Source organism: Alosa pseudoharengus, unplaced genomic scaffold (genome assembly GCF_046254945.1).
Source record: "Alosa pseudoharengus isolate Yale_2024_CS ecotype anadromous, Long Island Sound unplaced genomic scaffold, YU_APseudo_1.1 YU_APseudo_1.1_scf_23, whole genome shotgun sequence".
NCBI lineage: Eukaryota > Metazoa > Chordata > Actinopteri > Clupeiformes > Clupeidae > Alosa > Alosa pseudoharengus.
The window spans coordinates 18,964,108-19,108,286 of NW_027468685.1; the positions used below are offsets into that span (position 1 = coordinate 18,964,108).

Consider the following 144,179-nt stretch of genomic DNA (forward strand, 5'->3'; position numbering starts at 1 on the left):
CATGCTCCCACACGAATCATGCTAGCAGTGTAACAATGTGTGCGCCTGTGTGTGTGTGTGTGTGTGTGTGTGGTAGTTTGGAGTGTGTGAATAGGTTTAGGCGTTTAGGAGGTGGCAGCAGTAGCGGCAGCAAGCAGATTGTTGGATTCTATTGAGTAGCCTTGTTACATAAGTCAGACGATTACATAAATTGTTGGGGCTGGGGTGGGAAGCGTGTACAGGTTAAGTGTTCGAGGGCGAGAGACGCCAGCTTCGGGATTAGGGTTAGGATTAGGGCGAGGGCCGCACAATCGGCTGGGCCGTGCGCGTGGGCGTGACCGCCCCGTGGGCTCACATTGTTGCCTGCGTTCCCCGAGATCTGCCACTGTCGTTGTCGCTGTCGCTTGTCGTTGTGGTCTGGAATTAAAAACTGAAAGTATGGATGCACGCAAAGGGCTAACTAGGTCTTTGAAAATACACACACACACACACACACACACACACAATAGAAGATATTCCCTCCCAAAAATACCTTCCTGCCTAGCGACGGCAGAAAAGGCCCATAGCAACAGCACATCAGTCTAGCGCTCGGAAACACATGGAAGTGGAGGGTGAGTGTGGAGATGGTGGGGAGAGTGGGTGGGTGTTGAGACTGGTGCTCAATCATACGTCTGCCACAAATGGAGAAAAAAAAATCCTATACATACAGTACACACACACTTTGAGTCACGAATGGCGCTAGTAGCTTAATAATGACACCCTGACACCCATTTGTTGGTTCTTTTGTTGGCTGACTGTAGGAATGGGTTGTGTGTCAGTGTGAGTTCCTTTTTTTCTCCTATGGGTCAGGTTGGAGGATGGGAGGGGGGGTTGCTCCTCTTGCTCCATTCAAAACATGCCTTTTTGTTTTGCATTTGGTTGAAGTTGTTAGATCATTAATCAACGTCAAAAGTAGGCTATAACACGCCCTGCAGGTCTTCTCCTCTGAGGGGAGCGTATTGTACGCTGCCCTACAGCCCATAATGAAACGTATGGGCTCGGATTGAGGTTTTGGCTCACAGAGGGATTGTTTGATGACCTAGTGTGTCAGAGATAAGAGAGGGAAAGAGAGAGAGAAAGAGTGAGAGAGAGGGAGCGGGAGCAAGAGGGAGAGCGAGAGAGGGAAATGTGCAAGATTCCTCTCTGCAGGCCAAGCCTTCTGCTTTCTGCTTTCCACTTTCCGCTGTTTTTTTTACCCTCTCCATCTCTCCTCCCTTTCTCTCTCCCTCGTTCTTTCTTTCTTAATTGAAAGCAATCTGTTTATTTCCCCCCCGAAATAAGATCAAAGGGGCCTCTAAGTATGCGTCTGAGCGGTGAGCGATGAGCCACAGCCCTAACAGCATGACCCCCCCCCCCCCCCCCAACACACACACACACACACACCACTCTCTCTCTCCCACCACCACCCCTCCCACCACACACACACACACACCCCCACCCAACCCTGCGGGTGAGGCCTCTCCATCAAGACACCTGTGGCTCTCAGCAAAGAACCTTTAAACACTGTCAGGGAAGAGTGAGGAGCGAAGGGGGCCAGGCATACAGAGAGAATGGAGAGAGAAAGAGAGGAGAGAGAGAGGGAGAGAGAAAGAGGGAGAAACCGGGGAGAGGGACAACAAGGTTCACTGAAAGGGAGGTTGAAAAACCGAGGGAGGCCCGAGTGAGTGAGCAAGCACAGAGAGCGAGTGGAAAAAATGAGTCTATAGAAGGACATGAGCAAAAAGAAAGAGAAGAGTATAGAGAGGAGAAAGAGAGAATGAGAGAGGGGGGGTGAGTGAGCGCGAGAGAGTTTCCAGGAGTTCCAGTCGTCCCTCACGTTGGCGACCGACCGAGCTGCTCTTGAAGAGCGAGCGCGGAGTGCGAGCGAGCGCAAGCTGCATTACTCATGCGGCACCGAGGGCCAGGCCGCTATCTTCCATTTTCAGCTCGTCTCCCCGAGCCGCTCTGGCTGATCTCCAGAGAGATAGAGGCAGCAAAAATGCTGACACAAGGCAGAAGCTGTCCCAGGGATGGAGGTAGTCGGACGTCTCGGCTCCTCCGCGTTATGGCCTCCGATATCAGAACTGTCATGCCCGATAATGAACAAAAAGCTTGTCCCGGGACAGAGAAGACTTCAGTCACTTGAAACTTTTGGCACTATTTTTTCTCACCCCTCGTAACGCCCCTCTGTACCTCCCACCCCCACCCCCACCTATTCACACGTTTCTTCCTCCACCATCTTCCCACATCTCTTTGCTTGATTTATATACAGGCATCTCAAGGATTAGTGGTAAATAAATATGCTTGGGGTATGAGACAGGGGCGGTTGCACTGACTGTTTTCCTGCAGATAACAGATGATTGTTCGCGCTTTGTTAAAAGTAGTTCCCCGCGCACTTTATTTAGTACACGAATACTAATGATTGCCCAATCAAAACCCACTCAGACGTCCAGGCGTCTGATGGGGGGGAATCGCACTCTCTCTCCTTCGCTCTCATTATTCTCTTTTTCCCTCTCTCTCTCTTTCTCTCTCTCTCTCTCTCTCTCTCTCTCTTTCTTTCTTTCTTTCTCTCTCTCTCTCTCTCTCTCACTCTCTCTCCTTGCCGACAAAGCACCTTCAAGCGCACTTAAGTAGCATTGGCTGTACCGCCAGCAGTTATGTGGAGTGGGTCCCTCTATTCTGAGCTGTTGTTTGAAGTGGAGATGTCTCTGTGCTCCAAAGGGTTGTGCCACCTCCAGTTGTGTTTATCATTAGACATCAAACGTGCCCTCCCGCCGTCTCCCCGCATCTGAACAAATAATAGCAGAAGCTTTGCAGCGTTGAGAGGGAGAGCGAATGAGCAAGAGTAAACTTCCATGGGATCCTTCCCCCCCCCGATACTCCCCTCAAAGCCCCAAGGGGGTACAAGCAGATCACCTCGAACTTTTTTTTATTGCTCTTGTGGTGATTTTTGTTTTTAATCTGAAAAATTTCTCTCCATAGTTCGCTCTAACTTATCTCTTTTTTTCTGTTTTCTCTCTTTAGTTCGTCAAGCCTGAAGACCCTGGGATTTTGAGAAGGCATGGCCAGCAGTCTAGATTTTCGTCCTTATCCACGCTGTCTCCTTGCCTGATCTTGATCTGGGGGGGGGGGGGGGGGATCCCTTGAGGTTCTTCCTTGGCAACTCCTGGACACCCTTTTGGGACACAAAGACCTAATCCCATCCCTTTACAGCGCGGTCTAATTCTCAGGACATGGCTGAGCGTATGTGGATGGGAGGATAGCGCCCCCCAACCCCCTCCCATTAACCATAGCCACTGTTTCACCCTATCCCTTAACAACCGCCCTGCTTCACAGAGCTCAGCATAGGCCCCAAAAACTGTAGTGTCTTGGCTCAAACCCAAATATCTGATACTAAACCCTAACACTGTCACTCAGCCTGGCACCGGTGACCTCTACCTGGAGTCGTGAGCGAGTCTGGGTTTTGAAGCCCTCGATGCGTAGAGGATCTGGGATGGCAAAGAGAGTGGCGTCACGCCCCAGCAGACACCCCCCACCCACTCGGACTGGTTAACGCTGCGATCGGAGGCATTACTGCGAGGGCAGTATGCAGGCAGCTGACCATCCGGCCACAAATACTTTAACAGGTGAGTGGACCCAAGAACTACATGGTTAAACACAACCTCCAAATATTATACTACGTTATTCTGGTGTCAATGTTGATGGGAGATTCTCCCTAGTTGACAGTGTGATGAGGTTAGGATGACACATACTTTTTCAAGGCACACAACTTTCAGTTTGGGTCACAAAGGTCTTGAGCTCAAAACTGGTGAAGCTAGTCATTCGTCTGCCATGACATGTTAGGGGGAAAAAGGAAGGGCTATTTTAAGCTATTATTTTTTTATTATACAGGAAGTTTGGGCGGGGCTAGAGATGTGAGTCTCTTTTCAAACAGTTCAGTGACGGGTTAGTTGTACCAAAGATACAAAGATGTGTCATTATTTGACATATGGAACCATCTTTTTTTTTAGACTGCTTTGAAACAACAACCAATACATAAGTTGATGCAAGTTTAGTGTCAGACTGAGCTTCCAAATGTCCACAATAACCAGTTGATGTGAGTTTAGTGTTTTTTTTTGCCGTATGTCTGCAGTGCAGTCTGTAGAGTGCAGCTGTGTTTATTAATAAAGACCATTCCCTATCATGGGTCCTCCAGGTGCTCTACATGCAGCTGGTACCGTTTAAGTGTCCGCTGACCACAAGGTGTTCAAAAAAAAAAAGTGCAGCCCACACCTAAGTTGTCGGAATTTAGATACCTTTATCTCTCTCTTTTTTCCGCCATAAAAAGAACGTTTTTACGAAATGGGATGTCTGCCCTTGGCCCCCGCAGCCATCTAAATGCTGACTCCGAAAAATACCTCCGCTTGCAATTTTTTAATATCAGATGTGGAATTTGAACTTGGAGCGGAATTTGGATCCAGACGTCTACCTAAAAAAAAAGGAAAAAAAGAAGAAGTGGGAGAAGAAGAGGAAAAAAAAAGAAAATTCCTGGGAGACCTGAGGTGGAGGATATTGTTTTAACAACTGGAGGGCCCCCAAGCCGAGGCGGGGTCAGAATGTTCTGGTATTTTATTCATCATGGAGGAAAATGAAATACCAGAACATTCCGTTCCAAAAGCATGTGATTGGCTCCCCAGCTGGCCAGGATGACCCACAGTGGCCTGTCAGAGCTGTCAATCTCTCCAGACAAAGATGGAACGCAGAGAAGTGGTCCTTGAGGACTGAGGCATTTCTGTAGACATAACAACCCAGAGCATAATAAGCAAGACGGACTGAAAGATGGGTTGTGTTAGTGGACTGGGCTCAGAGAATAAAAGCTCTATTTTTAAACTGAACAAAGAAATGAAGGAAAATTGTCGCATGATTATTTCATTTTTGAAAAAAAAAGATGTGTGTGTTAATTTTGTTAGTGTAATTATAACCTTACTAATTTCATGTTGTTGATTTGGCCATAGTTACCCATAGCAACAAGGTCCTTTGCTGCCGTATCATACGTATATTCTAGACTCTCTCACTCTCTGTGTACTCTTTTTTCCCTTTCTTTCAGACTCCAGTATACACACACACACACACACACACACACACACACACACACACACACACACACACACACACACACACACACACACACACACACACACACGCACACTTTGTCTACCTTGTCTAATCTTTCTTTCTCTCCTCTTTCTTTCTATCTCTCCCTCCCTCTCTCTTCCATTTTAAACTCGTACACATACAGTACACTCTGATCTGTTCACACACACACTTTCTCTCTCTCTCTCTCTCTCTCTCTCTCTCTCCCTCCCTCCATCTATCTCCCTTGCTCTCTTTTTGTGGGTGGTAGTGGAGAGTGTTGGGAGTTTTATGGCAGAGGCGGTCAGAGCGTGGACAGCTTCCAAATCGATTCCTGTCATTTTGGGAGTTCTCAGCAGGTTTCGGCTTCGGAGAGGCGAGCCGGGGAAGGGGGGGCTCCTGGCTTCCTCCAGACGCCGGCCAATGAGCACCGAGTAATGACTGATGGCCCGCGAAGCCTCGCAGACAGTACTAAACAAACTGGATGGGCTTAGAGGCCAGGGGGAGCAATCAATATCAGCAAGGTTAAACTGCGGTTAGGACGGCTTGTTTTTTCGGAGGGGGTTGTTACCAAACAGGAAACCGTCTGACTGGACAGGCCGACGACATTCCGGACGACAACTGTCCTGTCGGCAGTTTGGTTTGCTTTGCTTGACGTGCAACATGAAGAGCAGACCGAGAGGTGCCTGGTTTCAGAGCGGCAAAAGCCACTGCACCATCCCCGTTCGCTTTCGCTTTTTTCATGCAGCACACTCGCTCCCACCCACAGAATGTGTTGGTCTCGGTCATGCTTTGGCTACCATCATGCCTACCATTTTTTTTTTATTCCATGCTTTTATGAGGACACTCTTCTTTGGCTTGGCCCTGTAACTGGCTATGACTTCATTTTGGTGGGGCTGCTCCACGCTCCTCCACCACCACCACCACCACCTCCTCCATCCCGTACTCAAACGCCATTCCTCAACTGCTGCAGCAGACAGGTCCAATGATCCTAGGGTTAGCGCAGGGTTCCTGTAGAGGTCAGCTGGCTGTATTAGTTCAGGAGATGGACTCGTCACTTTCCACTCCTCTTCCTGTCGTCTCCTCTCCTACCCCCTATGGTGTGTCTGTGTCCTATCAACACACACAGCCACTTTGCCCTTAAAGTGTTAGAGGAAATTTGGCACATCTTTCAGCGTTGTGTTCTTTCTTTTTTTTATTTTAAAGTAAAGGTGCCAAAACCTGGAGGCGTCAACAGCCAGACAGTAAGGAAAGGGCAAGGACAGAGCAAGAGACAAAGAGAGAGACATGGAGAAAGGGGAAGGGAGGAGAAGAAGGAAGAAGGAGAGCGAGAGAACGAGAGATTGTGGTGAAACGGGGTGATGGAGACAAACATTCAAGACGCGATGATGCGAAAGAAGCCTCGGCACCAACACCTGTGCTCGTTTTTGATGGAGACTAATCAACTTAAAGGAAAGCCTCGCTCAGAATAAAGAAACAAAACACTGGTACTCCACCGCAGCAGCCCCCCCCCCTTCAAACACACACACACACACACACACACACACACACACACACACACACACACACACACCCACCCCCCCTTCAAACACACACACACACATACATACACACACACACACACACACACACACACACACACACACACATATGTAGGCTTTTCAAGTCTACATGCTATATTAAATATGTATCTAGCCCACTTAGTCAGATTATTGTGGAGTCATTCACAGGGGAGTAAAAGCTAGACGTGGGGGAGGACAGGTTGAAGGGAAGATAAAGACGGAGAGGAAGACGACTGAAAGGAACAGACGGAGAGAAAGTAAAATATGGCACATGGCACATGAAGGTTTAAAGTTCATCATAACACTGTTTTGAGATCATTTATAGCCATTATGTTTCGTTTTATCTTTTTCTTCATCAATGATGAACTCTGCAAATGAGAAGTTGTGCAGGTATGGCAGCCTGTACATGGTAAATCATGGGCGAGTCAGATTTGAAAGACAGAGTGATGTCAACTCGAGCACAACAGCCCCCTCCCTCCCTCTCTCTCTCTCTCTCTCTCTCCCTCTCTCTCTCCCTCTCTCTCTCTCTCTCTCTCTCCCTCTCTCTCTCTCTCTCTCTCTCTCTCCCTCTCTCTCTCTCTCGCTCTCTGTCTCCACCCTCCCCAGCCGGCCCTCGGCACAGATGGTGTCTGCTAGCCGGCTGGGAGCGCCCCGGCAACGAGCCGATGACATCACGCATCAGGGCGCGCCATGGCCGAGCAGGGAGCAGCAGAGGTGGACTGAGGTCTTATCTGCCGCCCGGCCGGCCGGCCGCCGCTCTGACTCATGGGAAAGGGGCGGGCGGACGGGCGGGCAGGCACGGGCACGAACACACACGGGGCCAGCCGACGCTGACACAGAGGAGCACGGTCAGCGAGCATCAAGGCAGACAGACGGCCCAGACTGTCTGAGGCTGACACGCACTTGCTCTCTCTCTCTCTCTCTCTCTCTCTCTCTCTCTGTCCTTTTTCTCTGTCACTCCCTGTTTTCTTGCTTGCCTCCCTCCCTCTCTCTCTCTCTCTCTCTCTCTCTCTCTCTTGCATTCTGTCCTTTTCTGTTTCTCTTTTTCTGTCTTCAGTCCCTCCCTTGCCTCTATGACTCTGTCTATTTGCTGTCTTTGTCTCTGTTGTCCCTCTATTTTGTCTCGCTCTTTTGCTCTCCTCTTTCTTCAGGCTCCATCTTTATCTGTCACTGTTTGTCTGTATGTTTCCGTTTCTCTCTTCCTCCCCCCCTCTCTTTCTTTCTCTCTCTCTCTCTCTCTCTCTCTCTCTCTCTCTCTCTCTCTCTGTCTGTGATTGCTAACCCAAACATGTGAAGTATGTTACGCCCTCACCACAAATTAAAACCTGCTCCGCTGGAAACACATATGTAAACGTGCGTCTCGGGCATGGTCTGGAGATGGAAGCGTCTGGAGGCTTGGGGAGAGAGAGTGAGAGGATTTTTTTTCACACATTGTTTTATGATTCTGTTATTTTGTCTTCTGATGTTTTCTAGGCTTATATATTGTATGCTTTGGCAACACTTTCTTTGTGAATGGTCATGCCAATAAAGCTTTCTGAATTTGAAAAGCAAGAGAGAGAGCATCCACCATTTGGTGTGTGAGGGTGGAGTGGAGTGTGATCTTTTCTGAGAATGCACAGTTAAATCCTGTGCATTCTCAGAAAAGATCACACTCCAACAAGTTGACAAGTTAACCTGACATACAGTTTCCGAATGACTCAAAGGAAGTATAATGCACACACAACAGACAACGACATGGTCATACACACACACACACACCCTCTCTCTTGCATGCAAACAATACACAAATAACAATACACACATGATCACACATAGCTTGTGTATCATTTGTTGTCAATGCTGCATTGTCCAACACACTCAAATATTCTCATGAACATAGTACACACACACACACTCACACACACACATAAATACACATACACGCAAACTAACACAAGCACAGTCTCATGAGCCCTCACGCCTCAGGCTGAGCCTACTAAGTCATTTATGGCAGACCAAATGTATGTCTGACACCGTGATAAATCTCAGCCATGGCTCGGGACATGCGAGTGAGTCATTTAGCTTCATCTTGCCGCTGTGGAAAGGCCAAGCCTCTCTGAATAAAACAGCCCAGGGGCTTGAAATTGTAATTGTTACTTTCCTGGGCACTATGCATCGCAGCAACCTGTTTGTGCAGTATTATTTAACCTGTCTGGTATGTGTTTATCCCCCCCCCCCTCTCTCTTTATCTCTCTCTCCCCCTCTCCCTCCCTCCCTCTCAGAGTGCAAATTTGAGGAGCACTGTCCTGCCGTGACCCCGCCTCCCGCCACCCTTGAATGTGAGTCACCCTTGACCTCTTTTCCTCTCTCTCTCTCTCTCTCTCTCTCTCTCTCTCTCTCTCTCTCTCTCTCTCTCTATATATATATATATATATATATATATATATATATATATATATATATATATATATATATATATATACCTCAGACACACACAGACACAGCACATTAGCGGCCCCACATCTATCTCGCACTGTTACTCTGTTGTGATAATGCTAGTGTTCCATTCAGATGATGTCATTCCAGTTGTGCAATTAAAGCTGTGGTTGTTGTGTCGGCTGGCGTGTTGTTTTGATATCCGTGGCCAGACTTTGTGATGTCTTGTAACTCGCAACTAATTCTGTATGTCTACTGCCCAAAAGAAGGCTGTGCAAAAAATACATCCACACATACCTCATATAATATATTCCCTACTCAACCAAAAATACCAACACTCATCCACATACATCTGCAGAAGGATTCTCCTCATGAGCCAGCTCAGAATCAGAATTTATATATATCTTTCTGTTGAAGTGTATTGCTCAGTGTGATTCGTTTGAATAGGAAGTTTTCTGTTGGGCTTTCAACTGTGAAAAAGGAGGAAAGGAGAGAGAAGTGAAAGCCGTGGGCTCAGTTGTGAACGCAAACAGCACACTGTTTTTTGTTGTTTCTTAGGAAAAGTAAAATGAAAGAGGCTACGATTTTTTTGTGGTGTTTTTTTTTTTTTGGCTGGCTGGGGCGTTCTTACAAGCATTTAATAATTAATAAGCGAATGGTTCGAAACAGGATCAAAGAAGCGGTACAATTAAAATGCCGGACACACACACAGCTGGAGTCTATCTCCAGTGATTTCTAGTAGGGTTGCTCCATGGCCACGAAGCCCGATTCCCAGACATTATCATTCTGCTCAGTTAGCTCCCCGGAGATGACTCGAGAAACTTCACTTTGAGTGTTCAGACAGGTTTTAGACAAATCCAGTCTGTAATAGTTCTGAATCAAGAGCGCTTTCATAAATAATGCTGCTCTGGTCATGTAGGTCTTTCCACCTCTTTCATTAAAAGTATTTGACCTATTTTCAGTTAATGTATTCATTCATTCATTTCCTCATTCATTCATTTATCCGTTCATCCATTAATTCATTGAAAAGCGGATTGTCTCTGCGACTGCAGGGCTGAAGAAGATATAGCTACGTTTCCCCCCAGCCGCACGTCTGAAATGCAAATGGACCAGAAGGTGGAATGTTCCGGTGCGCTGTTCTCCTGTTAATGGGCTCATTTGGGAAGGTGAAGGGCTCGGTCTGAGTCGAACAGGCAGCCTTTGATGTAGACTAGGCTTTTGTTTCAAGAAGTTTTTTTTTTTAGTACCCCCACAAGTAAACTTTACAGGGCTTCTTTTACTGCCTCTCTCTCTCACTCACTCTCTCTCTCTCTCTCTCTCACATACACATACACACACACACACACACACACACACACACACACACACACACACTCTCTCTCTCTTTCTTTCTTTCTTTCTTTCTTTGTTCTCTCTCTCTGTCTTTCTCACCTCCGTAAACTTTACCCTCTCTCTGTTCACTTCTCACAAACACACGCACACACACGCACACACACTCTCTCCTGTCTCTTTCCCTTTGACCTTCATTCTACTAGTCCTCTTTGCTTGGATCCGTTTGGTTTTGAGTGATACCCGTGCTTTTTTTAGCCTTCCCCTTTTTGTGTGTGTTTGTGTGTGTGCGCAGCGGCGTCTCCTCGACAAGGGCCGCTCTTTTCCAGTGGAACCGGTCCAATGCCGCCACTTCAAATATTTAGCAGTCTAGCCCGCATGTTAATGACTGACTGCGGCTGGCTGCCATCTCCCAGACACCTGTGTGTCTCTGTGTGTGTGTGTGTGTGTGTGTGTGTGTGTGTGTGTGTGTGTGTGTGTGTGTGTGTGTCTGTGTGTGTGTGTGTCTCTGCATGCTCTGATTGAATTTTCAGTAGCTGAATGCTGATTCGGGGTGTGTTTGGGTTAGTGTGTGTATTTGTGTGTCTGTGTATCTGGGTGAAAATGTGTTTGGGAAGAGAGAGAGAGAGAGAGAGAGAGTGAGGCAGAGAGAGGGAGGGCAATAAAGGAGTTGGACAGAACAAATGGGATAGAGAAAGAGAGAGAGGGGGGTGAAAGAGAAACAGGAGAGTGCAGGACTGAGAGAAAAGAGAGAGGGATTGGTGGTAGAGGTGGAGAGGGACAAGGAAAGAGAGAGAGAGAGAGAGAAGTGGTGGTGGTGGTGGTGAGGTAGGGTGGGGGGGTTGGTAGGCAGTAGGAAGGGGAAAAAAGAAAAAAAAATATTTCAATTCTAATCGAGTTTGCCATCTCGGCGGCCCTGCCAGACAGATGGATCATGAATACCGTCTAGACGCCGCTCGTCTGGGTGAGCCGGGGGTCTCCCTGAGCAGGGGGAGTCACAAGGCACTGGCTGCTGCAGCATGAAGGGGTCCCCCCCCATAAACCTCCCCAGACCTCCCCTCCCCCCCACACTACCTTGCTCAGCGCTCCGCAACCCCCCACCCCCCAACACATACACACACACACCACCACTTCCCCTTCCAATCACATGAGAGAGAGAGAGAGAGATTCTGTGCCTGTGCAGACAGGACAGAGAATGATGGGCTTGTGTAAAACCAACTTCAGATAGGGAGTGGGAAGCTATAGTAAAGAGGGGGGTTTGTAGAAGGAAAGAGTGAGGGAAGGAAAAAAAGAGAATGATAAACAGCGAATGTAGTGATCTGGATAGAAGCCGGACGACACCCCACCCCATCACATCATAAGAGTTTCCCATTAGCCCCCCTGACCTCGTCATCTGATTGATCTCCACAGACTCAGACAAAACAACAACAACAGAAAAAGACTACAGTACCCACACTCCCTCTCTGTCTACACCCCCCCCCCCCCCCCTGTGTGTTTGTCTGCGTTCTTCTCTGCTTGCGTGTTTTGTTTGGTCTACACCGAACATTAAGACTCTCTCTAAACCCCTACAGCCCTTTAAGTGCGTAGTGTGCGCCACTGTCTGCTCGCGCTCTGAGTCTGTGCTGCTGATTACAGGGCTGGCTAGCTTGGCTGCAATGCGCTGTGCTGTACTGTGCTATCGTCTGCTGGGAGTGGCGGCTCTCTCCCTGTCAAGTGGTGTCTGTCTGTCCTGATGTGTCGTCTAGCACCATTATTGGTTGGGGTAAACTGGGCCCTGGTAAGTGGTCGGGTCTGGTAAAGAGGGAGGGGGAAGGAGGGAGGGAGGGAGGGATGTTGTGGGAGTGAGAGAAGAGAAGGGAAGAGAAGAGAAGAGAGGCTGTTTTTGGGTTCTGGGAATGTGTCCAAGCAGCGTGACTTACAGGTGACTTGAGGGAGAGAGACATAATGAGAGTGTGTGTATGTGTGTGTATGTGTGTGTGTGTGTGTGTGTGTGTGTGTTCTATTCATGCTTTACCTTTGTGTGTCAGTCTGTCTGAGGAGTTGTTTGTTGTGTGTATGTGTGTGTTTGTGTGTGTATTCTATTCATGCTTTACCCTTGTGTGTCAGTCTGTCTGAGGAGGTGTTTGTGTGTGTGTGTGTGTGTAAGGCTACTGTCCTTCTTTTTTTGGGGCCAGTGACCCACTCCTTGACCTTTGCAAACAGAGCAGCCATGACCTTCCTATGCTTGACATTCAAATACGTACCTACAAACAGATTACACACTCACACTCTCACTCTCACTCACTCACACACACACACACACACACAAATACCCCCCCCCATGCTCTCATATGTTTGACACAGGAATGTGTCTTTGGTGACTAGCAGGATATCATCCGACACACACACATACACACACATACATGGTGCAAAGCACTTACAAGCATCCACACTAACCAGCATGTAAACACATAAACACATTATAAATGTCACACCACCAGAAGACGCATGACATGGTGCACAAGGGACCTCAGAGAGGCCAAGGGAGGAAGCGCTTTAAAATGCATGACCAGTGGGAGACAGACGGAGAGAGAGAGAGAGAGAGAGAGGGAGGGAGGGAGAGGTAGGGAGGGAGGGAGAGGTAGCGAGGGAGGGAGAGGTAGCGAGGGAGAGACGGAAGGACTCGAGTAGGTTTCGCTGTCAGGCTCTCCTCTTGTCAAACCGATCTGCAGCACTCCCTCCCTGTGAACCGTCTGCATACCTCCATACTAGAGAGAGAGAGAGAGAGAGAGAGAGAGAGAGAGAGAGAAGGGGAGGAGGAAAGAGAAAGAGAGGACAGGGCTTGAGACTTAAAGGAAGGATGCAGAAGAGAGAAGTAAGGGAGAGGAAGGAGAGGGAGAGAAAGTGCATGACACTGCTCTTAGCACAGCCAGCAATTGGAGTTGACAACCGCTGAGTCCGAGTTTCAACAGCATCTCAATTTGTGAGAGGCCACTCTCTGCTGGACAACAACCTTCTCTTTCTCATCCTGCAGGCGGGCTGTGTTCAAGTTCGCCATTCCTCCTTAGACACAGAAATATACACACAAACACACAAGGCTCTTACCTCTACACCGCCACACACACATGCACAAACACTCGCATTTCCACTCATTGGCATTCAGCAGGTTAAGTGTATTTTCATTGGTTCGAAGGGGTCTAGTCTTCCAGGGGTCAGGGGTCGCCTCCCTGTAGTGCTCTTCCTCCTTTTGATTTAGTCTCTCGGAGTGACTGACTTTCAGGCCCACTTGCAGCGCGAGACCCAATCGATACCCATGAATGCACTCGCTTTCTTTTCCTCCCTCCACCTCTGCACACTCTCCTCTCGGTTTGTTTACCTGCCCTGGCCACAGGCGACCTTGGCATTTGAACACCTTATAAAGCAGCAGCAGTCCACACCACATTTGCTGGAATGCGAAGGATTGTGGGAATGCGTTGGGGCTTTGGCGAAGACGTCTTTTGTTTATTGATCTAATTTATCTATCGGAGGGGGTGCTCATTTTTCCCCCCACCTGCACCGTTTGGTGTGTTCTAGCAGACACTTTGTTTATAGTCTTTTTGGCCGTTTCCGTCTCCTACATTTTTTATTTCCAAAAATGTATTTGCCTCCCAGCTATATATTATGTTGTATTGTACTGAAAGGCTAAGAGATGCACCGTATGGACATGCGTTTACTTACATACGCTTTGTCTGTGGTACTTGGCCTCATCATCACATGCAGCAGCAGTCAGCAGCATCTGGCTCTGTACATGAAGCTACATGAGAACAGGTCGTTCTTTGGCCACACATTAGACATTTCTGTAAGCAAGTGCGCACCATTCTGCTTCAGCTGAGTTGTACGCTAGCAAGAGATATACACACACACACACACACACACACACACACACACACACACACACACACACACACACACACACACACACACACACACGCACGCACGCACAAATAGCACAAGTGTCTGGACTGTATGTTCTTTTTCTTTTGTGTCTTTTTTATCCCCCTCTGAGCCCGTCATCACTCGCTCACTTTCTCCAAAGTGCCAGACAGAACACACCTTCACAAACTGGAGAGACAGTGTGTACGTGTGTGTGTGTGTGTGTATATAATAGAGGGAGTGAGATCGAGTGAGTGAAGGAGAGGTGAAGAGAACATATTGTCTGCTGTGGGGGGTAAAAAATGAAAAGGACGTCCATTGTGCTCGCCTCCTTCGGACGATCTCCCACACACTCCTCTTTGACCTTATAGTCTGATGCAGCAGACAGACTGAGGAGAGTATGGTGTGTGTGTGTGTGTGGCTGTGGCTGTGTGTGTGTGTGTGCACATCTATTTTCAAAGATATTCAAATAGTGGAATGAAAACTGTGTCTGTGTGTAGCGTGTTTGTGATTGTCTGTGTCATAAATGATGCTCAGAAAGAAAAATGAGTGCAAGAACTCTCTGTGTGTGTGTGTGTGTGTGTGTGTGTGACAAGCAGGCAGACAGGGTGTCAAAGTCGCAGGTGGAACAGTATGTCTGCAAGTAGCGACACACTGAGTGACACAAACAGTCAGCAAGCAGAGAAGGGGAGAAAAAAAAAGTTTGGAGGAGAAAGGAGCAGATTCACAAAGACGGAACTCAAAAGGGAAAGACAAACCAGCGGGGATCCACTGTCAGACAGCCACAACAACAACAGACTGACTGACAGACAGACAGACGAGACAGACATACCGATCTTATCGGACAGACTGAGGAGTGTACTCTTTGGACGCTCTCTTAAAATGCGAGAACTGAATGTTCTGTTCAGTGTATGTGTACTATACATACAGACTCCTATCCACCTGGCCGCACCTTTTGGACATCTCAAATAAATCTAAACATACATATGCTGGTCCATAGGGGTTGATGGTATATACATTTGTGTGTGTATACGTGGTTTTATGTACCGTCCATTTACCATTTGGATGGTAGCATTTTTTTGTTGCCAACATACACTCTCCAACATGAGCCGCAGTCAGCCTCCCAAAAATCTCAGCTCCTATTCGCCTCGCTCCACTCCTCTTCTCTTGTCGTCCTCCACTCTGTCTCCCTTTGTTCCCTCGTTCCGCCTCTCCTCTCCTCCTCTCCTCTCCATCAGTGTGTGTGTGTGAGCGGAGCGCAGTCCGAGAGGAAGGTAATGAGGGTGTGTGGGTGTAGGAAAGTACGCTGCAGCCAGAATCTCAGACCGCAGTCTTTCAGAGACAGTCAAGTTTGGTGAAATGGGCGGTGTGTGTGTGTGTGTGTGTGTGTGTGTGTGTGTGTGTGTGTGTGTATGTATGGGAGGGTGATACCAAAAAGGAATGGATAGAGAGGGAGGGGGAGAGAAAAACGAGGGAAGACCTGAAAGTTAGTGAGAGACGGGTGGGGGGTGTGTGTGTGGGTTTGGGGGGGTTTACACGACTGGTGTTTCAGTCCCAGATGTTCTATCCAAAACAGATAACCTAGACATCAGGCCTCCCCTTTGGTTTCAAACTGCACGCTTAGCATTCGATTCTTCTGGGCGAAAGAGGAGCGGGGCTCTGAAAGGGTTAAATGGACTGTTGGAAAATGTGATGTTACACGAGCAGGGGATGCGGACAGATCTGTCCAAAGAGAAAGAGAGAAGAGAGGGAAAGAGAGAAGAGAGGGGAAGAGAGAAGGAGAGATAGATGGAGATGGTGCAGCAGGAGCAGCAGCTACAGCAGCAGCATATTTTAGTCAGATACTCGTCAGATTCTCGTCTTCCTGTCTGTGCCAAAAAATGGGTCGCCATAGATACCGTGATGTCATTTCCTCTCAGAAGGCAGGAAATGAATGCACTGAGGAATGGGGGATGGTGAAGTCTGCTGTGCTGTGCCGATAGTGTAGTGTAGTGTAGTGCAGTCGCAGACACAATGTCTCGTCTACTCACAGCGTTGCAGGATTTTGTTCCCTGCTTGAAAGTCTGTCCCATTTCTCTCTCTCTCTCTTTCTCCATTCTTTCGGAGTGCTCAGACTTTCAGAGGTGAAATCAATGATGTGTTTGAAATTCTTGTCCTGAGTTTTGAGCTTTTATGAGTTCAGAGAGGCACACACGCATGCATCCCCTACTCCTCAGAGACTGTGATGTGAAATCTTGCAGTCATCTTAACATAAACATTTGGGAGATGGGTAGAACAGATCGTTGTCAGGGCTACTTTTGTTCTCTCTCTCTCTCTTTTTCTCTCTTTCTTTTTCTCTCTTCCTTCCTCTGTCATTCCTCTGTCCAGAGAGCCAGAGCAGTGGAGCGAATGTCCTGGCCAGCAGGCACGACGTGGGGGGGTGGACGGGTGCTAGAGGTCATAAAAAAGCAGGACGAGACAGTAAGGACGGACCTGGCTGTCTGTCCCACACCACCACCACCACCGCCGTCCACCCCCTTGTGAATTCACCCAGAATTTTATGAGCCACAGCAGAAGCAGTGCTCACTGCCGGCTGGCCTCTGGACAGTTGGTTCGCTAGGCAGAGGGGGCAGGAAGCCGCCCAGACAACAGGCTGTGTACTCCAGCCAACCTGCATGACCGATTTCAAACTCAAACCCAGGTCTGCATTAAAAAAAAAGGACGAGACGCAACATGGAGGGTGAATATTCCTGTGTGTGTGTATAGGGAGAGTGAGAAGCAGAACAAGAGATGAAGAAACCCTTAGATAGCCTGTGGGAATGCCCAAGGGGACATTTCCTATTCTCCTGGGTAGTCCGGCGTGGCTATTGATGTTGCCGTGTGTGTATGTGGCCTCTGCCACAATTGCCTGCATGAATACAAATGTACCGGTAATACTACACACAGCCATTGGGTTGATATTGTGACTGAATGTAACACCCTCTCATGGTAGAGTTGATGTGGAGAACAGCTATAGCGGTTACACAGTTAAATTATGATCTCATATTAGTTTGAGACTATGCAGTCCTGTAAAGAAGATTTCTTTTTTCCTTTATCATTTTTATTTGATTTTTAATATCCCTACATGGTTCACGATCGCCATTAATTAAAATGTGAAAATGCACAATACATCAGTCAAGTTCATTGGTTACATTAATACAGAATTAAATTAATGAATACATCTTGTTAAAATGGGAACCATTTTGCATCTGGAACTGGAATGAGATTATTTCTTTTTTCTAGTTTTATTTTTGTGAGGTGTGTGTGTCTCTCTCTCTCTCTCTCTCTCTCTCACACACACACATCTTCATCTTTATCCTGCTGTTTCTTTCCATCTCTTAAACATATGAACGTATGTGCACTCACACACACACAAACACACCCACACTACACAAACACACCTCTCTCCCCTCACTTCATTTTTCTTTTTCTCTCGTCTGTCTTTCTTCATGGCACTCCCACTTTGTATCTATTCCTCAATACCTCTCTGTGCTCACTCCAGCACCGCCGCCTTTATTTCTCATTCTTTACCCTTGCTACCTTTCTCTCTCATATTCTCTCTCTCTCTCTCTCTCTCTCACTCTTTCTCTGGTAAATATACGCTCCAGTGTGTGTTGGTCTAGATGGAGTGATATGGGAACTATGCCTTATGCCTTTTACATCTCTAACCAAGTCAGGTCAAGTTTATTTCATCCATAAAAATGGAAATTACAGTGCTTACACCCACCGTCATGCCCACCTAAAAAAAGCCCTCAGTTGAGGGTAGATAGTATATTTATGCGTCTACATCTGAGCCTATAGTTACAGGCACTGATATAATAAATTAACATTAAATGTACACTACAAGACAATACATTAACATTAACTCATTGAGTGCTAAAAACGTAATATTACGTTTTTTCTTCCCATGCGTTGAGTGCCAAAAACGTAATATTACGTTTTTAGCTTTTTTTTTTTTAAATTACGAAACTAGACACTCTAACACACCTTATATGTGATTTTGGGAACTCTGTGATGAATGGAAATGAAATATATGACGATCGAAAACTCATAAAAACGCACAATCTGGACATTTTATCATAACTCGGTTGCCGCTTTGGGTCGAATCAGTGACGCATGCACGTCATCTCAAAACCAGGCCATTTTCGTGGGTCTATCACTAGGTGGCAGTCTCGCCAGGTCTCGCTGATCACTTCCCGGAAAGTTTACAGGCAACACTTCATATTTCATGAAAGACGTTATATCTCCATTTCTAGAAAAAAACAGCGATTTTTATGAAAACTAGCCACTGTTTAGCTTGGGATTTCTCAGGAACAGAGGCATGTAGAAATACACGGTTTGCACCCACTGAGAGCTTAAAGTCTCACCTTTTAAACGAGCCATTGTATGTGTTCATAGCTATAACACAGAATATGCTGTGGCTGTACAAAAATCATCAACAATGGTCTAGATTGCTGGCACTCTAGGACAAAGCTTCCGAAAACAGCTTGGCATTCAATGAGTTAAATACACACACATACAGCTAAAAAAGTTCTACAAATGTACGTTTAAAGTGCTCATTGTGCTGCCTAACCACTTGTGGTATAAAAGAGAGAGCATTCCGCTTAGTGCGTGTAACCGGTGGTCTTAACCGACCACTGCATTCCATAACCTTGTTGCCCAACAAGTATGGAGAGGGTGACAACAGTCCTGCATAATCTTAGCGGTCATTTTCTCCAGGCGGTCATAATATACTCTATCCATTGTAATTGTCAGCCCAGCCATTTTTTCTTGCCCTTTTGTTCAGTTTATCAATCCTATTCTTCTCAGTAGCATTCCCTCCCCATCCCACAACACAGTAGCTCCGCACACTACATACCACAGACATAGCAAACATTTTCATTACATCAGAATTAACATTAAAAGACTGAATCTTCCTCATACAGTACAGACGTGGACTCAATTTGTCCAGCAGTGATGAAATATGATCAGTACATGTCAGCTTATCAATAAAAACAACCATGTATATTTGTATGTGTTCACTCTTGCTACAGTTGCCCCCTTAATTTCTCATTTTTTGTTTTCTTGAAATTGAGCTCCAGAAAATTACTGTCACAATACTCAACAAGGGTTTTTATCTTTTCTGTAGTGGCTATCATTATCCTGTTCAATTAGACCTAGTAGAGCAGTGTGGTCTGCAAATTTTACCTCTTGGCAACTTGAGTTCTGTGGGTGGTAATCAGCTATAGTAAATAAGAAAGGTGATAGAACTGTGCCTTGGGAAGAACCTGTATTTGTGGGGAACTGGGGATTTTTCCTGACTTTATGTTTGAGTTCAACTTGACAAATTGGGTTCTGTTCTCTAAAATAATTAAAATAAATGAACTGAACACCCCTGGTACCTTCATGTTTATGAGCTTTTCAACCATGATATGTGGTTGGGAGAGAACACACAGGTATATCGCACGCACGCACACACACACGCACACAAACACACGCACATAGGCCCACAAGAGTCAGATATCCATAGGATGCCATTCTTATACCCATATACACCACATATTTAAATGTCATCATATGTGGCATTCAGTGTAAACAAGCCATCTTGGAGGCCATTAACCTCTCTGCACACGAGGTCTCATTGGAGGCTAGACAGTGGTGCCATGTGAGTTATTCCCTGTGAGACTGCTGGCTTAACACTGGGCTAAGAAGCTTGGCCTCCCAGGGCATCTAGCTAGTAGGCTCCACACCCCAGGGACTTCTCACCATAGCCACCATTTTCAAACAAGCTCAGAACCCACTTGCTTACTTGAAGAGTGCAGCGTTTGAACATACTTGCCGGACTTGATGGTGGCTGCAATTGTTTTGCTTTTGTTGTTTTGTAATCTTTCCCTTCCCCCCGTCGTTCCAGTAAGGCAAGAGAGCAGAGACAAAAAAAGTTTTTTTCTCTGTACTGACTGGAATGTGTTGCTCCAGTCCAGACACACTTAACTCCCCACCCCACTTTCCTCAACCACCACCACCATATCCACCGCCCCCCCCCGCCCCCCCATCATCAGGCCGGTGGTCTGAGGCTGGCTTCGGCATTTCACTCCTTAATGGCTGAGGTCGGGAGAAGAGGTGGGGAATGTTGATCCTGCATCAGCTGTTGGAGATGAGGGGGTTTGAGCTGGAGAGAAACCGGAGCTCTCTGAAGCTTTTTCCCTTTGCGCCCGCGGTAATTACTGGGTCTAGGATGGTCTCTCTCTCTCTTCCTCCCTTTCTCTCTCTCTCTCTCTCTCACTTTCTGCACAAGCATAGCCTACTCAGTCTGGCTAAGACAGAAATCCGCTGGCCTCATAGTTGTTGTTTTAAGTGCTGCTGTGGGGAGCCTTGTTGCGACTGGTTGGTGAACCTGCAGCGGCAACAGCAGACACGTTAAGGACGGTGCTGAAAGAAAAAAAAAACATACAAATAGGACGTGAAAGGGTGAGGAGTCTGTCCCTGACATTTCTCTGTGCAGGGAGAAATGGAGTGCCTGAGAAACAGAGGTCCACTAGGGGGCGCGGGCGTACAGGAAGTATTACCCATATGACTTTTAATCGGACAGCCTCCAAAACAAGGAATGACCATAGGGAATGACCCTAGCTGTTCCTTCGCAATGTTAGATGACACATACAAAAATAAAATTCAAGCGCTTATGCAGTGCCTATTTAAATAAATTGTGAATGCTACTTCTGTTCCACTTGCATTATAATTAAGCTTAAGCCGTTGAAAACATTCATGCCACATGCCTATGTTGGGAATTTTGTTTTCTTACTTGTGTTACTGTGCTATTTTACTTACTTGATCTGTAAGACTGTCTGACATGCACACTGGCTGCCACACTGCCGTGCTTTTTAAACGTATGTAGCTGCTATGTGTTTATGAGTGGGGGTCGCCAGAGCTATGGGGGTCGTCCAGGCGCATTAGGTATTCGGTGGGTGATGTGTTCCTGCGCTGTCTGGTGTCTGCATGGTTGGAGTGAGGGGGGTAATAGCCCAGTCCTGCTCCCATGTGTTTTAAATCATCAGGGTCTGTCTGGCGCTGAGTGGGTCAGTCTAGCGCTGTCTGTGCTGTACGGTTAATTTGTGTTTCTTTCACGCCTGTTTTGTTTGTTGTAGCCTAGTTTTGACTGAATTTATCAGGCTGTTATTTAGGTTGTGAATTTTTATTATTATCATTATTATCATTATTATTTATTTATAGTCCATGACACATTGATCAGTCGTTGTCAGTGTCCCGCTTCAGTAGGCTACTGTAGGCCTAGTCGAACAGAAATTATATTTTACATAAAATACTAGCCTGTAATTAAAATTCAGTCTCTATAGTAGCATGCATGTACCAACTGTATCTCGTTGTGTATAGACCCCTTTTATCTTACCTTCTCAGCTGGACTTAAAAAAACTGAACTGGTTATTTATAGACAGTAGACAGTTTGGGTAGGAGGGGGTCCGCCACATCTGCTGAATATCCGCTAGACTGTGGGGTCAGCCCAAGGTTAGCCTCTTCAATACCGGCCTTGATTGGTCGTGGCTGGCACTAAATAAGTGTATGTAATTCTAACCGCCCACACTCCCACTGGCTAGACCAGCCCCTCTTTCACCGCCATTGTCACCACCCGTCTCCACTACGCTGCCTCCACCCCCTCCCTTTCCGCTGCTTTTGCCCCACTCTTGCGAACCCCCCTGTCTGGCTGGAACTGCTCCCCCTCTAGAGGCGAAGGAGGAGGGGTTGGGAGTAAGCCTGCCCACACCATGAGAACGTAACAGTGAGCCATTCTTTTGAATGAAAGCGAGAGGGACGTTGGAGGTAAAGAATCGGCAAAACGTCAAGATGCGGGGACCCTATTCACCATAGGTAACATTAGCTACATCGGAAGGCAGCGAGCATGGCGTGAGAAATGTGGAACCGGAGAGGCCGACTCTGACAGCGGGCTGCTGTATAAGTTGTCCTCCCTTTATGTAGGGCCGCTGCCGGCGGCTCTTCCCCGGCGTCCCATTACTCCCGAGCCCCATGCAAAACATAACGGTACCGGGCAGCTCCATCAACTCAAACTCCAATGTCATTTGCTCCTGCAACTGCACCGGATCCCAGCCACAGGGGATGGATATATGTAAGTAACTACGCAGTTTATTTCGCCGACAGCGAGCTATGTTTTTGGTGTACATTAGTTCTTCGTAAGCAATCGTGAGATAAAAGATAATTGGTTTAACCTGAAACCGCTCTACGTGTTAACGGGGTTCGATTGACGCTCGGTCTCATTACGGCAAAACGAAAGCGCAGTTTTTTGCACAGATCTTGTGCCGCGCATAGCCACATTTTCACTGTGCTGGTCATACATTTATTTCGTTTGAATATCTGTCAGTTAGAATTTGCATCATAGCGTCATGGCGCATTAATATTCCGGGATGCATAACGGTCTATGAAGAGGAATATTGTTATGATTAGCCTTATAAATGGTATACTTTACAGAGTCTGTGATTGTCAGATGATCAGTCATGATATCAAGCATAAACTTATTTGTATGTTGCGTGGTGAAACCTAACACAGTGGTATGCATCAATTGAAAATTGCTGGTGTGGCTGTGGGGCTGCGCAGAGACGGTCGCTTAACTCCTGCAGCAGGCTATACTGTCGTAGCTCTCTAGTACCAGCTTACAAAAATGTCCCGGTAGTTTGGTAGACGCAAGCTGCGATTGTGCGGGGACTTTTCATGGGCCTATCTAAACCAGGCTTTGCTTCGTTCGCCATTGAATTCGTCTGCGGGAGGGGGAAAAAACACACGACAGCAGCACAGTCTGAAAATTCACTCAGACGGCTCGCCAGTCACCCTTCCCCCACTTCGCTAAGACCGTCTTGCTCAAGCACTGAGACAGGGCTCTGAGTTGTCTGAATCACGGCGAGGACAAAGGCCCATCATAATGAGCCTCTGGGAAGTAAGGGTACTCACAAAGGCGCAGAGGATGTCTACAGCCTACAGCTGTGACAAATGGCTAGAGATATTCTCGTAATTTAAATGAGGTCCATAAAAAAGCAGACAGACTTTGGACTAAAACGCTGTTTTGAGTTAAAACAGGAGAGTTCGTTTACTTATTTATGGCAAATGCACAAATGGTCACTTAGTTAGTAGGCCCAGATGATGAGGATGCCTTACTTTTATTTAGAGAAGTGAGTTAAAGGTGATGACATTACTAATGACAGTTTTAAAAGTGCAATGCTTTGCACTGTAGACACAGCACTGGGCTGCAGACCATGCTCTCAAGTGCTAATCCCAATTTTTATTGACTGTCTGAAAATGTTGGCACTCTGTGGGTGCAGTCAGACTCCTCTGTCCCATCCAGCTGAGCATTTGAAAAGTATTTATGTCTGCAGTGTTTTTCTAATATCTGTACAAGTGATGGAGGGAGTGAAATGCATTAAATTACAGTAATCACATAGGCTGGTGGTACTCTGCAAATGATTGTATATTTATGCAGTATATAGACAGTTTATAGACTAGCACGTAATAGACACTGCAGTCTATAGGCTAATATTCCAGGATGAATTTAGAATTTGTGCATACACTGAAAGGTGTCTGCCTGTGGGAGTATTTAACTGAGATAATGTCACCTTGTTGTGCGTCTTGTGCTGTATTGAAGCGCACAGGGTTCGCTGGTGGCTTGGCTCGGGATGGCTGCTGCAGTGCTGGCTGCTTACTGGGCCAAGGGCCTGGCAATGGGGGGGAAACGTGGGAGTGAATGACACAGCAAAATATTTTTTTTGCCTCACACACACAGCCTACACACCAACAACCAGACACACACACACACCACCCACTTGAATATACTGACTTTACACATGCTCACTGTACCACCTAGTTTCACACAGAGGGGGCCCAGTCTGTCTGAGTCCTCACATCTTTAAAAAAAAAAAAAAAAAAGGATGGCACACAAGTTTGGATTGCAGACTGTCTGGGGTCAGGTCTGGAAATATTCAGACAGCCACACCACACACAACCATGTTGGTTTATCCCTTGTGGTGATGCCGTGCCACAGTCTAGCTCCTGACATGTTTTGGTCACGGGATTTTCAGGCTGTTTTGTTGCTCACAGTGACTACGAGCCCCTGCCACAATATATGCATGTGAGGTGCAGCAAGCCAAGGGTTTTATCTAATCTGACAAAGGCCGTCTGACACACGCACACACACACACACCGACACACACACACACTCTCACACACACACGGCTATTTAAAGTGAAAACTGGAACATGCTATTTATAGAGTGCTTCGTGTTGTTTGTGTGCGTGTTTGTGCCGAATGGACCGTCGCGACACAGGAGATGCTGCTTGTTATTCTATGGCAGCAAAAATATGCTATCATGGTGTCTTTCTTGAGACTGGCTTTTTATTTTTCTATCTCCTCTCCCTGTGTGTCTCTGTCTCTTCCTCCTCCTCTCCCTCCTTACAGACAAAGACACACACACACACACACACACACACACAGTGGTTAGTGTAATCCATTTCCAGTAGGGCTGCTGCCAAATTCAGACAGCAGAATAAGGAAACAGGATATTGGGCTGCATTTTGGCCGGGCCATGGACTGCAGCTTGTTTGTAACGAATACGCACGGGGACAAAAACACCAGCCTCGTCAATATCTGATCTCAGCATCAATTTGGCACCTTTTTGATTTTCCACTGGCTGCCTTGGCTGGGGTGAGGCTTATGAAAGGACGCGAGAAGTCTCACGTCTGGCTCACTTGTGAAGTAAAGGCCTCCTAATATATTTTTCAAAGTACAGTGCATAGAAAACCCTGAAAAGTTCAAGAGTTAAGAGTCATCCCATAATAACCCCAGAAATCGATAGGCCTCTGCAGAAGATATTTGTGCTCAGCCTCACGTAATGTGTCATGTGAATTGGCACTCTGGGTAACAGGCCAGACCTGGCTGCAGACATGCATTTTAGCATTAGCTGTTGGTTTAGCCCGAAAAGCTAGCACATGAAAGGCAGCCGATTTTGTCACAAAATGTTAGCGAACCCAAGTAGTTCCCTGGCATGCTACAATAAACGGGTGTCTGTGTTTAGCCATTGACCGGTCCATGCTTGGAATGTTGTCACATTATGCATAGCTGGGAAATGTAAAGCAATAATGTACGAGTTCGGTCATGGACACATATTGGGAAATGCATGCATTGACATCCACATAAATCTGCAATCCCAGCCTGTATCGCCCAGGCAACAATAATGAACTGGACTTTGTCTTTGTAGAGAGCCTAATTGATGTTTACGCTAAGTCATCAAGCCCCCAGTCTCCAGCCACTGGAACTTCTCCCTTTTTTATATTTTTTTAAGGGGAAATTTGCCAAATTTTAATGCAACTCTCTGACCCCTTTCAAGTAAGTCGATAGCAGTGGCGGCTAATTGGTCTCCCTCTCTCTCTTTCACTTGCTCGCTCACAGTGCCAGAGGAACATTGAGTGAGCTTTGTTTGTTTAGATGTTCAGACTGGCGATTGCCTTATTAGGAACATGTCAGTCAAACAGGACCTCCAGGCAGTGGGGTAGTGTTTTAGCCAATGTGGTGTACTGTGCACATCACTGTTGTTTACGATCGGATTCGATCATGTATATCTTGTGTTTGTGTGGCTGGTAGCGGTGCTTGTGTGTCTTTAGTTGTTTTTTTCTTTTCTTGCCTTCTGTTCATCCTTGAGCCTTCCCTTAAGGTCATCCCCCATCCCCCTGGTGTTCCTGCAGCCTGGTGTAAGGGTGTAATCAAAGCGCAGGTTTATAGGCCCAGGTTCAGTCGTAATGCGGCCTCCGTCCAATAACCTAATGCACCTAACGCAGGGGACCCTGAGACCCCAAGTGCGATGAGGTCACACCAAAGGTCAGCTGTCAACCCTCCTCCTAATCTCTCTGTTTGACCAGCTCTGATGTGTGTGTGGGAGGGGTGGTGTAAGATTGGATGAATGTCATGAAGCCCCCCCTGCTTTATGTCAGTCAGAGTAGGGGACCGGAACCGAGGAGATTAGAGAAGGGGTGGAGATGGAGATGAGGGAGAGTGCTAGCTGTCTAGATTCAGTCCTTTTTTTATGATTCATGCTAAAAGGCCTCATGAGCGAAGGGGGTTGGGGGTCAGGGCTGAATGGTGGGGGGTGTGGGTTAGTGTTGTTTTGGGGCTCCATTGAGTCCCCATAAAAAACCCACATCCGAGACTATTCCTTCAGCTGGTTTGGTTAGAGAATGAGAATAGGATAGCCGCAGTTGACATTGCCACTCCACACAATCCTTGGTTCTGTCTCCAACCAAGTAGACGGACTGACCATGGACGGATCTATGATGATTTATTTTGTTTGATATGTTAAAAGACGAGACAAAAATAAGATGTTTCATTCACTGACTGCATTTCTGAATGTTATCCGTAGCAATAAGCGTCATCGGATACCCCGGCCAAACAAGAAGCCATAAACACCGCTATATTGTGCTTCTTTCTATGGATTGGATTCTATTTCTATTGCTAGAACTCTAACCAACCATTCCAACCCCCCTCCCTTGTTTCAGATGTGGCTCCAGCACTGAATGCTAATGCTTCTCTGCAGTCAGTTGCGGACCTAGTGCGTACTGCAGACTGCCGGGTTGCTGGGGTGGTTGTTGGGGCTCACTTCTCGAGAGTGTGTGTGTGTGTGTGGTGTGTGGTGTGTGTGTGTGTGTGTGTGTGTGTGTGAAAGAGAGGGGGTGTGTATGTTGTTATCCCCTTTATGGTGGTGCAGCAGTGCTCTGGGGGTCACCCCGGGTGATTGTGTTGCACTCTGCACCCCTGTTTTGCAGTGCCAACTGAGGCCCAGGGTGCTGCAAGTCACCCAGCCTTGACATTGGCCATGGTCTCCTCCCCTGCCCCCCACACCATCATCCGCCACCACACCACAATTTATTTCGCTCTCCTTTGTGTCTGTTCCCATCATCCCCAGTATCTCCACCCCCACCTTCCCCTTCCCAGGGGAGCGCAATGGGGCCCTTGGGAGCCTGCCATGGTGCAGATTTGTGGCCTTCCTGGCTTTTACGGGGTGGGGGTGTTTGTGGCCTGAGGTGCCCCGGTGGAGGAGGTGTCAGTGCATTTGTGACTGTGTCTGTGTTTGGGATAGGGGGGTGGGGTTAGGGTGGGTGGTTAAGAGCAAGTGTGTTTGCATATTCAGAGTGTCTAGTCTGGTGTCTCTTTTTCATGATAAATACAAGTTTGGATCCCGGGTTCTTTGGTCTATTGTGTGTCTGGAGTGGCAGGCTTGGGCCTGATGTCAGTGTGGCTTAAGGAAGCTATCAGTGTTCTACAAAACACCCAGAATGCATGCACATGCAGTGCATTGGTACATCACTGTGCTAATGCATAACCATCCCTAGTACTTTTACTTATTTGTTCAAATAGTCATGTTTAGGCACCACTAATGCCACTCAAAATCCTGTTATTTTCATGCGCAGTGTCTTAAATAACATTTTCTTGCCTGAAACTGGAATGAAAACCATCGGTCACAACAATCCGTGGCCTTTGCTGGTTTTTAGTGGGAGGAATTGTTACTCCGTGCTTGATAGCACTTGCTTATGGATTCTTATGGATTTTATCTCCCCTTTGCATTCCTATGTTCCAGCCACTTGTCCTCTTCAATGAGTGCCGCAATGTGAAAAGTCCAAAGGCTCTGCTTTCAGACATAACAAGCTGAATGTTTTTCGATATTGTGATACCACAGTCTCTGCGGCGACTACGCCTTTGACAACAAGATAGAGATTGAGTCTATCTTTTTCATCTGGCTTCGCTTCAGTAGTTAGAAATGAAGGTGGGTTACCAGGGAGCGAGGAAAGTTAGGGTGCTGATTTATTTTATTTTTCCTGGGAAACCCGCATACTACGGGCTTAGTCTCGGCACTGCAAGACAGTGTGACGGTCCTGTGGGAGAGGGAGCCTGGTGTCCCGGCTGTAGACACAACAGAGCTGTGATGTTATCAATGCGTCTCGCTCTACACGTACGCAGACATGCACATACTTACATTGTCTGTGTGTGTGTATCTCTGTGTCACTTGCTAACCCATACACCCAGCACATACACACACAAACACACACAGACACACTGATCATGCATGTATAGACCATCATGGCCATTGGCCTATACATCAGCTGCACACTCACCCCACCCCCATGGCTCCTATCTTGGGGAGGTCAGGGGTCATGGAATTGTTCTAGCACCCCTCTTTGTCATTGTCCTTGTTTTGTGCAGACGGGTTTGTTTATGTGAAAACCTATATACTCTGCATTACCAGATTAAATAAAGGAAGCCGCGAGAAGCATAGCATGATTTCATTCTTCAGGTAGTTTGTAAAATAGATATAGCTAGTTTCATGGTGGTATAATTTTGTGCTGTATACTGATATTATACTGATGAAAATTTCAGTCTAGCCATCATTCATAATTATTTGACCTGGGAATAATATTAAACTAGCAGTTACCCAAATGGACTCATATTTTCTAGCTTCTATTGCTTTTAAATAAGATTTTCTGCAGTGCATGTGTTGGTTATTGAAGTGTATGTGGCCATCAGGACTATACATTTTGATTTGGCTTACCATTGTATAAAGCAATTGGGAGTAATGGGATCCATGGTGTAATGGTGGACGTGGTATGGCTTATATATTCTGGGTATTGATTTCTCCACTGTTCCCATGGGGTAAACGTAGTGGTGGGAGGTTGCGGCTGGCCGTGACCCTCATTTGGAAAGCCGTCAGGGATCTGATTGTGTCCCGTCATCCACACACCGTCTGGCCAGCTCCCCTTTCACCAGCTGCCCCCAGTCGGTCGCAGAGGATGGCTGCTCTATTGTGTGGGGGATCAGGCCAGCCATGTCTGGCCCTCAAAAAACCAGACCACATCACCCACCCAGCCACCCCCTGCCCCCTGTCCCCTGTCCCCCCCCCTCTTCCATTCCTCCCTCTCTATTCCCCGGCCCGCAGTGTCTGTGAACCGACCGGCACAGACTACAGGGCCTGCCTGGCGAGGAGCTGAGACAAAGTGAAAAATGACCCTCTCTGTGTCCCTGCTATTGTACCGCCTTCCTGTATTTGTTATTCTTGTTTTGGCTGCCCCCAAGCTTTAACCTCTAATGGTATTGGAAAAACAAAGCACAATGATGAAGTAAGGTAGGCTAGTGCACGCCGCTCCACTCCTCCAAGACCACAAGATTTGTCGGTTTCCCAGACGAGGAAAAGAGCCGACCATTGCTCCGAGACAGGAGACGTGACAGGGTCGTTTTTGAGGAAAAACTGCTGTGTGCAGGCAGATTCGTAACTTCTGCCAGTTGAAAGTATTACTTTAGCCGAACAGAGGAAGCTGAGCATCATTCACTTGACAGTAAACCTGTCTTAGTGGCTGTAGTCCTGGCTTCTGCCAGATCAAATCAGGAATAATGAACATTGCTCAACAGTAAACTCTAAAAAGTCTGTATCAGAAGTTTGTATCTAATTTGTCTGCAGTATTACCATTGGCCCTAGAAACCCTATACAGCCCAAAAGTTAGAGGGCCAGGCAATGGCACAATTAAGCTCCACATTCAACTCCTTCAGTAGACTGCACACCTGCCAAAGGCAAACAAAGCATTAGGACATTTGTCAAGCCTAACCAAGCATACTGTAAATCTCACTGCTGACAACATAGGAGTTGGATAAGAGGCCTAAGACTGTCTGAAACTGTAGATCGGCTATTGAGTCAATGTCCATCCAAAGTGACTTTCATGTCTTCATGTTTAAGGAGCTTTCTTGTTTAAGGAGCTTTCCTTGTCATTTTACAAAAGGTTTAACCTTTTCTAAACTTGGAATGTGAACAATCTGCTTGTGAAGTAAAAGGACCCTTACTCACTTCCAGGAGCCATGTTTGTCTGGGACCGGCCCTGACTCAACAGTCAGTCAGACAACCACTATTGTGTCTTGTGCTTTGCTACATGTTGAGAAATACTCTGTGGAGGCCTTTGAGTGTTTGCGGTTACTAGGCCCCGTGGATGCCTTTGGGTTTGGCGAGTGAACTTGTCTGGCTGGAAACGAAGCACGTGTTGTTTTTAGATGTGGCCCCCAATCTTTGTCTATTTAAGACCTGAAAATTGCTGGTTTGTGGTGCAACGTCTGGTCGGCGCTCTCGTTGTTTGGACTAGTCTGTTTTTCACATCCCGTTTGATAGTTCTGCATGTTTGGGCGGCGATTATTTGAAGTGCTATTGTACAGTAGAATCTACAGTGGCCCGGTGACACACATATGGTTTGAGAGCTGTGTACACACTCTGTAGCTCATATCTCTTATCGTTCACTGAGTCATTGGTGACTTAATCATTCAGTCAACACACACTAGATAGGCTAAAGGTGAGCCCGTGCTGAAATGTACAAAGAGGAGCATTGAAGGAGAGGGGAGTGGAAACAGTAGAAAAGTTATTTTGTTGAAATGTTTTATCTCTCTTTGCAAACTATGATTGACTCATATTGCTCATGGTGGTGATTTGCGCTGAGAGTTGACCAGTCGGTGAACTCCAACGGAGCCCGACCACCCTGAATTTACGAGTTGTTCGGAGAGTCTCCATGGGACGGTTTGGTTACACGTGCATTTAGGGCATCCTCTGGAGCTCTCCGGTGGCACGCTTAAATTGGACCGTTCGTATCGTATTGTATTGCATCGCAACTTCTACATCGAGTAATGCTTGCCACAAATAGTCCGATCACTTTCTCTGGCGATCCATCCTCCCTTTAGGGATAGCTGTGTGTATGTGTATGTATATGTGTGTGTATGTGTATATGCGGCGTTCCTCGTTTTTCACAACAGGGGGTCCCATGCGACGGTTGTCAGGGCTTCCCTGCGGATAGAGACCACCAGGGAAGGATGCTACAGTGGCAGAATAACATTAACTTTAAGATGAAAGCTCTCACTTCCACTCTGGCTGCACGAAGAAGTGTTTGAACTTGTGCGTGTGTGTGTGAAGGAGCGAGAGAGGAGAGATAGAAAGCAGACACACAGGTCACTCTTTCCCCGATTGCAGTACATAGCCGGCAGAGGATATTAGGCGCAGCATGGGGCAGTGGTTTTGACTGGCGGCACCGCAGCAACAGCAGCAGTAGCAGTCTAGAGCAGCCGCAGTAAGCGCGCACGAGAGAGAGAGAGCGAGAGAGAGAGAGATGCTTTCCCAGTCTGCCTCTCAGACTTACAGAGAGAACATGATGTACCAAAACCACTCTAGCTTTTTTTCTCCCCTTAGTTTTGTAGTAAAAAAAAAAAATACAGCGTTGGATTCTGTTTCATTGGCCTATGAGTCAATCAGCCAGGGGGAGAGCGTGTGGAGGCTGGGGTGGGTGGGTGGTTGGGTGAGTTTGATGCTGAGGAGGAAGAATGGGGGATGGGGTTAGTAGTCATGGCAAGGTGGTTGGGGTAAGGTGAGCTGGCAGCAGAGAGAGAGAGAGAGAGAGATGGGGGTTCTGCAGCAGGTGGTGTCTGGGCTCCTGCAGGCTTATCCTGCTCAGTCTTACCGGGAGGTTAAATAATTAAAGAAAAGTGGGTGTTATGGCATGGTGGAAGTCTAGACGTGTCTGGTGCCCGTATGGGGCAGTTCTTTTAATGCGAGCGCTTTATCTGCGATTAGAGACCAGTTGGGGAGATGGGGGTTGGGGTGGTGGTGTGTTAGTGGGGACCTGCTTAGGTGACATCGGTGCGATGCTGATGAATCGCTCAGTGGCAGACATAATTAAATGCTCCCCGAGCCACCTCTGGGCTTGCGTTCCAGAGCTTCTCTGGTTGCATGGACAGCCAAAATACCCGGCACACTGACGCATGCAAAGCGGCACTGGTATCCGAGGCCTCTTAGCTAGTAGCCAGAGCTGCGGGGTTATGTTTGGGCAAAGAGTGAGTGGAAGCGTTTATTTTAAGTGGGTGTCTGGTCATTCTTTCATCATGTCGGTTCCCTGTAGCAATCTCCTGATGGCAGTTCAGACTGTTGGAAACTCCAGCTACTCTCTTTCTCTCTCTCTCTCTTTCACCTCCCCTGCATCACTCCATTCCTCCGTTTCTCTTTCTCACACCCCCATTCTTTCTCGCACATTTGTTCTCACTCACACCCATAGCATGCAAATGGAAAACTGTCTGACACATGGGAGGACGTCACAAGCAGGCGCCCTTCACAAAAAAAGTAGAATGAGAAACTGAAGGGGAGGAAGGGAAAGCACAGTCCCACACCATCCCTCCCTCAGTCCCTCCCTCCATCCATCCATCCATCTATCCATCCCTCCTTCCTCTCCCAAACTCCTCCGGTCCCCCCTCCACTCGTAAGTGACTCATACCACGTTGCAGGGGAGCAGAATGTTCCAGAACGGGAAGCGTTTTGTCGGCGAGGAGAGGTGGGTCTCCCCCTCGTCTGGCATGGCTTCTTTGGGCGCAAAACCTAGCTGATGTCTCGTTCGTTTGTTCGTTTGCTACGTTGCGCGTATGTGGGCGTCTCGATTGTGCCTGTGCCCACCACAGGCGACTCTGATAATGCCAGGGGAGACGGAAGAGGGGGGAGGTATCCCACAAAGCCTCTCTCAAAGGTATCCCACAATGCCTCTCTTCTTTTTTTGCCGTCCGGTGTCAGTCTCCGTGCCAGTGGCTAATGGGATTATGTCTTGTCTATGCGTCTGTCGTCTCTTCGTGCTGAATTGTGCCACCACTGTCGCTGTAGACAGAAAGAATTACTGTCTTCCCTGTGTATTCCTTTTCAAATCCATCAGCCAAAATGCACAGCCCACAGAGATGCATTCGTATTGGGCGGTATAGCATTTTTTTCTTTTTTTCTCCTTGTGTGTAGGTGGTATTGTTTTGCGTTTTCTGAACGTACGGGGGTGGTAGCTACTGCAATTTTAGGTCAGAATCTACAATATATTCCTTCCAATGTATCCCACTGAAATTCTGTGACCTGTTTTTACACTACGCGTCCCCCGTTGTATCCCACTCCATAATCAGCGCATCTTTTTGTGAGTTATGTAAACTTGGCACACAAAAGTGTAAACGCACTCTTCTTAAATTCCTGCAGTTCATCCTAAATTCAGGGCATCCCGTTCAGGCAAACATGCAGATAGTTATCAATGATGATCAACCGTAGCAATTTTGAATGCAATGTAGACAATCTTTTCTATCAATCCTAGGACTAATGCAAGGAAAGTTATCTCTTGCTCCAGTATATTTCTTCTGGAAATGCCCTCCTAGAGTTTTTTAAATGTGTACCAGCTGACCAGTGAAAGCAGTAGGTACATTAATGCAGCACATCTGCAGACACAGTTCAACAACTGCTAAATATTTCAGGTTATTGATGAAATATTCATTGCTACAATGATGCCAGATGGTTGGCCAATTAGATCCAGGTAAATATTTCACCAGACAGATTACGGGAGATGAAGCTCACCTAGCTTTGGCTAAAGCCTGTCTGGTTGTGTCTTGTAGCCAAGTTGTGTCATTCTCATGTTAGCAGGGAGTGTTTTTTTGTGCAAAGTCTATACCCTCACAAAGTCCCTGCCAATGCAGTGTTTCTTCTTTTGCACTGGTGTGTAAAGCAAGCATGTCAAAACATGGGTGTGAATCACGAAGATAGAAGATCAAATCAATATTTGGCTTTATGGCCTTGGAGTACATTTTAGTCTCTCCTCTGTGGAGCTGTCAGCGCTGCATACAGCAGTTTGCTTTAGGCATTCATCCCACAGACCTGTCTATGGAGTCCTTCCTGTCTGTTTCTGAGCCGTGTGTGTGTGTGTGTGTGTGTGTGAGAGGGAGAGAGAGAGAGAGAGTGTGTACTGATGTATGGTGGTTGATGTGTCCGCACCACGCTCGTGCCAGCCCACCCACCCGTCTCTGCCAAGCCGTGCCGATGCAGTTGTCATGGAGACCAAGTCAGCCCCGCAGCAGGGTCACTGGACTTGGGTTGAGGGTCGGATTGGTTCCGGAAAACCCCACAGCCATGGAAAAGAGAAAAATACAAAATCTAATAACATCTGTGTAGCATTATAAATTCCATGAGCTTATGAATGACCGCAAGTACGCTGATACCAACTAATAACACCCTATATCAGTACATCAAGTTTGTTGCTATAGGAGTTAGCATATTGAAATGGCTGAAATGCAGCACACATATGTGCAAGTCTTAAATTCTAATTGTAATAGTGTTAGAGAATAAACTGTGTTGCGTGTCTGTGTGTTTGTCTTGTTATGTTGTATTTCGGGGGGAAGTGTTGGAAAGAAGAAAGGGAACGTGGTCCTTGTACGTATCTGCCATGTGACAGACTGTTCAGAGGAAGTGTTTTCAGGCAAGCCGCACGCAGATGGCATGGAAGACTCAGCCATCTCCATTCTGCTGCCTGTTTTCTGCTATTCTTTTCTGTCTCACTCACTCTTTCTCCTTCTGTCTCCCTCCCTTTCTCACTCTCTCTCTCTCCCTCTCTCTCTCCCTCTCTCTGCCTTTCATCCCCCTTGGATCGTGAGAGCACAGCTGTTTTCCTTCTGTTATGAAACTGCAGAGAGAGAGGGAGGAAGAGTGCGAGAAGGAGAGAGAGAGAGAGAGGAAACAGGAAATGGCTTCATGAAATATAGATCTGGAGCCCAGGCTCGGTCGTCTCCTCGCCTCATGCATGCACTGAAACAAAAGAGAGTGGGGAAACGCGAAAGGAAGGCGGAGAGGAGGGGGGGGGGACAAGTTTAAAAAAAAAAAAAGGTTCCATATCGTCTGCTCTGCATTTCCCAAAGCCACAAGCTCCAACTGTCACCACACTCTCCAACTGTCTCATTCCAACTCTCACCCGGCAAAGCTGGGCCTTCTTTACCCAGTGCACAGCCCTGAATAGAGGGTGAAAGTTGTCCATGAACTCGTGGGCCCTGTTCCCTGTTTGGGTCCAAACAGGGGTGGGGTGAGGGGTGGCGGGGGTGCCAGTTAGGGCTTTATTGTGACAGGTGTCACTGTGTCTGTTGATGGTTAACAATGCAATGGCCGCCGTACACAACTGTAAGAGGATTGACCTGTCTGATCGCTCACTCAGGCAGCATGAGCCAGAATTAGCCTTGCCCGCACACACACACACACACACACACACACACACACACACACACACACACACACACACACTAACTCACACACAACCACACCACCCCTGAGAATCCAGCCCAGCCTAGACCCGTTTTCATTTGTGTAAGAGTTGGGAGAGGCATTAAGGTTACCTCAGCGGTCTGTTTGTCACGCTTTAATTATTTTTTTTGTCTCTGTGTGTGTGAACAGACATGTGTTTGTGCGTGTGTTGTTTGTTTTGTCTAGTTGGTTCACACAAAAGAGGGCTTTTCTTTGGTGTGTCTGCCTTTAGCCTGTATTATTATTATTTTTGCCATTACTGTTTGAGAGGCTAGTCAAAACACATTAAGCTGGAGGTGGGGTGGGATGGGAGGAGATGGGTTAACTAGCTCCCGTCACAGACGCCGATATTATCAGGTAGCAACAAGGGCGGCTAGCAGAATAAGCTCAGGATAGTTTAGGGAAAGTAATGTGTTTTCTGTTGGGTAATGGTGATAATACCACATTATCTGTCTGAGACGAGAGATTTCTTTTTTTCCATCTCTTTCTTTCTTTTTCTCCATCTCTCCTGAATACAAGCCATTCAGAAGGAGTGGAGTGTGAGCCTTAGATTAAAGTGCAAATTGCTCCTAGTGCTCAGTCTCTCAGTCTGCCTCTCTTCTCTCTCTCTCTCTCTCTCTCTCTCTCTCTCTCTCTCTCTCTCTCTCTCTCTCTCAGTATGTGTGTGTGTGTGTGTCTGTCTCTCTGTCTTTTCCTCTCTTTCTTCCACTGTGTGTGTCTCTGTCTGCTGGTTGGCCTACTCTGGGTCAGGACATGCTGTAACAGTTTAGTGGTGGAGAGAGGGAGAGAGAGCAGGGGAGGGAGGGAGCAGTCTAGTGTTCCCCCTCTCGTTGGACTATGGGATTAGTCCATTGTGGTCTCTATGGTTGAGGTGTGTCAGCCACCACATGTTCTCCATCTCTCCCTCCCTCTCTCTCTCTCTCTCTCTCTCTCCTTTTTTTCTCGCGCTTTTCGTCTGCTCGTTTCTGCCCTCCATTTTTTTTTCATTCTCCCTCCCTCCCTCCGTCTCTCTGCAGCAGCCGCATGGCTCTTGGATTGGCTCCAAGGCCTAATCTGGTTAAGGGCTGCAGATTGGGCCGGCATTATCTCTCAGCGCTGGGTTAACTCCTGGGATGGGTCTGCTCTCTGGTCCTCCCCTCCAACCTCGCAACAGATGGGGCCTTGTCTCGCAAGCCCTCGCGCCAAGGGAGCCCGTGGCAGCACGCCAGTGCCCACCCCGGACTCTCCCGGCTCCGACGCTAGTGCCCGCTTACCTAACTCTGCCACACACAAGCCGGCCCCCTCGCAGCCTGGCTATGGGCACACAGCTAAAGAGGGAGGGAGGGAGGGAGGAAGGGAGAGAGAGGAAGAGAGGGCAGCCATTACGGAAAGATCCAGTCCAGGGAGCAGAAGCATGCTTGGTTGTCCACTATGCACTTCACTTTGACTAAAAGCTACCATTCCCTGCAACGATTTGTAAAAAATCTAATATTGTGAATAGTATGTAATATTCCGTATGCAATGAAATTGGTTTGGAAATGGATTTGTGAATGATTAGGAATGGTCATATCACTCTATGTAAAAGCTACTAGCCTAGAATGCATAATTTGGCTCATGACAAGATTTTGGTTTAAGCTCCCATAATTCACAAAATGGTCTGTAAAGATGTTGAAAAAGTTCCTCTAACTCCTGGCCTACTCTTTCCTGTCTGAAATACAGAGGGAATTCAGATCTGTAGCTGGTCTGGTTTTGATCCTGCAGCAGCGTTGTGGGAGGGGGAAGCCTTGGAGAGGCCACACTGCTGCTGCACTACACCATTAAATGAGGGAATATGGGGCGGCTCTGACGTGCTCAGTATTTCTGGCTGCCACAGTCAAAGCCAGTCAAATGTATGTTGTGTGTCTGGCTGGTAGACATTTCAGTTTTTTTCCCCCTCCTATGAATTCCTGTGAAATTGCACGAATTCTGCAAAATGGGGTGAGAAAATGACAGAAAATTATTTTTTTTTGTTTTCCCTCAGAAAACAAAAAGCATTATTACACCAGAAATAGCCTATTGTTTCACTTCTTGACGTCGAAAGCTGTGGTAAAGCTGCCTGTACGGAAGGCGGGGGGGGACCATTTCAACATGCAACGCGGCATTTACTACCAAACAAAAGCAGGCCTTTGAGAAGGCTTCGAGTTTTACTACCTTTTTTTGTCCGTGTTGAGTGGAGCCTGAGCTGGGGCCCACTCTCCGAGCTGTGCTTCCCCCCAACCCCCCTCTCAGTTTGGGCAGACTTCCAGCCATCTCCTCCCTCCATCTGGGGTTTAGGGGCCGTTGGAGAGCCGCAAAGGTGTGGTGGTGAGCGTGTGTGTGGATGTGTGTGAAAGGTGAGAGGGAAATGGTGTCATGTCTGCCCTCTCAGCACACACAGAGAACCGTGTGTGTGTGTGTTTGTGCGTGTGTGAGTGTGTGTGTGTGTGCGGGAGGGAGAGAGAGAGAGAACGAACTTTCGAGCTCCATGTCTCAGACGCTCTGTCCTCTCCATGCCCTCACCAGCACAAAGGCCCCTCTCACAACCAGCAAACTGCAGGCCTAGCATAACCCCTGTGAGTGTGTGAGTGTGTGAGTGTGTGTGTGTGTGTGTGAGTGTGTGCATACGTGTATGTGCGCTCACAGCTGTGATTCTTCATGTGTGTGTTCGCGTGCGCGTGCATGTGTGTGTATATGAGTAGGCATTTAATGATTGTACGTGTGTGTGTTTGCGTTTCTCTATGTGTTTGTGAGAGCATGTGTGAGCATAAGTAAGTCAGCCCATATGTGTCTGTGTGCATGTGTGTGCGTATTGGTGTGTACCACAATGCATACCTCTCTTGCGTGTTTGGTGTGCCAAGTGAGCGAGTCGGTGATGGTGGTGGTGGGGAGGGTGGGGGCACACTGGTGAACAAGCCCTCTTTGAGTGTGCCCAGCCCATCTGGTTTGTGGAGTGGGGGGGGGGGGGGGGGGTCGGGTCTGGGATGGGATGGCGTGGTGTCGTGTGGTGCGTGGGTTCCTGAGTTCAGTCAGAGGGCCGAGGCCAACCGTGTCTGCCCTGCTGGCATGGGCCACCGGCTGGCGGTGCAGACGAACAAAAAGCTTTTTATTGCCATCCGAGAACATTGCAAAACACACACACACACACACACACACACACATACATACACACACACACACAAAGTGAAAGACAGTGGGAGCGATGGATGGACAGATAACATCACACTCTCTTCATGTCATTGGACAGATAACATCACACTCTCTTCATGTCATTGGACAGATAACATCGCACTCTCTTCATGTCATGGCAAAAGCCCTGAGCTTCGGCTTGGGGTGTCGACACGGATGAGAAATGCTTAGAGGAAAAGGAGGAAGGACTACAGAGGGGGCCGAGGAATGGTCTCTGAAGATTTGTGGCACTCTTGTTGTTTATCAGTGTATCTGTTTCGGTGTTGTTTTTGTCGTTGTGTTGTTTGGTGCGGGGCGAGACGGGACTGCGTGTACCTTTTTCTTTCGGAGAGCGACCGAGTCGGCAGACGAGAGAGGAGGGAGGGTTACTGATGTGTTACGAAAATGCGAGCCAAAGTTTTCTGGCTTTCTCTCCCCCGAGTGCGAGTTCACCTTAGGTTTTCCCTTCGCTTTACTCACTCGCTGCACTGCGCTGTGTGCTGCATCCACAGCCAACTCTATGCTGTTGCTAAACCCCCCTCCCGGAAAATGTTTGGGACAACAGATATTTGGAACAACATGTTATCAAATTCTTGTGGATTAGCCAATTACGTCATTTTGCAACTGAGACAGGACTAGGCCACGACTTCTCTCTCTCTCTCCCTCTCTCTCTCTCTCTCTCTCTCTCTCTCTTTCTCTCTCTCTCTCTTTCTTTCTCTGATGCCCTCTGGTGGTCAGTGGTGTATTACTGCACATCCACTCACTGTCTGCCACTGATGTATATTTCATCCATGATTTAACACTGACTTGTGTTTACATGTGAGTCTTGGATACATATTTATGATCTCTCTCTCTCTTCTCTCTTTGTGTTGCAGCTGAACTGGAGTTTCAGATAATAATCATAATTGTGGTGATGACCGTGATGGTAGTTGTGATCATCTGCTTGCTGAACCACTACAGGCTCTCAGCCTGGGCCTTCTTCACACGACAGAGTCAGGCCCGACGCCGGGAAGAGGCAATGCAGCCGGTAAGACAAAGTCATAGACATTTTCATCTGGTAACAGTCCTCCTATTTGTATGCATGTGTGCATCTCTGGGTTTAGCCCTTAGCTTTACATAATAAGATTTAACTGAGGCAGTTAGATGATGACCAAGAGGAAATCCGTTCTTGGTGCCTACTGCACATTTCTCCCATGGTCCAGTTAACTGCAAATGTGCACATCCATCCATATATGCATGTGCAGAAACATTTGCCAGTGTTAGTGCCAATGTGGGCGAGTTTTTTATTTATTTCTTTTAACCTATGCTTAATGTGTAAGCATCTGTGCTTGTGTATTTTTGTGTTAGAGTGAGGAAGGGGAGCATGTGTTATGTCTGTGTTTATATGTGCTGTGTGTATAATATGTTCTCGTGTGTGTGTGTGTGTGTGTGTGTGTGTGTGTGTGTGTACATGTCCATATGGTTTCTTTCTATGTGTATGTGTGTTGTACATGTGTGCATACGCAATGTGTAATATGTATACATATGTGTGTATTTGTGTTTTCAACTGTGTGTGTGTTGTCTAATGTGTGCATCTGTGTGATGTTATGCTCCTGCACCAGCTGCTCTCTGTAACTATCGCCAGCACTCTTCGTCTCTCTCTCCCTCCCTCCCTTTCTCCATCTCTCTCTCTCTCTCTCTCTCTCCTTCCTCTGCCTCATCTCTGTCTAGACGCTCAGACCATTACCTCCCCCCACAGAGATGCATCATGGGAAAGAGACACCGCGCCAGGCGCAATCTCCGCTCTCATGTTTATTGATGAGCTCTGTGTCTCTGTGTGTGGGTGGGTGTGTGTGTGTGTGTGTGTATGTGTGTTTGTGTGGGGGTGTCTTAGATGTATGGGGGGAGCTGCAAGACCTTTCACCTTCATTATATACACAAACATACACATTTGAGAGACAGTGACTCTTGACACACACACACACACACACACACACCCCTCCTCCCCCACCTCTCCATGCCTGAGGTCTCATTGTGCAAGTCAGACACATTAACACTTTCAGAAAATAGCCTTTTTAATGAGACAGTCTGTCTTTTATTGTCAGTAAGCTAATATCCTTTTAAAATAAAAAGCCACTCTGTAACTCTGCTACATCCTGGTTGTCTGGTGATGGAAATATTTAATGTTGTCTGGTTTCCTGCACATACACCCCCAACCCCCCACCACCATCTCCACACTGCAGGATGTCTGATGTCTGCTATTGTCAAGCCCAGGGCAGTGTGGCTGTTGAATATTATAATTTTCATCAAGGTCTTGGTTTTCATACTCGTTTTTTAACATACTTTGAACAAAGAAGCTAACTTTCTCTCCCATCTCTCTCTCTCTCTCTCTCTCTCTCTCTCCTTGCTCCCTCATTCTTTTCCTCAGGAGGGGTGCTCATGGCCGACGGACAGTCTGGTGGCACAACAAGGAGCCACTGAGGTGAGTTGAGACGATAGAAGGGAAGGAGACCTGGGTGTTAAAATGTTGCTTTACACAGAACTCAGGACTCCGAGTGTAGCAGCAGTGTGAATTAACATGAGAAAGTGTGCACCAAGATGGACAGAAATTGTGCTGTTTTCTTAAAATGTTTAAAAATATTTTAGAAATGTTTCATATTCAGCAGTGTCCCTGCTGTAATAGCAAGATTCTGTTTAATTTCAGTGAAAGTTATATTTATAAATTTTTAGCTTATATGATGTTTTATCAGTGTTGATCATTAACATTTATAGAACGTTTATTTATTGGTCGATATTTGAAGTGAAAAATAAATATGAGAACATGGAGACACTGGTAGAATTGTAATCAGATATCAGTTTGTGTAGTAGTGAATTTTGCCCTGCTGTACTCATATCGATGTACTGTTGAACTTATGAATGCAGCATAGTGCTGTGACCGCCCGCATCTCATCAGCACTTTAGATTCCTGGGATTCATGGGATTCTAGACCCATGAACTGGTACCCACCTGAGCCTGACTCACCCAGCAGCTGAGAGATGGGAGGACATTTTGCCTCTGTTTATCCAGGCAGTGCTGACCGAGCACACTGTCTGTTAGCGCAGCAGCATCTTTACACTGCATAGCATAATAAATTGGCCATTGTCCAGCCACAAGGCCTCAAAATGCTAATGGTGGCAGAGTGGAACCTAACCAATGTGTGCTTGTATTTCCTTGTCCTCTTTCTTTCTCTCTCTCTCTCTCTCTTTCTCTCTCTCTGCTTTCTGTCTCTTTTCTGTAGGTGATGTACGGGCCGCGTACGCAGGAGCGCTTTAACCCGCCCTCCTTTATGCAAAGGGACCGATTCTGCCGCTTCCAGCCCACCTACCCCTACCTGCAGCAGGACATCGACCTGCCGCCCACCATCTGTCTGTCGGACGGCGAGGAGCTGCCTCCCTACAAGGGGCCCTGCACCCTGCAGCTGCGTGACCCCGAGCAGCAGCTGGAGCTGAGCCGAGCCTCGGTGCGCGCGCCCCCCAACCGGACCATTTTCGACAGCGACCTCATAGACGTTTACGTGCACGGTGGAGGCGGGGGCACGGGCCCGCGGCCCCCCAGCAGCAACTCGGGCAAGAGCGCCTCCAGTGCCCGCATGGAGGGCCCGCCGCCCACCTACAGCGAGGTCATGGGTCAGATGCAAGGTCAAGGGTCGTCCGCCTTCCTCCACCAGCACAGCAATAACGCGCCGCCCTCCGCCCAACGAAACGCCACCACGCCCACGCCACAGTCTCCGCTGCCGGCGGTTGTGGGCATCCGAGTCGGGCACCAGCAGACTGGTAGCAGCAGCGTAAGCACAACGGTGCCCGGCAAGGCAAAGGATAGCCAACGGGACTGATCCCTTCCTTTCACTCCCACAAACAAACAAACAGACAAAACAAACAAACACACACGCACGCATATATACTCCCATACAAACATGTGGCGGTGAGAGACACAGGGAGGCAGAGAGAGTGGGGAAAAACTGAGAAAGAAAAATGAAAGCGAGAGAGCGAGGGAGACTGAAGGAGAGAGAGCGAGCGAGCAAGACGTGGCACTCTCTAGGACTGCCCCCTCCCCAGCGCTCCCCCTTGCACAATATGAACAGAATCGAGGAACCAAGCTTACAAATTATTATTTTTTGTATGTTTCTCTTTTTTTTGCTAGAAACTGTGGGCCTTGTGTGGATGTTTTTTGGCTTAATAGCTATTTTTTTCTGTTTGTTGTCTGTTTTTTTGTATGCTTACTTTTGTTTATTTAAAAGAGAAAAAAAAAAGATTGTTGGCACAGACTTTTGCTTGAACGGCCACATGGGCCATAGGATTGAGGATCTGTCTTTCGTTTGTATTTTTTTTCTTCCTTTGTTCTCCTTTTTTTTTTCGCTTTTGGGATCTGGGCACAGACAATTACCCGAGTTCCAAAATTTGAGTGCCATGATTCACGCAGGAGTGAAACCACCAGGGGGACGTGAGGGGACAAAAAAACCCGTAAATATTAAGTTGCACTAACTTAACTGTTTAAAGAGAAGAGCATAAGGCTACCTTTCATTTGGTTGTTCTCGTGCATCACTCCCCTAAATGTGTTTTTTTAAAAAGCAACTAAGCATTTTGCGTTTCTTTTTCTCTTCTTTCTGTTATCTATTAAAAATACAGAGGGTATAGAGAACTTTGATCCAGCCTAAATCTATACACAACTGAACTGCAAAATGGCACTTAAGGGGTTAATGAAATCTGTTCAAATGTCCATTTCTCTTTCCTCTGAACAACTGAATTATACTAGCACGGAGTCTTTTGGATGGAAGTCATGATACACACACATATATCGCTTTCATCCTGTCAAGTAGCACTTTATACTTCCTGTCACCTCAGAGTTGTCGTTGGGTCCAAGAGCAGGGGACTTGTGGGAAATGTAGTCTTATGCACACCCATTCACTCACCCATTCAGTCATGAGTGTGCATCTTTTTTCTTTCTTTTTTTTAATCAAATTGTTGGTTTGCTTTAAAAGGATCACAAGACTCCCCTGCCCCCACCACTATCCAGTAGATTATACACAAATCTTTTTCAGTTTTGTCCACCTATTACTTTCCGTTAGGCAGTCCTCTTGCTTACTTGTGTTGCGTTAAGTGATCATTTAGAGAGGTGTATGAAAGATGGCTATTACCTGTGTAGGTTTGATCGAGGGACTGTGCCCGAAATGGTGTCACCACAAATCGTGCATCAGACACATTCCCTTGTTGCTTTTCTGTCTGTCTGTCTGTAGTCTGTAGATTATTCGTCATTTTTAGCATTGCACCCGGAAAGAACCATCTAGAGACACAGACGGGGGAAGAAAAGCAACAAAACTGAAAAGACCAACATACTTGTTTATGATTGTTAAGACTAGGTGATGATTGTGGACCCAAGGCTGGATGGTGTGGATATGTGACCTAATGATTAGAGAAGGACAAATCTGAGTTGACTCGAAAAAGGAACAAGAACATTTCAAAGAACAAACATTTACCCAGAACACATACAATGAAAGTTATGTGTGTCCCATCCAATGCCAAGAGAAAGTGTGTGTGTGTATGTGTGTGTTTCCCCCCCCTCTGTCTTGAGTTTGTCTGACTTGTTTCTATTGTTTGTTTTCATAGTCCCGCATATGCCCATGTCTATCAACCACATTCAGAATGCTTTCAGACGCGCTGATTGTTTTTGATCTGTACTTTGAGAACCACTGGTCTTGGGCTTCCAATCGATAAAAAAAGGCCCACAGAAAAAAAAAAAGTTTTATCAAAGCTGAAGGTATTTATTTTGTTATGAAGTATTTATTTGTATGTACAACCTTTTGAGACAAGTGTTTTTTTCTCTTTCCCCTTTCTTCCCCTACCAATGGCAAAGCCACTTTTGGTATATGGCTGTAGGCATAGACAACAATACAAGCTCCTGCATTGTTTAAAAAAAAAACAAATCCATATTTTGATGAGTGATGCTCCCATTTTTTCCCCTTACCACCATCATTGACAAAAACACCGATCATCTTATCTCCCACCTTTTTAACAGTCATACTTAGGAAAGCTTGGTTTTGCTCCGTAAACTGACTGACTCCTCATTGGTTCTCCTTCCTGTCACTCATTCTGAGCGCACAGTCTGAGTTTTTTTGTCTGTTTTGTGTGTTTCGCTGCTGCTCTGCGCTGCTACTGCTGCTGCTGTGGTCAGATGTCCCATGTGTAGCCCTCTGTCCGCCTTTTCGCACCCCGCTGCCCCAAGCCCACACACACGTACACACACACCTCTTTAAGTATTTTACTCTATACCTTATTTAGAACGAGAACTAGCTCTCACGTATGTTTGTCTTTTCTTCTTTCTTTTCCACATTTATCTTTCTTTTATATGTTCCCTCATGGCTCTCTCCTCCCACTGTCGTAGCTTAGACCAGACGGGGAGTGTGTAATTATAATTTTTTTCTTCCTACAATTTTTTTTTATGTTTGTCGACCCGAGATGATTGCATGTTGTCGTCATTGATAGAATTACGTGAGCAAATTCCGTGCCTAATGGTCAAGTTTGAGCAGACATAGGAACCCACTTGCACTCAAAAAAGCCCCCACCTTCGTTGTGCCTCACTTTCAACGGTGCTTTTTTCAGTAGTTTGACTCTGTTTATTTGTACGGTGCTGTATATAACTTGAATATATTATGCACATATCCTACCCAATGGGTAGACAACCACAAGAGAACATGTTAATACTGTAATATAATGTATAGATGATATTAAAAAGAAAAATTTAACACGGTGGCATCGAGTTTTGTGAATGCCCTACAATTGTGCTTTGTCTTTTTGTAAAAACAGAGTAAAGTTTGCAAAAATAATGCTACGATATGGTCACATAATGAATACGAAAAATACTTCTTATATTTTTTCCTATACAGTAAATGCAAATCTGTTATGTGATGAAAACAAATATTCTGATATAAGGCAGTTGTACACAGGATAAATAGCTGCTGCTTTTGTTACTTCCAGAGAATAATTATCGATGCCAGCGCTTGCCATTTATTTATTTGACCTTTTTTGTGACTGCTAGCTGTTTGGACTTGTATTAACCACGCTCGAACTACAGCAAAAAGACAAAAAAAGAAGAAAAAAAATAACACAAAATCTATGAATGAATTGTACCATAGCTGATGGAATCTAAAATCTTTATAAAAAGGACATGACATGGGATTGAGGAAGGACTTCTTGTGAGATGGTGGACAATATCATAAATAGTTCCGAGGGCTGGTTTCACCCCTTTTTTGGGTCTTAATGGATTTTTGAACCAGCCCCTCCACAAAAAAGGGATTTAGATGATGCAAGACATACTACAGTAGTCAACAAGTTTTTAAATTTTTTATTTTCTATTTTATTTTACACATAATCAAGTCATGTGTGATGTGTAAACAAGCACTGCGATTACCTTTTGTGCGAATGATCCACAGTCCATTATTGATACTGTGCATGCTGATTTGTTCATTTCCTCTGAATCATTTTTTTTGTTTTGTTTTTTGTTGTTACAACCTTTCAGCATCAAAGGTTTCTTTTGTTATCTTTTTTTCTAATGCCAGGCTGTTGCATTTCCTTTATACAAGCTTGAATGAACGACACAGGCTGTCCTGAATGGTGTGGTTCTTCTCTCAATTCCATGGATCAAAAGATTTTTTTTCCCGGAAACAAAAACAAACTGAAAGTCACAGTGCTGTGTTTTTATCTATTTGCCTTCATCATCATCATCATCATCATCATCATTATCACCACCATCATCATCGGTCATCATCTCTCACCACAGGACTGTATCCAACCTGGACTGAAAATAAAAACATTTCTGCTTTCTCTGCCAGAAGGAAACCAGTGACTGAGGAGCCACTGCAGTGTTCTTATGCCTTTTATTATTAATATTGATGATTATTATTATTAATTATTATTTAAGCAATTGTGATGTCATCCGTTTGCAGCCTGAGGTTTGTCACTGCAATACTTTTACAGGAAAAGGTGACTTTAAAAAAATACGAAAAAAATGGAGAGAAAAAAAATAAAACTGTTGCTCAAAGTACTGTTGTAGTCCTTCATGAAACAATTCCATGCTTGTTCTTTCGCTGTGATAAAATGGCTAGAGAGCGATTAAAGTTGGGGAAAAAAGAACTATTAGAATGGGTGTCTTTTGTGCTTTTGTGTGTGTGTCAACAATTTTGTTTGAGCCATAGCAGCATAATACTGTACATCAGCTTCACTGGACCTGTGCCCAAAGTTTTCAGCTCATGGCTGTTTCTTTGAGCTATATACCTGACAAGAAGTGAACATTGGAATGTATGTAGCACATGACATTTAGATTACAAAAAGAAATGATTGTGGCATAACTAAAACCTTCAAATTGTGGAAAAGTCTTCAGGATAAATAAACATGTGATTTAAGTGTCCCAATTCACAGGGTATTCTCCTGAAGGGTTTGAAAGACTTAAATTCATATGACTGAAAGGGACAGAAATACTTACTGCTCTAGTACTTTCTAAAGAAATTGTTTGTGTCTATGTCAAGGGCATTACTTCTGTTGTCCTCAAAGTCTAATATTAGGTTGTTGCTCTTTGCTTTGACAAGCAGCCTGCTGACATATTATGTTGGGGCTACATAATAGAATGATTTGTGCTTTTAACTTAGACTTTTAGATATGACGCAGTCATTAGGTAGGCATGTTATACTTGGTCTTAAGTGACATTTGTGAATACCAATCTTCACTCGTCTTCTCAAGCAGGCAGTTTCTGTTAGTAAAAAATAAAGAGACAGGTAAGGAATAATATTAAAAACACTCCTGCATTTCAGTCTACTCCATTGGCTGATGTATTTCTTTCAGGTCTTTTATGCATTTATGCACCTAGACCTGAAGTAATACATGTGCTTTAATATCTGAGCCAGAGAAGAAACTGCCAGAGTAGTTTTTGAATTAAATTATTCATTACAAACAAACTTCTCTTTATGTCTATAAATCGTTTTATATTTAGACATACAAAACACCATCTCCACCTTTAACTGCAGCAAGGCCATTTAGCTGGTAAATACAGCAAGGCCACAGATCAGTTAAAACGAGTAATATTCACACATTACATTTTATGTGACTACAGAAATTAATTCAGAACCCCAGTACATGTAGGTACTTTATCTCCAGAACTTTGTTAAACTCTGGTTTTCCTCTGGCTCAATACAGCTTTCACAAACTCCCGTGGCCCACAACAGATGTTCATTTGTGGCTCCTCTTGGCCATTTACCGTGCCAGTCATTGCTCCTTGGACTCAAATGAATAAAGGCTTTAGAAAAGGACCGTCAGGCAGTGATAAAGTCTTACTATCGATTGAATTGTCGCCTGGGACAGTCTTCTGTGGCCATTAAGTGTGTTTGTCTTTCCCTAGTTCCCTTGTGAAACCTGTGTCCAAAAGAGGCTCACTCTTTTCACAATCTCACCTGGCCCTGTGTGTCAGCAGTCATGCATCAAGAAAGAAAACCGTGGAAGCTTTTGTGCATCGTTGATCTTTATTTAGTCAGGACAGACCACATTCACCTGAACAGATCCCTGCATGGCAACGTGTCAGCTGTATGAAACACCTGGCTGGCCAGGCTAAATTGGCCATTCGATTTAAGCCACGGCTCATTCTCTCATAGGCAAACCAGCTGGGAGGGTTGTCATAAAAATGGTAAAACTGACTAAAATAAATAATTGATTTATTTGTAAGGATGTGGAGACAAAAATCATAAACACGGATATAGAAGGCTTAGAAATTGAAGGCTAGGTAAGAAATTGAAGGCTGGGTTGCCCTGACGACCTCAGTGAAACACCGTTTTGCCACAACTAAATTAACATTTGCACTCACAAGACTTTATATGGCATCACGGACAAACAGAGTACAATTTAGGCTATGAAAGTAAACATTTGGGCTGTCCATAGTTTAAACCCTGTTAGCAGAGAATAACTGTTACAGTAAAGAAAACAAAAAATCATTATTAAACATTTAATTGGTAAATTAACTAATTTGATAGTAATTCTGTGGTAAATGGAAACTTACTGCAACTCTTTTATAGCATTTAAGAGATACGCAATCTTGTGACTACGGCACACCATTTACTTACACTAATTCAGTACATCTGAAGTTTAATTCTGCCTTATATTATTTTCATGAGTGAGAATTCTTGAAGAACAGGACACAAATGGAGATGGACTCAATGGTTCGGACCGTCACCGCACACAAGAAAATAACGACACCACGGTCATCGCTTAAAGTGTGCAATATGTACCATCAAAACATGGGAACATCTCACACACACACATAAACACACAAGCTATTTTAATCATCTGGTTCCAGACATTAAGTCACTCTCTTAGCTTGTTAACAAACAAAAATAATAATTATCTGCATTTCAAATATATCTGAGGACAATCACACTTGTCTGCTCAAGAACAAAAATAATAATTCTCTGCATTTCAAATATATCTGAGGACAATCGCACTTGTCTGCTCAAGAACAGGAGATCTCTGAAAATGTGGTGTGAGCACCATAACAGACCTGTTTAAACACTACAGCTGAAGTGAATAGTGACCATGAAAGCACTTCCTATGAATGAGGGTGCAGGATTGGAGGGGGAGAGAGGGGCAATCTTATCAACATGACTTCTTAGAAGCACATGTAGCAATTCCTCATAACTAACTTCAATATTCTTTCCCAAATGTGCCAAGTGAGCAGCAGTTTTGCAGTAATGTGTCTGTGTGTGTTTCTGTGTGTGTGTGTGTGTGTGTGTGTATGTGGTTTGACTACTGATTATGTTGAGGCATCTGATTCAATTCAGTCTTTATAGTGCAAGGTTCTATAGCCTTCAGTCATTTTTTTTTTTAGTATGGCCTTCCACAGACCAGCACAAGAAAAAAGACGGAGACCTACTCGGTTTTCTTACGAAAAGCCACTTTGTCTTTGGTCTCTTGCAGTCTCTCAGAGAACTTCTCCTTGGTTTCTTCCATCCGCTCAGAGAAGCGATCCTTGGTCTCCTCCATTTTCTCAGAGAACCTCTCTTTTGTTTCCTCCATCTTCTCCTGAAGGTACTCCTTGACAGGTGGAGGAGTGGACATGTAGCCTTGCATCCGCAGATACTTCACCGAGAGTGATGTTCCACCCAAAGTCACGGTGTATCTCGCTGGAGTGGCAATCTGCACCAGACATAGTAATCATTGAAAACATCAACACACAGACTGTAAGCCTTTTTTTCCTGCCACATCCAAAAAAAAAAAACCTAAAATATTTCTCTCTGACACTGATGCTAAAAATAATTTTGAGCCAAGGTCACGTGTTGGATAAACTCTTGGTTTGACGTTTGGTTTGGTTTGATTTGTGTTTACATTGCTGAGGACATCTGAGCCAGACCTATTATGGTTTGTTAACAAACCTCAGACTAGATGCCCAGGAATGCCTTACCTTGTACATTGCGTATGCAGTCAGAGCGTAGCCACTTTGAGAATTTTCTAGAAGTTTAACAAGCTTGTCGGGAAATCCGATATACTCCAGAAATGGCACTACATTCACTCCCCTGTGGATACACAACAAAGACAAAGATAAGAGGTAAATAGGCATGTAGCATTTCTTTATTCCTACTTTTTGACACTTGTTCATAGATGTTTTTAGGATTGCATAACCACTTCCCAAAGACAGTGATAAATATTAAATATTTATTTATATATAATTTTTTCATATCCTTGCACAATATCTCTTAGCCTTACCGAAGTTTGCATGATGGAAGACAAACATGTTTTCTATATTGTAAAAAAAGTGCAAAAGTTGAGGACACTGCAAACCCACATTTTTGCACCAGTTTAATATCAATTATTCAGCAAATTATCTGGCAATATTTGAGGTCTAAGTAAGTATAAGTATATATACTTTTTTGATCCCGTGAGGGAAATTTGGTCTCTGCATTTAACCCAATCGGTGAATTAGTAAAACACAAACAGCACACAGTGAACACACAGTGAGGTAAAGCACACACTAACCCCGGCGCAGTGAGCTGCCTGCTACAACGGCGGCGCTCTGGGAGCAGTGATGGGTTAGGTGCCTTGCTCAATACAAGGGCACTTCAGCCGCGGCCCACTGGTCGGGGCTCGAACCGGCAACCCTCCGGTTACAAGTCCAGAGTGCTAACCAATGGGCCACGGCTGCCCTAAGGTCTGTTACCACCAATGGATATGAACACATGGTAACACTTTACTTGACAGTATCGACATAAGAGTGACATGACACTGTCATGAACACATGACACTGTCATGACACATGAACCCTAACCCTAATCCTAACCTTTAACCCTAATCCTAACCCTAAACCTAATGCTAACCCTAACTTGTTATGACAAAAACCGAATGACACACAGAAGCGTTATGTCATAAATGTTTATGACTTGTTTATGACACGTTCATGACAGTGTCATGTCACTTATGTCAACACTGTCAAGTAAAGTGTAACCGAACACATAAATAAAACAAGGCGTAGTGGAATATTTTGGTCATTTTCATAGGACCAAAATGGTGTGTGGAGTACGTAGTAGGGACATAAAAAATGTATGCTAAGTAACCATACATGAAGATATAAAGAGTTTGGTTCCAAAACGCTATATCTCCATTTGTAAAAATATTTAATTGTGTATCTCAGGTAATATCAATGCAATTGCATTTGTTAGTTTGGATTGAGTAACGATAATTCAAATAACAATAACTCAATTACAGTTCCACTAAAATTACTTGGAAAACAAAATAAATAAAAAAATATTTCATGAAAATTCATTAAAATGGAGGATATAGCGTTTTAGAACCAAACTCTTACATACATTTTCATGTTCCTACTGGCTATCCAAACATACAATTCTGGTCCTATGAAAAATGCTAACCCGCCTAGTTTTAGTCTTATATTTTCATAACCACTTGTGGTAAAGATGTCAAATATTAACTGACATAATGACTGACATAATTACTGACACAATGACCATATGGGTGAATCATAATGAGTTTCTATCTCAACATCACTCTTGTTTAGCAATTTTTAAAAGTATATTAAGTATATTTTGGCCTTTTTATGACTTTAACGATAGTGACAGTGGAGAGTGACAGGAAGCGAATGGGAGAGAGAGCAGGGGTGGGATCCGGAAAGGACCACGGGGCGGGAATCGAACCCGGGTCGCCGGCGTGCCCCAGCCAGTTGCGCCACAGCTGGGGCCATTGTTTAGCAATTTTTGATTTTTTTTCAAAAGGTATGGTTAGTATATACTGAGAACATGTTTGCCTTGTATCCTTTAAAGTGGTGAAGCTTGGGACAATATTTTTCAATATATTAATGTCCAAACACTGCTTCTCAGATTTGTAAAAATATAAAGTGCTGAAGAAAAAAAAGGAACTAAACAGAAATAGAATATTACACGCCTTGGTGTTGGAACCCATTCGTGATGTGATGTATGGGAACAAAATCAGAGATACCGTGCTGCAACGACCTTATCTGATCTGACATGAAATGACCCATTAGGTGCAGGAAACTACTTAGAATGCTTTACTCAGGCACTGATAAAATAGTTGCTGCCACAGAACAATATACAGATTTGCATGAAAGCATCTCTTGAAGGCTCTTAAGTGGAGTGTAAATAAGGTGTAAATGGAATCGGATAGGCTACCTCTACTGCTATTCAAAAATGTGTCATACACCTGTAGAGTGAAAATGGATTTCCAGAGAACTAACAACTAATTTCTTGGCAACTCATTTATATGGAACTGAAGTACCTCTGCAATCCCATTCATCGTGTAGCCTACCATTATTTAAGCTGATTGTGGGCGTGGTAGCATAGTGGTTAAGGAGTTGGACTAGCATGCACTAGCCAGAAAAGTTGTGGGTTCAATTTCTGGCAGTGAGCAGCCTGCTACGGCGGCGCTCGGGGAGCAGTGAGGGGTTAGGTGCCTTGCTCAAGGGCACTTCAGCCGTGAATGTGGGCATGGGAGAGCAGTGCTCAACCACTTCCCCCGCCCACATTTTTCCTACTGGGTCGGGGATCGAAACCGGCAACCCTTCGGTTACAAGCCCGAAGCCCTAACCAGTAGGCCACGGCTGCCCTGAGCGAGGCGCTCTGGGAACAATGACCCTTGTACAGTAGTATAAATGACATGTGTAAGTCACTTCGGATAAAAAAAAAGCGCCTGGGTCCATCACACTTTTGGACCGCATCGGCACAGATTTGAATGAAATTTGGAATGCTGATTTGGACATGTAAGAAAGCCATGAAACTGAAATTGCATGTGTTTTGGATCAATATTAAGGGAGATTTGGCCTAATGAAGTTTGAATAAATTAAGGGGGGGGGGACTATGACTTTGACTTAATGTATCTCCCTCAATTCTGGCTTCCACCGAGTTGCTCTGGGGACAATGGCCCTTGTAATATAATTGACATGTGTAAACAAGTCGCATTGGATAAAAAAAGCGTCTGCCAAATGAATAAATGACTGTGATATAATGTATTGTGATGAAGTTGGAGCTATTACGCCAATCTATCCTCCTTATAATATCACAGCTTTTACTAATAGGTTTACGTCTATGCTCTCTTACATAATAACCCCAGAGTGGCACCATTTATCGCAGCATAGGAAGTTAGGCCCCATAATAATAAACTTGAGCTGTCTAGAGGATCTGCTTTGACGAAAGTGTGCATTCTCAGGAAATAATTAGCTCCTCCTGTCTTCCGTTACTTCCTGAGCTTTATTCTAATTCTGGGGTCACACTCACAGCAATAAATTCCTGTCGCATCTTACCAGACAGTTGTGTTTTTCAAGCCTGTCTGCCCCAGATAAGCCCTGACACGATTACGGAGTCAACTTTCCACACTGTGCCAGTTACTGCATGTCACCACGCACTCAAGAAAGACATGAACAGATGAAAAAAGCCAATTAGCTACTTAAGGCCTTAGGTATCAAGAGACAGGTGAACGTTGCCTATTCACTGCCACGGCAAAGCTGTTAGGGCGTCACAATAGTCAAAGTAAAAGACAAAGCATGCTTTCTCCAAAACAGGCTCTTGTCAACTCTGAGATTAGCAATAAACCACCTAGACTGCTTGACCCCCTTTTCTGATGGTACACAGGATCCTACTTACTTCATGGCAGCATAGTAGAATGTCCCGAACCACACAGAGGACGTCAGCAGGTGCACAGGTATCATCACCTTGCCGTACTGCTTGAAGGTCCTCTTGAACCTCTGCACCAAGCCCATGGACTTGTCATGCAGGGGGTCTGGTTCTGGCTCCTGCTGTTCGGGGGGTTTCTGTGGCTGCTCGGCCCCACCCGAGCTGGCTTTCTGCGGGGCTAAAGTCCAGGCCGCCGCTGTCGTGTTTACATAGCGAGGGCTGCAGATCAGCCTGGGAGGGACCCGGGGTCTGGTCAGGGATCTGCTGGCCCAGGATGGAGGCCCTAGGAGCAGGCGGTGCAGGGCAGCAGCCCGCGTCATAGCTCTAGTGCACAAGAACCTCTGCATTCTCTCCACCTGCTATTGCCTCGTCCGGTCTCGGCCCTGGCCAAATCAAAAACCGAGCATGGCCAGTTACAGCCCACATGTGGCATGGGTGCTATATGTTTCATTCACAGTAACTGAAGTAAGATTGGCAAGGAAACTAGGTCATCATAGAACTGTTAAATAAGGCCACAACTGTCAACAGCCAATGGCTTATTTTATTTTTTTGGTTTATTTTTTGCCAAAATCAAAAGGATAAAAGAAACTCTTAAGAGTACTTTTCAAGCAATGGTTCATATAAACAATGCAAAAACATCATCACAGTCAATGCATTTGAGTATCCATACCTTATAAACTTATGACTCAAAGATGTTTCAGAAGTTGGAAATGCGTCATCCTATGCGAGGGTTTTATCCTGGCGGACACAAGCAAACAGGAATACAGTAAATTTAAGCATTCTGACTTTCGAGGAAAGATTGCTGAGCTTGAGTTACTTGCCTATTCTTACCTAAAATAGCTTAATAAGACATCCGCGCCAAATCATAACTGTAACTTCCAGCAAATAAACCAAACAACTCTACAACATGTCTGTCAAGGCTGACTATGTCTGGCTGATCAGAAAAAACAACACTTAGCCAAACAAACCAAGCTAGTCTGACCCTTGCCAAAATACTGACGACAGACAAGCGACGAACGTCAAACGCTGGGTGGCCTTAAACCTGGATCTGTCATTTAGCTGACTAACGCTACCAATACAAACTAGCAATAGCTGGGCGATTAAACGACCACCGATACTTTGGCTATCAACTGACTACGAAAAATAAACAAAATAATATCTTAACAACACATACGTGCATGAAATTAACATGCTAGGGCGGTCATTCCATTGCGGCAAACTCAAAATAACTACAGGCCATGTCCTTCTGTCATTCGAGAATTCCACACAGGACGCGAACTTATTACACATGGACCTAGGACACCCAGTGCAGATATGGAGATGTAGTGTATTTTCATCCGGAGTTTGATTGTTCGCCTTATTGCCCCATATTGTACAACTACATCTCCCAGCTGGCTTCTCAAAATGGAGACGGTAGCGTCTACGGCATGATCTCTGTCTATGCATGATCTACGCATGGTCACGCTCTGCTTGTGGTGTGCAAAATCTACAACTCAAACAAATCTGTCACAACATGAACAGCTGTAATTGAGTTTATAAATTGGACATATTTCAATGAATTGACCTTGGTATGTTCTGGTTGGTATCCATATGCTTTCCACCGCGACGCACGTCTTCTTTTATTTTTCTGTGTGAACATCCAAGCCAACAGAGGGAGCAAGCTTTACATCCAGTGTCTTAGAATATGCCAACAAATACGCAACAAGACTGAACTCTCCGCTCTAACGTGGGATGCGTAATGGCGGAAAACTCAAGTTGTTAGCTACGAACCCAGTATGTGAGATTAATGCTTTTATAGATAACATACACCATGCAGTGCGAACACCGATTGCGTGTACTGTTTACCCATAAGCAGCGCTGTGTACACTGTCTGTACATGATGTTAACATTGTGCTTGCTACTACGGATGCTGTAACAAATGTAGTTACTCATAGGTCAGCTGCATAATGTGATAGGTTGCTTTCTGTTTGGTCAGTTTCAGACGGCAAACTTACATCTTTGTTGACGGTCTGTCACTCCAGCCGTTTATCTATCTTAGTGACCAAACATTTCTCAACCCTGTGTATTAGTTTGCACGGTTTAAATCGTATTAACTTGAGTAGGGATTAGTGCGCGTAATGTGTCAAGAATACAGTGTCCAACAAAAAGAAATGGACGATTTTAGAAGTACTGTGACGTTAATTACCTGAAGCGATACTGTCCAAATGTTTCCTCATATCCTTGTGTAGTGAATCATTTTGGATTGCAGGGATTTTTTATGCATTTGTTTTATCCTCAGGGCCAGGATATGTAATCACGTGAAATACCTGTAAAGAACCCGACGAGATGTATGAAGCATTTAATTTTGATTGTCTCATTCCTATTCAGGAAACACTCTGCTAAAGTAAAAAAGAAGACTTCTCTTAACCCCAACCAATAACCAAGGCGGATACATCTACATTAGTTCAAAAAAGCAGAAATGGAACAGTTATCAGACGCTAATCAGTGTGCAGTTGAGGAACTTTCCAAGCCATCAGAAGCAGAAGGCAGTGGCAATGGATCATGCACATCCACCGAGGGCACCGCAGGTGACCCCAGCATCAAACAGTCACCTTTGGGCAAAAGAAAGCGACCTCAGGAGGAAGAGGATGATGAGGAATCCCCCTCTAAGAAACTGGTAGGAAATGGATTTCTTTCCTTGTAAGCAAAGGCCAAGGTAGTCCTCAGTACTGGGGCGACACATATTGCATGGTCAGTTTTTATTTAATATTAACATTTCTTTCCTTCTTTCATTCCTGTCCTTTTTCGCTCTGTTCTGAAGGTCACAGAGGAGGGGCATCACAGCAAGAAAGTGGCTTCCCACTATAACTCGCTGCAGGAGTGTGGTTTAGCCGAGCGAAGTAGGAGCAGAATTGTCCACATGCGGAACTTCAACAACTGGCTGAAGAGTGTCCTCATAGGTGAGATGGACAGTTTGTGTGAAGTCCAAAACACTATCCATTAAGCGTATTGGATGGCCAGCACTATTCTATATCTTTCCTCACAAACAGTGTAAAAGCATATTTTTCTATATCAATTGTGTTATTAATTGTGGCCAGTACAATTTCAAATCTAAGCTGTCATGAGCCTATATTCAGACACCCATCTGAATCAGTTTAGTCACTGCAGCTGCTGCTCTGGGGCGATCTATCTGAGTGCATCTCTCAGTCTAAACTGCTTTAATCAATGCCCACTGGCTGTCCCTGTCAGCTTAATGTCGTCTGTCTGTGTACTTCTCCATCAGGTGAGATCCTGGATAAGGTGCGTCAGCGCCAGAGAGAGGTGTCTGTGCTGGACCTGGGCTGTGGGAAAGGAGGAGACCTTCTCAAGTGGAGGAAGGGCCACATCAACCGACTCGTCTGTGCAGGTAACATTACAGCAGAACGTTGAACTAGACTCTCCGTCACTCTACTGCTGCCTCTGTTTCTCTCGTTGTGGCGAAGTTTTGAATTTGGTCTGTTCGTCCGACATCTGCCAGACAGTGACTCTTAGAGATGTGCTGTAGTGGGGTAATTTAAAATGGGTATTAATACTTATGTAATCATGTGCTCTGCTGGTCCTTTACTGACTGGTGCTCAGGACGATGTGATTCATAGGGAGTGCCAAATGATGGTTAGATATAATTATGATAACCTGTAATTTTACCAAGTTAACTTTGGTATACACTTCACTTGGAAGTAATTATACTGCATTTGTTGGAGGGTTGTGACTGGATGGTCATTCAGACAATGGTCTTTGATAATCCCATGGAATCTGGTGAAGGTGTCCAGAATATGAGATTGTATGAAGATGCCATTGCATTTTTGACCTGGCAAAAGTGGCAAAAGTGAAAACAGCCAAAATCGGGGTATCATGTACATGGTACCTCTCAGATTTTGCTGAAAAGCGGTGAAAATATGCCTTATGTTACCAAATGAGGGAATCTGAAGTTTCAGGTCAATATCTCAAACGGTTTGCCCGTGGCGTCCATTTGAATTTCGGGTGCCACGGCCGTAATTGACACATTGAAATTTCACATTTCATCTTTTTGCCATTTTTGGAAGCCCATAACGTCTGTTCTAATAGTGGTAGAAGGCTGGAAGCATGAAGTGTGTCAACAACATCCTCACATGACCAACAGACCAAAGACAGATCCCCTGTTGGGTGCCATTCCAACATATCATTTGTTGTGTCAGTGTGCCAGACATCTATGGACGCAGTGCTCGCCAATGCAAACTTGACCAAAAGGACCATGACAACATTATGCCACTGCTTCCACAATTTCTTGGATAATAGTTAAAGACACTATTCAATTACATTTTCAATTAAATTTTATTTGGAGAGTGACATCGGCAAGGAAAAACTCTTACACTATGTAACATTCTATTTATTTAGTTCTTACACTATGTAACATTCTATTTATTTAGTTCTTACACTATGTAACATTCTTGTTATTTAGTTCTTACACTATGTAACATTCTATTTATTTAGTTCTTACACTATGTAACATTCTTGTTATTTAGTTCTTACACTATGTAACATTCTTGTTATTTAGTTCTTTAAAAGTTTGATGGCGGGTCTCTTTCATGGGGGATAAAGGGTTAATCCGTGACAGTCTCAGTATTTAATTGTTTGCCATCACTGAGCATAATACTAAGTTATTTCCACTATTTTCATGCTTTATCATCACTAAATTCTCCCTGATCTACATTCCAGACTTCTGGAAACAATGTCCAAAATGGTGCATTATGAAGAATAAAATTCATATTATGGAGCTTCATAGTCAAAAATGTTATTTCAATAAAAGAAAGAACAAATATGTATCTTTATCTGTTATAAATCCCATTAGGATCATCAAGTGCCCACATGGTCATTTTGGGGGTCCAAATATGGGGTTCCAAAAGAGTCACGGAGAGGGTTTTTTGACCCCCATAAAACCCCCGCCAGTGGTACCATACCCCTTCAAATTCATTTTGGCAATAGCAAGGTTCCCGCATATAACAAATAATCCGGTTTAGAATAAATATGATCATTAATTGTGGTGCTAAGGCCACCCAATAAGTGAAAAATCACACATGCCATCAAAATTTTTTAGGACTTTGGTGAACCACCTCTCACCCAAACAGTAAGGAATGTTTATTCTGCCTCCAGAATTGTGTAGTACAGACTACAATGAACTACCACACCAGTTTCCAGCCTTCTACCACTATTAGAACAGACGTTATGGGCTTCCAAAAATGGCAAAAGATGAAATGTGAAATTCCAATGTGTCAATTACCGCCGTGGCACCCGAAATTGAAATGGACGCCATGGGTAAACCGTTTGAGATATTGACCTGAAACTTCAGATTCCCTCGTTTGGTAACATAAGGCATATTTTCATCGCTTTTCAGCAAAATCTGAGAGGTGTCATGTACATGGGTGGCTGAGTTGGCGTGGAATGACCCAAAATGTACTTGTGGTACTAGCAAAATGTTGCTTGGTATTTGCACAGAAGGTCGACCAGTGATCCGAGTATTGTCCAGTACTATAGTAGTATGAGCTGTTTACATTTACCTTTTTCAAAGCAGTTACATCATTATTCTTCTGGATATAAGGCACAGGAACACAGGAATTGTATGTGATTTTTTACATAGATCTCCGTTTCTCAAAGTCACCGAGTACTGTTAATACAAAATAATACATTTAAAACAAAATTGTTGCTAGTTAGCTGGAGTTGCTGAATATGGGGGCTCACAGACATGCCCCCAGAGTGTAGCCCTGTAGCTGCCTGGCTGCTTTAGCTGTTGGAACTAGCAACTTGAGCTAGGTAAAACAGATTGTTTTAATTTTTTTTAATACCGACAGTACTCGGTGACCTCGAGAAACAGATCTATATGAAAAATCGCCAGATTTCTCCTTTAACATAAATATCAGCTGCACTTTCTCTACACAACACAGAAATGTCCTAAATATCCATAACCAAATATCTCTGGGCTAAGATAAATCCATTCTGATCACAAAGGCATCCACACTTCTAAATACAAATTCAAATACAATATCAAGTGTCAATGGACAGTTTCAGATTTGGAATGTTTGAATACCTCTCAATGTTGTACTCCTCTGTCTGCCTGTCTCCAAATTTGTCTGTAACCCGTCAAACATTACAATATCAATACCAGGTATTAAGGCATTGGAACACTTTTGAGTTTTAAAAGTCCTCACTTTCTCAAGGCCCAAGTTTTTGTACCTCACAAATAGGTGCTTTCTAGAAAAGAGCTGAGTAATACCAGTGGGTAGGGGTATTGACCAATACAAAAAGGCATACACTAGCTATGTCTAGACAGCCCTGTAGAGTTTTACTTGAGAAATAAATGCATTGAATAGTGTTAAGGTCATTCTGCATTTTGGACAGATTTTTCGTAATCTTCTTTTGTCGCTGTCGTGTCCTTCATGATTCGGGCAAAACACCTTAGCATTCCTCTGTTTCACAACTTGGTTTGTTCGGGAGACACTGCAAGTGCTGTTGAGATAGATGTGTGACGTGTGTGTGTGTGTGTGTGTGTGTGTGTGTGTGTGTGTGTGTGTGTGTGTGTGTGTGTGTGTGTGTGTGTGTGTGTGTTTGTGTTCAACAGACATAGCAGCTGTGTCGGTGGAACAGTGTCAGCAGCGCTACAATGACATGAGGAGGAAGTGCCACCCCAATGAGCGAATATTCTCCGCCGAGTTCATCACAGCCGACTGCACCAAGGTGAACACCCACCCACACACACACATATATATACACACACACATAGCAGAAATGTGTAGATGCACATAACTGTCTTGCACACATGTACATACACCTACGCAGAGAGAAGCACAGTGCCTGTCTGATTAACACATGTGGGTTGAAATCACTTTAATCCACCCACTGAGTGTCAAGTGTGTACGTGTGGCGACTTTTTTCATTTGATGATTATATGTCTCCACTCACTTCACGAGCCACTAAGGGATGAAAATATAAACGCTATCATCATTAATAACTATTGCTACTCTCACTGAGATGGAACACACACCCATACTCACACACACACTCACTTTTATGCCAACGTTTCTGCTAATAACAAAGTCTTTGTTCAGGAGCTGCTGTCAGAGAAGCTGTCGGATGAGAGTCTTCAGTTTGATGTGTGTAGCTGTCAGTTTGTGTACCACTACTCATTTGAGACCCAGGAGCAGGCTAACACCATGATGCGCAATGCCTGTGAGAGGCTCCGGCCCGGGGGCTTCTTCATCGGCACCACGCCCGACGCCTATGAATTGGTGTAAGTACGCTTGCTCGCTCCCTCGCTCGCTCACTCGCTCGCTCCATCCATCCAAACTGAATGTCTTTGGTGTGGGGACAAAACAAGGCTTTTGAGGACATCGCTTTTGGAAACACTGATTGATATTTTTTCACCATTTTATGGACCAAACAACTGTCAAGAAAATACAGATTAATCCATTATTAAACTAAGTGCTAGCTGTAGTCCTAGATGCCTGTTTCTTGTCATGTGGTTCAAGGGCTTGGCATTATAAAAAAAAACATGTTTAGAGGATAACACATTCAGAAGTTATGTATTAAGTTATGTAATGTTGTTTTTCTTGTTTGTTTTATTCTATTCAGAAAGCGTTTAGAAACCTCCGACACCAACTCGTTCGGGAACGAGGTGTACAGAGTCACTTTCCAGAAGAAAGGAGACTACCCTCTCTTTGGCTGCCAGTATGACTTCAATCTGGAGGGTGTGGTTGATGTCCCAGAGTTCCTTGTCTATTTCCCAATGTTCGAAGAGTGAGTGTTGACATACTATGTGGACATAGTAATATTTATTTGTACATTTCTACCCAGTTCCTCTTGTGAGAATAAACTGCACATATTTACCAGCAGAGGGCGCAATAATCTAAAAAGTCACTTCTCAATGACTTATCAGTTATTCACAGCCCCAAGCAAGGAAATAACTACTGTGAACTTAGAACACTTGCCAAAATATCCCCAGGCAGTCTAGCCTCAAAGCACATGTGATTGTTTAAGTATGCACTAACTTGTTAGTGACCTTGTTAATTCACAATCCCTGTTTCAGGATGGCAAAGAAGTACAACATGAGGCTAGTGTACAAGAAGACCTTCCATGAGTTTTTCCAAGAGAAAATTCAGAACGAGCAGAATAAATCCCTGATGCAGAGGATGGGGGCACTGGAGGTTAGTTCTACACACAAACCCACATACACACACTCTCTCTCTCACACACACACACACACACACTCTACTTACACTGTAACTCACTCTCACAGTCTCAATCACACACTCTCTCACTCAAACACTGCTGTGTATTATCTGAATTTGGAAGTCAAACCATTCTTCATTCTCTAGCTTCTACACCTGATAAGTTGTGCTTGCTGGGACACCAACTTCTGTAAACAGCTTCAGCCCTTTTATCCCTTTGAAAGCCTCCCTTTGAGCAGTGATGGTTGACATGCCTCTGGGAGTGTTCGGTCACCAGCTACTGATGTTGGCTCTGTATAATCTTGCACAGCACACAAATACACACACATACACTCACACACACAGAAAGGAGTCACTAATTAACAATCAACAGACACTTGAAAGAGAAAAACCTGTGTCTACCTTCACACCACGTTAGAGGATGTTCTGATTGAGGTGCAAGTCTTGCCAGTAAACGAGGTTGGACAGATTGACTTAAGTATGAAGAATTCTCATTGATTGTTGTGTTAATGCCTGCCAACAAATCAGTCAATTGAGTTAGTGTGCAAAATCACCACGCAACATGATCTCAATACACTTTGAATTATCCAATGATTAAATATAAAGTCTGTAATTGGTTAAATAATACCCAGTGTTTGGAAGTGATAATGCGCAAAACGTCCATTGGGTGATAAAAAAAAAGTTTTAAAAAAGAACTTTGAGTGCCTTCCTTTATTCATAGTTTATTTGTTCAAGTGATGAGTCAGCATGTCCCTGGGTTGGCGATGATGGTGAAGGCTCAATGCGGATGGTGGACTGATTGGTGTTCCAAAAACCAACCTGGCAACCCTTTGGCCTCCAAAAGAGCCTCATGGTCTTCCAGCAGAGCTCTGGAAGTACAGATCACTCTTAAGCAATCTCGCTGACGCTGACGAGAGTCCAGTCGTGCCGGTGCAGCCCTGAGATTTTTCAGACCAGAAATTGTAAGGACTGTGCAGATCAGCAGCTTTGAGGGAGATTTGTCGCTACCAGAAGTCCAGAGTTTCGGCACCAGTCATGCTTGGTGTTGTAGCCTGACGAGCCAGACCCACATTAAAAATGTAAGGTCTGGGGACTCACCATTCGCAGTGCTCAGTCCGAGGGGCGGGATAATCGGTTGTCTTTCAAATTCCCTCTGCACGCAATAGGACTGCGCTACAACTCTTGAGTTCCATGCGTTTTCCCACCAGCGGAGCTAGTTGGCTAGTTCAAACTTTTGCCAACTTAAAAAAAGCTTAACTAGTGTCACACTGTTCGCCAACAGCAACATCCACCTTCTTTGTTTTCAAGTAGCAGGGAATTCAGGCCGAAACTTTTCAACTCTGCCATCAATCATTATGTTAAGCATGTCTAACGACTATACACAAAGTTTAATTTTTCCAGCTCGCAAGCCAACAAAGTTGCTAGACTAGCCCAGGCAGCAAATTAAATTTGCTGCCGCTAGGGTGCGTCTAGATTTCTAGGCTGGCAGTCTTGGGATCAGATGCTGGAATGACAAGTTGCAGGTTAGCAGCTTAATGGACCTCTGATGGCATCAGATGCTGGAGATATGGTGCAGGTCTGTGAAAGTAAGGCTTTTCACACCATCAGTAGCTAGGCGAGGCGGTGGTGTTCATGAAGCCTTGGTAGCTTGGCTGTAGGCTGCCTCATCCATGGAAATCTCCAGTGAAGTATCCAACTGCCAGTATTAGATTGCCAGGTCTGCTAACATGTTTATGTTTATGTTTATTGGTTTATTTGATAGGGACCATGCATATTAATGAACATTGTGTAATAAACACCATGTAAATATGCCAGAATTAGTAAAAATAACTACTTTTCATCTGCAGTCCCTAGGCAGGTGACATAGGACAACACATATAGATAGCCAGCAGTCATACAGCACTCACACACTGTAAAATTAAATACATATCAGTACGTATGATGGACGCCGTGTTACCGTTAATGTTCTCAATAGGCTGACATTCCATGTTAACCATGTTCCATGTTAATGACCGCAAAAGAAGCAAAAGAAAAGCACTACCTAAGACAGTATCACCTAACTACTCCATTACATGTGAAATATAAAGGAATATGTAAATAATAGATGATTCATGTTCCAAATGATGAAAAAACAAAAACAATCTAGATTGAGCCGTGTCCATGTTTGTAGGTACTTGTGGTCTCACAGTGACTTAGAAGTACTTCTATCTATTTTTCCCCCTTATCTCTCTTTTTCTTTTCTTTTATTATTATAGCAATACCCAGGTGGTGATGGGGGTAAGCTGGCTTCTGATAGGCCAGAGGAGTATGAGCACGCCAAGATGCACTCTGAACAAGAGAACACCAGAATGCCACTGGTAGGGTGATGTAGTGCTGTAGCAACAGTATACCTAGGCCATACTTGGTTTTACACAAGCACATTGCTTTGTATGTAACTACTGTTCATTATTGGCCTTGAGAATAAAAGTAACGAAAGTTTGTGTCTAGACATTTTTCAAATGACATGCTGCTTTTTGTCCATTATTCATTACTTTGTCTGCCTGAGTTATAATGGAGAAAAAGCATGGCATTAACAGTGTAAGCACAGTAGGTATCATTGGCTAATCTGTGAGTTTTTGGACTTCAGAGAAGAAGGACATGATGCGTAAAAGCTGTTTGATGATTTTGAACTTAGATTTTGTGTGACTGAGAACCTTTTCTCGATGGATAATGGCATTTCTTTAAATAATGCATTATCTGTGTGGGGGGTCCTGGAGGGCTTAGGTAGTGGATGAAAATTAGAACTTTTATTGTGGTGACCTAATAATAATCCATTAGATGTGATGCCAATTTCTCCTTTTCTTCACAGGGAACTTTGAGCAAGTCTGAATGGGAGGCCACAAGTAAGAAACAAATCACTGTACCTGTTCACATTCAGTCATGTAGTTCTTTAGCTGCTTGAACCACTCTTTAGCCCAAAGGAAAAGATCATCTGAATTGAGACATTTTCTCTCCATTAGCGAGGAGTTCAGTACATAAGGGCACGGTATCCAATTGTAGTAACTGTGTGCTGTTATCAGTGTTATGCAACTCTCTATATGGCATCAGAAGGCTTTATTGATGTTTTTGTTGTGACTAATCTTTTTTTTCTTTGTTCTTCGCTCACATGTGCTTTCTTTCTTACTATGTTGTTTTCAGGCATATACCTGGTGTTTGTGTTTGAGAAAATGTCCTGAAAATGGAAGAGCTCGACAAGTGGATGATGCAAGAGGACTGTACTGATTAATTTTTCTTTTCTTTTAAAAAAAACAGCAACTTTTCTCTTTTCTTCTTTAGTTGATGTATTTGGCTTGTACAAAGATTGTCTGCACAGTGTTTGCCTTGAAGATATAGAGTCAAAAACATTTTTGTACGAAAGCCATTGTTTTTTTGTGTTTTGGATTATGGTTAAGATCATGACATACCTCAAATGACGATAAATAGCAAATATACTGTATATGTAACCTTCGCATGTGTATGGCATATGACACACACACACACACACACACACACACACACACACACAAAAATCACACAAAATGTAACTCCTTTGAGCACCTCTATGCTACCAACATCAATGCTGTGAGTCATGTTCAGCTGATGCTCAAAGACGTAGCAAAAATCTTTTGAAATCGTTACTGATTGCGCAGTACTGTCGCGCTCTGGGCACGCCACATTAAAATCAAAGCAAACCTATATGCTTTGTTGCGCATCAGCAAATGGTAAACACAACGTGGTGGAGTGTGAGCTGCCCTCGGCCATTTACCTCATGGTATCTCATGACCGAGTGCGTTTTCCATGGTCATTATGAAGTGGCCCGTCTTCGTCAGAGCCACATATTTGTTTTCTATGTCAGGACATAAACGAGATTGTGAATAAGAAACATGTCTGGGCTTCATTTCAAAGGATGTGTTTGATGCCTCTAATGTGTTAGTTGTTTTCCAGGGTTTATTGACTGTATGTATGTGGGAAGTGGGATGACCTTGCTAACAGGTAAATTCAAAAACAGTATTTTGTAAATGTACAGTACGTCATTAGACTGTCAAGATCCAATTAAATGACTAATGCCATTTAATACACCAGCCACATGTTCTCTGAGCAGTTTCTTGTTTCTGAAGTCTCCTGTGCATCACCAGGTAATCACTTGCTCAACATAGTGATTTTCTTCATCTGTACTGGCCTGTTCAAATAGACTTCAGGAGACGAGGCCCTTGCCTGGTATTAAGGCTAATATCCACCCAAGCTCCACTCATCAGTTAGGCTTGAAATAGGTGCCTTGGGGCTTTGGCGCAAGCATTGATGTTTTACCTTCAGTTCCCTGAGCACAAAATCAATACTTGCTAATCTGTTGTGCCCAATGAATTTGCTCTCAAGGAATTGATGAGGGAACATTATTGATAATGGTGATGATGGAACGACAAAGGCACAAACGTGTTATAGTTAGGTCTGTATATTCTGAACCTGCCTGGTCGCCACAATCCCATCCCTGAGTAACAATGCTAAGGTTAGTTTGGACAAACTAATTTGTGTGTGTGGTCGATAAGAGTGCTCCACAGCTTTGTAGGCTGTGTGATTAGCAAGAAGTAAATAAACGAGCCTGCGCCACAGAGCTGTGAGAACAACACCTCTCTGCTAAATGACCTGAACAGTTTTTTTGCCCGTTTTGAAGCACAAAATGACACTCACCCACAGAAAACCCCATGACCAACCCCTGTACCTGTCCTCTGCCAGCGTGCAGAGGACACTAGCCACCATTAACCCACGCAAAGCAGCAGGCCCAGACAACATACCAGGCCGAGTGTTGAAGGACTGTGCAGAAGAGCTGAAGGATGTTTTTACAGACATTTTCAACACCTCTCTGGAGCAAGCAGTCATCCCATCACTTTTCAAAGCTGCCACCATCATACCCATGCCAAAGAAATCATCACCATCATGCTTCAATGACTACCGTCCTGTAGCACTCACGCCCATAATCATGAAGTGCTTCGAACGGCTAGTCATGTCACACATCAAAGCCACCCTACCCCCCACCCTGGACCCCTTCCAGTTTGCATACCGAGCCAAACGATCCACGGAGGATGCAATCTGCTCTGCCCTCCATCCAGCCCTCACCCACTTGGACAATAAAGACTCGTGAGAATGCTGTTCATAGACTTCAGTTCAGCATTCAATATCATAATACCACAACAACTCATCAGCAAACTGGACAAGCTAGGATTCAGCACCTCCCTCTGCAACTGGCTGCTGGACTTCCTGTTGCAGAGACCACAAGCAGTACGTGTCGGGAACAACACCTCAAGCAACCCTGAGCACGGGGGCCCCGCAAGGGTGTGTGCTCAGCCCCCTGCTCTTCACATGACTGTACAACCACTCACAGCTCCAACCATCTGGTGAAGTTTGCGGACGACACAACACTGGTGGGCCTCATCACTAAGGGCGATGAGGCTCACTACAAAGAAGTAGACCTGCTGGCCAAATGGTGCAAAGACAACAACCTCCTGCTTAATGTTAGCAAGACCAAGGAGATTGTTGTCAACTTTCAGAAAGGCCACAAACAACTGCCACCACTGTCCATCGACGGAGATGCTGTGGAGAGAGTGAGCAGCACAAAATTCCTGGGGGTGCACACCAGCGACGACCTCTCCTAGACCACCAACACAGCATCACTGGCGAAGAAAGCCCAGCAGCGCCTCTACTTCTTGCGCAAATTGAAGAAGGCAAGTGCCACGCCTCCCGTCATGACCACATTCTACAGAGGGATCATCGAGAGCATCGTGTCCAGCTGCATCACAGTGTAGGGTGGAAGCTGCACAGATCAGAACAGGAAGACCCTCCAGCGCATTGTTAACACAGCTAAGAGGATCATTGGAGCACCACTCCCCTCCCTGCAGGACATTTACACCACCCGCCTCACCCGCAAAGCACTAATGATTGTCAAGGACACAACCCACCCTGCACACAAACTGTTCAGCCTCCTGCCCTCTGGAAAGAGGTACAGGAGCCTCCGCTCCCGCACCACCAGACTTGCAAGTAGCTTCATCCACCAAGCAATCAGGATGCTGAACACTCTACCCACTCTCCCATCACTGACAGCCCCCCCCCACCCACCAGCCAGCCAGGAACCTAGGATCCTGTCTACCCTAACCCCCCCCCCCCCCCCCCCCCCCAACACCTCCCCAGGACCGCCCTGTGGAACTGCACTGTGACTGCGCAGCCTAACATGTTGCTGCTTCATATCAAGCCTGATATACTTGAAATGACTGCATATCAATGTAAATATACAGTACACACAAGCACAAGTTTAAACTTCATGTAAATGCTATCAATGTATCAATTTATCACTCTGTCACTCTGCCACAATGCTGCTATGTAAATATACAACACAACTACCTCTATTTTTTTATATATATTCTATATTTCTATATTCTAATATGTTCTATATTTCAGTCTCGCACTTTAATGTCTGTATGTGGTATGTCTGTATATTTTTATTTTTTATTGTCTATGGCTATGTCTAAAGCATGTCTATGTCTGTATTTAAAGTATGTCTATGTCTGCATGGGAAAGTAAGAAACGAAATTTCAATTCTTTGTATGACCAGTGCATGTAAAGAAATTGACAATAAAGCCGACTTGACTTGACTTGACTAAACAAACCGTCGACGCCAGAGATAATAGTGGGCTACCTACCTACAAAAATAACTCTCATGTGGAGACAGTCTAAACACTAGGCTTTTTAAAGGCACACATTTTTTTTTTGAAAAGCGTGATTTCCGCAGGCCAGCCACTTATTAGTTCCAAAAGGGTTTTCCCAGAACACAGGAGAGTTAGCACTGACAGTCTGAATACAGATTTACAGTTTTGGACTACCTAATCCAATGTTGCTGTTGATGATGCAATGTGAGATTCTGAAACTCATTTGATGTGTCTTTGATTTCTACGGATCTATTGGAGTGTGAAAAACAGAAAAATGCTAGAGCAAAAAATTGGAGCTCTGAATTGCAGATAGAGCATTAAAAAAACATGAGGTTCAAATGCCGCATTAAACCAACATGAGTGGAAGACAGAAAATCACAAAAATGAAAGCAAAAATGTGCAGCCATTAAGTGTAAACTGCACAGACAAACCTGTCGTCCTGAGGTTCTCCTGTTTGTTGCGCTGTCATGTCTCCATTCCCCAGTGTGCGGCCTGCCCCACACTTCGAGAACCACTGCTCTAGGGTAACTTGCTCAGCTTTTTCACTTGTGGCCACTGTAGATAGCATGTTTACATGTTACAGTTCACAAAGAGTATCTATGGTAGGCTACATACAGTAGGTCTTTTGCCTTTCATAACAAATGACAAATAACCCACTTAGAAAAGTAAATGAGATTTTCAACCTCAAGACAAAATATATTATACCTACATTATGGGAGAATAGATAAAAACAAAGTCCTGATGGCGGTGACAGTTTGAAGGTCACTGCTGTCCAATTTGCTCCACAGAATAATAGTCCAGCAAGGTAGCTGCAGCCATTTATCTAACTTTCATCTTCACAGCAACTTTTGCATATTTGCATTATGTGTACAACAACCAGTGGTGTCCCCAGCGTCTTCATTATAGCTCTGCCAATGAGTTGAATTTAAGGCTACTACTAACATTTGTACTGATATTCCCAGGTGGCATGAACTGACCATAATTGCAACCAGAGTAGGTGAGAACGAGGAGAGAGGAAGGTGTGTGTGTGTGTGGGGGGGGGGGGGGGGGGGTATTATCAGATGATATTCATACAAGTTATGCTTTCAAGAGGCATTTAAATGGTTTTTAACCACAAAACCCCTGAATGTGCTTTACAACAGTGTTGAATATTTTAATTTATTCTCATTGTGCAATATTAAGAGTTATGCACTTGTAAAGACCACACGCTGCTTACAATTAACAGAAAGCTGTCCAGTCATTTTAAGTGTTTTTTTTCTCATTATTTAAAAAATATATATATTATTCTCAGAATTTATTGTTTTCTCTAATGAAAAGATAAACATGAAACAAGCAATAAAGTCCCTAATTACTTTGGAGCGATAAAAGTATTTATTACATTTTCTTAAAGCAAATTAAAGTGGCAGTTTTTGTTTCCTAATTGGGAGTCTGCAAACAAGTATTTGCCTGTAGGGCCTGGGCTACCTTTCTGCACAGACAGTATCGTTAGAGTCAGGTTCTTACCCACCTGTTGTCAATTATTCTGGTTCGTAAAACTGCAGTCAAACAGCCCACTAAACAGCATGTACCATCTGATGCATAGTCAAATAGCAACATCTCACAATGGATCAATTTACTCATACTTTTATGATGGCACCCACAAAGATATATGTGTACTTCAGTGCATAATCCTTTCGGCGAGATTATTTCATGAGAGAAATACTTCATGGAACAGTGGCACTGAAGGCACATCTGGTGATCCAAGTTGAAACAGCAATGTGTTCTTCATTTCAATAAGGTGGCCTATTTCTCTCCTTCCAAGAGGGTGTGAGTGAGTGTCTTTTGCTTGCATTTCTTCACCAGGATGCAGCTGTCAGGTGTGTGCTGGTGTGTTTTATAAGCCTATGGCCTTGCTTCTCTTTCACTTGACAGCTCTGTTGTGTTTCCCATTTTCACCACTGAAATCCTCCTGCTCAAGACACCTCAAACTAGGGTGGGAATTTGACTTCCACAAATTGATTTCACAGATATGGACAAAACCCCTTCTATCAATACACATTGTCGACACAATAACATTATTAATCATTCACATGATCAAACAGTGAAAAAGGTTCCTCAGATGGATTCAGATGGAATATGAATGCAAACATTTGCAGAGTGTCTTGTGTAAGGGTGAGTCAGAGTTCATTTTTGGTAAGTTGCTATGCAAGTCACTGAGCAGAAAAGCCAGATTGCAGTTTTTCTGCGTTGACCTTGTTGTCCTTACTGTCACCAGTGTTCATTATTCAAATACTCACACTAAACACAGAAACTTGCAAAAATGGAATGAATGTTGTGTGGGTAATCCTGAATCCATCTGAAAAAATACTGCAGGTAGCCTAAATTTCAGAACTTTACATTAGGGTTGATATCAGGTTTAATACATCCATATCCTTAAAGGAGAATTGGCATGAAGTGTAGTGAAGTGTAGTAATAACTCTTGTGGGCGTCCTCCTGATGTTTCTCCAAATTGACACCATGTGTGGGTATTTCTTAGCCTGACTAGCCATAGATTTCTAGGCTAGGTATTTTTAGTTTCAAGTGCATATTGTGCAAGTGAAACTAATTCTGAGAATTCTACATAATACAGCACACTTTAGGGAAGAAAGGGACAAAGGGTTAGGACACAACTTATCTCTGCTTTGGAGAAAATGTGTGCTGTACTTGATAATCTTCTTCATGTAAAGGTTCAGATTAGGGTTCAAGAACACCTCTTTTCATGTGCACATAGAGGCTTTGTACAATGATACAGCTCTTTTTCAAGGACAAAGTTTAAGGGGATTCATACGATTGAAATTAGTATAAACTGCTCTTTTTTTAAGTACAGTATAACCTGCTAAGAATTTAAAAATTAATTCTATCATTCCCTTACTTTGAAATAATTATGCTGTTACATGTTGTGTACACATCATTATTTTGATGTTGTACAGCTAAATTTGTAAATGAAACTGGAAAAAGATTTTTAATAAATGGGTTTTGATTTCAGGCTGTAGCCTATGACAAATAAAGTAACTATTTCACAGGGGTATGATGATTTTCTATAGGCACCATAGTGTATGGTTTTGCAGATTTGGTATGGGGTTATGGTATTATTTGGGGTAATGGGGTTATAGTGGCATGTTTACTGTAAAAAGAAGTATATATGCAAAGATTTTGTGTGTAAGCAGTACAAGCAGAAGAACTGTAGTGCATTTCACAATGTGGAGAGAAAAGGTCTGTTCATGTGTCCTGTTTGGCCAGTGTTGGTAAACGTGTTTGTATTGAGTAATATGATTCAAACATAATCAGATTATATGGATTTGTTTGTGATAAGATAGCAAAATAGAGTTTTTATAAAAACTAGATGTACCGCATAGCGGTACAAAATATGACCGCCGCTCAGTCCTGTACATCCATTCCGCGAAAATAAATCACATTAATCAATTTGTCTCCATCTTCTACTCCATCCCCCACTCTTGAAACTTTTATGTATGCTTGTTTGGCATGTGTGTTTGCGGGCCACACAGAAAGTATAGCCTACTGGCGCTGCAAAGGTGAATAGATTTGTAGCACTTGCCAAAAAATTTGTAGCATTGTTATAAAACCTTTAAAATCTCTACATTACATTACATTTAGCAGACACTTCTTGACCAAAGTGACTTACATATGTCAGCTATATTACAAGGGATCACATTGTCCCCGGAGCAACTTGGGGTTAAGTGCCTTGCTCAAGGGCACAACGGTGGAAGCCGGGAATTGAACCGACAACTTTCAGGCTAAAGCCAGAGCCCGTCTACGGCCTTATTAGACATTTTCTGCTAAAGCACACAACGAACTGCTTAGGTCTGTGCACGAAAGAAAGAATACATTTGGCCAGAGAATGTCTAACAAGACCGTAGACGGGCTCTGATTTGGCTAACCAGAGAACTCTCGGCTAATGTAAAGAACTGATACATTTGGCTAACGAAAGTATCAGCTAGCGTGAAGAACCGATCAATGGCAGCGTTTCATCCTCCACAGAAGTTTCTTGCTGAGTCACAAATCTAGGCTATGTGAGTTATCATTAACAGGGGCGTCATGCAAGGCAAAATTCAGAGGGGGCACAATCAGGCAATTTTTTTCAGGGGGGGGGGGTTCCTGTTAGAGGGGGGCCGGTGATTTCTCCCCCAGAAGATTTTGAAATTCTGTCTGCTAAACATACCATTTCAATGCAGTTTGGGAGGGACAGAAATAGGGGAGACCGGGGTTGGTTGTCACAATTTTTACTCATGCATGAATTGCTCATCTTCAAAAACTCTTTCAGCAGTAATTCCTACATGAAATGAAAGCTTGGGGTCTTGGCTTTAAATGTGTATAATTTTTACTTTTAGAATGTATTGTAACAGGGAGCAATTAACCATCAAAGACACTCTGACACAATGTGACAATCAACCCCATCACGGGGTTGGTTGTCACAGGGTATGGGGTTGGTTGTCCCTATAGAGTTTCAATGGGATTTCAGTGATAAAATGGGATCTTAAAAAATGATGTGTAACTTTTTAGTTTTTTAAGCTAGAAACTGCAAATAAGTTTTAATATGAATACCACCCCTATGATAGTTGTCATCAATGCCCCTTATGTTTAAACAATGGGATTAAAGGAGGTGATCAGTTACTTGAATTGTCTACTGTGTTGAGAAATGAAATGAAATCATTTTCCGTGCTAAAACCTCTTTATTATCATGTAAGTTGCAAACAAAGTTGCAAACACAGTGACAACTGTGTCTCAGTGACAACAAACACATGTGACAACCAACCCCACGAGCTATGTGACAACCATCCCCAACTGACCTCTTGACAAAGATGTTAACCTAGCTGCCACATGGCTTTAACTTGATAGCTAAAATATGACTCAAAATAAAGCTACTACCTTTGGCTTTTTAATGAGTGTTTTGTTTTTGAACTACTAATATCCTACAAGCTCTCAATACAAAAACAACACCAACATGAAAATTTACTCTGACCCATGAAATTTAAAAATTGTCTCCTCACTTCAATGCTGTGTGTCTGCTCAGCAAAATTCCTAGTGCAAATGAGTAAGCTATCAAAGGGTAACATTTTGATATCAAAATTTTACCACAGCATCACCTAGTGTGCCTGGAATAAGCAATGTGACCTGGACAACCAACCCGTGAGACAACCAGCCCCGGTCTCCCCTACCTTAACAGAGCAGCAACCATCCTCTATCTGAGGACTAAGCAAAAGTATCTATTTTGTAAGTTAATGTAAAACACATAGGTTGGTGAAAGAACTGTAAGCTCAAATTCAGATCATTAAAGCATGTTTAGACACACACATTTACACTTAGGCCTACTACACATGATTTTAAAAACAGTATCATTGCAGTTGTTATGATTTGATTGATATGTGACCTAAGAACAATCTTACATTAAAAAAGTTGCTGAGGTCTGACTTTGTGGTGCTCAGAAATAAATTATTTTAATCTTAATTCATGTGATGAAGGACTTTGAAAGAAGTTAGACAGGTTTCAGTGCTGAGTAAGGTTAACCCTAAATATTTGAATATTTTACTAGTAATATTTTTCTAACCATTATGGCAAGCAATAGGCTACCTCATTTGTAAGTTGCTATCTGCAAATCATGAGCAAGTGACCTGATAATAACCTAAGTTATGAGCACGAGATCTTTTATTATACTTTCTTGCCCTCTACATCACGGTCATAGCGATCCTATATAAAACAACTTTAAGCCTCCTTTTGAACGGGTAGGCTATCCCTTTTCATTACATGGATTAGCAGCCAGATACGTGAAGAGAACAAATGGAGAAACATCCAACGCAATGCCTTGGTAGGCCTAATGGTATTAGGTTGGATTTTGTAGTCACTGCAAATCTAACACCCTCGTTTATGAAACTGGAAACAATTGAACCAGGAGACTTTGCCAAATATTTGTAATATTTGTAAGAGTAGCCTAGGCTACGTTATACTGACACCGTGTAGGCTAACGTTAACGTAATGCTCTGAATTCGCGGCCAACATCAAATCCATAGTTCTAACTATTTGATCATCAAGTCAAAATTTCCTGGTCAACTACAAATAATTCCACTACTTTTTATTGCTTAGCTAAACTACTTACCACTTCAACACCATTGACTGTATCTGTTTAAACTGTAACTGTAACAGTTCAACTGGTCAAACTGTAGCCTAAAGTTAACTGTAACAGTTTAACACAAGCAAAACATTGCGAGCTCAATGCACGTGTGAGTTGTTACGGGAACATACACAGACACCAATTTTAGGAAAAGGGCTGTTGACTATGGTCTTCAGCTATTTTGCTACGGTTTATTACACATCTAGAAGAATACATTTGAGTTGTTATAGGCTCTGGCTTATTATGGAGCATAATAGGAACAAAGTTATGATCCAAAAAATTATCAGGGACGAAAAATCCGAGGGGGCACGTGCCCCCTTAACTTCAATGGGCATGACGCCACTGATCATTAATATGTGAAAATGACGTTTATTTGTTGCTGTTAGGTTTGTCAATTAAATTATGAAGCAGCAGCAAGCTGTTAACGTTACTTAGACAGTGAACTGACATTAACTTAACGTTAGGTTACCTGAGTTCAGGTTTGAATTCATTGCTGGCATGCTGATAGATTTTATGCATGGTAACATTAATGAGTCAGGTTAACATTAATGTATGCCATTTTTGAATGGCGTTATATGAAATGACACTGCAGAGAAATGGACATCCTGTTTTTTGGGGTCCAACATTAATATTACATGCGCCAGTGCGTTTGATTTTTCGCTTGAGGAAAAGGTTTAGCAGCTGCTAACATTAACGTTAAATCTCATGAGAATGCAGGCCTAATTGAGGGGTAATGTTAGCTAAGCTAACACTACGTTTTTGTAGAGGTAATGTTAGGTTAGACCATTCCAAATCAGACCATTGTAAAAACAATTGTTGAAAAAAAAAATTGTGTAAATATGATGTAGTTGTTGCTCACATGCTGTGTGTGTGTGTGTGTGTGTGTGTGTGTGTGTTTGTTTGTTTAAATGTATGCAAACTGGCAGTGAAGGTGGTTTCTCTTATAAACAAAAGGGGAAAGAGTAAAACTCCAATTGAACAAAAATGAATATGATTGTACAAATATGATGTATGATTTCTGTTTAAAATATCAATGCATTTCCGCTGAAGTGTCTATTATATTTTAGTTTTATATATTGTGTTTTCAATGCACATTATAAATAAATGGGAAAAATATTTATATTGGCTTTTTAGTTTTATAGCAAAAGTATTTGAACAAGGTGAGACTGGTGAAATGCACCTTACTGCTGTGGTGTAGTCTAGTTAGCTGTAGAGGGTATACTGTGATCAACCCCAAATGTTAATACCTTTCCTTGCCTATTTTAAGTGGGTATACTGAGATGGTGATGCTTTTTAAGTGGGTATACTGCATAGTCCTGCATATCAAGTACAGTAGACTAAACCACTGACTTACTGAACAAGGGATTTTCTGTGCATGGATGTTGACCGGTTCTTGGCCCCTCAGTGTATGATGTGGCCCCTTTGTGGCCCCTGTCTCAGAAAAATCCTAGAACCGCCACTGGGTCATGTCATGGATTTATATATAGTTATATAGTTTTGACTGAAGTGTTTCATTTTGCAAAAGAAAAAGGGATTCTGCTAATTGTGTGTGTTGTGTTAATTGGGTGTATGTTGTATTAAATTGGGTGTAGTGTTTTTTAGTGATTTGAAAAAAAAGGGCCCTGTTTTCAAAATTGTGCTTAAGCAATCATAAAAAAAGAGTTTTAAACTAAAACTGCTTTAGCTCAAACTGGTCACAAGTGAGTGTTCATGCCATGTTCAGGTCTCAGGTTTGTGTCCTGCGGTCATTTCCGGATCCCCTCTCTCTCCCACTTGTTTCCTGTTTATCTTCACTGTACTGTCTAAATGCAAAAAGTCCAACAAATATACTTAAAAACAAAAAGAAAATTGTATTATTCTTTATGAATGCACCACAGACAAATAGTCACAATAAGATATGAACATTATGTAAATCTTCTGTTGTAACCTATTTACATCTTTTCCCATTTAATTGTTTCGTGCTAAGAGATTTCCATGTGTGAGTCCTGTTTGTGATTTGGCATAGAGATAAAGACAGAGAGAGAGAAAGCACTTTTGATGGCCATAACAGGCAGACAAGAGTGTCAGCACAGGATTTGCAAGCTGATACGGAGGGTTGGAAGAAAGGCATTCGTCAGTCAGTGCTCAGATAACAATATTTCAACCTAATTATAAACACAGCTTACCGGTATGAAAAAGTTCAAATTATCACCACCCCATTCTTATTGAAATATTGTGATGTTTTCTTCATATTGATAGCGCCCTGGGGGTGAAGGTGTTTGCTGAACATATCTCATTAAAAGAGCTCTCAGACACACTTCATCTGCCTTTGATTTCAAGTCCCTTTGATTTCAAGTTATGTATTTTAATTACCGGTAAAGTATGTGAAGAATTTGTATTCTGTTCACGATTAAGTCCTGCAATCAAGAAAGGGGTTCAGGTGTGGAAAAATCTCTGTATATGACAATTAGGAAAGTTGTTTACTCATTGCCTATGTCTCCTAGTCTTTCCTTATGAGACAAACAAATCTACAGTATGAATGTCATGTTTAGCAAACTGGCGATTTCAAATGACATTTTATTTGCTGTTGTAAAGGGAACCATCCCACTAATTGCATATTAGTGGCACATTCATATGGATATTGGGAATCTACACTGTTAAATATCGTGTTATTGTACAGTTATTGTGTTTTTGTTAGCCATGTAATATATTCTTGAACAGTGAATTTAACATTTAACTCTCTCTGCTGTACCGCTTCATTTTCAACCATGACATCATTTGCAATCCTATGCAATGTCTCAGAGTTTTAAAGCTGAAAGCAAACATCAAATCAAGAGGTTCAGCAAAGAAAAGACAGTTTGATTAGCCTACTGTACATCAAAAAGGCGAAAGATAAGAGGATTTAAAAATGCTGTGTAGTTAGTATTGTGTAAGTATTGTGTAGGTAGTATTGTACACAAAATTATAGTTAGCACACCAGCCAAACATATCATGCAACCTATGTATCATAAGAACAGCTCTGAGATATTATTGTGTACTGTGTATTGTGTAATACTGAGTAATGACATTTGCTGTCTTAATATACCAGTGGAGCACTTTCTAACTGGGTAGAAGATTGAACGTCTGGCTCCTGTAATACCCCTTACTAAAGTACAGTGTAGATTTAAATGGTCAAGTATATCTCTTCCAGGTCAGGAAGTGATTGGACTTTTGTGACCGAGCACCACAAATCTCCACACAATCTTATTACTCTGATATCATCAAATCTTCAGAGTTTGGCAGTGTAGTGTAGAGACTCAAAAATATCTTTCGCCTTCCATCAATAAACTACAAACAGCTTTCATTTGCTCTTCTATGTTATTTGTTTTGCCTGGAGCCTGAAATATGGACATGAAATCACTCGCAAATCCTGGAGCCCTCATCATTGGCCGGCCTCTCTGAAAAGAGCTTAGAGTCAGCTGCTCCACATCCTGTTCCAGGTCTAGCAAGCCTGAGGCAGGCACGGCTGACTAAAACTTCCCACCGAGTTACATTCTAGATCCCTCACCTAGGTGGGCCGGAGAGGCGTACAAAATCCAGCAAACTAAGAATAACAATCTGACATGTTTTTTTTTTACCAAATCATATAAGATAACATGCAAAATGGTCCAGAATAATGTATATTCTTTATTTATAATAATTAAGATGAAAACAAGTAGGGGTGTCACGATTCTCCAAATCCTTGATTCGATTTAATTTTTGATTTTAAAGTCACGATTCGATTCGATTTTCGATCTTTTTTTTAATGCATTCCTTATGTTGTTTACTTTTTTTTCCCATTTTCCTACTCTGTTTTGGGGGTCTTTTATTTTGAAACCGCTCCAACCGCGAGGTTGTAAACAGAACAAACATTAAGAACACAGAATGATAATTTGATTGTTTCAGCACACTCCGAAGAGACCCAAGGTTAGTGTTCATGGAATATGCAAGATTAAAGGGATACGCCACCATTTGGGGAAATACACTCTTAAAACGAATGTGTTGTCCCTATCTGGACACAGAGATGTGTAAAAGAAACAACACAAGTTGTATTGTTTTCGACGCAAGTTGTGTTATTTTCAACACATTTCGTGTAACAAATAAATAGGCTAAAGGAAACAACACAAACTTGTGTTGTCCATATCTGGACACAGAGATGTTTTCAACACATTCATTTTAATAGCGTACACTCATTTTACACCTCCCCTCGAGTTAAACAATTGAGTTTTACTTTTCTCCAGTTCAACCAGCCGTTCTCTGAGTCTGGCGATGCACTTTTAGCCCCAGCCTAGCATAGATCATTGAATCGGATTAGACCATTAGCATCTTGCCCGAAGATTTCCGGTAATTTTCCTATTTAAAACTTGTCTCTTCTCAAGTTAGATAGTGTAATAAGATTAACGGAAAATAAAGATTTTCTAGGCTGATTTGACATGGAACTATACTCTCATTTCGGCGTAATAACCAAGGAACGTTGAAAACTTACCATGGGTGCAGCAGCACATCACACAACACCTGAAAATAGTCCCTGTAGGCTATAACTTCCAGCAGCTGCAGCAGAATTTCTGCATGCCTTAAGTATATACAGTGCAACCGGAATTTTTTCAGACCCTTTCAGGTTTTCCACATTTCTCATCAATCTACACACAATACTCCAACACTCCACAAAAAAGCAGGTGTTTTGAGTGTTTTATAAATTTATGAAAAAAATAAACGACTGAAATATTCCATTTACATAAGTATTCAGACTCTTTGTTATGATGCTTGCAATTGAGCTCTGGTGCATCCTACATCTATCAATGGTCCTTGTGATGCTTCTACAACTTGATTGGAGTCCACCTGTGCCTAAATGAATTCACTGGACATATTAGAAGATATAAGGTCTCACAGTTGATGGTGTATGTCAGAGTGAAAACCAAGCCACGAGGTTGAGAGAATTGTCGGTTTACTTGACAGTATAAACATAAGAGTGACATGACATCATGGGCGGACTGGCCATCTGGCATACCGGGCATTTTCCCGGTGGGCCGACGCACCTTTTGGGCCGATAAAATAGGCTATATAATTTAATTATTTTGGCCAACGATCGGCCCAAAGGAAGGACAATCAGCGGCCCATTGGTTACATTTCCATATTGACACTCGACTGATCCAATAACAGCTCATGTCAAGCCCCACCCCTCGCATTTTGGCTCAGAGCCAAGATTCTGTGAGCGCATCAAAAGTTAATCGAAGTTGCCTACACGAAATTGCGGCGGGTGCCGGTAGCAGAGACTTTCTAATGTGGAGACACAGCACTCAAAAAATACTCCATAGAAATGCATGAGGCTAGTTTGTCACGCCAATATGGCCGTTGTCTACACATCCCACCCCTTCCTCGGCAAAACGTCGACATGTGTATATATTGAGCCAATCATGTGCAGGCCCGTCGCTAGAAGGCAAGCAAACCAAGCAATTGCTTGGGGCCCCGAGCTGGCCAGGGCCCCCAAGACAACGACTGGTTAAGAATAAAATGCAACGACAAACTGTGAGCGCCCCTTTGATAGTCATGCAGTAAAGTGCAACGACACTGTTACCGGCAATACCGGGATCCCCCTCAAGGGGGCCCCTCTCAGTAGTCGCTGACAGCAGCCAGCCAGGTTTGTGATCTCTGCTGCCGCGAAAATATAAGACAGGCAGTCATAATGAAGCGGAGTTATGCGTCCGGAAGCCAGAAAAGAAAGAAGAGAAAGGAAGAGGATGACAAGAAAAAACAAGATAGTGGTAAGTGATAAATTGAATAAAATAGCTCTACTTGTAATGGTGTAATGTCGCAGCAGGAAGGCTAGCCTAGCAAACATTTTTTATGTTAACTACCTGCTTGACGGCCAATGCTGCTTGTAACAAACTAGAACAGTTAGAGCAACCGAACGGACGGAATATGGTTACATACTGTAATATGTTTATTAACGGGATAAGGAAGACGCAGATCTTTCTAGAATCACTGTTTATCGTATTTAATGACATAACATTGCTATAGCTTTGTAATAGGTTTTGATGAAAGTGGCATAGCTTCTCTGTTATACTAACTATTCGACCGTGATAATCTATTTACCAAATGGGGGTTAGGAAAACCACACGATAAATTCCGTGCATCAAAGCAGACTGGAACATTCATGTCTAGCAGTATTCATGCACGCCAGCTGTTTACTGTCTTTAAAGTACCAGGTGCGTCTGTCTAATTCTCAAACAGCAGAATGCTTTTAAATGCTATGTTAAGCTACAAGTAGGCCTAGGTTAATGTATAACATTAGCTTGGGATGTTTTTACAGTAAGCATTGGTAGAAAGCAGCTGCATCCCTTCTAAATATCAAAATATGGAAATGCTAACATATCTTTTCTTTCTCCCTCAAGGTGCTTTGCTTAAATTTCTCAGCCCTCAGGCTCTTCCTAAGGATACCTCCACTGATGAAGGTAGAGTGAATTTCTCTCACTGAGCTGAGCTGTTAATGACCTTTTCCAATATGCTAACAGTGAAATGGTCAAACGTACTTCACAGGTAATTTCAGATTTTTTTTCAATTATTTTCCCAGGTACACCATAAACTTCATCCTCCATGCATGAGGAAGAAGCTGACATTGGATTTTATAGTATGGTGGTGTTTTTGCAAATGTTCAAAATGTTCAAAACTAATGCACAGTATATATATATGCAACACTGTCAACATTTTTTATTTATATAAAATAAAAAGTGTGGGTGAACTTAAACTGTATGGCTATGCTGTGGTTCCTGTAGGCTTTGCGTGCGGTGGTGGTGGTGGGGGGGCCTCCATGTCCATTTTGTTTGGGGCCCCCAAATTCCTTGAAACGGCCCTGATCATGTGGTGTGATGTGAATACATTGAGCCAATCATATGGTGTGTTGTGAAGACATCGTGCCAATCATGTGTTGCAATCTCGCCGCTGGAGCAAGATTGGTGTCGTGAAGCCTTGCGCACGCGCATTTCTACCGAAATGCATGCCCGACGAGTGCCCAAAGCGTTGTCAAATGGGCGCCGAGTGGAGGGACTTGCCTAAAAGGACCTTGCCGGTAGTGACAATAGTGTAAAAGTAACACCAATGTAGAAGCTTCAAAAATACAATATTGCAAGTAGGCTAGCATATGTCAGCAACATGTTGAAGTCTGTTGAGTTTGAACGAGGATGTAAGCAAGCATACAGAGCAGAGGGACAGTGAGCAGGTGGTGCAGCCTAGTTGAGACTACATGATAAGAACTCAGTGGTGGAGCAGGTAGGCTATGTGTGACAATCCATGCTGACGATGATGGTTATGATGAATTGCGATAATGTAATGATAGGCTAATGATAACATAGTATTAAGGCCGTGCTGTGATTATAATAACAAATAGCGCAACTTAAATGTTCTAAATGAATGATTTGAAAACCCGGACAGCAAAAGAGTGTCAAATCGATGTTAATTGTTGATCAGATCAGTTTCCGTCAGACGAAAAAATTCAACATCGATGACATGAGTGGTGGTTGGTCTCATGGTAAAGATGGGCTAAAAGACTGTAGACTGACAGAAATGTAGGCTACAAAACATCAAGTCATATTCATGCACAAGCCAACTAAGCTATATAGTAACCTATACAATAGGCTACTGGAAGACATTAAAGATAATTAGTTAATGTATACTGTTCCAAGATGTACCAGCAATGTAGGTAGTTAGTATAGCTTACAGAAATAAATAATTTCCAGCAACAGCCCTGTTTATTTCGTGTTGTTTCAGTTGTCCTACAGTGATTAATGTCTACCTCGGTAATTTAGCTATTTACACATAGGCTTCAGTAACTGTTTGGTGCTGCTGTCTGTTGAGCATTGTATAGTTTAAATCTAGCCTATTGAATAATTTGAAATGACACTTTGAATTCAAGCAGAAATTCTTCTTTAATAATTGCTTGTATAGCCTACTTGAATATGGAGATCATGTGCTCCATGGCTACCTCTGATCAGTCAGAGTGATAGCCAATGAGGCCTACATCACTTTAGGTGCTCCATGACAGTTGAAAATATGCATATTTAAGGGTAATGCAAAGTTTTTGTATTTAAATAGGTGTGCCCGACCGATTTGAGGGCCGCTTGGGCCAAATATGCCAGGGTCGATTTTTGGTCCCAGTCCGCCCCTGCATGACACTGTCATGAATGTGTCATAAACAAGTCATAAACGTTTATGACATAACGCTTCTGTCATTAAGTGTCATTCAGTTTTTGTCATAACAAGTCAGAGTTAGGTTTAGGTTTAGGGTTAGGGTTAGGAAATTAGAATTAAAATGTATTTTGCTTGGTAGTTGTTTAAACTATTATGCACTGGCCAGTTGTTCTCGCCCCACTATTCCCATCTAAAAGTCAAATAAAATAAAAGTTAAAAAAGAGGAGATATGAAAAAGACACAGAGTGGTTTAAAACTTTAGTTTAATTTTTCATTAAAACCTTTTGGATGTAGTGTTTGAAGTTTTAAAATCCACAATCTCTCTGCTCTTTTCCTCTGTAAAATGGTCCAGCCTGGGTTCCCTTCAAGGCCACAGAACCTCAAATGTGCGATGTTGTGCATCTGGAAGTGTGTGACGAGGTAAGTGTTGAGTGTATTTTTGTGTATGTTGTGCAGATGTTGTTTGAGGCGTGTGCGTAGTGTAGGTCCAGTTTCCCCGATGTACAACATGTGACAGTGAGTGCAGGTGATAACATAAACTAAATTGGGAGTGTCTAAATTTCATGGGTTAGTGGGTGCAGAACAGTGACTATGGATATTGGTGATGAATAAGTGAGGGGTGAAATGTAGGTTTTCTTTAGGGGGTGGGGGTTGTAAGTGACGGGTGAAGGTGGTGCGTATGAGGAGGTCTTTGAGGTTTTTATTGCGTCTAAATGCGGAGATGAGTGTGTGGTTCCTTTGAGAAGATGAGAGAAGCATAAAGAAGGACAACTATCAGTGCAGCACTCTACCAATCAGGCCTTTATGGTAGAGTGGCCAAATGGAAGCCATTTTATGCCGGGAGTTTGCCAAAAAGCAACGACTCTCAGACCATGAGAAGTAAAATCTGGTCTGATGAAACGAAGACTGAACTATTTGGCCACAATTCCCAACGGCGTGTGTGGAAGAAACAAGGCACTGAGCTGTACTGATGGTTATCCTTCTTTACGCTTCTCTCATCTTCTCAAAGCAACTCATCTCAGGATCTCATTCATAGTGACCATTAGGTCCTTGGTTACCTATCTGACCAAGAAGCTAGTAATCAAGGATCTTTGCTATGGTCACTCGTATGGTAGCTGAGGTAGTATATTGAGAATGTGCAGAGTGCTTTGTGTTCAAATGCAGCTTTTTATAGGTGATTTGTTCCGAAATAGTGCAAATCCAACAAAACATCACTTCATTTCCCCCCCCAGATGCTTTCCTGTATAGTGATCCCATGGGCTCTCCCCAGATTGCCTTTAAGCTTTCTTTTCAGACAATACAGTTACTTCTCTCCTGTATGGCTTACAGTCACATGTTCAGTGAGATAGTTATGGAAATAATCAGTGGTCATATAAAGGTTTAAAATGCTTCAAATGTCAAGTTATGTTATGTCAAAGTGACCCCAGAATAAATAAATCAATAGAATGCTAACTCTATAGGTGGTCACATATTAGACGTTACCATAGTTGGTACGTTTTCTGGACATTTGCCTACCCCATTGCTATTGCCCCAGTGTGTTAGCATTTAAACAAAACAGCCATGTGGATAATTTCATCAAGGGTAATTTCTAGCAAACTATTCAATTAAACAAACTCAAAGTATATTTTGTGAGAGCCAAGTTGGTGCAAAACTTTAGACAAAGTGTGAGCATAATAAAATGTGAATAGAGCAAAGTACATCCACATTCCCAGCAGAACGCTGCTCTTTTCATCACCCAATACTATGCAATTACTTTTTCCCTGTAATCTATCCATATTTGCAATTAGCTCCTTTACAAGCTAATGTATGAATGAATACATTTTAATCGGCCATTTATCAAACAAGAACTATGCTGACACTGCGCGCTGGCCTTTTTCGTTTTTAAATGGCTATTTTGTTAGCATTGGTAAATAAACACTTCATTAACATTAATTATCACCTGGAGAGAAGAAATACTCTTTTGTGATTGGCTGGTGGGGTGGCTATTAATTCTGAATAACGTGACACCTATGAAGTAGATCTGGTAAAAAAAGTTTAATCACCGTTCCATATTAATGCTTATGAATGGTAATCATATGTATGGTCATACAGATGCCTCTAAGACTGATGTTACTAACATGATGACTAACAATATGTTGGAGTTACACAGTCACTGATGACCTCTGTCTCTCTCTCATCTTAACATATAGCAGATGGCATAAGACAAAGCATTAAAGGACATATACTTACGTCAAAGCCCAGCTCTGGCAGGGAACACGTGGAAGGGACCCCCGCTGAACACCGCTCACCAACCTTGAGTCTGATTCTGCATCTAGACACACTTGGTGTCTCAAGCACTCCTTCTTAAGCAAATCACAAAAGGTGAACTGAGTCCTTTCAGCTCCATTCTCACATCATCAATGCGTTTTACAGATGTGTGGTCCCCCCCCCCCCCCACCCCACCCAACACACACACCCGATTCAACAACAGCTGTTTCTATAGAGCAGGTAGATGTCAGGACTGCAAGGCCAAGTTGCTTCAGATGTGACCTGGCTGATCTCAACATGACAACGACAAAAGATGTGCACAGAATCTGAGACAGCATTTACAAAGGGTCTGCTCAGTTTCTTCCCTATTGTATTATAGTGGCAGTATTTAAAATATGCCTCGTTCTGCAGTATACGGGCAGTTCCAGCGTTATGGATGTGACAATTGGACTCATATTGGTAAACAAAATGCCTTAGAGTGGGGGCAAAATTAGTATCAGTGAATTAATTTGCATAACTTTTAATGCAACCTCTGTCCTCTGAATACTGAGAAATCCTCAAATTTCATATAATCAATTTCATCCTAAGAATACAAGGCATTTTATCAGCGTTATGGATGTGACATGAAATGGACACACTTTTGTGAGAGATTACAGGTTTTCTACAAACTCTGTGAATTTTGAAGGAAACTGCTGAAACTATGATATATGTACCATGAAGGAGACTTGAATGAACACAAAAAGTGTGTTTTTGAAACTATGCGTCATTTTCGTAATGCATTATGTAGGAAAAACTGGCGTTATGGATGTGACGGTTTTACGTTATGGATGTGACATGTCTGAACCAGTCCAAGACAAACTACATAAAACACATAATTAAGTAGTGAATTTTGATATGAAACAATTGAAATAGTAATCATGAAAAACTAGAGATGAAATTATTGCTTCCTCAGTGCCCACTAAGATCCGCAGGAAAAATCCGGACAACAAGTCATTTAAAATATAAAAAAGAAATTTATTTTTTCTTTTTACTGTCATCAATTTTGGTCAGTGATTCCCGGGTTACTGAAACACAAGGGAACATGAAACTTGGTGGCCACTCCCCTAAATAACTAGCCCTACCTGAACCGTTGCACCCAAGATGACAAAATATTTATGGTATGTTAGTCTCAAGAGCCCGCATTAACCTAACCCATACCCACTCATTAGTGATTTGCACACATAAAGTACATGCATGCGCACGTGCACACATGCACACACACGCACATGTGCACACACACACACACACACGCACGTACAGTCGCACACATACAGACAGGCAAGCACACACACACACATAAACACATACAGACAGGCAAGCACACACACACACACACACACACACACACACACACACATGCACAAACACCCACCCACATGAATGCAGATACATAAACACACACACACAGGCACGCATACGCATGTGGGCATGCAAACACACACGCACACACACACACACACACATAAACACACAAACACAGGCACGCATACGCACATGCACACACACAGACACACACACACACTCTTATAAACAAAAGCAAACTCACATATGCACACATTTACATGCACATGAGTTGCAGGAGTAGGAGATGGAGACAAATTGACTAGTGTGATTTATTTTTGCGAAGAGAATATGCAGGACTGAGAGGCGGTCATATTTTGTACCGCTATGCGGTACATCTAGTTTATTGCTGCCCTTACTCATGTTACTCTGTGGGTAGCTGTAGCTACAGAGGATCTGACACTTCAAATGCTGTCATATCGCGTCACATTTAAAATTAAACTGTGTTAAGCAGACGTGAACGGCAAGCTGAACAGATCTGCAACAGAAGGAGGTTGCTATGTTAACTCCAGCTGCAAAGTCAGCCATCTTCACCAGCTAACACGATAATCCAGTTACTGTACAACATTAGTATGACAGTTACAGGAAGATAATCGCTCAGATTTTCGTGATTAGGCCACTTGAAAATAGGCTATGTCTAGGCTAATCACTGGAGGTATTTTAATATTATGTTTGTTTTGCTAATGGTTAGGCAACGCCTCCCTGTGGTTTTGATCAACCTAATAATCTTTGAAATGTCAATTGTAAACACTAAGTAGAAATGCGTTGAAACTGACATGCCACCAGAACAGACGTTTTATCGGCTTTGAGGTATAATAAAGTCCCCAGTCTTGTAAATTCACATTATGTAACATCCATAACGTCACATCCATAACGCACCATTAAAGGTTTTAAAAGTAAAAAAGGGGCACAATTTGGTCATCACACTTTACATTGATATAAATCAGCTTTGCACAGACACTATGGACATTGTCGCATCAACACTGTATGTGTAGCATAAACTTTTCCTATAAAACGTTATGGATGTGACATGGCCATGGAACTTGCTGACTTAAAAACAAAAGCCTTACAAATGTAAGGAGTTGTGGTCTTAAAGGCAAGCTGAGCATAGACATTACTCTACCATTCCCTTGTCAATCTGGAATTTGTCAAATGACACAATTTGTTTGAACATTGGGTCCATTTATCCACTTTTGAAATATGTATAATATTACCATGTGAAATATGTTGTTTCTGTATGGTTGCACACCATATTTATGATGTAAAAAGAGTGTCATTCTCCATCAAATTCAATCAGATCAGTTACAAACAATAAAATATAGACCTAAATGAAGATTTTAACAACAGTTCTATTTGCGTATGCACAACTTTTTTTTTCCATGGTAAGGATGACCTTTGCATGGAATTGCCCATACCTGTCTATAGCTGGTTCCAGTAAATCAATATTTTTTGGCTGTTGTTTGTTAGGTGAAAGACTCTGTTGTGTAACTTGTGTTGCTAAGGCAAACCACATCACAAATAACTTTTTTTGTCCATCCATGACTTTGTTCTTTTTTAAGCAAGTATGCTCTTTGTCTTGCTTCTCATTAGAAGGCATGTTTAATTATCAGCTGCTAATCTTCTTGCCTATCATGGTTTGGGATCAAATGAAGGACCAATTATAAGCAGCACTGTTTTCTTTTAATCATTCTCTGAGCGCGTCTGAGTCAGACGTAACCTGGGCGGGACAGCTGCTCCTCTGCCAGGTAGCCCTTTCATCATGTCAGATGCCTCTACAAATTAGGCCCAAAATCACATTCATGTGACCATTTTCAAGACTTTTTAAATTAAAATTAAAAATCAAACCTTTCATGACCTCATCTTTATTTCTCTTTCTTTAAAAAAAAAAGTTGAAGTGAAGTGTGTAGGAATCACAAGTAAATGACTAATTGTATTAATCCACCCTCACTGAACATCTGTTTTATAAGTATTTCATATTGTTTCCAGGAACACACACTGAATCTTTGTTGGTCATCACAGTTCGAGCTTCTTTTTCTCTGAACCAGTGATAAAGCTAATCTTCTGCCCTAAGAAATCCCCAGGGGAGTCTTAACAGAGAGCTATTGTTTGTCAGTCTTGGCCGCCAATTGTAATAACTTCATTAAAACCAGTGTCAGAGCAAGCTCTACCCTCCATTAGAACACTTAGGTTTGATAAAGAACTCGACAACAGGAAGCTCACAGTCTTGTCAGTTTGAATAATTGCCGACTTAATGTGTGTGTGTGTGTGTGTGTGTGTGTGTGTGTGTGTGTGTGTGTGTGTGTGTGTCTGTGTCTGTGTGTGTGTGTGTGTGTGTGCGTGTGTGTGTGTGTCTGTGTGTGTGTGTGTGTGTGCATGAATGTCTGCATGTGTGCCAGGGATGTGTGAGCATGCATACCTGTGAATGTGTATTTGATATTGTGTGTGCGTGTTTCATTGCTTCATTGCATAACTATGTTGATATTTCTCTGTGAATGCCTGTGCCCCTTAAGTTGCTTTTTGAGCGTTTGTGTTTTTTTTTTTTTTTTAAACACAATTGGGGGAAAAGGGAGAGTTTGTTTCAAAGTTTCAAGTTTTAAGCATCAGAAGTATCATCTAAAGCATCGGAGGGCCTTGTGATCTTTAGAGGCAATTAATAATTCAGCAAGAGCTGTGGGTTAAAGCCTCTGGAGTTATGGTAAAAATATTTCTGTGGGACAAAGAACAGTTTGCCACTGCGCTGCAAAGTCACGCACGGCTCTGTGCGGTGGGCCGCGTGATTTCAAAATAAAAATGCGGTTTCAAAGTAAAAGTCTTCCAAAACAAGGAATAAAAAACTTAAGAAATACATTACAGTTTTTCTCGATTGTTTACACACATTTTCTGAAAGCATGCCTCATACTCTCAGAACTCTGCACACTAATAAAAAAGTACACACACAATGGGAAAACCCCTCAATTCTCCTGCAAAATGAAACTTTACATTCAAAACTATGTTATTTCTTCTCAAAATGGTATTTTGTTTTCAAATGACAAACACAAACCATCATATGAATAGACATTTATAAGAACCAGTTGAACACTGACATGCTCAATGTAAAGTATGATGAATGGAAAACACTTCTTCTCCATTCATCATAATGACTTAAGCCTTTTTTGTTCAGTGTTACACTTACTACAGACAGTACATACAGACAGTACTACAGACAGTGTGTTGTAAAATATTTAAGAATATTGTTTTTATACTCAGAACACACAAATACACTGTAACAAATATATTTTATTTTTCCCCACAAAAACAATGTATACAGTGTACATCCCAAACCAACATAAAGTTGCACATACAGTGGTCTACAATATAAGTATATGTTCTCTTTTGATTCTGTGAGGGAAATCTGGTCTCTGCATTTATCCCAATCCGTGAATTGAAACACACACAGCACACAGTGAACACACAGTGAGGTGAAGCACACACTAACCCGGAGCAGTGAGCTGCCTGCTACAGCGGCGCTCGGGGAGCAGTGAGGGGTTAGGTCAAGTCAAGTCAAGTCAATTTTATTTGTATAGCGCATTTAACATGCACAGAGTGCAACCCAAAACGCTCCACACATAAGACATTGTCATTGACACATAGACTAACAAAGACAATAGATGCCGGACGGAGCGGCATAGTCGCCAGCGTACCCGTGACACCAAGACATACATTTAAGAAATAACAAACACAAAAGATGCCGGACGGAGAGGCGTAGCCGCCAGCGTACCCGTGACACCAAGACATACAAGACAGACAACAAACAAATTAATAAATAAAAAAAATAATAAAAAAATTAGTCCAATTTCGGTAACACTTTACTTGACGGGTGAGTTCATAACACATTCATAGCAGCTGTCATAAACTGCACATAAAACATTCATGACTGTTTCATGAGACATGACTCAACATTCATACCAGACCTTTCATGAATGTGGAAGACAGAACGACAAAAATGTGTCAAAATAAAAGTCAATGTCAATGAGTCAATGTGCTACTCCAGTGCCAAAAAGACAGAACATGGTCAAGCAAATCATTTTTGTTTCATAAAAATGTATTTGTTTTATGATACCTTTGCAGATGATTTCTCATCTTTTGCTACTGGGAATGTCCAACCGTTCCAGGTTACACAAATACGGGTCAGCTGAATGTAGGCTAGTTTACCTCCCAGTGTTAAATTCAGTGATTATGAATACTTCACAACTTGTATAGTAAAGTGACATTCGATGTAGACTTCATAAGATATTCATGAAATATTTACAAAGGCTGGAGAGAAAAACGGCAATGCTGCTTTGCGATTGTTGGACTTTTATTTTGACAAGTTGTCATCGTTCTGTCTTCCACATACATAAAAGGTTTTTGTCACCAGACTTAATCATATTTTCATAAATAAAAATGTTCAGTAATGAACTTGCAAAGACACTTAAGGGAATATGATAGTGTTATACAGTGCAGTACCTATGGCTTGCATTTGTTCTTCTTGCCCCACTTTACACTATAGCTTCTTAATTAAACAATTGAAAAATGTACACATGCCTTTTCCATTCTTGGTTGACCATGGTTCTCTGCTGTCCTGCAGAGGAAAAGCCATTCAACAAGTTGCGATATGCTTCACACCAGACCACACAGTGGGTTCTTTGTTTCAGGTATATGAAACAGTCATGGGTTCCCCATACCTGATCTAATTCTGCTTTTCTGGATGTACTTGTTGTGCATGTGTTATCTTGCCTCTCCTGGAGGTCATGGCTCGCACTCTCAGAGCCATTTTCTCTGTGACCTCATGTGTATAAACGTGAATATATGAGGCACCGAGAAACCAAACAAAGTGAAGTAGCCTATTCTCACATGCTTGTCAGCTACACTAATGGTGGTCTTAATTAAGCCTAATTTCACGTTCTTCTTAAAGTGACAGGAACTCAATTAGACCTACACACCACAAATGTAATGACATTACAGACAAGTGTAACTTAAAAACCAATATGAAGTATTCAAATTACTGAATATTTTTTGCTATTATTATTATTCAGATCATAAATACTATAAATGATTAACAAAATATATAAAGCTTAGTGCATATGAATAAAATATTAAACCTAAGACATAAGCCATCACTTTCTGTGTGTGTGTGTGTGTGTGTGTGTGTGTGTGTGTGTGTGTGTGTGTGAGAGAGAGAGAGTGTGTGTGTTTGTGTGTGTGTGGGTGGGTGTTCAAAGTTTCAAAGTTTAGGATCAGCACTGATGGTGTCAAGGTGGTGGGGGCCCCCAAATCAAATCAAATTTTAAAAATCGAAAATCTTCACTTGGTATTGGTATCGAAACAATAATTTTGGCATTGAAGCAACACTAGTAGTGTGTGTGTGTGTGGAGGGAGGGGGGTGGCATGTCCACACCAAAGCTGGGACCAAACCTACCTGCTTTTGATTACAGAAAACAAAGATTTAGATGTGGGAAGTAGAGCATCTGTCACATGTTGTTTATTCATGGTCACATATAAGAAACAGACAGTCTCACAATTTAATCACACAGTGACAAATCTAGTTTAGTCTAAGTAATTGAAACCATATAATTCAAGATGGCTAGGGAGGCAAAATGTAATTCTGAAGAGAGATTCTTCCTTAGAGCATTTCTATTTTTAACCAGAATTCTACCATAATCATTTTAGCAGATAGCGTTTTTGAAAATGTATTGTTCAATTAATGGGCATCCTCATGTCCAAGGCATCATGGCATTTTTAAATAATGCTTCGATGTCTCCTAAAGAACAGGATCTGGGGTAGAATAATTTCTTTCTTTGTACTGTCTTGAAATTATTTTTTTTTATTGGATATCTATAGCCGGATATCTATAGCCTAATGGTCATTGTATCAGTGATGGTGTCCCTTAAAATATATTTCATGGATAGGACAAAAATAAATGCTTCTTTGAAGAATTATAGTGAACATTGGGTTATCCTTTTAATTCATGGTCAATGTTTAAAGCAGGGATCCAAAATGTTAATGTTTAAATGTATCCATACCAGCTTATATCGCAGTTTTTCCCCTGATTACTTAGGTGTTGTTTATACAACTATTGGCTATATTTGCAAAACCCTACACACTAATCACAAAACACCAATCCAACAAAACATTATAAATTACAATACTTACAAAACTCTTCAGACTTACGCTCACTCCTCACATGTGCAAACACTAATTTCTTTACTGAACATCAATCAATCATATAGTCTAGGCTTACATAGAAATAAGTCCCCCCTCCCCCCAAACACACACGTATGGAAATATATATAGAGGCTATGAAAGATAGAAGAGCTTTAGGTTTAGAGCAGCAGTGTACATTGGGAAAACACTTATTCAAAATGCAAAACATATCTGTAATTGAAAATACCCACACACATAGCTGAAAGCACAGAAAACTGAACACAAATCAGTTTGAGCCTTACAGTTTTTGCCCATTGCTTACACACTAAAATAAAATGCTTAGACCAAAGCCTCAATACCTAAACGTCTTGTAGCATACTTTAAACACTGTGTAACCATACCACATTTTTTGCTTTGCACATTGTTTGCAATTCTGCAACACACTTATTGCGAAACACTACACACAATTCCTTACATTAGACATTTTGTTCAAGTGAAATCTCCTGTTATCATTGAGAAAACACTTACTGAGAACACTGAACACCAATCAGTCTGAGGCTTAGCACTACAAATAGACTTCAGGTATATTATGTACCGGTTCAAGTGTGCACTTTTACCGTCTTTTACATTGAATACCCGTTTACAGTTCTGTATTTGCCCCTTTACTCCCCATTTCTAACACCTATCAAAGAATTATTTTCACTGGGCCAATGAAAAGTATATGACCACCAACCACAAACCTGTATGCCTCTTTTGCAAGCAATGGAAGTTGAATGCAGACACAATGAGGTGGGGTCAGCTCAATTTTCCCCGTTGCCTAGCCCGGGAGGACATCACCTGCATGTCGACCTCTCCCGGCACTCTCATCTTCTCTCTTCTTCTCTCTGTTTCTCTCTCTGTTGCTTTCTCCGTCTGTCCATCTGGTCTTTCTACATGTCGACAAGGACTTGTGGTCAAATCTGAACATAAGACAGGATCCATAACCCCCCACCCCACCCCCTCCACACACACAAATACACATACATTTTTTTTCAATAGCAATTTCTCCAGTGATTGCTTTTTTAAACTTTTGTTTTGTTGCTTTTTGTTTTGTTTAGAGTTCATTCACTTACTGTATTGCATTGGTTAGTGTGATCCTTTTTCCTTTATTTCTGTAATGTAATGTTTATTTCTGTAATGTAATGTTTGTTTTTTGTAAAACCTTTTGTTGCAAAAAATGTCAGTTGATACCTGCAGAAATTGCTTTTGAGTTTCACAGAAGACTGAGTCTGAGAAAATGACAATAACAATAGAAACACAAAGACTGCTGTGTTTTATATAAAACATATCAGTGTGTTCCTGTTGATTTGGAAGAGTAATTCAAACGGTGCATGTGTCTATGCAATAATTACATTTTTAGAAAGGATTGTTGAGTTTTGATTGCAGTGTTTCATTTTGGCATAGATGTGAGTTGTTTATTTCCAAGTGCTATGTCTTTATATGTGTGTAGAGTTTTGACATAGCCTAATGAGCCAAATTTTGCAAAAAGTGTGTAAGAAGTAGGCAAAAACTGTAATAGCCTACTAGATCTCAGGTTAGCCACAGGTGTACCTGTTCAGTTATCTGTACAATGTGTAGGCCTCCCTGTACAATTTCATAGTTTTACACTTCCCCCTTAGCCCCCATTTATAAAACCTATTGAAGAATTATTTTCAGTGTGATATGACTGCCAACCACTTGCCGCGATACCTTTTCTACAAGCAATGGAAGAGGAATGCATGGGAAGACATTGACATGGGGTCGGTTCAAGGGTGGATATAGCACACAGGGCAATATTTCCCCTGTTGCTTAGTCTGAGAGGACATTGTTTGTCACGTAGGTGTGGTTATGTGGCCAGATCAGAGGTGAAACTTGTAGGCCTATGTATCTTGTATGTGTCTTGTATGACGCCCTGGGCGACTACCCGCCTAAGCGGGTACCTGATGGCTTGACCCTTTCTTGTCCTGTGTTTATTTGGCACTCCAGAAACAAATGCACCTATCCCTCAACACAGTCAACCCTTTTCAAAATGAAACCAATTACTTTTGATGTGCAGATTCGTTTTGTAGATATTATCTTTTTTTTTATTTATTTTTTACTTTTTCATAATCCAGAAAAATAACAGGAAACACATGTTATGAATGAAATGTGCTGTTTTGGAAGCAATTCGTAGTATTGACTTTAGCATTAGTTATGCGATATTCCCTGCTCCAGTAAGGAGACGTGCTCAAGAGTTGAATCCCCCGGCCGCCCCTCCTCCTTTCCCTTCTCAAATTCTGTGTGTGAGACCTCAGCAGCAAGCGATTGACGTGCAAACGAGCGATAGAAAACTGATTAGCGCAAATGAAAGCAAAATACTCCGATTTTTTTTGTAAGTGTTCGTGCCGCTCCCCATGTGTCATGAAAAAAGCTCCCATGCCAAAAACCACTACTGACACTGACACTGCCTTTACCATTCCTCCAGAGAAATCAGCTTGCACAGGTGACTCAGAAACAGCGCTGACTCGGAATTAGCCCATGTGTCTTTTTGCCAGTGCTTTTTAAATAATTCAAAAATATATAGCCTATACTCTTGTGTCTGTTTCAGGTCTAATCAACTGTGTTCTTGAAAACTGGTAGGTGTAGGCTAATGTTTAATTCCTTTAGATCATTTTAGACATTCCCCTTCAGTCCTGACCCCCAATACTTCAAAGACCTGTTATTTTGTTGTCAGTTAGACAATATGCAGATTATTTTAGACTATGTTTTAATTAGACAAACTTGTATTTTTTCTCCAAGATGAATAAACCGCCTAATCCTGACAGAAAATGTTCTTCTTTGCACTCCCACTCTTGGATAGGAATTTTTATTGTCAAAAGGATAACTGATCCGGACCTATTTTGGGACGATTACGTCGTAGAATTGATATTTCACAACACCAGAAAGGTAAATTAAACATTGTGCACCACGAACGCTTTTGCAAACTGGCCGACTTCTGTTATGTTTCACTGTTATGCGGACTATGCTGTTGGTTTATCTGTGCGAGTGTTTAATCGACTCCAATATGCAGGAGGTGGGGTTACACGCGCACTCAGCTTATATAGGCTACCAGACCTACGCAAGACCACACAGCAAAGAGGTTTCATTCCCTTGGAAGTCTAGCCTACGTTATCTTTGAGAAGCTGCTCGAATTACTGACCAGATTTCTTGCTCACGTTCCGCTCATCAACAGGTGCTGGAAACGTCTCGTTCTCGAGGGAAACGGTGAGTGCTGCCGACCGCGCGTGGCTTTTTAGGTGGCCGTTGGTCTTTGGGTAGGCTACTTAATTCTTGTTGTAAACCAATTACCTACACTTATTTTGAAATTGATGCCTAGACGGAAAATGTCATTACCTGCTGCAGTCTAATCACATGGCTTTTTCAAAATCATGGATTGGAGTGAAACCCTTACGTTAGATGAAGTGTTTCATTTATATGGGCGCTGTCCGGTACTGAAGTACAATACGAATTTGCAATGATGTCGGTGAACTTAGAAAACCCAATTAGGAAATGGTTTAGAAAAGTAGAAATTCAGTTGAGAGACACCTAATCACAGACTATTTCAAAGAACGGTCTTTGACCAAATTACCTCACTGAGACCATTAAGCTATTCTTTGTATCTTGAAAAGCTAGAAATAGCAAATGTGAAGCAATCATTCAACATTGTTTTAGTGCGTGGGGTCCTCAGTGGCATTCTATAGAATTATTGGTTGCATTCCCCCTGAATGACGAAAGAGCTCCAGGGCAGTAAAAGGCATCTTCGCAGACATGAACACATTCCTCAGTTTACTTGAGAATCGGCCTACAAATATATCATTCAACTGGAACATGACATGGTTATGATAAAGTCAAATGTGGCTTGGAATGGCAAAGTAAACATGACTCCATCATTTAAATTCAACAGGAGGATGAAGAATGTAAGAACAACCCCCTTGGAGCCCATTCTTCTTCCAGACTTGCTTTTTTCAGTCTAAGAATACCCTTTCTATCTTATCTCTATCTGTCATTTCCTCTCTAACTCTATATGTATGTGGACATATATATTCCTACTCACGTTCTTTCCCTCTTTCTTTCTCTCTCTCTCTCACACTCTCTGTCTTAACTCCCTTTTCTTTCTGTGTATGTGTGTGATGTATTTAACATTTTAATTAATGAGAAGCTATGCAAATCCCTACGCTTGGGCAATTAGCAAGTCTGTAATGGGGCTATTCTTGCAAACTACAAAAAACAGGTGCTATACTGTTTTTTGAGCAAAACAGCGTCTTGGTGGTCCTCAAGGCATGGTTTAAAACAAAATGATGATTTTCAATATAATATGTCCATTTGTACACTTTGTACATCTTGCTTCTTTGTCAGTAGTAATTTTAGTATGTGTGTTCTCTTGACTGGAATTGAGACAGCAAACAAATGCAAATAAATTCCTGCAAGAAAGGCTCAAGATCTATTGCTCCCATGGGGTTAAGGCATGGCAATTAGAGTTGCACCAGTACTGTGCTGTAGATCTATACTTTGTAGATCTGTGCTTTTTATTAAAGGAATAGCACTGGCCCTCCTCAGCATGTCGCTAAACAGGAGGCTACCCCATGTAGCCCCAGGGCTTCTTAAACGCACGGTCCGTGTGATGCTGAATGAAGGGGAATCGTGGGTGATTTGATGCTGCTGAGAAAGACTGCTGCTGCTGCTGCTACTGCTGGGGCTGCGCCAGCAGTCCGGTCTGAGTCAGCCCTGTGCGGGGGCGTGAGTCAGAGCCGGCCCCTGATACAGTATGTGGAGGTGCGCCACCGCATCGCAGCCGACAGGGCAGACAGGATTGTGCTGGAGCACGACATGCCAGGGGAGTCAAAGAAGATCATAAAATAGAAAAGGACTGAGAGAGAGTGAAAGGCAGGGAGGCAAAGAGAGAGATGTGAGAAAGGCAGGAAGAGAAAGAGAGAGAGAGAGGCAGACAGAGCACATATCCTTCTGGGGAGTGACCTACAATACACTAATGGAAAAGACATGAGTAACAGGAAATTGATGGAATGAATGTTAATATATGAATATGGTTGCTACATTAGGTGATAGGTGAGCACACAGAAGGGAATAAATTGTGGCTGCAGGTGGGTGGCTAGCCTGGTCACACCCGCCAAGTAGCTCTACTCATTTTCATCTCGTTGAGATACTAGTCTGGCTCCTGTCCATGCGTTTATGTTTCCCTCAGCCAGCAGGATGGTGGGCCAATCAGTGATGAGGGGATGACATTAGTTTTGAAATTGAAAGTGGCTGTGGGCAAGGTAAAGAGTAGTAACAACACCTGCAAATGTAAAAAAAATGCAGTCAGAGGAATTTGTAAATTTAAGCAGCAAATGTAAATACATTGTTCTGCTGATGCTTTATTAGCAGTTTCTAAAGGTTAGGCAAAGTTAACACACGCCCAGTACGATGAACGAGTTGGAAACATTTCCCAAGCACCCAGGGGTTAAAGTGTGTGTGTGTGTGGGGGAGGGGGGTGCAGTTCCGCCACCTCAGATTAATTAATAATAAATATATTCTTTCATACCAACTATATAGCGTGATGATATTGTTAAAATAAATGGTGAGTTAATTTTTCGCGTGTACAGAGGTGACCAAGAAGCAATTCTTGTCCAAAAAGTATTGCTACACCACAATACTCAATATGTTGTCCAACGGTGAGTCATTTTTCCCCGTCGCATCGGCACTGGATTTTAGGGTTCCCCCACCTGCCAAATCCCACTTTAACCACTGAGAGCACCCATACTCTCTTCACAAAGTGAGTGAGTCTGGTGAAATCAGGTTAGGAAGTGGCAGGCAGGGGTTCAGTTATTATACAGTAATAGGGCTGGGTTTATCCTTATGGACCTTCTATAAGTAGCCTGAGAGCATGCAGGGTGACTATATCCAATCATACTGTATATGGGCTTTCAGAATCATGATGAAAGACATGCTTATTATTAGGCTCATCATAAAAGCAGAGGGGATAAAATCCTCTTAACAGGCTTGGGTGAAATAGACAGCCATATGCAACCCTGAAGCCCATGTGAAAGATATATATATAGCACATTGAGATCCTACATTCTTGACAAGAAAAAAAACATATATAGCATTTAATGCTTTGAAAGGTGCATGCATCTTTTCATGTTGGCCGTATATAATTTCCCATTTTTCTGACAACTTGATCCCTTAAGATTGCAGATGCCTGCCTGCCATCTGGCTTGGCAATTTCGTTCATAAGATAAGTTCATAAGATTCCCCAAAAGGTGCTTTCAAATCCAGGTTCATACAGGAATGACAAAATAATCATCCTCCATTAATGAAAAGGGGCTTCAGAAATCAGAAATGAGCTTTAGCTAAAAAGCCTCTATCAGAATATGAAAGCTGCCACACAGTACACTGGGATGAAGGCTGTTCAGTCGAACACCATTGGACCTCTGCCTTTTAATGTTTCTTTAAGTAGTACAGGCTTTTCATGTTGCTATGCGTGTCCCCTAGACTACCAAATATATATTTTTCCTCTCTCCTTTTTATCTATCAAGGTGTAGCTTGAATGACATTAATATCGAATGTAACCCCCAGCGCCCAAAAAAAAAAAAAAAAAGATGCAGAGTTAAACTGCACTCTGAAATCCCTTCAGCAAATATCATGGCTTTCAGAAACTCTCTCTCTCTCTCTCTCTCTCTCTCTGTCTTTGTCCACTTTTAGAAGAGTGAGCGTTTGCTGATAATTACCTCTTGTCCCTACTGTACCTTCTGCAGAGCCTCCATCTAGATCAGTGCTAGTGGACAGACAGGAACTTTTTGTAAGAGCCACTATTCCAATTCACCATTTAAGGCGTGAGCATAATAACCAATGACAATGCTTAGATTTCAGTAGAAACTGAGGTCATATGATTGTACATAATGATGATAATCACCTTCCTTAGCGCTCTGTAAATACATTGGAATGCATCAAATCAATATGGCAGCCTTTCATACTTGCTCTAAAATGGCAAGATCTCAGAAGAAAGCTGTCTTGAGAAGGAAATGAAACAAACTCAGTTGACACTGTGTATGACATTTTCCTGTACACGCACATGCACGCATACACGCACACACGCAAGCACGCACGCACGCACGCAAGCACGCACACACACACACAAATGACCACATTGAATGCACAATCACACTTGCGGACGCACGAGTGTGCTTACATGCACCCTCATATAAACCTGCATGTTCAAAGAATTGAATTTATCTGACCACACCAGATCAATTTTGCTCCAATCTGATTTCAATTCAGCCTCTCTGCTAGAGTTGAGTAGCTTGATCGAACACAGCGGGTTGTCTTAAAGGTGCCATCAGTGATTACACATGACGTCACATTGTTTATATTTGGTGACGGTTATGGGATTTGGCAGATGCTTTTGTCCAAAGCGACATACAAATAACAACAATACAATAGTTAAATTTAACAGTAAATGTAAAGGTTGGTAAGACTACATTATGGAGAATAGCAATAATAAACAACAATGTCAATTCTGCCGGTAGAACAGCAGGTGCGATAGACTATAGAAGAGTGGACGGGACAAGATCTGAAGGGTATGTTGTTGGACGACTTCGCTGAAGCAGTTGAGAGACTGCTTCCTCATCAAGAGGAGAGAGAGTCCAATGATGCCATCATGCCAACACAAGGCAAAGCCCTGCTTATAGGTTCATCAAACTGAGCACTTATTTTAGCAACTATTTCAATGAAAAATGTTGCAAAGTAATCTGCTGACAGTGAAGTATTTGATGGCTGTGGTGGAGGATTGAGAAGAGTTCTACTCTACCTGTGATTTGCAATTTAACAACACACTTCTAGCAAAACTGTACTCATTGGTGTCTATTATTTACACTAGTTGTCTTCCCATATTAAAACACTTTTAGATAATGAGTTCAACTAGCAATCAGACCAGGACCAATCTTAACAAGGACCAGGCGACTCCATGATGCCTAGCACCAGACAACATTGTATGTAATGTGGATGAGATCTTATGGCCATACCTAGACAGAAGGCCTAACTGGATATACAATTATGGATCACATGCGATGTGGTGTTGCTTGAGGGAACAGGTCATGTCCTCTGTACAGCACATCTTTTGTTTTTTTCCTACAAGTTTCATTTGCACCATTCCTGGCAGTGATGGAAACAGAAGCACATTGCACTCAGCACAGAAGGTGGCTGTGGCTCAGGAAAAGACATCCCATGGGCTCAAAGTAGACCACACTTATCTGGACAGATTTTTGGTGTTGATCTGTGAAGGATATGATGTGTCAGTGCAGTGCGCTAGGAGTTGTTGTCAAAAGCCTTTTGTTTTGTTTGGTGTTTAAAAGCAAAAGGGAAAAAAAAGAACGACCTCAGATGTCAATGCAACATTCTCATTGCAAAGTGTTTGCTGCATCTCTGAAAAGAATGGTCTTTGTTTTTAAAATCTCGATTTGTTTTCATCACTCTTCAAAAGAAACGTTGGGCTCATTTAAGCGGAAATTAGGGTAACTAAAACACCCCCCTTGCGCTATGACAGAACTCCACACATCAATACAATTAAGATTACAAGCACGGCAGGCAGCTGAGGTGGTGAGCCGGCTTGTCGATAAGGAGTTGGCATTGCTTACAGCGTGAACGTGAGCTGCCTGTCACTCGTTAAGCGGCGAGCTCTGGCGGTGGTGTGACGCTGGAAATGCAAATGAAGTCTGTTTGCGATGCGGTTCACTCGAAGAGACGAGCGCCAAGGCCTCATTAGAATCATTGGCATGTGAGCTTCGGCATCAGCAAGCGATAAAGAAAAATGGCATCTGTTTTTATCCAGAGAAGAGCTGCATGGCACAGAGTGTGTGTGGGCTGTCTGGATGTCGCTGTCATGCTGTGAAGTGGCCTTGTCTTTAGGTGCTGATAACAGGAGCAGGCTGACATTGCCATTAATTTTACAAGCAGGTTATACATATTTATATGCTGTCTACTTTTAATGGGATTTTATTATATAACCTTCTCTGCATATTTCTTTCAGCTTATCTAATAGCAAATGAATATAATGTTATTATAATAAATCATAAGTTAACCTACATGGTTTTCAATCTTTTACTGCAACAGTTAGTGAATGGAAATGATTGGGAGAGAAAGAGATGGAGAAAGGCTATGATTGGGTAGGACTGTTAAATGGCCCACCATTTGCTGAAATGGAAATAATTACATAAGCAATTATCTTGTTACAACTTTGTTAGTGTAAATAATCCACTGTTAAAACATCCTGAAGACAAAAAATTTGATTATTTTTCTATGCAAGATAGTAAAAGTAGTAGGCCAACATAAACTGTTGTCGGAAACATAAAATAGCATATTGAGCCGGTCCGAGGTAAAAGCAAACAGTTTACTTTGACATTCACACTTGCTCCACTGGATTCCATTGTATAGCCATTTTGCACTTGACAATGGGCAGCCGTGGCCCACTGGTTAGCACTCTGGACTTGTAACCGGAGGGTTGCCGGTTCGAGCCCTGACCAGTGGGCTGCGGCTGAAGTGCCCTTGAGCAAGGCACCTAACCCCTCACTGCTCCCCGAGCGCCGCCGTTGTAGCAGGCAGCTCACTGCGCCGGAATTAGTGTGTGCTTCACCTCACTGTGTGTTCACTGTGTGCTGTTTGTGTTTCACTAATTCACTGATTGGGTTAAATGCAGAGACCAAATTTCCCTCACGGGATCAAAAAAGTATATATACTTATACAATTGGCATTCTACCTCAATACTAGAGATATTTTCACAGAGTTTTCGTTGCATAATGCAACTTGTTTATTGTATGATGGTGTCTTGGATGCGGTTGTACCCTCTTTCCCTTCGGGTCCAAACTTCTGTCCGTTTTCTCATCCAAAATTCTGTCGTTCCACTCCAGTGCAGAATCCCTGGGGTGTAATTATAGAGGGCCTGGAAAAGAAGGCACTCTGGCGCACAGGCCTCCACTAAAGCTCATCAGAAGCTATACTCTGCTGAACAGAAGGTCCCAGGTCATTTGAAAGAAACGTTCGGCCTGCAGGGTTCCCATCCTTCTGAAAAGACAGTTTCAGTCCAGAAGAGATGTGATGGGGAATGAGATTTGACAATCAATCTGTGCCTTTCATTCCCCCAATAGATGGAGAGAAGTGCCCATTATCAGATCCAAATCATTACCCTTTGTTACAGGTAATTGCTAAGTAATTGCTGTAGTCATCACTTTTAGGTGAAACCAAAAGCGTCTCCATAGGCATGCATTCAAGAGTATAGCACTGTCTAAGCTAATTTTAAAAAGGACTTCCAGACAGAGGAATAAAAATTAGAGACTTTCTTCTACTTCTTCTCTTGCTATGGATTAGGTACCATGGTAACCATAACACCATAGCTGTATGAAGCTGAAGAAAATGTATCGTAAAACTACGTAACACTTCAAAATAACATTTGCTAAATGAACCTTACATTTTTCAGTAGCCATAGGTGTGTAGATTTGAACAAAATCTGGTTTGGTTCTTAACAGGAGCATTTACTGCCTGAAATATCCGATTTTGTTTACCACGCTCGGAGTTATAGTGCTGGCCTGATGGGTCGCCTATTTACACCGTTTCAACGGCACATGAACAGTTAGACCGAGAATTCTCGTCATGAAATTAAAATTCCACTGGAGCTCCAAGCCGTTGTGTACACGCAGCCTTACAACACTGTTTACAGCTCTTCGAGTCACGGTAAAATATCATTTTTGGTACATAGCTAATTCAAATACACCTATCGTGGGTGGTTGCGTTTCTTTAGGAGTCCGCCGTCTTGGTTTGTATAGAAATGGATATTAAGTGACACATACACGCAAGACGGCAGAAATACGGTAATGGGGGAGTTCCGATAGTGAGCAAGTGTGCGTGAATGAGCAAAATCTGTGGAAACATAACTGTGTAGACCTACTTTTTTCCCTAAATGTAAGGTGAATTTTACAAAACAAATCATCATGATTATTAAAAGTGCTCTAAGCAATGTTGGTAACGTCACTTCTGTTGACGTTCAAACAAAACTTCCTTCCCCTCCCTCCCATGCAATGGAAACACGCATCTCGACGGTGATGGGCTGGAACAGTTTGTTATGTTTTTGGTTGGAGGTTGGACCAGGTTGTTTTTGTTGCCATTTATTTAGGGCACAGGCAGCTAGCGGATGGTGAGGTGATGTTTGCTGTATGTGACAAAAAATGTTTTAGCTTAGAAACCGCGTAACATTGCTTAGAATACCTTTAAATAAAAATAAATATCCCAGTGATGTCATGTGACCCTTTTATGATGAGTTGTTAATTAGTTTAGAAGTTGTGATGTTTTAAGTGTTACAGTTGAGTCCAGTGTCATTAAATTTGTAATTTCCCCTTTTCAGTTTGCGGTTGTTCACTGGACCATGCTCTGCCTACTTCAGTGAGAGCTGGAGAAGAGCCCCAACGCTGTGTCTGTTCCTGTTCCTCCCCGCACTTGACCCGACCTGCGCCCGAGACGCAGGCCCAAGATGAACGCCTCCGAGACCACCACCCTCCCCCTCCCCCATTGGAGCCTGTGGCTGAATGCCAGTCCCGTGTACTCCCACCCCAACGCCACCGCCACGTCTGCGCCCATGGCCAAGCCCAAGGCGTGCGAGCAGCTCAACATCGCCACCGAGGTCTTCCTCACACTGGGCATTATTAGCCTCCTGGAGAACATCCTGGTCATCTGGGCCATCATCAAGAACAAGAACCTCCACTCGCCCATGTACTTCTTCGTGTGCAGCCTGGCCGTGGCCGACATGCTGGTCAGCGTGTCCAATGCTTGGGAGACCATCGTCATCTACCTGCTGGCCAACCGGCAGCTGGTGGTGGACGACCACTTCACGCGGCAGATGGACAACGTCTTCGACTCCATGATCTGCATCTCGGTGGTGGCGTCCATGTGCAGCCTGCTGGCCATCGCCGTGGACCGCTACGTGACCATCTTCTACGCACTGCGCTACCACAACATCATGACGGTGCGTCGCGCCTCCTTCATCATCGCCAGCATCTGGACCTTCTGCACGGGCTGCGGCATCGTCTTCATCATCTACTCGGACTCCACGTCGGTCATCGTCTGCCTCGTGTCCATGTTCTTTGCCATGCTTGTGCTCATGGCGTCCCTCTACAGCCACATGTTCATGCTGGCTCGCTCGCACGTCAAACGCATCGCCGCGCTGCCCGGCTACAACGCCATCCACCAGCGGGCGAGCATGAAGGGCGCCATCACGCTGACCATCCTGCTGGGCATCTTCGTGGTGTGCTGGGCGCCCTTCTTCCTGCACCTCATCCTCATGATCTCCTGCCCGCGGAACATCTACTGCGTCTGCTTCATGTCGCACTTCCACATGTACCTCATCCTCATCATGTGCAACTCGGTCATCGACCCGCTCATCTACGCTTTCCGCAGCCAGGAGATGCGCAAGACCTTCAAGGAGATCATCTGCTGCTACAGCCTGCGGAATGTCTTCGAGAACGTCCTCACGCTGCCTATGACGGACCGGACGGCCAGCAACCAGGTCTACGACACGTCTCAGGCAGCAAGGAACGCCAAGCGGTCATAAGCTGGTGCAAGTCAATGCTTGGAGGATTTCATATCATGTGATAAGCTACACCTGCAGTGCCACTTGGACTCAAAGTCTCAAAACAAAGGATGGATGGATGTAAACAGGACTATTCACTATCATGACTGTCATTAAAATATTACATTCTTAAAGGTTGTCCTTTGATAGATCCATCAATTCATATTCAAATACTTTTAAGAATATGGTGAAAAAGATCATTCTGCCACATCTTACAGACTATCAGTATCAACTGTAAATATCTAAAATAATGTCAACATTAAAGTTGAAAAGAGCTATCTGAAGGCATAAACTATCATAGTGTAATACTACTGTAAATGTGCTACAAGACATCAGGACTTCTTATAAATGTGTGTGGTAAACTAGTTGTAAATAAATGGTGTACATTGTTATAATATGTAGATTATAAGATTGATATATCATCACCTTGATATGACACTAATCTACTGTGAGCTATCTTGAATGTAACATCTTTTTTCATGCATATCCAAAGCACTACACATGTCAATGTGGCAACCTGATGTCAAGGTGAATCAGTGAATCAGCGCACATATGAGTGAGATGACATTCCAGAACCTTTAACATTTAGCCACTGAGGCAGAACCTTTGGCAAAAGTTTCATGCATTAGCATGATAAGACTGTAACAATTGCAGTTGTGGCTGAAATTGTTGGTACCAGTTCGGAGGACTTTTTTCCAGAAGGATTGTGATTTGACAATATGCATTGTAGCCAATTCCAGTCTGGCTTATTTTTGTGAGTTTTTATTTCAGAAGTAGAGTCCTCCAACCTTGGAGTTCACTTTGGAAGTTTTCTTTGGCACTATCCCTCTGTTCAGTCTGGAGTCAGTTTTCCTCTTATAGCCACCTCTGAGGTCGGCTACAGTACCATTTGCTTTAAACTTGTCAAAAATATGTGCAACGGAAGTCTCTGGAACATCTTAAACATGCTTGTTTATATTTCCTTCTGATCCCGTCAGACGTCTCTTTCCTGGGATTTCTCTGGTCCATGTACACTTAGGTGCGCACAATGAGACCAAACTGCAAGTTTTCTTCATTTAAATAGGCTGAATGAGTGAATACAAAATCAAATACGTCTGTTTTTAGGGGTACCAACAAAGTTGTCCAGACCATTTTAGAATATCTTTGTAATGCAAAAACAAATCACATTCTTCTTTCTTCACTTTGGCCTATTCCATAGGGATGCAGCTCTTACATGAACAAAAACATTTGAATTTCATCACTTTTAAGGACACAACTGTATATAATTCAGCAAGTCAGCAGGGGAATAAGAAGATCTAAAAGAGGAAGTCTCCAAGAATCACATAATCACCTTGCCCAAAGATGACCACAAGTGTGTAAGGCCCAACCATTCCATATCCAATATCTGCCTTTTTTGTCATTGCATGACATGTGCCTATACTTACACAAATGCAGATAAATGCACAGAACTACCATTACTTGTGGTATAAAACATTTTTGATGATACTTTATCAAAGCATTATTCTCTGAGGGCAAGATAAAAGGACAAGGACAGCTTCATCCTGGATAACTGAGAGATGTGGGGTTTTAATGACAACAATTAATTATATTGAATGATCCCAATGTTATTTATTCTGCAGTGTTATAACAAATAAGTGGGGAAAAGCCTATATAGCTACAGTACATATTGATAAAAAATATAGTGGAAACCATTCAACGTCACCAAGAAACTACCAAAGATTTGAGTATATACCTACTATAATAGTTAATAGTTAATTAATAATAGAAAAATGATGACTGTGTCAACAACATCTTGATTTGGAAAATAACTTTTACAAAGTCTTGAAGTCTTGAAGTCTAAATTATATTTATAAGCTCTCTGACAGAGAGGGTTTGTACCTTAAGGGATGAATGAAATTACAGGTTGTCATTTTACCACTGCTGATGATGAGTTACTACCTTTTAACAATGAATGGCAATTTTGGTGCTTTTGATGCAAAGGAGTGTCCATTTGGTATAAGTGGGATGGAAGCGTAGGGAGGGGGTCAAGCTCTCAAAATGTTTTTTTAGAGAGAAAAGTGATAGCTTAAATAACGGTGCTTTGCACTCCTTGTCCAGTGGGGAAATGATTCACTCTGATTACTTTGGTGCTTGTCAGAGTTGAGATGCATCTGTTTAGTGATTTCCATATTTATGAAACGTTTGAAGTGGCACTCTGCTCATTTTACCGGTCTCCTCACATATTCACCCAATGCAACGGCAAAGACAGGAGCGGAGCCGATTGGTGCGGCTCCTGTCACAAGTCATTCATCCATACTTCCCTGAAAACATTTTGCTTGCTTACTCTCTCCAGGTTCAGCAGGTTTATATGTGCATGAGGGCTTTGCTTTGAATGTTTTTGAAAGGCGGCCACTTGTGTAGTATAAATGTCTGCTCACGCATGAGAGCATGTGAGGAGCTTGACTAATCTAAGCATGCAACGGAGAAAACACACTCTTGTGAGGGAGGATGGCTGGAAGCAGTGGCTGAACAAGAAGATGTATAAAATCAACACGAGGCAATGACTTAGCACATGAGGACAGTTGACTTATAGCTGCACAGCAGGACAGCAAAAACAGTCTGAAAACCTCATTAAGTGTATATAACGGGAGAATTATGAAACAAAGGAAAGTATGCATAAATGTATGTATTGACAAAAAGCTATACATTGGGGGGGGGGGGGGGTGAATGGAATATCCTTCACTGGAGTCTGAACATGCTCCTTGCTGGGTCGCAGACCTTGTGCTTAATGCTCCTCTTCATTCTGATGAAATTGGACTTCATAAGTTCAATTCACTACGATAAAAAACAAGACCCAGATAGGAAAGGATAGAAATTGAAAGATGGAGAGGGAGAGAGGGAGAATGAGAGAGACTCTCAGAGGACACAGTATCTACAGTTCATCTTTCCTGACCTTCAACTGTGTTGATTGATTTGACCATCTGTAATGTGTATTAAATGTGATCTCCTGAATGTGCTTTAGTGATTTCTATTGTACCTGATATCTGTGCCTTGTATCTTCTTGCTCGTTTCAGGTGCTGGAGACAATAAAGAACATAAAAAAGCTTGTCATCACCCCTCATGTACCATGTCTTGCTTGTCAATTAACACACACATTATGTAAATCATCTGTTTTAGTATAATAGAACTAATAGTTCTGACAGGGCATAAGGGAAATATGTCATGGTGTTCCTCGCCTAGCATCCATCTGTGCTTCTGCTTCAGTGCTTTCTGGTCAAGACTTAATTGACAAGTAGAAAGCATGATTACTGAGAGCGTCCTCACTGAAACGATTTTTCAAATCACCCTCGACACCCCCCACGCACCGTTATCTCCGCGCAACTAAATGAACACATGACACACATGTGACAGCTCAGAGCAACATACACATTATCTTACATAACCCACCAGCTTTTAGTCTGAGGAGAACCATGTAGAAGTGAAATAGTAATCAATTTGTTTTTACATTAGCTTGTCTGATCATTGCTATATTAACAATGTAAAGAGTGTAAAGAGAAATTGCACACATTTTAATTACCTGGCTAAATCTATTCTGCTTGGTGCATCTATACATGTAGTATTGTATAGCATTTGTTTGGTTAATGTATGGCGAACAAGTTGAGGAGTAAGATGAGAAGAAGTAGGCACATTTGATTTCTGTGTTGACTTATTTTGCTATACAGCTTGTTATAATTTCCTATCATGCACCTTACCCATTTAATAATTTCTTTACAACATAGCTTGAACTAAATTTAGCTTCAGTTTTACCATTCTCACAAGGGTAACTTTTACAGTAGTTCAACTTCTTCAACTGTGAAGTTATTGGTAGCTAACCATCAGTGGACTGCCAAGCTGTCTTACCTATTATTCAACACCCTCTTTCATGTTTGTCTTTGATAGGCTGTCTGTGTGGCTGGTGTGTCTGTGAAACCTCGTACTATTATCCTTGGGAATGGTATTGATTCTGATAGCCGTGCATTTCACAGTTGAAATTAGCATTAAACCCGAGGAGAGTTCTATTATAGTCAATAAGCTGAGGAGGCTGTGATGTGATGTCACACCTTATCCCAACACACTGTTCTGTTATGATGATGATGCATGCTATGTAAGATCAGTGTTTGATAAGGAGAAATGGAATATGAAATCTGTAAGATGTTTTAGCCCAGACATCCATAACCATTCTTCTTTGCGCTTGTGTTTTATTTTGAACCCTTAAAGGGCCTTTAAATACCAAGCCACAAAGCCATCCCTTAAAAGGACACTAACAGCTTTATTATGGGAAATAAGCATACTAGCATACTCTTTCTCAAAAGTCAGCTTGCCATCCCCCACACCAGACTCTGGACCTTTGGGGACTAGGGGTGTAAATCGGAGTCTCATTGACGATTCGATACAATATCGATTTCTTAAGCCAATGATTCGATTATTTTCGATACTTCAGAATTCCCCACGATACGATTCAATACTCAATATTTTTACATGATATCTATGAAGTTTCAAATAAATCAACAAAAGTTCGGAATGTAGGAGCAGGTATCTAAAGCCTTCGTTATACAGCCTCATGTCTTTGCATAAACCACCCGCAGCTTAGGAGTAGGTAGTGCGCTTACATCGGAGCCATAGACAGAAAAAGAAAGGTCGGAGCTGATGCTGAAAATAGATAGGCAAACAAACAGGCGGCAAAATAAACACATTAATCGATACTCTTGCGGACGAATCAATGCATTGAATCGCCGGCTGCATAATCGATGCATCGATAAGAATCGATTAATATTTACACCCCTATTGGGGACAGAGCCTTCTGTGCTGCTGCCCCCAGTCTATGGGTCTGTATAAAAAATTGTTATATAGTATATATAGTTTTTAGTATTTTAGTATCATGTTTATCTTCTACTGCCTCTGTTGTACAGTAGAGTTTTTTACATTTTTTATTTGTATATTACTTTTTCTGCTGTAAGTGCATGTTGTGTGTGATGTCTGTATGCTACTGAGACCTTGAATTTCCCCTTGGGGATCAATACAGTATCTATCTACCCCTCATGCATCGCCCCCTCCCTAGGCGTGTTCAGAAAAAGCACACCTATTCACTGAGGCCTTTGGCCTCTAACCCCCCTTCCCTACCCTTCCTTTTTTGTTTTTGTAAGCAGCCTTGGGTATCTTGAAAGGCGCTATATTATTATTATTATTATTATTATTATTATTATTATTACGTAAATGCATAGGAATAAATATGAATAAGTAAGTATTGGCCTGTTATGTTTGCAAAGACCCCATAGCTCATACCAGGGTTTAAATCAAGCCAATCAAGCCAACCAAGTCAACATCATGCTGCCCACAACTTTCTCATGGCCACTGCAGTCTCTCTGGAATTGGCTCCCAGAGGTCTTTCTCTTTTATCCCCTGACTGAGCGATGTGCTTTCCAGAGGAGTGCGGCTCCTCGGGTGGTCTCAAAGACGTAATCCACCCCAGCCCTGCCTGGTGAATCATATGTTCACTGTTGATAAAGCGATGTGTTGTGGCTAATGCCACGCTGCTGGCCGGGTAAGCCCCACTGCCATGAGCAACGGCTGGCCCACAGTGTGCACAGTGTGTTATTTCATGTGACCGCCTGTAGCCGCGGGTGCACAATCCACTTCACATGCAAAGTTTGTGTCATTACTGGATGGTGCGTGTGGCACAGAACCAAATTGATTTTAGCAGCAAGCGCAACGCTGTTGGGTCAATACCCCCTGTGCTTTTCACGGGCATAAACATAGTTTTTACAAAAAAGATACAAACCCAGTTGCCAACAGTTCATTACTTGGACAGTCTGCCTAGAGAGATTCTTTGTTTATTGACAAATGGTTTTCAGTCAAGAACTTGTTGAACATTTACTGAATATCACCTTAACCAAACTTAAACCCTAACCTTAACCATAAATAGTTGTTAACAGTATGTTAGTACATTGTTTGTTTAGAATCTGAGCATCTATGGATAGTCTATAGGAGACCATCCAAGTATGAGACTTACCTCTTAGCTCATATCCATATGCATAGGAATAAACATACCTATTCACTAACATTAGTTTTAGACAATTTTATGCCAACCAATTCCTAGGCAACATTAATATCTCAGGTAGCAAGCGTAGGTTTCCCTCCCCTTTTTAAAAAACAAAGTGAGTATGGGAATAGAAAACAATCTGTTTCCAGTGTAGAGCCAAAAATGTCAAAATGTTATCAGTCTGGGGGATGATAAGCAGAGAGAAATCATTTGTGGAAAACCATGTGACATCCTGCGGGCATTAATGGATGAGAGGCTCATAATCTAAACAATGCCTCTTCTCCCTGCTGTCTCGAGGAGAAGTAGGCTAAATAAAAAATAAATAAATAAAAAAAAACAGAAAAGGCTTCCGGCTCACTGAATGCATTAGTGGAGAAGCGACGTGAAATAAAACCATCTCACAGGCTGACATGGCCCAGCAGTGCATGTGACGTGCTATTGAGATGAGATTTTTTTTAAAAAAAGGATCAGAGATATAATAAGCAATGTACTGTACCGGCATGATTACCCATGGTGATATTTATCATCAGTCCTGCCGGTTATTAAAAGTCCTCATCATGTGTTGGCAGAAAGTTCAGAGTGCTGGATGCAGATGCCAGCGTGAAGTGTCTAACCGGAAGCCTGCTGTGCTCTTGCTTTGTTCTGTTTAGTCTGCCTCTCTTTGACATATTGTGTTTTTATTTTCTTTTTACGTCATCATCAGTATTCTCTCTCTGTCTCTTTCTCTCTGTCACTGATGTGAGAACCACTTTTCAAAACAAATGAGGGAACTGGAAGTGGTCGAAGGAAATCGTGAAGCTCTCTGCTGCGCTGTTGAAAATATAACAATTGATTATAGAACCCCGGGAAACCGGGAATATTAAGACTCTTTACACTGACACACACGCACACACACTCACACACACAGATACTCACAAACGTTCAATGTCCAACAGGTATTTCAGTGGCCTAGATTGTGTTGCCACTGTATGTGTCCAACATGAGTCACATCACATGAGGTGTTTATGGAAATCATTAGCCTAGAAATCTAGACGCGCCCCTAGCGGCAGAATTACATTTGCTGCCAGGGCTAGTCTAGCAACTCTCCGTTGGCTTGTGAGCTCCAGAAATCGAAACTTAATCAGGCCATTGAAATCGTGTATAGAGGCGTTAGGTGGGCTTAACATAATGATTGATGGCAGAGTTTGGCTTGAATTCCCTGCTACTTGAAAACAAATAAGATGGATGTTGCTGCTGGCGAACAGTGTGACACGAGTTAAGCTTTTATTATGTTGGCAAACGTTTGAACTAGCCAACTAGCTCCACTGGTGGGAAACGCATGGGACTCATAGCGCTGCCGCTGTCCTATTGCGTGCAGAGGGAATTTGAAAGACAACTGATTATCCTGCCCCTCGGACTGAGCACTGCGAACGGTGAGTGCCCAGACCCTACATTTTAATGTGGGTCTGGCTTGCCAGGCTAGGAAATCATGTCAATTTGTGGCAATTCAATATTGTTGCTGTCACCTTTCCTAATTGGCATCCGCATGTGCCTATGTACTGTGAATAATAACATAACATGTCAAGGCTTTGCTTATGTGTTACTGTGCAATCAGGTATTCTAGTCACAACATGCTCAGCATTGGCCCGTGGCAGGTGCTTCTGGAGCTGTCATAATTGGTGAGAGCTCTCCTGCCATTGTTGCCATGAATATTCCCCTCATCATGAAGTTCATGACATGAGAGATGCAGGGCCCATGACACAGATAGTCAGCCTCCTCACCTTGCCAGTGGCACCATTATAAATAAATCACTTCATTCGTTCATTACTGCCACCATTGCAGACTTCCTTGTTACCATTCACCATAAAAAACAACAACAACAACACTCTTTATTCAGATCAGTGTGACCCTTGGCACGGAATTGGCTAGCTGGAGTGGCCTCATTCAAACCCATCAACCAGGTGTCAGCTGTGCACATGATATGCAGATGTCTACACACACCCAAGAGAGGGGTGAAGTCCTCCATTCCTGCCTAATGATGATCTTCACTTGACCAGAATGCCAGTATGATTTGATGGGGCCAGTGTGCGTTGTGCTCCCTTGATGATCCTCTTCAATTCAACTGGCTGACTAGTGATTTAAATGTGCAGATGAATTGGAATCTTTAATTCCACATACTTAGCATGTGAGGAATACATACTGTCTCTCACTCATGCACCCATTAAAACCTCTATATAGAACCTTCACGTGAAGGGTTCTACCTACTGTAACACACTTTAACATATGAAACGAATGGCCTCAATTAAGTACAATTTTTTTTTACATCCCTGGCAAAAGTTTATAGAAGACTTCCTTTTGAATCTTGCTTTATGATTGTGTCATGAAATAGTGGTCATTTCCTCAAGCCACTGCTCTGGTCAGACTTAAAGCACAGCCTCTCGATTGATGATGACAGCTAATGCTTTAGTATATTTTAAAAGACCTGCAGGATATGCACAGATCAAATCAGAACAGCCTGTTGTGGTATATATGGCTACAAAATGCCATATATGCCACAACATATGTCATCAGTATAGATTGTGTACATCCTGTGGAAGAGGACATCTTTTCAAGTCTAACATTGATGGACACATTATATCAGGATGTTTTCTTCATTTAATCACCATCATTAAAGACAGGGCATGCACTGGTTGTACAGTCCTATCAGAATGATGACGTCAAAATAACATGAAACATACAGTATGTACATTGTGGATCCAGCATGCACACAATATAGTGGCTATGCTCTTTGTATATGCCCTTTAGTGTGTTCATCAGGGAACTCATCATGAAAGGAAAAGTGCATTATTCTTTTTCATATTCATTACGGGAATAAATAAAACATAACACTAACGGCAACAGAGGAAATGCGAACAGACACAACAGCCACAACAGCAGTACATTCATCTCACAAGTAAACTGAATTCATAACCTCAAACAATCATTTAAAATATTGATGAAAATGTGCCACGATATGACAGAAGTTATTATCTCCCGTCTATGCCTTGGGGAACATGTTTGGTTTGGAATAAGGCTAATCAAATGTATTGTATTGCAGTTAAGGCCAGAGTCAAAAATGGTTATGGTTATGGCTATGGTATTTGGCAGACGCTTTTGTCCAAAATGAACAATACACAGTTAAAATAATTGTTTAAAATCAGTGGTGTAGTCTACGTGATACGCAGGACTACGCAGTATACCCACTTAAAAGGCATCACTATCTCAGTATACCTATTTAAATAGGCAAGGACATGTATTAAAGGAACCATATGTAAGATTGTGGCCAAAACTGGTACTGCAATCACTTTCAAATTACTGTAGAGCGGTGTATCCCCTCCCTCCTGACTCGAGGTTGCCAACCCGGATGCCAAAACACTACTGACTTTGTGATTAGTAGATAGGTAGAGGGTGGCGCATCAGGGGCCTATTGCACAAAACTAGGATAAGGGATTAAGCCGGGATATCTTGGTTATCCTGGCTCAATTTATCCGTGATCCAGTTGCACAAAAGCAGGATAAGGGGCAGCAGGATATGTTATGGTATAAGTTACCATGGCGATTTATTCTGTGGAGCTAGCCTGCTCCAGACCAGGCTAAATTCCAGGATCTATTTAATCTCATCCCTTATCTCAGTCAGCAGTCACCACAAACAGAAACCAATAGTTATTCCACTGCCCACTACACATTGTTATCACATCTACCTAGACCCACTGTCATTATTTAAACGTTTGTGATCATTAATAAACTCTTACATACTCACCATTCCCAACCTGTCAAGCGACAATGTGACGTCACGGGAGTGCCCAACCATTTCACGTGTGGTGGTCGCGGAACTAGTTGCAATATTCTCCTTAACAGAGGTGTTGCTGTTTGTTGCTGTTATGAGAAGGGTATCTACCTACTTCACACCGTAGAAGAAGCAATGAAGCCGCTCTAGTTGCCATGATGAATCAGTGAATCTGTGATCGGTGGCGGGGTCTATTTGAGGGAGCCGTGAGCGTGCACTTATCCAGGATAGGTTTCACCTGGCTTGATGAATCCGTGTCTGCTCATCGTGGCTTGCTCATTGTGCAACCAATTAAGCCTGTACGCTCTTGTTTTGGATTCATTGAGCGCAGCTCAGTAACTTATCCCGGATGTCTTAATTCTGCTTTTGTGCAACAGGCCCCAGGACAAAACACAACATGACATGACAAAACACAACATCAACATCAGTTGAGGGCTGCAACTTCACTTTTTAAATGGCAATATCCTGGCCGGACTACTGTTGTCAGTGATATAAGTATTTGAAATGAACATGATTTCCTAATGTCTAGTCACATATCAGAGCCATTTTATGATTAATTGAAATACATTTCTTACATATGGTTCCTTTAACATTTGGGGTTGATCACAGTATACCCACTACAGCTAACTACTACATCACAGTATACCCACTACAGCTAATAACAGCAAATAAAATAGAAAAAGGCCTGCATTAAGCATAATAGTAACAATAACAACAATATTAATAACAATATAAAGTTGAATGAATTAAGTGTAAGGTTGACAGATGAGTCTTTAAACCTTCTTGAAAGTCCCAAAACTATCATAAGAACGCAGAACAGATAGGCAACTCATACCACCAACCAGGAACCACCGAGGACAAAAATCTTGATTGTGACCTCTTAGCGTTAATTGGTGGTCAGCACAGCAGGCTATCATCAGAGGACCGCAGTGGGTGAGAGGGGATGTAGAGCTTGATTCAAGTGGTGCAGATCCAGTAGGCCAGAGTGAGGGATTGGAGGGATTCAATTCTGGCTGCTATAGGAAGCCCATGAAGAGTAACTAGCAGAGGAGTCTGCTCTCTGGCTGAAAGACCAAACATGCTGCAGTATTCTGAACCAACTATAATGGTCTCACTAGATTCTGATGAAAAGCTGTTGATATTTTGAGCTCAAGAGCCAAATGTCCTGATACAACATGTTGATTGGCTGGAGTTGTGTATAGTCACTCAGTTCACGTCCAGGGCCAATCGTGCGTGCATGTACAAACACCATGCGACCTCATTTAAACGATGAAAAGTGCAAAGTCTTAACCCTTACGAGCCCGACCGTTCTAATTTCGTTACAAAAGTAACGATGATGACTGATTTTATTTCTGAAATCTTCCCCGTAAAGCTGACAACATAAGCTTCAATTTGATATGATTGGTTAAGGGGTTTATGGCGCGAAATGTTTTGGATACCTGAAGATGAGTCTTGAAAAAATATTTTCACTTGAGTCGGTGCATTTGACGTGGACAGCCGGATGCCACCTGCACTTAAGTTGGAGTTTACCTCGACTGGAAACCACACAGCTGGATAAACTGAGGTAATATTGTTTTTACATCAGTTCTAGTTATGGTTTATCTTAATTTGAAGTCCTTAAATCAGGGGTCCCAAACTCAAATGAGCTGGGGGCCAATTCTGCCAACGTCATCTGATTGGAGGGCCGGCTATTTCTGAAAATGCAATGTTCTTTTTTTCAAATACCACACAAAACTGCAAACAGAAAGTGCAAGTGTTTTTATCTAGTTTTAGACACCTGTGCTAGCAACCTTAGCTTATAAATAAAATAATGATAAAATAAATATTAATACAAATTATAAAACAAATGAAAAGCATAAAAACAGGTATGTGCGTGTTTTACACCAAATAAAAATATTTTCCTCTCATAACTTTTTTAAACCTGGCAAACTATAGGCGTCAGGGTTAAGAAAGCAACTCCATTGGATTTTTATATCAAAATTTCAAAAGGCCATGGCTTGAAAGTGGTCAGAAATAAAAAAAGTCCTACTGTAAATGTAAAAAATCTTTCAGTAAAACAAAAGTTTATGAAGGGGGTAAATTTACCCATCTAATTTGCCACTGGATGGCAAGCACCTCAAATAATGCACCTTTCAATAAATACTGGATGAACATATTTGAGCAGGTTTACTTTGCTTTTTTCATATTACCCACATAACAAATTAACAGGAAAACACCTAAGATGTATACCAACACCTAAGATGTAAATGGTTTCTAAACCACAAGGCCTACAATAAAGTATTCTGGTTAAATCAGTTCCTATCTCGGGTAATCTGAGTACCCAGAAGTTCGCATCATATTGCGGGTGACTTTGTAGTTTAGAGCCCTATTTCTACTAGCCCTGCTGTCTGTACCACGTCCATTACGGACACTATCATCACGATTACCACTGCAACCTCCAAGCTATGTTGGGCAGAGGGTCGAAATAAGCATGGTATGCTTAGTGGATGCCGTCGTATACACGCAGACGCACCTCCATTCAATAGACGATCGATCATAATCTCCAAAAGGATATTCTACTTCAGATTTAGAATAGGTGAATAACATAGCCTACCTAAGACACACACGTAAAAGTTTTTCAACATTTGGTGTAGGCCTATTTCTGCTTAATTTCTGCTTCAATTTATGCAACACTATGCAGGGCCGTTTCAAGGAATTTGGGGGCCCCAAGCAAAATGGACATGGAGCCCCCCCCACCACCGCATGCAAAGCCTACAGGAACCACCACATAGCCATACAGTTTAAGTTCACCCACAGTTTATATAAATACAACATTTTGACAGTGCAATACTGCAGTTGCATATATTGTGCATTAGTTTTGAACATTTGAACATTTGCAAAAATACCACCGTACCATAAAATCCAATATAAATGTAAAAAAGTGCACAATAACTAAATCCAACATACTTAAACACACACACACACACACACACTCACATTAAAGGGGAACTTGGCAACTATTTCAACGTAATAACCCCGTTTAGAAATCATTTGGATGGTTAAATGACCTGTTCCGGTGAAAATGGTGACTTTCCCTGCTGTGCCTAGCGTCCCCAGGCGGAAAACCAACCTTGCAACATTGAGACAACTGTCCCGGAAAGAGAAACTCGTTTTAAATTGTGCTTCTTACCTTGTAACATGCACATAGTTCTGCCAAACTTATGCTAACCGTTCGCTAGCTTGTAAACAAATCCATGTGCTTTATCGTTACCTTTTCCCACAGTTTGAAATAGCATAATGCACAATTTCTCCAGCAGAGGGGGAAATCCTGCCAAGTTTCCCTTTAACATTTTTCAGTTCTCACAAAGTGAGAAAATAAAACACTGCCATCTTATGCAGAAAAAGGATGCATTGTTCAAACTATAAAGAGTGCAGGTTGTATAACAATTAAAAAATCCAACATAAATACAAGTACACACACACACACACACACACACACACACACACACACACACACACATAAGATTAACCTTTCAGACCATCTTCATCAGTGGAGGTATCCTTAGGAAGAGCCTGAGGGCTGAGAAATTTAAGCAAAGCACCTTGAGGGAGAAAGAAAAGATATGTTAGCATTTCCATATTTTGATATTTAGAAGGGATGCAGCTGCTTTCACAACTACCAATGCTTACTGTAAAGACATCCCAAGCTAATGTTATACATTCACCTAGGTCTGCTTGTAGCTTAACATAGCATTTAAGCATTCTGCTGTTTGAGAATTAGACAGACGCACCTGATGCTTTAAAGACAGTAAACAGCAGGCGTGCATGAATACTACTAGACATGAATGTTCCAGTCTGCTTTGATGCACAGAATTTATCGTGTGGTTTTCCTAACTCCCATTTGGTAAATAGATTATCACGGTCGAATAGTTAGTATAGCAGAGAAGCTATGCCACTTTCATCAAAACCTATTACAAAGATATAGCAATGTTATGTCATTAAATACGATAAACAGTGATTCTGGAACAGATCTGCGTCTTCCTTATCCCGGTAATAAACATATTAGTATGTAACCATATTCCGTCCGTTCGAAAAAAAAAGTTGCGCTAACTGTTCTAGTTTGTTACAAGCAGCATGGGCCGTCAGGCAGGTAGTTAACATAAAAAATTTTTGCTAGGCTAGCCTTCCTGCTGCGACATTACACCATTTGTACAAGACAAGTAGAGCTATTTTATCCAGTGTAATTTATCACTTACCACCATCTTGTTTTTTCTTGTCATCCTCTTCCTTTCTCTTCTGGCTTCCGGACGCATAACTCCGCTTCATTATGACTTCCGAGGTTTTATATTTTCGAGGCAGCAGCAGAGATCACAAACCTGGCTGGCTGGCTGCTGTCAGCGACTACTGAGAGGGGCCCCTATGAGGGCGTTGCACTTTACTGCATTGACTATCAAAGGGGCGCTCACAGTTTGTCGTTGCATTTTATTTTTAACCAGTCGTTGTCTTGGGGCCCCTGGCCAGCTCGGGGCCCCAAGCAATTGCTTGGTTTGCTTGCCTTCTAGCGACGGGCCTGACACTATGGCCTGCATCGCTTCCGCGTCATTACAAATGCACGTCTTTGTGTTTCTCGCGTGTAATACAAGTATTTCCTGAAAACTTTGCTCAGCGATTTTGGGTTTGAATGAAGCTCTGGATGTCTAGCACATAGTGGAGCAGAGTAAATGAGATTTGTCACCGTACTTGGAACTATCGTCTATTTTAATCAGTATCGTTGTTTGTCACAATTAAAAAGTCTCAAGGGCCGGATTACATTATTATTTTGACATACGTCGCGGGCCGGAATTGGGCCGGATTTGGCCCGCGGGCCGGGTATTTGAGACCCCTGCCTTAAATCATGTTATTTGACAGTAATATGCTTTCTCATCAGCGTCAACATTATGGCTTAGCGGGGGGCTAGCGTAACTTTAGCTAGCTGTATAATTCTGAACTGCTTGCAATATTCTCGTTTGCTTTTAATGTCAGTTATTAGTGGGTTTGATCCAGCGCTATTGTTCTTCTTAAGTTTTCTTATTAGTGGGTTTGATCCAGCAAGACCACAGCATGGCTGAAAGCGGTATTCCCGTTTTCGGCGTTTTTGGGCCCCATTGAAATGAATGGCGGAATGTACAAGGATTCTAATTCCGATTGTGACATCACAGCTCTGATTGTTTAAGCTTGCAACTGGAAGACTTCTAAGCCACCTGGCAATGTCTAATGGGCTGGGCTGGGCTGTCTGTGTATAATGAAGGTGTGTGCATATAACTTTTGACCAGTATGTCCGATTTTCATGAATGAGGTACCGTTGGAATCCTCGAATGAAGCCCAGTTCAATGCCTTGCCAGCACTAAGTGTAAAGGTAATGTAAAAAAAGATGAGACAGCGCAAAGGGTTCAGATGCAAAAGCCTCTAAATGCCACCTATGTCGAAAATGAGATAAAGATGGTGAGGGGATGCTTTCCACACATAGTATACGCTAATCAAATAATTTAACTTCTAAACCCACTAAATACCACTCTCTTCCTGGTCTGAAATATCGATTTATAGGCAAAAACCTATAGGAGCCTGAATTTAAATGCTCATTTAAAGGAACACGCCACCCAAAATCAGTAGTAATATATGTTCTTACCTTAACTTTCACGAGTTGAGTCATACCTCTCCCGCGCTGGTAGGTGCACTCAAACGCTCTGTCGCGCGGCGCGAATGTGTTAGCATGTTGCTATGCTAGCGGGTTCTGCAGTGGCCGTACAGAGAGGAACATAGCAGTAATCAAACACCTCCATTTTTTCCCTACTTAAATACTACAGTTGCACGAGTAGTTGATAAAAATGTGTACGTCACACAACATGAAACGTGGCGATTTTCCAAGCGAATAAACAGGAGAACTACAATGTGTGGCGCAATAGCACTTGGGAGTACTTCGACCTAGCGTGGTAATATTATTAACACCTAATTGTAGATCCTATCCACCACAGAGTTTAGAATCCATGCTGGATCGACCCTCAGCCTCTCCCTCCCCTCTGAGCGAGAGAGAGGCACACACACTAGAGATGCACTGATGGGCTATTATTTCAACCATAACTGCATAGCAAAACTTATCATCCATCAGCCATCCATCAGCACCAAAGTTAGTTGACCAATTTTCAAAACGGCACCCGCCCACCATCCGTTGGTTGTTTTAATGTAGGCTATATGGGTGATGCAGCGCTGCTGACGTGAGGCTAGAAAGCCCTTGCCTGTTCTAGAAAGACTGATCTAATGCAGCAAATATATTAAAAGGCTGAAGTCGTAGCCTACATTGGCTAGGCCTATCCCCACAATATCAGCAGCAAACTCAGTCTCTGTCGCGCAAAACAGTCTCCAAATAAAACGCACATCGGCCTGTTGCCTATTCTGCCATGCAGCTTGTGACAATATATCGTCCAAAATGCTTGATTGCATTGCATTCTCCACATTTTTAGCTAAATTTTCATGTACCACATCAGCATTTTTGTTCAGTGAATCTTTTGTAAATTGCTTTACAATTACCGTCGGGCCTATATGCCTATTGCCTGGCTTGCCTCAGCTTCGGTCACGTCCTTTTACAATTTTATCATTGTAATAAAAAACGCAATTTGCCACATAATTTCAGCATGCTCCTGGCCTAATTAATGCCTATTGTACTTTATTTTTTGCAAAAAGAAAGAAATCCTTGATAAAATAACAAGTCATTCACATTATAGGCTACTTTACACATATGTCAGGTTGACTGACAAGCCTGTTCTGAAGACTCCCATTCATTTCGACTGCACGAGCGCGTCTTTTTCAGACAGACATCGCAATTCATTTTATAGCTCCGACTCCATTCATTCTGAAAGTCCACCGCACAACAGTGCAACGTGCATGTTCACATTTTTAGTAACAACCGCCAAACTTGCTTGCTTGCCTTACACATCTAAGTTTTCCGACTATTTTTCTTACCTTCTTTTTCCGCTGTGGATGTTATTGAGTTTGTAGAAGTTTTAGCTCTTACGTTCTGAACATCTCGCACTGCCATCGCCCGATGTCATTTCTGAGTCATATCACTCTCTGTCTCTCTTTTAAATGCCTATTCCCTGAATGGTAGGCTACAATTATGTGTTTTATAGGCTAATATCTAAACAAAATAACCCAGGCAGTCTCATCTAGGATATAACACAGGTTGAAGTCAACGTCAAGTTGGTTCTATTTAGGGAGGTGAATGTGTGTAAACATCTGTAGATGACTCAGAAATGACATCGGAAGACAAGCAGTGAATAGTGGCAAGAGGCAAGCCGAAGTCTGCTGACAAGGGCCCGACGGTAATTGTAAAGCAATTTACAAAAGATTCACTGAACAAAAATGCTGATGTGGTACATGAAAATTTAGCTAAAAATGTGGAGAATGCAATGCAATCAAGCATTTTGGACGATATATTGTCACAAGCTCGATCCAGCATGGATTCTAAACTCTGTGGTGGATAGGATCTACAATTAGGTGTTAATAATATTACCACGCTAGGTCGAAGTACTCCCAAGTGCTATTGCGCCACACATTGTAGTTCTCCTGTTTATTCGCTTGGAAAATCGCCACGTTTCATGTTGTGTGACGTACACATTTTTATCAACTACTCGTGCAACTGGAGGGAAAAAATGGAGGTGTTTGATTACTGCTATGTTCCTCTCTGTACGGCCACGGCAGAGCCCGCTAGCATAGCAACATGCTAACACATTCGCGCCGCGCGACAGAGCGTTTGAGTGCACCTACCGGCGCGGGAGAGGTATGACTCAACTCGTGAAAGTTAAGGTAAGAACATATATTACTACTGATTTTGGGTGGCGTGTTCCTTTAAAAGAAAAGTAGTCAGATGGATTTAGAGGGTTTTGCATCTGAACTCTTCATATATATATATATATATATATTTTTCTAAATTCATTGAGCCCAGTTCAATGCCTTGCCAGCACCAGTTGTAAAGGTCATGTAAAAAATGTATCTTATCTATGAACAGACTACTTTGTTATCTTCCTTAGACTTCGTAGATGTAGTTACTACAATTTGGAAGCGAAATTCGAAGTGCAAATATGGTTTAAATGTGTAAACAAGACGCCTGATGTTTAATATATGTTAATGAATGGGCACAGTATTATTGTGTACAGTAATGGGCTATCAGTAGTATGTAAACAGTTCATGTGTTATGTGATTTACATAAACTAGTAAACAACAGAAATGTTAAAAGCTGGTATTGTGTTTCCTGAATTCTTACATTCAGGCATTCAAATGAAATGTAATTAAATAGCATATCAATCATGCAACAATGCAAAAACAATGAAACTAGTGTAGGCCTAATTATATTTTACATTAGTAAAGCAGTACTCTGATGTGCATGCTTTCACAAACTTTTGTGAACAATCTTAGCACTTTAAACATTGACTGTTTTGAAGTGCATGTAGGCAATATAGTATAAAAATAATAATAATAATTGTGATATCGTTACAATGTGATGGGGGGGTGGGAGGAGGGGTGGGTTCATGTAGGTGGGCCCTATGACCCCAAAGTATGCCTTGACTGGGCCTCAGGTCAAAGAAGTTTGAGAAAGGCTGATGTAGACGACAAAGCAGCAAGGAGGCGTCGTGTGATCATTTAAACAAGTTTTATGACAAGGTCGATGAGGGTGGGAAAAATTGTACATTTCTGTGCAAACTTTGCCCGCACTTCAGTCACATTCAGTCACATTGTCTTTTAAGAAAATGCAGTCCATTTTTCGGTTCCAGCAGCCAACAACCTCAGAACTGACCCTTCAGGCCTCTCAGGAGGCCTGGCCTTCTAACCTAGTGACCACCATAGCAACCAGCATGATTGCCCTAGCAACCAGCATAGCAACCACTATATTTATGCGTTTTAGCTTATTGGATGTTGCGTTAATGCAGATAACTTTTGATACGTGTGCCCGATTTTCATAAATGAGGTACCGTTGGAATCCTTGGATGAGGCCGAGTTCCATGCCCCTGATCAAACCCATTCTTGCAGTTCCTCGGAACCGCAATTCTAGTTATTATTGGGTTTGATCCAGCAAGCCCACTATTGTTCTTCTTAAGTTTTCTTATTAGTGGGTTTGATCCAGCAAGCCCACTATTGTTCTTCTTAAGTTTTCTTTGGGTTTGATCCAGCAAGCCCACTATTGTTCTTCTTAAGTTTTCTCATATTTTCCTATTCACCCACTTTTTGTACCGACTACTGCTCCTAGACCGTTTGAGCTATCGACGCGGTTCGAACTCCAAAAATCCAGGCCCGAACCGGTGTAGCTTGCTTGTTACTTTCGTGTCACTGGCCCTTGTCGTTTTCGCGTTATTCCCGTTTTTCGGTGTTTTTGGGCCCCATTGAAATGAATGGCGGAATGTTCAGGATTCTAATTTCGATTATGACATCACAGCTCTAATTGCTTAAGCTTGCACCTGGCAGAGTTCTAAGCCATCTGGCAATGTCTAATGGGCTGGGCTGTCTTTGTATATGAAGGTGTGTGCATGTAACTTTTGACCCGTATGTCCGATTTTCATAAATGAGGTACCATTGGAATCCTTGGATGAGGCCAAATTCCATGCCACTGATCAAACCCACTCTTGCAGTTCCTCGGAACCGCAATTCTAGTTTTCATTTGACAGTTTCATTTAAAAACCTGTTAGTATATAACCTGTAGGTAAGTTTGTTTTCTAGTACCAATTTGCTTGTTAGGTAAGCATTATATTGGCAAGACAGTATAGCAAACCAAAGCTGAATAAATCAATGGGCGCCGCGTTTCAAGTTGCGTTACATTCTGACATGAAATAAGTTGAGCAATATTTTTACTCCTCTCAATATGTAGTTGTAGAAAATCAGATGTGAAATCACATATTCTGTCAGAAATGTAATTAACTTATTGCCTTTCCTCGGGTTGTTACCTGTAGTGCAGTCTGTAGTGTGAACTATTTTAGCTTGCTAACTTCTAAATGACAAACATCAGATGTGCTTGTCTCAACATTTTTCTAAGATGGCATGACTTGAAATAGATGAAGCAAAACTCTTCTCAATATGTAGTTATAGAAAAAATGATGTGAAATCACATATTCTGTCAGAAATGTCATTATTGAATTTCAGCAGTTTGTTACTAGGTGAAATGTAATCTGTCTTTATCTTGATGCCAGCCAGGCAATCAGATTTAGGGTAGCTAAACCCATGTGTAATAAAATGACTTTTCATACTTAGAAATATTTCAAGTATATTCTGAGGATGCTTCAATAGTTTAGGCTACCTCTTCTTTTGTGTGCATACATGCACAAATCTGTAGTTTTGTGATTTTATTTTTTACATTAATAAAGGTATTTGTAAGATTTCGCTGTTGTTTCAGATGGAGGATGACAAGACCTACAGTACACAGACCTTCTCGCAAGCCTGAAGATGTAGCCGACTGCTCATGAGCTTGCGCTCACAATGCTGAAGACAGGGGCGGAGCTACGTGGTGGCCAGGGGGGGGCACGGCCACCACTGGTCAAAGCTTGGCCACCCTGCTGGCCCCCCCAGCTCCATTCAGTGAAAAGTAAAAAAAAAAAAATTGCTGCCGTTTTCGACAACACTTTGCAAAGCAGGGACTGAACCAATTACTGCACTCTATCTACGACCATTGGCCCAGTCAGAAGTGTAGCCTACGGTTCTGATCACATCGTGAGTAGGCCTAGTGCAGCAGCAGCAGCGGGACAATTCAAGCCATCTGTTAAAAACACTTGACAGTAGACTAGGCTAGCCTACTACTTAACCTCAGTAACAGGTGAGTTGATGAGTTGGAACATTAATGCTAATAAGATGTTAGAATGTGTCACGAATCATAGCCAAGTGAGCTGCGTTGGGCTGTCCTTGTTAGGTAGCCTAGGCTCTGACATTGATGTGTGGGGCTGATCAAAAATAATCGGATGCCCGCGGGAACGCTGTTACAAGAATATTTCGATAAAATTTGGGTGAAATGCAAGCATATTAGGCACATATCTCCAGATGGCTCCAGGTATGCTAATAGGGCCTGGCCTGTGCTACTTTATAAATACATAATTTGCTGACTGCGTGTGGTTCTTGCCATAGCTGGTCAGGCAGAGGCAGGCTGCTTTGCCTGAATTCTTTGTTACATTGCTCCGGAACTGTTCATCGCAGCGAGATGAAACCTTAATTGCGTGACAGAGCAGAAGTGGGGCTTTCCAACGAGACTGTCTGTGCTATCAAGTATGAAAATATAAATAAATATCATGTAATTAAATAAAATTGATTCATATTTACAGTTTACCTGCGCACCCATTACTCTAGTTTGAATTACTCGCGAACCCGTGATCGCATAGATATGGCAAGCATATCAGAAGAAAGAGGAGACACGGGGCTATCTATTGGTACCAAGTATGTCGTTCCTTCTGGGCTATAAAAACAGACAATGACGTGACTGCAAAATAAAATCATGTATAAAAACCAACGCTGCACACCCATTAGCCTACTCTCGTTTGAATTAGGCCTATACTCACGAACCCGTGATCGGATAGATATGGCACGCATGTCAGGTGAAAGAGGAGACACAGAGCTATCATTTGATACCAAGTGCATCCGTCTGGGCTATAAAACAGACGAAATGACATCAAAATAATAACTTCATATAGCTCGACTTACCCCACGTTTTTGTGTGTTGTGGTGGCAAAGTATGTTGTTCATAATCCAACGCTATCATGTGTTTCTCTATGGCAAAGCATGTTCATAATCCGGTTTTGAGATCCTAGCAAATTCCTGCATGGCATCCAATTCGAGACTCACATTGCATCCCAATTTATTCGACAAAGAAACACCTTTTTGCCTTCACTTTGTTCATGACAATGCAGTAAAAAGTTGTTTTAGAATCATCATGAGTGTACAGAACATGCAAACTCGGGTTCAGTCAGGTCAGATCAGTTCGTGTCACAGATATGGAGCGCAGAAAGGGCATTTTTCATTACTGTGTAAATGGCACTTACAATGACCAGGATAACTGCTTATAACTAAAGGTAGTGAGAATGGCCAAAAATAGAGTAGCCATAGGGCTAAATAATAATTTAAAAAAAACATTTATTTCCATAAGGCACACACCACATATTTTTCACATTTGCTCAGCCCCAGAGAATCCCTCCACCATGGCAATGATATTACCAGATTCAGAACAGTCTGCCCTATGCACACATGTGCCAGCTTGCAGTGGTGAGATACATGTCAAAATATAAGAATTTTCCTAATACACGTTTTGTATTTTTATTATTTAAAAATCAAAATGAAATCAATGCAAGTATTAATACATGAAATAGTGACAGATCTGGGTAGCCTAGACTCTGTTAAAAAACAATATATAACATGTGTGTATGGCACTTACATTGACCAGGATAAATGTTTCTAAGGTAGTGAAAAAGCCCTTAAAACAGTCTAGGGTTCTAAGGGTTAATTTCTTAATTCAGAGCCATGTTACTTACAGCACTTGGAGTGGATATCAGAAAGAAATATAGTTTGGCCATCAGTATGAGATCAAATATATACATACAATATTTGTAATGTTTATTATTGTTCTTTGAATTAACATCATTTGAATAAAACTGATTAAGTAAGGTGCATTATCATAATATTTTTTATTGGCATTGACCTATTTATGGAAAATATGTTGGAGTGGCCAACAAACTGACCTGTGTATCAGTGTTGGCTTTGCACAATTTATTGCCATTATTAAAATAGGCTATCCTAATCTTCATTTTTTGAGTAGTTTTCAAATAGTAGTTTAGATTCCCAAGTGCCACCCCAATAAAAAGCAGACACTAAAACAATGTGTGAAATAGACTTGTTATGTTCTTTTTTACTCACATTGTTGTCCCAAGCATATGTGGTTTTACCAACCGGAAGGAATGGGAGCTTGTGCTTAGTAGGCCGTCGTATGCAAACAGTGCAGGGGCATGGGACAAAGACCTCAGAAGAGTTTCACAGGTTTCTGGGATTGATCATTTACATGGGGTTCACTTCCCTCCCTAATATCCATTGCTACTGGGGAACCAAGTCTTGGCAGGGATCAGGGGACGTTGACCAAATTATAAATACATATTGTGTACTCCAAAAAAACGCAGAATACCAGAAAGCTCTTTTTCTCCATTGGCATTGCCGTTGTCAGTAGCTTCTTGTTGTTTCAAGTTTGACAATGCAATGCAGAATCTGATGTTGAACCTAGGTTTGGTAGCTACAGCCAGAAAGACTTTGGAGGAAATCTATCACAACAGCCGGCAGGCATTTCCGTTGAAATTTCAGCCTCACCTTCAGCTGCTCCAACTACTACTCTGTCGTCTTTCCATCAAGTACATATTCCTGTACAGCAGGAGCCTGTTATAAAAAACGTACATAATAAAACTAAAGTAGCTTGTATGGCCCTGGAGTGTAACAGTAGGCAAATTTGTTTTATTGATAAACAAATTGCTGTCAGATTTGGCATTCTGCAAAAGTTGATGCGTTTAGTAATGAGTCATAGCTCTTCTGTGTTCAACCTTCAGGTTCCCCACCCCACCTTTCCCTATACTCCTCTGTAACGGCTCATGTCCATTATCGCGGCAAAGCCCACCGCGCCGCACATAGCCCATTGATTTCCTATGGAGAGCGGCAAGGCGTGGTTTACGCTTTCGCAATGCACCTTGGGAAGGCCATTCGAACAGAGGCGGCGCGTCAAGAAGTTGGGCTCGGCTGAACTTTATGCAAATGACAGCGGTTAACGCGAGGCGGTTAGCCAATGAAAGTACATCTTCGGTAAACAAGTTCTGTCCTTTGCTCTAGTCTTCCGGTCCGGAACAATAGCCTGCCAGAAATATTTGTTCCGCCTGATAATCGTGTAGGTTTTATGAAAATATATTAAGCTATATATTATATATATATAATATATATATATTATATAATATATATATATATTATATTATATTAAGAAGTTAAGTTTAGAACAAGTTCGCCACTGCACCCTATCAAAAAGACCTTGTTGGCGACTTGAACCAAGACAGAATGTGCTTTGGAGGAACATATCAGTGATATTTATGAGTGTTTCAATAAAATAATATTTTGTATAATATTAAAATCATATTATGTTAACAGTAGTAGGCTACCTCCACTTTAGTAGCCTACGTTAGCTGGCATTGTGTAATTACAAAAAATAAAACGTTACACCATACACTTTAGCCTATACACGCCCACAAGTGGCGACGGGAGAGAGGGCTAGGCGTCTGCAAGCGTCTACGCGCCACAATAATGGACACGAGCCATAAGTGTGTGTGTGTGGGTATGAGTTTGTGTGTATATGTGTGTATGTGTTTATTCTCCACAGGCTTGTTCTAAGTATGTAATCCACTTTCAAATGTTTAGAACACATTGAGTTTTGAGTGATGTTGATTGTATTCCTAGTTTTTCATAAATAATAATACATTTTATATATGTATATAATTTTCATATTATACTGATTTATATATGGTTGTATTTGTTGAATCAAATTGTATTTGTTGAATCAAATGTATTTTATGTCTCTTTTCCAAAATGGTCTTCAATGAATACAGTATACTTACTTCCTGTATTACTGGTAAGGTACAGTATGTTTTTTTATGTCATTCTTATTGACTGTAGCATTTGCTTATATACAAATAAATGGTTTATTCTTATAGACCAAATAAATCTAAACCATTGTTTCTGACTTGATTATTAGTTTTTATGCATACTTGCGTTGTTGGTGAGAAAGTGAATGTGAATTCTGTCAACATTCTAAATCCCGTTTCCTGCATTTTTTTTACACTGATCACTAAAATTATCATAACTTTTGAAAGGTTAATGATATTCCAATACAGTCTTTTTTGTTAAATAGCCCACAACTTGCTGAACATTTCATACTCTCTATATTTTTCTCTATCTTGTAGAGAAATATGATGAAAATTCATTTTTATGTGAATGAAATTAAATTTTGCCAAATTCCGGATATGCATTTGGAGAGGATTTTCAAATACTGTTCATTATTATTTCAACATTACCATATATATTTTACATCATTTCATATAACTGATCCTTCTGATTACAATGGTATGTATATCCCATTGATGGTATGTATTATACTCAAGAAATACGTTTTTTTGTGTGAGGAGGTCATCCAGCACCAAAAATGGAATGTTCGGCGTGGGCATGAAAGGGTTAAGTCTAACCAAAGGTAATTTTATAAAAACAAGTTGCTTATTTAACATTGTTGGCAAGAGCTAAACAGCAAACACTGATGAGCCAGCTTAATGCTTCCTCATGCCACACAATAGCTGCAGCTCATGCACAACAACTTTCCTTGTTAAAAGACATTGCACTCTGACCTCCATTTATTATACAGCTTTATAGAGGGGGTAACACTTTATAATAACTACACACAATTCATAATTTATTAAGCCTTTGTTACTTATTAGTTAATGGTTTGTTCATTTCTTGTTCATACATAATTTATCATCAGTAAAGCATTTGTTCACACAATTATAAATGGTTTGTTCATAGTAAATAAGCCTATCCAAAAATATGTTTGTAAGTACATGATTTATACTTAATAAGTAATGAAACAACCACTTATAATGAAATCATTTTCTTATTATAAACCAGTTACAAACTATTACAAAATGCTTTGTTCATCATTTGTAAAGCATTGTTCCTATGTTAATTTTCATAAATAAAGTATTTGTACACACAGTTATAAATGGTTTGCTCATAGTAAATACGCCTATATCTAAAATATTTTTATGAATTATTGTTAATACTTAATAAATTATGCAATATTATTTTGTTGATGAAGTAATATTTCTAGTATTTAACAGTTGTTACATACACATGCACTAATGATTAGTTAGGGTGAGGATACATATTTTATAAACCACTACCTAATACTATAATTCATGATTAACTCAGGAGTTACAAGTGGTTAGTTAATAATATTTTGTGAGCTTATCTAAAGTGAGGACTTTCTATGCCTTGCAACACATTTTCAAATGAGTTGTAAAGATTACATTCACATTCATTCATTTAGCAGACAAGCAACGTACACATTGACATAACAGGAAAAGCTGGGAATCAAACCCCCAACTTTTCAGGCTACTGCATGCTGGTCCAACTCCTTATCCACTACACTACCTTGGCCCGGATAGAAACCCCTACAACTATGCATTAGTTTCTGTTTTCTTCTACTACACACTGACAGCTGTAAACTATTTTTAAATGCTGTATTCTTCGTTTGTAAAGCATTATTCCTACATTAATTCTCATCTGTAAATCATGTTTACACACAGTTAAAAATGGTTTGTTCATAGTAAACACACATATCTATATTATATTTTTGAATTGAACTATTTGAGAGAGAGAGAGAGAAAAGAAAGAGAGAGAGTGAGTGAAAAGAAAGAGAGGTGCTCTCTCTTCTGTGTAAAATACACACAGAAGTGTAACGGAATGTAACATCGAGAAGAGGGGAAAAGGCAAGACCTTCAATGGATCTTATTAGGGATGACACCTCTGGTTGTCATTGTATTGTTCAGCAGAGGTACAGAGCATATTTCTACATTACTGTTTTATCAAATTAATCAGGGATTTCAAATACAGTTTTTGCTTATTGCTTACACATTTTTTGCAGAATTTGTATCATTATGTCAAAACTCTACACACAAGTCAAATAAGACATAGCACTTGGACATAAACAACTCACATCTATGCCAAAACGAAACTTAACAATCCTTTCTAAAAATGTAATTCTTGCAACAAAATGATACACATGCACCGTTTGAATTACTGTTTCAAATCAGCAACAACAAACTAATGGGCTTTATACAAAACACTGCAATCTTTTCTATCTGTATTGTAATTTTTCTCAGACAGTCTTTTGTGAAATTCAAGAATAGAAAGGCTTCAGTAATCATCTTACAGTTTTTTTTTTTTAACAATTGCAAAAAAAAAAAATTTGATGATGTTCAGTTTTCTCTGTAAGTGTTTTCAGGTATGTGTGTGGCTGTGGGTATTACCAATGACCAGATTTGCATTTTTTAGAAGTGTTTTTTCCCCAATGATTAACGTTACAAGAGATTTCATTTTTGAACAAAGTGTCTAATGTGTTTCGCAATGAGTGTGTTTCAGAACTGCAAAGTGCAAATCAGAACATGTGCTTATGGTATGGTTACACTGTGTTTAAGATATTCTAACAATAATTTTTTAGTGTGTAAGTGTAGCGGTTGATGAATGTACTAACCCTTAGTCCCCTTTGTGTAGGTACCTTGTATTAGCATGCTTTATGAAGGTTTGGGATAAACGGGTATTTGGTTAATGTGGCAAAGCATTTTAGGTCAACTCCAGTCCACTAGGGTGCAATGGGGTGTGCCAGATCACACTCACCAGGGTAGGCAGGATAAGAGAAGGAGTGTCTCCATGCCTGAACACCTGCCTTCTTTGTTCTTTTCCTTTCAAGTGTAAATAACTTGGTTTGTGCTGGCCCAAGTTCCCCTAGGCTTGAGGTCGGCTACATAAGCAACTGTATTACTTTCTACTTCGTACTTTAGCTACTTTTGTTTTCAAAACGAACCAGAGAGACTTATTTTTGACCAACTTATTGCTACAAAATATTTGCTAACTTGCGATGCATCAACAGCAAACGTGCAGTAGTGTGCTTGTGTTGTGTGCTGCATCTTGTTCTCTCGCTGATGTGGTTGTGGTGTGACTAGCCTGACTAGACTTTTTTATAGGTCAGTACTGCAGCATTATGCTCCTGGGTGCATGCTGTGACAGAGGAGTGTACAAGTGTCTATATTTGTCCACAACTTCTGCCTTTTTCATACGGCACAAAATGTACGGTTACACATTTGCAGAATAACCAACCACAATAACCAATACTTTGTGAATAGAAATACGGCCATATGTTAGGCCAACATGTTATATTTCATGTCAAGAAATTATTCTAAGATGCCCTCAATTCAGTCGGGTAAACTCATTTGTCATGTTTGTAAGCATACTAGTTTTAGATAAAAATACTCTTTAATCTGCGTTATGACTTATAAGGTGACACAGTACCAACTGCATGCAATAATGTATCAGCTCATTAACATGAACGCAGTATGACCTGATGCACTGTAATATGTCTAATTTGTGTTGCAGAGGGTTTGGGCGAAAGGTGGAAATTTACGTATGGCCCTACACACATCTGTGCTCTGGAGGGATCATCAGTTAACCCTCTACCCGACAGTCGCAAAATTGCGACAAACAACGTCACTGATTACAGTAAAACAGACGATAGATCCATGTACGGTGACAAATCTCATTTGTACTCTCCACCACTAGTTGGCAGACATCCAGAGCTTCGATTCAAGCTCAGAAAGTTTTAAGGAAGCACTAATATTACACGCGATTACACCAGAGAGTGTCTAATAAGGGAGTGTCTGGTGTAGGCTACTTACAAACTTTCCAATGCCTCGTTTTATGAGTACAGACCCTTTTTGTACCACTGTAGAAGTTTAGTAATATTCTGGACATTATTAGTAGGGTAATTTAAGAGATACACTTCTGGTTCCAAAAGTGCTAACGCCAAGCCATTGGGCTGATACATAGACTGATAGCGCTAACTCGACCATTGTTCGACCAAGGGAAAAAAGCTTCTGGGTGTGCAATCTATCACAATCTTCACTACAGCAGTGGGCCATGTGGAGCCTCTTGTTGGAGTGTCAGTCTGTGGAGTTGTGGGTCTCCTGTGTGTCGTTTACTGGCTGAGATGAGGAGATCACATGAGACAAATGTGGTGGTAGAAGTCGACTCCACAACAGTATACGGTCTTATGGCATTGAAGTTGTTGAAGGATTTGACATTTTAATACATTTTTTAAATGTATTGTTATTATTTTTTTTTTAATGTTTAAAATATTTCAAATGTTCACACAAGGGAAACAGTAATGGGACACAAGAAGGAGACAATGAGGTGAGATGCCTCCTACTGTCAAGTAAACCACATGCTATTATGTTGTCCCAGTGGTCAGTTTCTGACAATCAGCAATACAGGTTTTGAACTCATACAGTTCTGACTTTGATGACCTATCGGTGAGGTCTGGCCAGAGAGAGGCTGCTGGTCTTCCCAGTGCTGAGACTGCAGGAGGAGCTGAGGATGATGTGCAGTACGCTAGTCTGCCACAGTGAAGAAGGGGGGGGGGTAAATAATGCATATAGTTAAGATTGTGTATGTGTGTGCACGTGTGTGTGTGTGTGTATGTGTATGAGAGTGTGTGTTAGGGTGTTGTGTGTGTATGGTAGGCCTATGTGGATGAATCTTCATTTGTCTGCATTTATCTCATGTTTGTGATCTTCTGCAGGCTGTCTTTGTTACATTCTGTACATTTAAAGAACATGTTAGATCATTTTTCTTTTTTCATTTCACATTTATCAAGAGGCTCAAGAGCACTCAAATAAACTGCCAGCATCATTTCATGCTATTTCCATGGCAATTCATTTGTCAACACACTTCAACAACACATCTGTCTCTCGGACTGACTTGACATGCTTATAATAAAACCATATATTACATTTCGATATATAAATTTGAACAGACTCCTTTCGTTTAAGACCTCATGATCAAGGTCACAGTCCAGCTTCAAAAGCTTTTACTTTTAGTCACATCAAATAACATGTTTACTACAGAGTGTTATCTCTCTCTCACACCCTTTTTCTTTTTCATTCTCTCTCCTATGTGTTATATGTCTTATGTAGTCATATTCCACCTTTTACAATCCATCTCCCCCTTCTTCTTCTTGCTCTCTCTCTCTTTCTTTCTTTCTCTCGGCGTGTTCTGCAGTGGCAGTAGCCCACTAATTAACTCTGTTGCTGCAGTCGGCGGCGGTGACAACTCCTCCTCTTTGATGTGTGGTGTGAGCACGGCAGTTGCAGGCAGCGCTTCGCAGCAGCCCCTCTGCTGGTAATTGGACATGGCCAGAGGATGTTAATGCATGCCCAGAGCAATGTACTGCGCAGTGCTCGCTCGTCCAGCCCAAAGTTCCAATGGCTGAGTCAGTGACTCCTTTGTCCACTGGGAGCATATGGATCATGTAGGATCCAGAAGCAAGGGTCTCTGAGACAGATACCTGGAGGTAGAGAGATGTAGGGTCTAATTCTGGATTCTCTCAGGTGTGTGTGTGTGTGTGTGTGTGTGTGTGTGTGTGTGTGTGTGTGTGTGTGTGTGTCTGTGTCTGTGTTTGTATACTTTGTTGTTTTCATTTGGTCAGTTTGATTTTAACTCACTCAAGTCACCTAGGAAACTGGTGGCACCAAAAGAATTCACACATTGTGTAAAACCAGGGCCCTTTGACAAGAAATGTGTTTAATCTAGTGCTGCATAAAGCACACAATGATCGAGCATAGCTTTCTTCTCACATTAATTAATTCACTGTCGAATGAACACCAACTTCATTACAGTGATAAGGCTTTTGTACACTATACAATGGCAACACCCAATGTTTTTTTGTTTTTTTTAAATCTGTTTCAAAATGAAACAGCACATAATTCCAGCACATAATTGGTCCCAGGAACCAAAACACTTGTTCCTTTCAGGATTATAAATATTAAATAGAGGAATTACTGTTGTGGGTGTCTGTGTTGTCACAAACAAAAGAAAATAACAATTTGTGAAGAATTAATTTATTTACCAGCTGAAATATGTAAGTGCTTGGAGCTTCCCATTTGAATGGGCCTCTTTATCTTCTAAACAGATGTCCACAAGGATGCGTCTGCCTTGAGGTAGCCTATAAAATGTCAGATCAGTATTCATTTAATAATTAATGCACAGAGTAAAAAGTAATACACACAGTCCTCACCTTCATAAATCCCCTGTAGTATAAATCTTGAGATTGTTCAAAACTTACCCACAGTCTCTTACAGTAAGTGGACTAGCCAGTGTTCACTTATTGGGCTAACTGATGAACTACCCTGCATGAGTCTATTGACTTATTGACGACCTTGTTATCACAGGACTACAAGAAACAAGCATGCTTCCATTTCTTTTATGACTCACACAACACGTGTGATCCTCTTTGAGTCGATATAAAACAGCTTTGACGTTTACATTGATCGTGTATGTCAGTGCCAGCTTTCGGAATAGCGACATGCAATAGAATAATTACGCCCCCTGCAGGTAAAAGTCTCCCCCCCCTGCAGTTCACTGACTCATTCAAAAGGATTGTGAACCGGTACTGATGCTCAGTCTGTTGGATTTGGAAATGTTCTGAAGTTGTTTTGTCTGGCGATCATTGTTTAGCAGTGTTTATTTGCAAATGTTTGTAACCTTTTAAAATATTTGAAAATATCAAATCTACTTTGAAACTGTTGAACAAATGTATTTCCACTTAGTTCACCATTGTGGTATTTTAATGTATTAATGTATATATTTGTATATCATCTGTATAAATATTAATCCTTTTTATCCATTCCTTTGGCTTTTTGGCCTATTTCGCCAGTCTGTCTAAGCTCATTTGTTTGTCTGTCTTCTTTTCTCTCCACTTATACAATATAATTTGTCTCTACATGGCTTGTTACCAGGGGTGTAGTGATAATCTATGAAACTAGAGGTGGGTAAACTATGAATTCTGTGATCACAGTAAGGTGGACTGTGCCATTCGGTATCAGATTTTTTTAAAAAGGCATTAGAACATGTTTGATGATGGTGGAGGTTATTGTCCAATGTTTGTAAGAATACCAGTGGTATTAAATGGTTCCTAGAGTGTTGATGAGTGTACATATTGTGAATGTGGATAAAACAGTGTGATTTTTACATTTTAAAAGTTACAATTGGTGAATAAACTCTTTTGAGAGGTGGATAAACTGTAATAAGAGGTGGATAAACTATATTTCTGAAATTTCAGAGGTGGGTAAACTGTGTTTACTTGCGTTTAGCCTCCACTACATCCCTGCTTGTTACCTAATGCAGTGCCATCCTCAATTGACAGTGTAACGTAGGGCAGCCTCATTGCGTAACAGAGTTCCCCATTAAACTGAGCCCACTTCTATCTCCTTGCTGTTTTCATTTGGATGGAGTGGAGCCCATTAGGTCTGCATACTTAGAATAAGCTACTCTAAGGTCAAAGAGCTAAATTTACTGAGTCATGAAACCATGAGACCAACTTCCTTGTATCAACATAACCTCTGGTTGTTCTAATTAAGGAGTGAATAGCAGACCTGTTGACTTACAGGGGCCTCATTTATAGGCTATGGAAACCTAATGACACTTATATTTATTAACTGTGTTACAGTAAAAGTCCTGTAAATGTAGGTGGATGTTGCTGTCTGTACTTTTCATTGTATTTATAGTGGAACGAATGAAGGAAATGATGATGTTGACGAGGAAATACTCGGCCTCCGGGTGAGAACCTCAAAGAGTTTGTTTTTCTCCCCCACACTGGCCTCCATGGTGCCCTCTGAGGTCAGGCCAGGGAAATGAAAATACACACAGAATGTGTGAATGGCTGTTCTGTTCCACTGGTGGCCAGCCCTTAATGGGTGTCAGTCATCTTATATAAACCTGTGAAAGCTCTGGGTGTTTACATCAAATTGCTGTGCCATCCAGACCACAATGAGTCTAAGGTCCAATCTATAATGAAAAATGTTTGCTGAAGCCCACTCATATCAGCCATCCTTAACAATTTGTATGGGCCATCCAAAATCTACAAAAAGCATGACAAAGATGCAGAACATTTACTGTCATCTTTTTAAATCATTATATCCCATTTTCTACAATTGGCCACCATAGCCTTTTAATGTTAATGATCTATATCTTGTACCACTTTGTTGATTTTTTTTACAGCCAAGTAGTATACCATGTGTGCCAAGTACCACGTTTCTTTCCAAAACTACAATTTTATAGTTAAGAGCTTCCTTTGACTTATCAAACATGCAAGCCATGTCTCAAAGCCAAATCAGAGGAAGTGAGTTTGGCAGGAGTGGGGTGAGAGCGGACGATAGAATCCGGAATTCCCTGGGGATTTCTGTGGATTCACAAGTAGGAAACTACCTCAGAGCGCACATTTTGGTTCCACTCTTGCAAACTCCACGGAGGCGCGCACACACCACGGACCTCTTCAGCACTTTTCCACAAGTATGGGGTCCATGCAAGTGGTGTTCTGGGCTTTGTTCGTTTTTCATGTCTGCGGATCACAGAAAGTTAAACGACAAAAGGAGACAGAGTTCGTGGACAAGGTAAGTGGTACTTGTATCTAATTAGTCAAACAAATGACATAGCCTACTTTTAAAGTCGGTTTTACCTGTCCCGTCATTAAAGCCCTATAGCCTCCTTTGTTTAGAAATTCACACTGAATTCAGTAACAGCCTAACAGGTAACATCTTGTCTTTTTAAAATGTCTAATCCCATTATCTACGGCATGTATAACTGTTGCCAGATGCCAGCAGTTATTGATTGCGAGGTTGCGGGTATACCGCTGCGCTGGTTATTTTATTCGACAGCAGTGACGGCCAAATCGGGTAACCCGTGATTGCTATCTTACTGAGTAGGCCTATGCAATTTGCTTAATGAGGAGTTGAGTGTTAGGTTTAATTTTCCTGTCCTTCATTGACCCCCTCATAATCCAACTGTAAGTCTTAAAACGTCATGGACCATGCAACAATATATTCAAAAAATGATGGGCAGTAGCAGTCATTCAAACTGGATTCGCCACAACATAAAGAATGTAAAATGTAAGATGTTAATTAATATGGGAGAAATTAATATAAAATGCTCGCACGCCATTTTTCACCAAGTCCGGCAATTCTTTTCTCACAGTAGGCTCAAAAAATGCTTACATCATGCCTCGCAAGATATGATATTGTGGAACTGTTTGAATTGTATTCCTTCCAAGACCCTGCTGGCATGTCTTCAACGGTGTCTGTCTGCTAACCTTCCATCGGCCCTGCGCAGATTGCATTAGATGCCATGCGTGGAAGTCGAGATTCTTTCAAGATCAGTCCATGAAGAGAATGGAATCCATGTGCTTTGGATATCACCTAGCATCTGCGAGATGAGTCCAAACATGTGTGGAGAGTTTTTGGTTATGATTTTTTCTTAAAAAGGGGGTTGGGGGTTTAGTCTGACAGTGCTAGGGCCTTTGAAGTGCCTCCACACACAGGGTGCTGTGTGCAGAAGAGGCTTCCTGAATGAAAGAAAAAAGAAAAGAAAGGCAGCTGTGCATCATGGAGAAGGAACAGGGGCTTCTTTCATGGCTTCAGAGGAGGTCTCCTACTCTTGACAGCTAAGCCAGATGAACGTTTCCTCTTTGGGTCACGCTACCGGTAGAGACGTCTGGACGTGGAGGTTGGCCTGAGGTGTTGAAAGATACATAACTTCGGTTTGGTGCAAACCTACATTAACTAAAACCATTATGTGCAGTCCAGGAGAGCTCAATTTAATCTGAAGCGTGGGTTGGTTTGCTAATCCTATGCGTTTTTGCTTCACAACCCCTTGCTGTTGCAGTATGCTCAAATCAAATCTGATACTGGCAGTAGCAGCATAGTATTTAAAAAAAAAAAAAAAAAAAAATATTGCACATCCATGATCCAGTTGCTTTACTCAAACCAAGTGGGTCATTTGTAAAAAAGAAAAAAAGGTTTACGCAAACAAGCCTGTGGTGTGACTTGGGGCTAATGGTGATGTGGACTGAGTCAGCAACTCCACCAGCATGGCCACCACCACCTTTAGCTTCCATCGGAGAAGATTGCTCAGCGCCATTGGAGGTTTCGTGTCTATCCACAAAGCAATCTCTACAGACCACCGAGAGCACACAAAGCCACAAAAATGTGTGAAATGAGAAAGCACAATGTCGGGAAAGGGAGTGATGAAAGTTTCATGAGGCTTGTGCCAAGCGTACCGCAACGAGATTCATTTGGCTTCGACAGATTGTGTTCACTCTGTGGAAATCAACACTGCTTGTTGCGCTGTGTGAACTATCAAAGTATTTCAGCCTTTTAACTTACTGTAAAGAATTATATTACTGCCCATGAGACAAAGATGGCGAAAATGGTTCAATATCTTTCCTCAGGAGGTGGAACTGGAACGGCACATAAATTGAAGATGAAAACTCCTGTCGTTCTTCACTTCCAATTTAAGTAGGCCTACATAATAATTACTCATGATTATGGGTTTTGTACAGTAGGCTATGAACATTTAACCGTTACATGTTACAGTCACAACTTTATCATTAAGACTTTCTTCTTTTTCCCCAAAAGCTTTTTCCTTTTAGGCACTGTACAGTATTACATCACTGTGCGGCTCAGTGGCAGAGTCAGGCACCACGTGAGAGAGCTGGTCTTGGCAGCCGGTTGAGAATTCTAAAACTGATGTGGTGGCGCATGGCTGAATTTCAGCGCACGCCTTTTTTCATGTCCTTTGAAATTCGGTCTGGAATTACGGCATTGTATAAGCTTTTCCATCCCTTGTGCAGGACCAAGAGATTAAGACTCTGGCTTTATCCAGATGTCTCTCCACCCTCACTCTCTGGCTTCCCAAACATTCAATTATGAATGGTTTTTACTTTATTTTGAAAATGTTTTCAATTCATTTCTTTTATAATACCAGCATAATAGTGGGATTCATTTCAATGATCTTGAAACAATTTATTGACTAAAACTATCTAAAATTCTTTATTCAGTCTGTCCAAGGTTGAGCATTACGATTACGATTAGGGCTTTCCCTTGTACAAATTAGATGAAAGCCAACTTCCCCTCTTGTACAAAACAGCCATCAAAGTCTCCTGACTACGCCCCTCAGCCCACTGATTTTTGGCTCTTAATGATGCTCACGCAAGCTCCAGAACTGGTGTGTCAATGTCTACAGTGCTGGGAAGTGGTCAGGGGATTTCACCAGCTGGTCAGTCAGCGTGTGAATCAGAGCAGGCCTGCCTCGTTCCGTTTCAACAAATATGAACAACGACAAACTTGCACCGTCACTGTGCTCTTTAAACCACAGGCGGACTTGGGGCTGAATCAGGAGTGTTCTTGGAGAGTCCTGACACAGCTGTTTTGAGATGAGTGATGCTCAAAAACAGGAAGTGAACAAAAAACAGGTTTACGTAGGCTAACCAAGACAAAAACAAAATGATATGGTTCGTGTGAAGGTCACACATCACAGAAGGAAGCTGTTTGTGCTCCTCCTTTTACACAAAATGCAAATGATGAATCAAAATAAGCCATCCAGCTACAGAACTGGTTCCTAATCAACCACTGAATTCCTAAAGCGAACAACATGTTTTGAGCAAAGTATCATCAGAACATTCAAAGTACACTATGCATTAATCACACAAACACAACCCCCTTTAGATATATTAAGTTACATTTTAGTGTCTGTTTGCATGTTATCGAGATCAACAACTGTAATGTATACTGTGTACATATGATACTGTGATATATCTTATCCTGAGAAGGACTTGACATGCTGCTTTTATTTCTATTTTAGTATGGCACGTGTCTCCAGGGCCCTCCTGGTAACCAGGGGAGGGATGGTAACCCAGGGGTGAATGGCATCCCCGGCACCCCAGGTATCCCTGGACGCGATGGATTGAAAGGAGAGAAGGGCGAGTGTGTGAGCGAGAGGTTTGAGGATCCGTGGAGGCTAAACTTCAAGCAGTGTGCCTGGAACTCGCTGAACTATGGCATTGACCTGGGAAAAATTGCTGTGAGTAGCGAACACAACAAACAAACACACGGACGAACAAACAAAGAAGGGACAAATTGTTTCAGTACAAGTAAATCCCTGTCCAAATCCTTTGTCTGTACGTGCCCTTCCAAAATGAACATCTATAGACATACTGTGTTGCTAAGGAGTTTTAAAGAATATCTCATAAAACAGCATGGCAGTAAATAAAGAATGTATTCAGTCTCCATGAATAGGATATGACTAATAGTCTGTATGTACGGTATAAAGGCTGTTTCTACCACTGTGAGTCCAATAGCAATCACAGCTGTGTTTTTATTACTTTAATGGGAATTTTATGACACATCAACCATATGAATGAACCATTGTGGAGACAAGTCCTGAAAGACGAAGTACTCGAAATTGGATCGCAAATGCACAGTTTGTGTGCGAGAGGGGAAATGTGTTGGCATTCTACAGTAATCTCACATTTCATTCAAACACAACGAAACCAATTATTTAAAGAAAAGAACTATAATTTCTAATACATCATACTTCTAATACTACTTTGCCCAAGTAGTTTCTATGAATAATAATTAAGGGAGCATGAAGGACAGAAAGAAAACAACTCATGCAGTGCGAACTGTTGAAGTGATTTATATTTTCACATACATTTTCAAAAATTTCAGAGTCCATATGGCATTCCATAAAGCAGACATCAGAGCATGGCACGTCACGAGAATAACCTGAGTCAGGTCCTGGACTCAAGTGGGTTAAAGCTGCAGTTGGCAAGTCTGACAGATTGAGGGGACTTAGCCAAAATTTTGAATGTTTACAACTCTCACGCCCCTCCCCCACTACCACCGAGCATCCTCTCTTCGAATTTGTGCTCGTCAGTGTGCACCAGACTACACCAGACTTTGATTGACAGTCAGATCTCACACAGCCCTGCTCTGATTGGACCAGAAGAACCGGGAGCTGTGGATTTTTGCAAAACAAATACCAGGCTCTAGGTGGAGGTAGAAATGCTGTTTAAAAAAAAAAAAAAAAAGAAAACCGGCTGCTTTATGTTGTTCTGTCGGAGCATAGTGTCGGTTTCAGTGAATATGATCAAAAAAATCTTGCCAACTGCAGCTTTAAGTAGTCGTGGGATGACCTGTGGGATGCTGTGTGTCGTCTGACCATCTGTCACGGTGTGTGCCCCCTGCAGGATTGCACGTTCACCAAGCTACGTTCGGACAGTGCCCTGCGCGTGCTGTTCAGCGGCTCGCTGCGGCTCAAGTGCAGGTCGGCTTGCTGCCAGCGCTGGTACTTCACCTTCAATGGAGCCGAGTGCGCTGGACCGCTGCCCATTGAGTCCATTATCTACCTGGACCAGGGCAGCCCGGAGCTCAACTCTACCATTAACATACACCGGACGTCAGCAGGTATCTCTAACAAGAGACAAAGGCATTTTACTCATTCCGTTTGCATTGAAAGCTTATCCTCCTGAGAGATTGTTTTGCAGCACACAGTTGCATACTAATGCATAAACACACACTGGTCGATTATGAATAAATTTAGCATAAGAGATACATAGCTGGCATTAAAATCAGCCTTTCTTTCTCAGCACACACATTTGAATTGGCCATGAGCTGGTCCAGGGTATGGATGAAAATATTAGCCTTCCAAAATTATGAGTTGTTTTTTTGTCATCCACAGACATTCAGTTTCTCCATGGCACATTCTTTTTTAGCTTGTTTTGGCATATCACTATAATTCCATAAAAATGTGGCTGAAGTGAAACTATTCCAAAACAAAGCTGGAGATCTCTTTGTTATTGAAACCACTGTGCAAAATATATTTGATAACATTACTGTATGAAGGGGAGAAACCCATTCAGTTTGGGCCACAGTGGACAGTAGATGGCTTTCTCAATTCATTATCTGCATGGAAATCCAGCAAAAAACTATAACATCAAGGAATGAGATGTCGTCTTGTGTGCTTGAACCCTGGTACAATACAGAAAACAATAGATACATCACAAAGTTCTAGAACAAACAGCCGAATGAGCTTTGCGGCAGCAACAGGGCTGAGCATGGACACCAGAAATAGATTCATTTGCGGCTTTGAAAAAAAATGTCCATCCCTTTTGCCAAAAGGTCCACGTCC

General features: G+C 42.4%; 5 protein-coding genes and 1 long non-coding RNA gene across 10 annotated transcripts in view; 5 read left to right on the plus strand and 1 right to left on the minus strand.

Annotated features, from left to right (window-relative positions):
* The first annotated feature begins 3,271 nt into the window (after positions 1-3,271).
* Positions 3,272-46,471, plus strand: ldlrad4a (low density lipoprotein receptor class A domain containing 4a). 2 transcript variants are annotated; one of them, XM_076301901.1, is made up of 5 exons: positions 3,272-3,623; positions 8,933-8,989; positions 39,486-39,637; positions 41,018-41,071; positions 41,867-46,471. In XM_076301901.1, exons 1-5 carry the CDS (start codon positions 3,584-3,586, stop codon positions 42,458-42,460), a joined length of 897 nt encoding a protein of 298 aa, XP_076158016.1. In that variant the 5' UTR covers positions 3,272-3,583; the 3' UTR covers positions 42,461-46,471. The 2 variants fall into 2 exon arrangements, with proteins under 2 accessions (XP_076158016.1, XP_076158015.1); XM_076301900.1 differs by lacking the exons at positions 3,272-3,623; positions 8,933-8,989 and adding an exon at positions 21,582-22,437.
* Positions 46,472-48,121: 1,650 nt separating this feature from the next.
* fam210aa (family with sequence similarity 210 member Aa) lies at positions 48,122-55,463 on the minus strand. Of its 3 annotated transcripts, none has more exons than XM_076301907.1 (5): positions 55,356-55,463; positions 54,462-54,529; positions 53,762-54,174; positions 50,062-50,173; positions 48,122-49,796 (listed from the first exon to the last, which is right to left on the minus strand). In XM_076301907.1, exons 3-5 carry the CDS (start codon positions 54,136-54,138, stop codon positions 49,530-49,532), a joined length of 756 nt encoding a protein of 251 aa, XP_076158022.1. In that variant the 5' UTR covers positions 54,139-54,174; positions 54,462-54,529; positions 55,356-55,463; the 3' UTR covers positions 48,122-49,529. The 3 variants fall into 3 exon arrangements, with proteins under 3 accessions (XP_076158022.1, XP_076158019.1, XP_076158020.1); XM_076301904.1 differs by lacking the exon at positions 55,356-55,463 and adding an exon at positions 54,966-55,159; XM_076301905.1 differs by lacking the exon at positions 55,356-55,463 and adding an exon at positions 54,623-54,933.
* Positions 55,342-66,109, plus strand: rnmt (RNA (guanine-7-) methyltransferase). Of its 2 annotated transcripts, none has more exons than XM_076301903.1 (11): positions 55,342-55,359; positions 56,159-56,447; positions 56,592-56,730; positions 57,054-57,176; positions 60,402-60,517; positions 60,889-61,070; positions 61,412-61,576; positions 61,866-61,983; positions 64,263-64,364; positions 64,856-64,889; positions 65,185-66,109. In XM_076301903.1, exons 2-11 carry the CDS (start codon positions 56,250-56,252, stop codon positions 65,220-65,222), a joined length of 1,215 nt encoding a protein of 404 aa, XP_076158018.1. In that variant the 5' UTR covers positions 55,342-55,359; positions 56,159-56,249; the 3' UTR covers positions 65,223-66,109. The 2 variants fall into 2 exon arrangements, with proteins under 2 accessions (XP_076158018.1, XP_076158017.1); XM_076301902.1 differs by lacking the exon at positions 55,342-55,359 and adding an exon at positions 55,478-55,564.
* Positions 66,110-80,492: 14,383 nt separating this feature from the next.
* On the plus strand, positions 80,493-81,541 carry LOC143140153 (uncharacterized). The gene is made up of 3 exons (XR_012990551.1): positions 80,493-80,624; positions 81,255-81,314; positions 81,434-81,541. It is a non-coding gene; the product is annotated as an uncharacterized LOC143140153 (long non-coding RNA).
* Positions 81,542-104,383: 22,842 nt separating this feature from the next.
* mc5ra (melanocortin 5a receptor) lies at positions 104,384-105,460 on the plus strand. The gene has a single exon (XM_076301927.1). The coding sequence runs from the start codon at positions 104,384-104,386 to the stop codon at positions 105,458-105,460; it is 1,077 nt and encodes a 358-aa protein (XP_076158042.1).
* Positions 105,461-138,368: 32,908 nt separating this feature from the next.
* Positions 138,369-144,179, plus strand: part of cthrc1a (collagen triple helix repeat containing 1a) — a 7,412-nt gene continuing 1,601 nt past the window's right edge. Inside the window, exons 1-3 of the mRNA XM_076300974.1 lie at positions 138,369-138,607; positions 141,852-142,070; positions 143,239-143,455. Coding sequence (XP_076157089.1) covers positions 138,509-138,607; positions 141,852-142,070; positions 143,239-143,455 — 535 coding nt within the window. The 5' untranslated portion in view covers positions 138,369-138,508. The remainder of the gene's footprint in view (positions 138,608-141,851; positions 142,071-143,238; positions 143,456-144,179) is intronic.

Excerpts from the sequence above, each read along its gene's own strand:
- fam210aa (XM_076301907.1), bottom strand. The coding sequence starts at position 54,138 with ATGCAGAGGTTCTTGTGCACTAGAGCTATGACGCGGGCTGCTGCCCTG. Across the intron at positions 50,174-53,761 it reads TTCTACTATGCTGCCATGAA|GGGAGTGAATGTAGTGCCAT; the intron begins GTAAGTAGGATC and ends GTGTATCCACAG. Across the intron at positions 49,797-50,061 it reads CTGCATACGCAATGTACAAG|ATTGCCACTCCAGCGAGATA; the intron begins GTAAGGCATTCC and ends TGTCTGGTGCAG.
- rnmt (XM_076301903.1), top strand. The coding sequence starts at position 56,250 with ATGGAACAGTTATCAGACGCTAATCAGTGTGCAGTTGAGGAACTTTCC. Across the intron at positions 56,448-56,591 it reads AATCCCCCTCTAAGAAACTG|GTCACAGAGGAGGGGCATCA; the intron begins GTAGGAAATGGA and ends TCTGTTCTGAAG. Across the intron at positions 57,177-60,401 it reads CAACCGACTCGTCTGTGCAG|ACATAGCAGCTGTGTCGGTG; the intron begins GTAACATTACAG and ends TGTGTTCAACAG.
- mc5ra (XM_076301927.1), top strand. The coding sequence starts at position 104,384 with ATGAACGCCTCCGAGACCACCACCCTCCCCCTCCCCCATTGGAGCCTG.
- ldlrad4a (XM_076301900.1), top strand. The coding sequence starts at position 22,338 with ATGCAAAACATAACGGTACCGGGCAGCTCCATCAACTCAAACTCCAAT. Across the intron at positions 22,438-39,485 it reads GCCACAGGGGATGGATATAT|CTGAACTGGAGTTTCAGATA; the intron begins GTAAGTAACTAC and ends TTTGTGTTGCAG. Across the intron at positions 41,072-41,866 it reads CACAACAAGGAGCCACTGAG|GTGATGTACGGGCCGCGTAC; the intron begins GTGAGTTGAGAC and ends TCTTTTCTGTAG.